Source organism: Salvia miltiorrhiza, chromosome 1 (assembly GCF_028751815.1).
Source record: "Salvia miltiorrhiza cultivar Shanhuang (shh) chromosome 1, IMPLAD_Smil_shh, whole genome shotgun sequence".
In the NCBI taxonomy this organism is placed as follows: Eukaryota; Viridiplantae; Streptophyta; class Magnoliopsida; order Lamiales; family Lamiaceae; genus Salvia; species Salvia miltiorrhiza.
In genome coordinates this window covers 34,570,372-34,702,197 of record NC_080387.1, presented here as the reverse complement: position 1 = coordinate 34,702,197, position 131,826 = coordinate 34,570,372, and the positions used below count along the sequence as shown (strand labels likewise).

General features: G+C 36.3%; 9 protein-coding genes and 3 long non-coding RNA genes across 33 annotated transcripts; 4 read left to right on the top strand and 8 right to left on the bottom strand.

Moving 5' to 3' along the window:
- Nucleotides 1-3,741: 3,741 nt before the first annotated feature.
- Nucleotides 3,742-6,145, bottom strand: LOC131022103 (aluminum-activated malate transporter 2-like). Its single transcript, XM_057951503.1, has 6 exons — nt 5,566-6,145; nt 5,334-5,474; nt 4,927-5,199; nt 4,731-4,837; nt 4,506-4,649; nt 3,742-4,257 (listed from the first exon to the last, which is right to left on the bottom strand). The coding sequence occupies exons 1-6, from the start codon at nt 5,831-5,833 to the stop codon at nt 3,847-3,849; spliced, it is 1,344 nt and encodes a 447-aa protein (XP_057807486.1). The 5' UTR covers nt 5,834-6,145; the 3' UTR covers nt 3,742-3,846.
- Nucleotides 6,146-8,520: 2,375 nt separating this feature from the next.
- On the bottom strand, nt 8,521-9,805 carry LOC131022096 (uncharacterized). Of its 2 annotated transcripts, none has more exons than XR_009101144.1 (3): nt 9,679-9,805; nt 9,436-9,502; nt 8,521-8,986 (listed from the first exon to the last, which is right to left on the bottom strand). It is a non-coding gene; the product is annotated as an uncharacterized LOC131022096 (long non-coding RNA). The 2 variants fall into 2 exon arrangements; XR_009101143.1 differs by having other exon boundaries at nt 9,613-9,683.
- A 6,989-nt stretch (nt 9,806-16,794) lies between these two features.
- Nucleotides 16,795-18,992, bottom strand: LOC131022087 (aluminum-activated malate transporter 2-like). The gene is made up of 4 exons (XM_057951482.1): nt 18,244-18,992; nt 18,016-18,156; nt 17,665-17,937; nt 16,795-17,582 (listed from the first exon to the last, which is right to left on the bottom strand). Exons 1-4 carry the CDS (start codon nt 18,521-18,523, stop codon nt 16,924-16,926), a joined length of 1,353 nt encoding a protein of 450 aa, XP_057807465.1. The 5' UTR covers nt 18,524-18,992; the 3' UTR covers nt 16,795-16,923.
- Nucleotides 18,993-44,416: 25,424 nt separating this feature from the next.
- LOC131006988 (5'-3' exoribonuclease 3-like) lies at nt 44,417-48,736 on the top strand. The gene is made up of 22 exons (XM_057934139.1): nt 44,417-44,767; nt 44,848-44,924; nt 45,009-45,200; nt 45,269-45,388; nt 45,476-45,538; nt 45,620-45,709; nt 45,793-45,960; nt 46,061-46,138; nt 46,210-46,359; nt 46,448-46,525; nt 46,623-46,661; nt 46,724-46,819; nt 46,882-46,977; nt 47,105-47,175; nt 47,254-47,382; nt 47,477-47,553; nt 47,650-47,690; nt 47,761-47,835; nt 47,922-48,064; nt 48,144-48,224; nt 48,299-48,374; nt 48,440-48,736. The coding sequence occupies exons 1-22, from the start codon at nt 44,701-44,703 to the stop codon at nt 48,734-48,736; spliced, it is 2,304 nt and encodes a 767-aa protein (XP_057790122.1). The 5' UTR covers nt 44,417-44,700.
- Nucleotides 48,737-73,048: 24,312 nt separating this feature from the next.
- On the top strand, nt 73,049-79,638 carry LOC131022052 (5'-3' exoribonuclease 3-like). Of its 6 annotated transcripts, none has more exons than XM_057951453.1 (26): nt 73,049-73,068; nt 73,123-73,435; nt 73,567-73,672; nt 74,272-74,348; nt 74,425-74,616; nt 74,706-74,825; nt 74,909-74,971; nt 75,062-75,163; nt 75,267-75,368; nt 75,457-75,624; nt 75,709-75,786; nt 75,851-76,000; nt 76,095-76,172; nt 76,267-76,305; nt 76,368-76,463; nt 76,542-76,637; nt 76,762-76,832; nt 76,926-77,054; nt 77,152-77,228; nt 77,318-77,358; nt 77,441-77,515; nt 77,599-77,741; nt 77,848-77,937; nt 78,021-78,096; nt 78,167-78,240; nt 78,316-79,638. In XM_057951453.1, exons 2-26 carry the CDS (start codon nt 73,289-73,291, stop codon nt 79,427-79,429), a joined length of 3,504 nt encoding a protein of 1,167 aa, XP_057807436.1. In that variant the 5' UTR covers nt 73,049-73,068; nt 73,123-73,288; the 3' UTR covers nt 79,430-79,638. The 6 variants fall into 6 exon arrangements, with proteins under 6 accessions (XP_057807436.1, XP_057807419.1, XP_057807428.1 ...); XM_057951436.1 differs by having other exon boundaries at nt 76,914-77,054; XM_057951445.1 differs by lacking the exon at nt 73,049-73,068 and having other exon boundaries at nt 73,095-73,435.
- A 2,472-nt stretch (nt 79,639-82,110) lies between these two features.
- On the bottom strand, nt 82,111-86,323 carry LOC131022044 (probable aspartyl protease At4g16563). Its single transcript, XM_057951417.1, has 4 exons — nt 86,173-86,323; nt 85,930-86,052; nt 85,513-85,691; nt 82,111-85,211 (listed from the first exon to the last, which is right to left on the bottom strand). The coding sequence occupies exon 4, from the start codon at nt 83,497-83,499 to the stop codon at nt 82,300-82,302; it is 1,200 nt and encodes a 399-aa protein (XP_057807400.1). The 5' UTR covers nt 83,500-85,211; nt 85,513-85,691; nt 85,930-86,052; nt 86,173-86,323; the 3' UTR covers nt 82,111-82,299.
- A 10,233-nt stretch (nt 86,324-96,556) lies between these two features.
- Nucleotides 96,557-114,731, top strand: LOC131021988 (uncharacterized). Of its 13 annotated transcripts, XR_009101126.1 has the most exons (6): nt 96,561-96,761; nt 96,854-96,882; nt 98,047-98,130; nt 105,838-106,165; nt 106,682-106,888; nt 114,244-114,731. XR_009101126.1 is itself a non-coding variant. In XM_057951333.1 (5 exons), the coding sequence occupies exon 5, from the start codon at nt 105,846-105,848 to the stop codon at nt 106,080-106,082; it is 237 nt and encodes a 78-aa protein (XP_057807316.1). In that variant the 5' UTR covers nt 96,564-96,761; nt 96,854-96,882; nt 98,047-98,130; nt 104,561-104,632; nt 105,838-105,845; the 3' UTR covers nt 106,083-106,365. The 13 variants fall into 13 exon arrangements, 6 of the variants coding, with proteins under 6 accessions (XP_057807316.1, XP_057807343.1, XP_057807326.1 ...); XR_009101127.1 differs by lacking the exons at nt 106,682-106,888; nt 114,244-114,731 and adding an exon at nt 104,561-104,632 and having other exon boundaries at nt 96,557-96,761; nt 105,830-106,365; XR_009101124.1 differs by having other exon boundaries at nt 96,558-96,761; nt 105,838-106,888.
- LOC131022040 (uncharacterized) lies at nt 106,937-110,349 on the bottom strand. The gene is made up of 3 exons (XR_009101134.1): nt 109,567-110,349; nt 109,404-109,469; nt 106,937-107,888 (listed from the first exon to the last, which is right to left on the bottom strand). It is a non-coding gene; the product is annotated as an uncharacterized LOC131022040 (long non-coding RNA).
- On the bottom strand, nt 110,795-114,121 carry LOC131022034 (uncharacterized). Its single transcript, XR_009101133.1, has 3 exons — nt 113,734-114,121; nt 113,571-113,636; nt 110,795-112,052 (listed from the first exon to the last, which is right to left on the bottom strand). It is a non-coding gene; the product is annotated as an uncharacterized LOC131022034 (long non-coding RNA).
- Nucleotides 114,732-115,292: 561 nt separating the features above from the next.
- LOC131021964 (transcription factor E2FB-like) lies at nt 115,293-119,740 on the top strand. 3 transcript variants are annotated; one of them, XM_057951308.1, is made up of 14 exons: nt 115,293-115,837; nt 116,723-116,915; nt 117,039-117,098; nt 117,251-117,336; nt 117,409-117,497; nt 117,605-117,659; nt 118,026-118,078; nt 118,159-118,209; nt 118,300-118,348; nt 118,436-118,501; nt 118,599-118,675; nt 118,787-118,982; nt 119,071-119,137; nt 119,234-119,740. In XM_057951308.1, exons 1-14 carry the CDS (start codon nt 115,724-115,726, stop codon nt 119,347-119,349), a joined length of 1,272 nt encoding a protein of 423 aa, XP_057807291.1. In that variant the 5' UTR covers nt 115,293-115,723; the 3' UTR covers nt 119,350-119,740. The 3 variants fall into 3 exon arrangements, with proteins under 3 accessions (XP_057807291.1, XP_057807284.1, XP_057807297.1); XM_057951301.1 differs by having other exon boundaries at nt 115,329-115,837; nt 118,581-118,675; XM_057951314.1 differs by lacking the exon at nt 115,293-115,837 and adding an exon at nt 115,881-116,056 and having other exon boundaries at nt 118,581-118,675.
- A 3,834-nt stretch (nt 119,741-123,574) lies between these two features.
- Nucleotides 123,575-125,241, bottom strand: LOC131006982 (transcription factor E2FB-like; the record flags this gene model as incomplete). Its single annotated transcript, XM_057934125.1, has 8 exons — nt 123,575-123,989; nt 124,085-124,151; nt 124,240-124,435; nt 124,547-124,623; nt 124,721-124,786; nt 124,874-124,922; nt 125,013-125,063; nt 125,144-125,241. Coding segments are annotated over 8 exons (720 nt in total), but the record flags the coding sequence as incomplete, so codon positions are not given.
- A 2,774-nt stretch (nt 125,242-128,015) lies between these two features.
- LOC131021944 (uncharacterized) lies at nt 128,016-129,160 on the bottom strand. 2 transcript variants are annotated; one of them, XM_057951293.1, is made up of 3 exons: nt 128,801-129,160; nt 128,356-128,532; nt 128,016-128,283 (listed from the first exon to the last, which is right to left on the bottom strand). In XM_057951293.1, exons 1-3 carry the CDS (start codon nt 129,026-129,028, stop codon nt 128,125-128,127), a joined length of 564 nt encoding a protein of 187 aa, XP_057807276.1. In that variant the 5' UTR covers nt 129,029-129,160; the 3' UTR covers nt 128,016-128,124. The 2 variants fall into 2 exon arrangements, with proteins under 2 accessions (XP_057807276.1, XP_057807275.1); XM_057951292.1 differs by having other exon boundaries at nt 128,016-128,532; nt 128,801-129,126.
- Nucleotides 129,161-131,826: the final 2,666 nt, after the last annotated feature.

Sequence of the window (131,826 nt, the reverse complement as noted above, 5' to 3'; positions counted from 1 at the left end):
GGCGCCAACCCCGAGACAAACGTCGGGGACTTTTTTTTTGGAGCCATTTCGGAAAGTAGACACAGCGTCGAGAAGCCCTCCACCTTCTGACTCTAGTTCCACATTCACCGGCGTTTTTCCGGCGCCGACGCGTCCATCAATGCCTTGTAAAGAAATTCAGCCAATGTCGGGGACTTTTTTTTTCCACCATTTATGAAATTCCGACCACCTATCAACTCACGACGATTAGCCCTACGTGAATATGCTTTCACCGGCATGTTTTTTTCTACAACACGAAAATCCCGCTTCGAATCAGGGTTTTGCATCGGTTTTCATGGAGAAGAGTGCTGCTGACACGAAAAAGGACAGTGGGCCCTATCCGAAACCATGGTTAGGGAGAAATTTTGAATTATTTTTAATACATAACTATATGTTAATTACAAGTTTGCCATGACACGTGGCATGATCCTAACGGACTCATGTATTACATGTAATGCACGAAGGATTTTTCCTAAAGGAAGTATGTCACTACCAACAGTGGTCGACATCAATTCCAGCCCCAGGACACGTGTCGTGATTAGCAAAACAAAATAAAAAAGGAAGGTACATAATGCTACTACTCATGACTCATGACTCATGACTCATGAGCAACAAGATGTATAATTTTTATTACGTGAAGAAGAATATATACTTTGATTATAAGCTCTTTATTTAAAATATTGTATAAGTTGTTTAAGAGTTTATAATTTCTTTTAAATATTTGGTAAAATAAATTATTAAATAACTTTTAAATTTTAAGAGTTTATAAATTCTCCAAAATAAGTTCCTTTAGCTCAAATTTTTTTTCATAATATTATATATTATAATTATTTTACAAATATTATTCAGTTATAGTTTATTATTTTCATCATACTAGCATTTGCACGTCGTGCAATGCACGAGAAACGTTATTATATTTCTATATTTATATAAAATTGATACCAACTCAATTATTATATTTATAAATATGATATTTTTTTATTTCAACTGAATATATTTGACCTGAATATTGAATAAATAAAAAAATCAAGAAGAATTCACAATAATAAAAATTGATATTATGAAAAAGCAAAAAATAAAAATAAGTTAAAATGAAAATAAAAATAAAAAAATAAAATAAAAAAATAAAATAAATTTCTTCAAAAAATATGAGGGATGAGAGATAATTTTTTTTATTTTAATATTTAAATTAAAAAACTTTTACTATTATAATCAATTATTTACATATTAAAGCTCTAATTGTTATCTTTAATTTAATATGCATATTAAATAATTTATAGTTAGTCGAATTTCACAATTTGAGAAAGAAAAAAAATACTCCCTCCGTCTCATAAATCTTGACACGTATTCCTTTTTGGATCGTCCCACGAATCTTGACACATTTTCAAATAAGGTAATAATTATTACCTTCTCTCTCCTACTTTATCATTTCTATACTTTATTAACTACACACTTAAAACACTAATCTACAACTCCTTATTTCTCGTGCCGAAACCAAATTAAACGTGTCAAGATTCGTGGGACGGAGAGAGTAACAAATAAGAAGATAAAGAAAAAAAATGAAAAAATATAGTTTACAGATGAACCTTTTATTTTATTATAACCACAAAATTTTTATTTAATTTTAAAATTGATTTGAAATTGAAAGTTTTTATTTTAAGAATTATTATAGATATCCTTCAAGTTCATCTTTTTTCTTATTTTCACTCTCTAGCAAAAAATTATATCTCTAGCTTATAAATTTAATTATTTAAATACTTTAACAAGTTATAAATTCTTGAAAAAATTATAATTTATAAACTTTTAAAATATTTTATAAATTATTAGAACATATAATTAATCTCTTTATAGTATTACTCAAACAACCTCTATAGTCTATCTACAATATTATAAGGTTGTCTTCAAGTCCGAGCCTTGTCTTCGGAAAAATTCCAAGTGGCAGAACGTGCCTCGTTGGTTTCTCGAATTGCTTTCGCAGAGAAAAAAAAAATAAAAATAAAATAAAAAAATGAATGGCCTAACTTAATTAGATATGTTGGAAGCAGATACATAGTACAACAAAATATTGGTGTTGCATTTTCAACTGTCAGCACCGTCCTTTGACGACATTTGTATTCTTTTCATGTTACCCATCAACTCATATTTTATACTCATCGCATATGTTTCAAAACCATATTCTTCATCATTTATCGATGAAGTGGATATTTTTCTGATCAATCGATAAATTCAATTTGTCACGCTAGATTTAATTTTAATAGCTAGCTCAAAAAAATCAAGAAATAAAATACCTAGCTATAAATGATTTTTGTCACTTAAAAAATATATATATATATATATCATTCCCTCCCAATTAGCGACAGATTTGAGCCACAGCCACTTTAGGGTCAAGCTGGCATGCATCCACCTGGCCCAACAATTTTTTAAATATTTTTAAGGGTATTTATTTGGGGTATTGATTTATAAATATCCTAACTTTTTTCCATTTTTGATTTTACATCTTAACTTTAAATTTTGCCTATAAATATTTGATTTTTGTACATTTTTTTAAATTTTGCACCCGATAAATTTTTACACACAAATCATTGTTGACATCAAATTGAGAAAAAAAAAGTTTAAAGTGCACAATGAAGCAGATAATTTTGTCGTCAACGTGGAATTTAGAACATGTAATTGTAGGGTTTGAGATGTCAATCCAATTACCATATCAGTAACGATTTGGGAGTAAAAATTCGTTGGATATAAAATCAGAAAAAATACAAAGTTACGTAGATTTTAGATTTTAAAGTTGGGGTGGAAAACCAAAAAATAAGAAAAGTTCAAGTATTTACAGGTCAATACCTATTTATTTTTTAAAATTAGCTTTGATAGATCAAAATAATAATTAAAATTAATTTCTTATACTTAGATGTATTGAAACTTTAGAATATTTTGATGTTCTTGATTATATCTATTATTGAAGCTGGTTAATTCACACGATTCATATAAATTAATGATGGAATTAGAGAAATTCACTCTTGAAGAAATTATACAAAATAAACACCCCTATTATATATGTAGTACTAATTTACTTTTGTTTGGCGTGGGCTCATAATCAACTAATAATGCTTTCATAATTTGCACTCCTTCCGTTTTTTTATTAAGTATCGCTAGACATTGAAACCAGGAATTTACATTTATAACCTTATCAATTATTATAATAAATACATATACTCCATCCGTCCCATCTCCATAGTCCATTTCACTTTTTTCACACATATTAAGAAAATGCAATAAATAGTGCTTGGAAAATTTAAATAGTAATTGGAAAATACAAAATATATGTAATTATTCAATTTTATCCTTATTTATTCTATGTTTGACTATATTTAAACAAGGTTACTTTGGTAAAAAAGAAATTTAATGCTAATTTAATTTAGAAAGTGGACTATATTGTGGGACATCTAAAAAAGAAATAAGTGACTATAAAAAGGTGGGACGGAGGGAGTATTATAAATTAACATATTCTAGAAAATAGTATTAAATAAAAATAAAATAGAAAGAGTATGATAATTATATTTTCGATTTTTAAATGTGACACTTTTTAGGGAATAAAATATCAAAATAAGGAGAGGGTATCTGCTTGCGAATTTACACATACATTGATTGCACATACAAACTTCAGCGTGCATGAATGATAGCTTCACACAACAAATTATGTAGCACTAAAAATCAACAAAATTAGGATATCAAAATGTCATAAAAAATCCTTTTATATATATATATATTCTACAAATATGTATAATACAAAGTGATTCACTTTTTATTTTTTACTTGGCAAAATCATAAATATCACTCAACAAGAATATTAATATGCGAAGCTTGAATACTAGGAGTTCTCTGCATTTTCTCCAAGCTTAGTTCTCTGTTGAGCCTGCGATCAAGCTTCTTGAATCTGGCCGACGAGGCGAGTTCGCCGACGGCCTCGTCAATCTTCACCGTGCACCACACTACTTCGATGAGCAGCGAAGCCACCGCGACTGCCGGAACTATGTCGAGAAAGTCGGTGTGGGGCCAGGGCCCGGCTCTCATCAAGGCCTTGAGTTTCGCAGCAGCAGATTTCGCATTCACCACGTGAGCGTCACGTGATGGGGAGCAAGTCATTGTCTGAATCCCCATTGCTAGCTCTCTCAGCGCAGAGCTGCTCTCTGAGATTATCTTCTTGCAAGCCTCTTCAATCTTTGTCCGAAGCTCTAGTGGCGTCTGCATGAATATTGATTGCTAAGTGAAAATTACACTTAAAATAATTATATACCCTAAATCCCTAATAACGGATTAATGAAGCCTAGTAACTAGTTATTAATTAAATTAGGGAATCCTAATTAATTAATAGTTTTAGAATGAAACTTATAAAATAGTGGAAAGGTTGAAATTAAAAAGAAAAAAAGGTACAAAATATTTGATAAGGAAACATAAAATATGAGACCATAAGTGAGATAGAATAATTTTACCTGCACATCTGAGTTGAGGTAAGAATTTAGTGCATCAATCTTGTATGCACATTCTCTAGTGAGAGAGCCAATTTTGAGGTATTGGTCCCATGGGTGGCGGTACCTAAATTTACCGTGCCTCGGCTCCCATTTCGCAAAATTTACCTAACACCCCACAAACGACGATGTTAGAATCGATTAATTCTAGCCCAGCAATTAATGTTTTTTTAGGTTAAAACTACTCACCAATGAATCCTCAACACCTTTAGAGTTGAGAACAGTCTTGTAGTCATTGAGCAACACACGGTTTTTGTCATCTTTGGCTTCTTCTTGGAAGTAGACACGTCCAAAAACTAAATAACAAAAACCAAAAACACACACATCAAATTAACAACTCATTCACAACACAAATTATTAATTGATACTTATAAAAAAATCGAACCTTCCAAGAAAGTCCCAAGTTCTTGAATGTTGGAGGCGGTGAGTTTGTGAAGATCTTCACCCGCCCAAACCGGGCACACCAATGTGCAGACCAAAACGGTGGCGCAGCCGCCGACCAAGATGGTCGTCAGCCTCCCGTACGCCATGTCCCAAACCTCGTCGTCTCGATAGCCCGACACCGATATCAGACTGAATGTGAGGATGAATATCACCACCCCATAATCGTATCTCGCCCTCATCTTCGGAAAAAATCGGCAAAACGTCGCCGCCACAGCTGCAGCAGTTGAAGAAATTTCCAACAAGTTAGTTATATCATGAAACTGCATGCCAAACACTAAAGGTGTGTTTGGCTGATCCTATAACCTTATTTTGTTAGAATCAAGTTCGATTTGTACGATGATTGTTTACCTATAAAGAAAACAGACAAACCGAGCACGATCACTTGGATTTTATCCCCAGTGAAACTTGCCGAATCGTGCGCCGCAACACCCAGGGCTCCGCCTAGCAGCGTCGCGATCGCTCTATTGACCCCTTTTCCCAGCGTTGCTCCTGCCAAAAAAACAATCCAACAAAAAGAAAGAATCTTGATTAATTACGTGAGGAGCAACGTGAAAGTTGTCGAAGATTCCATGGGACTTACCGACGGAGAATTCGAAGACGACGACGACGGTCATGACGGCCCACATTGCGTTAACGCCGAATCCGTCGAAGAAGAAGTCGAAGTAGTAGAGCAGAGAGACCGCAGCTATGGCTAATCCGACTTTGAATGCGTGGACGATCCTTCTCGAATCTTCCTTCCCCAATCTCTGGGCTTCTTCTCCCACGCCGGCTATCGCATTTCGGATCTTGCCCAAACGGGCCTTGATTCGCTCCATCACCGTAACCTGTTCTTGATTGTCTATTTCCATTTTCGAATTTGCGAGTTTGGTTGGAAAAATGGAAATTTTCTTTTAATACGGTTTTTGGAGACTGTGTTGGAACAATGCAGGTTGTGGGGTGGTATTTGTAGAGTGTGGGACACTCACATGGGGATGTTTTTTCACACAGATATCCGTGCGGGTGTGTGTGTGTGGGAACATTAATGGATCTTTACAGCACTGCGGCAGTAGTTCACCAGAATCTAGTTGTTTTACGCGTTTCTCACCAAAACATTGTTTTGGATTTTGCTGCCACCGTCGCAATCTAGTGATAAAACCACGTTTTGTTTTTCTTTTTTCTTTGTTGGTAATTAGAGCGAAAGTTATAAATAGGCATTTATATTTTCTTACGTTAGTAGTATTTTTTTTAGGTTCATCCAATTCGGACTGTTTATAAAAAAATTGGCACCGTTGATCCAAATTTTCAGCCAAATTCGAACTGTTGATCTTTGTATGATGTGCGATTAATACAAATAGATGCACTATCATCATATGTGAAATGCATTATCATAAAGAGGCATCATTGTAGTATACAAAATCGTTATCATGGAATGTACATTATTGTAGTGTGTGTATATATATATATATAGAGAAAGGGTTCAACAGAGAAGCTAAATATTGTGGAGAATAGAGAATTCGTAAAATAAAAACGAACAGATCTATAATTTTAATGAACAGATCAATGTACCACATGAACAGCAATTTGTCAAGAGTTCGAATCCTGCTGGTGGCGAGTTTTTCTTTATTTTTATTAAATATGACCGTTCATTACTTATGTTGATCTGTTCGTAAAATGAATAAATTTGTTCATAATGAATAAAAAGATAATTCTCTATTGAACTCAACCATATATATATATATCTATATATATATATATATATATATATATATATATATATAGGGTGTGGTTCTAGAGAGAACTACATTATTTGTGAGAACGGGAGAACCATCAAATCTAATGCATCAACTGTAAAAATTAATGCATTCGCTGTTAAAATTAATGCACTAAAATTTTTTTAAAAAAATGCTCCCTTCAGGATTCGAACCCAGGATCTGCATTCATCCAACAAGATGATGCATCCACCGTAGATCTTGATGATCGAATGGCTGAAAATGGTTCTCCGGTCTTCTTTTATTTATGGTTCTTTCTTGAACCTCTCCCTATATATATATATATAGGGAAAAGTTCTATTGAGAAGCATAAATGTTGTGAGAAGTGAGAAGAAATATACACCATCAGATCATGTTAATCACACGGTCCCTATTCCATCTGATTTCATGCGTTTAATTTACAGTAGATGATATGATGGTAAATTCCTCTTTAATCATATATGATAATTGCCTTAATTAATACTACTAATCAAATCCCTTTATTTTTAGAAGATATGTTATCAAGATACGTTAGATTCTTTGCAGTTGTCATTAAAATACGTTACTCTTATCCTTGTCACACTTGTTCTCGCAGAGGATATGTCAATACTCATTTTGTGATGTAGGAAATTTTCATTAATGGATTTGTAGAATGAAATCGATAGTGGTAGGATAATTTCAATAGTTTATCAGTTAGATGAACATATCATCCAATTCATTGAACGTATGTAAATGCACTGATGAATGTAAGAAAAACGTAACTAAATTAGAGATCCCAAAACTTAATATTACTGCTACAGACGCAATGGATGATAGAGGTATGTCATGAAGTCATTAATTGGATATGTTGAACATACTTAGTATCTGACTTGAACTTCATTTGTATCAGAAAACAGCTTGGTCCCCAACCAAAACTATGCTTTCTTACATGTCATGATTTAACCGGAACTTGATTAGTATTTTGAAGAATCTAAAGTTCAAGTATCGTTTAATTAAATGTGTTGTTTTTGGTTGCTGCATATGGATGATTTAATCAATATGCTGGCAAATTTGTTTAGACATACTTTAAAAGAACAACTTTACTCGCGTAATCTGTATGAATGAGTAATAATCGGTGGTGTATTTTCGTTGAACTTTTTACATGTTCTATTGAACTTAGGGACAATTTTTGCTGAACATGTATGAAACAATAATAAAATACAAACGCAATCCATATTTTTGTAAACAGAATGTTTTTAAACATTGTATGCCTATTTTTGTAGATTAAATATATTTATAATGGGATTTTGTATTTCCAAATTGAAAAACTAAACTGTGTATATATAATATGAACTTGATTTTTCATAGTTGGGTGAACATACTAAACAATTTGTTGAATTTATCTAAAATACGGTTAAATTACAATAATCATTTTCTAGATGAACATAACTCAATTTTTTCAATGAATAGTTTATTAATTATGATGAACATATTTTACTGATTTGATGAACATATTTTACTAATTTGGGCGTAATTTGTTGAACAAATAGTTATATCATTTGAACTTTGCTAGAGTTTCCCAGATTGATGAAATTATATTTTCATTTAGTATAATGAATTTTTAATACATTTTGTATGAACAAATAGTTATATCCTTTGAACTTTAATGAACAAATTTCATTTTATAGATAAACATAACTCCATTTTTTCAATGAATAATAGAACACTGTATTTCAATGAACAATATATAATTCTTTAACGAACTAAATACATTTTTCAATGAACATATAAAGAAAAAGAAATCATGACTAAACGAAACAGCCACACACTAAGAGTTTCAATCTCCTTTAATTTCAATATTCGATTTTGAATCAACGTTGGGATTCAAAATCTAATCCTCACATACAAACCATCCTCGTTAAGATTTTCCATCCAAAATAAGAGACTTGTTCCACATTCAACAAAAAACAAAGAGCGTGCATAAAACTTATACAAAAACCGAGTTGCAATGTTGAAATACCATCACGATGGAGACTTAAAATGTAAATTTATCAAAATCCATCTGACTCGAATCAAAACACCATTGAACACTAGCATAATTACACATATGCTCATGGATCTTGATATAGTTACTGTCTAATAAATCAAAGTCGAGATTTTGGTCGACGAAGGGACGATTTTGAGAGATAGTTGAGGGATGGCTACGCCGCCGCAGTAGTTGGCGGAGCTTCGACAGCTGCAAGGCAGATTTGGTGCGACGCTCCGACGGTTGAGAGATCCGGTTGATCCATGGATCTGATGCAACAATTCAATAAATGACCAGTGAAATTAGGTGTTGAATCTAGCTGCAGGAAAAGCTATATGGGAAAAATCAAAAAACTGAGAAAGGACCCTAACTATTTAGTACGCCGTTTCTATAGAAACTTTCGATTAGGTTGAAGTGCAAGATAAAATTTTGCTTATGTTCATTAAAATAAACCATTAACAAATCCAAAAGTGGCGCACTAAAGCAAACCATAAAATTAATGAAGAACTCAGATTCCTATTGTTTTGTTCACTGTTCGACGAACTCACACTCGCCGCCGATCAATTCTGTACGGAGAAGATGACAATTTTTCAGGATAATGAACAATTTCAAAACGATGATCTAGATCTATGGAATAATTGGGTGGTAAATTCTGATTGAAAACCCCTAAAACCCCCCAAAAAAAAGTCAATTAAAACTCAGAAAAACGACGGCTTACCTGTTCGGTTTCAAAAGACGCCGCGACTTCAACCAGAAAACCTCTATTCCAAATCGTCGAACAGAAACTGCAAAGTAACCCAAAAAAAAATCAATGAACAATAAAAAATAAGAGATTTTATACTCGAAAATATGTAAATGGGTGTGTAAATTTCATCGAACAATCTGAAAACCCTACATATCGTCCCAATTAATCGCCACTTACAAGGAAGTTGCGAAAAATCAGGGATCTTATGAACCTTACCTTCATTCTGTCGAACTGGTAATGACTAGTATATCCTTTTCTATTAGATATCTCATTTTCCGGTAATTTTTGAGAGATTTAAAGAATTTCGTTCCTTATTTAAGAACCGTTGGATTTGTTTAGATTAAGGGTTGAGATTCCTTCTTACTTCTTAATCTAAAGGGTTCTTCTCAATAGAAGCTAACCCTATATATATATATATATATAGGTCAAGGTTCAATGAAGAAGGCCTAAATGTAAGAAAGAAGAAAGAAGTAATCTCATCCGTTGATCTTATCTAATCTAACGGACATGATTTGTTCACGCCATGTTCAACGGATTTTTTCGTTGAACATATGGGGTGTCGAAACCCAGAGCCCCCAAAAATATTGTATATGTTCACGAATGTTCAACGAAAAAATCCGTTGAACATGGCGTGAACAAATCATGTCCGTTAGATTAGATAAGATCAACGGATGAGATTACTTCTCTCTTCTTTCTTACATTTAGGCCTTTTTCATTGAACCTAACCCTATATATATATATATATATATATATATATATATATATATATATATGGAGAGGTTCAGGAAAGAACCATAAATAAAAAAAGAACGGAGAACCATTTTCAGCCATTCGATCATCAAGATCTACGGTGGATGCATCATCTTGTTGGATGAATGCAGATCCTGGGTTCGAATCCTGAAGGGAGCAATTTTTTTTTATTTTTTTGAGTGCATTAATTTTAACAGCGAATGCATTAATTTTTACAGTGAATGCATTAGATTTGATGGTTCTCACGTTCTCACAAATAATGTAGTTCTCTCTAGAACCACACCCTTCAGGATTCGAACCCAGGATCTGCATTCATCCAACAAGATGATGCATCCACCGTAGATCTTGATGATCGAATGGCTGAAAATGGTTCTCCGTTCTTCTTTTATTTATGGTTCCTTCCTGAACCTCATATATATATATATATAGATATATATATATATATATATATATATATATATAGGGAAAGGCTAAAATAAGAACGCTTCTTAAAATATAAATTAGGAACCATTTTCAGCTCTTAGATCATCAAGATCTACGGTTGATTCATCACCTTGTTGGATAAATTCATGATCCTGAGTTCGAATCCCAAAGGTAGCAAAAAATTATTTTTCGCAATTCATGCCTTTATACAGTTTATTCATGCGTGTTATACATAAAATTCATGCATTTTTGCTGGTTCGTAATTCTTAAAATAAGGGTGATTTATTGAATAACCGCCCCCTATATATATATATATATATATATATATATATATATATATAGGGTTAGGTTCAATGAAAAAGGCCTAAATGTAAGAAAGAAGAGAGAAGTAATCTCATCCGTTGATCTTATCTAATCTAACGAACATGATTTGTTCACGCCATGTTCAACGAATTTTTTCGTTGAACATTCGTGAACATATACAATATTTTTGGGGGTTCTGGGTTTCGACCCCCCATATGTTCAACGAAAAAATCCGTTGAACATGCCGTGAACAAATCATGTCCGTTAGATTAGATAAGATCAATGGATGAGATTACTTCTCTCTTCTTTCTTACATTTAGGCCTTCTTCATTGAACCTTGGCCTATATATATATATATATATATAGGGTTAGGTTATATTGAGAAGCTCAAATGTGTTGAGAAGTTGAGAAGCAATTTAATAGATGAACATGCCAATTAGTTTTTATGAACACGAGTTTGATCTGCGTTCGATCATTGGCGGTGACGTATTTTTTAATAAATTAAATAGATTCGTATGTTCGTCAGTTGTATTTGGTATGTTCAAAGAATTTATTTATATAGTGTCTAATTACCATGTTCATCAAAATGTACTAACATGTTCATCTATTACATTGCTTCTCAACTTCTCAACACATTTGAGCTTCTCAATTGAACCAATTCCTATATATATATATATATATATATATATATATATATAGGGTTGGGCTAGGGTGAAAACACCCTGAAGTGTTTAAAATAGGAATACATATTAACCATAGATTTATTTAATCGTGCGGTCCAGATTAGTTTTTTACTTAGGGGTCAGTTCAAACTAAATTAATATGTGAATCATACTACAAAAATCGCATAAGGGTATTTTTGTAAAAAAAGAAATCAGATAATTATCTTCACCAACCTTCCTCCGAAAATAGTGCCCCATTTATTTGGAAATTAAATTTGCCTGCGAATTGAAAGGATTGGATTATTTGAAACGTATCTTTGGTAATTATTGGCATATCTAATCTAATTTGTGAAGAGATTCTAAACTATTATTCTGTAGTGTATGAATTAAAATACTTAGGGTTTATTTTCTAATATTCTCACTTCAACACTTCCGGCGCTGCCAGAGGACGATTCATACGAACGATTTTTTTTTCAAACCGGGCTAGAGGATTATTTATCTATAATGGCGATTACGAAATCAAAGAGAACTGGTATGTAGATGATGATGGTGTGCTTTTTTATTTATTTTAATTAAATTTTGTTTGTTGTTTTGGTTGGAAAAAAGCCGAAATGGGGTTGAATGTTCGATTCTTCCATGGTTTTCGATTGGTTTTTGTTGTCTTGGCTGAAAAAACGACGACTTGGTCGAATCAGTAGTGATAGGTTTATATCGAAAGTATTTTTTATTTAATGAGTTAAACATCGATATATATGTTCCATAGCAGTGGTTGTTTATATTTTGGATGTGTATGAGTGTTCCAGTGCGATGTTTTGAGGTTGTGTTGGTGTGAGAGTTTGCGAAATGTTATTTTGATGTGTAAAATAAGCTTGAGTTGGTTAATTGAACCACATTATGTATATTATGAATCGTTGTTGTGTAGTATGAACCATGCCTAAATGTAGGATGATCCATTGGTAATATTTCTAAAACCTATAATTATATGTTTGAATCAGTTGGTGGTTGTGCATGAACCAAATAATGTTGGTGAATTATATATTGTATTCAATGAACCAATGCGGATGAAGCATGAATCAATATCTATACTTTTCAGCAAAGGATGTTAACTTGTGTTTGTGATGTTTGAATCACTATTTTTTTTGTGTGAACCCTATCATCGTCTAACAATTGCATTGATATTGTGAATTGCAGCTTACCTTGCTCAGAAGAAGGGGAAAGGCATTATAATTTGTGAGAGAAATGAGAATGCAGATGAATTGTATTTCCTAAAACATGTGACAGAATGCAGATTCAAAATTCAAATGAAACATGATACGGACAAAAAATAAAGAAGTTATCTACATATCAATCAAATAACTATAGGCATTCTGAATTAATAAAAAATCGATCCTAAATAATACTACGAAAAAAAACGTAAAATGCATTCTAATTCGTGTCATTATACTATGAAAATTCATGTTGAATCAACGGGCATTCATGCAAATGAATATTCGTGCTGAATCAACGGGCGATTCATGCACGATAATTTTCGATTCAGTTTTGCAACATAACGTGATTCATGCAATATATCTGTGATTAGTAATTCCAGCAAATCATGTCGTAAGAAGTAATTGTTTAGAAGAATTCCAAAAAATATGATAGAAGCAATATTTGCATAAGATATATTCTTATTCTTGAGCAACGAAAATATATGCATTGAAATGGAAAGAGATTAATGAAATAAAAGCTACCAAATCTGAGAAGATATGTTATAAGCGTTAGTTTTGTTTATAATGACAAAAAAATCCTCCAATGCAATAGGCGTGAGTTTTGGTGCTGATCTTTAGGATGATTTTAAGCCATAGGATCTAGGAAAATAAAGGGCCGAGATCCGTTCCTATTTTATGCAAAAAAATCTGTTTTTATTTTAGCCCACCTCTATATATATATATATATATATATATATATATATATATATATATATATATGGAAGAGTTCAATGGAGACCACTCCCCTATATAGAGAATGAAGACCAAATCAGAGCCATTGATTTCACCAAAATCAATGAATCAGATTCATCCGAATTCTTCAAGTTTAGAAAATCTCGTAAATTCCTCATTTTCCAATTCTGGGAACCAACAAACATTATTATGAACTTACGAACATAAGTATGTTTATTTGTATGTTCATTTATTTTTATACGAATATATCAACGAACATTAGTATGTTCATTTATTTTTTATACGAACACATCGACGAACATTAGTATATTCGTAAATTCATAATAATATTCGTTGGTTCCCAGAATTGGAAAATGAGGAATTTATGGGATTTTCTAAACTTAAAGAATTTGGATTAATCTGATTCATTGATTTTGGTGAGATCAATGGCTCTGATTTGGTCTCTATTCTCTATATAGGGAAGTGGTCTCCATTGAAGCTGACCATATATCTATATAGGGAGTGGTTCAATTGAGAAGCTCAAATGTGTTGAGAAGTTGAGAAACAATCTAATAGATGAACATGTCAGTACATTTTGATGAACATGGCAATTAGACCCCAGATCAATAAATTCTTTGAACATATCAAATATAACTGACGAACATACGAATCTATTTAATTTGTTAAAAAATACGCCACCGCCAAGAATCGAACCCCAGATCAAATCTGCGTTCATAAAAACTAATTGACATGTTCATCTATTGGATTGCTTCTCAATTTCTCAACACATTTGAGCTTCTCTATAAAACCTATATAAAGTGCATCAATTATTAAGGAAGATGTATTATTTTGCATTAATGATTTGGGATTTGATTAAATCCCAATTGGGGCATATATTATTCTTAAGCATTTGATTTTAATTTTATTTTTTAGTAGTAATTACTAGTGTACTTATTGTTCTATAATGATCTCGAAAAATACACAATAAAAAACTATAGAAAATGACAAATTACATTATATGCGGTTGGAGTTTGTATATATTTGTTCATTCCATCTGCTTGACCTTAACAATAATTTTTGCATAATAAAACTATTATTCGATTATATAAATAATATTGAATGTTTTAACAGGACATATCGTTTTATTAACTTCAGGGAAAAAACTAACAAACTTCTTGTAAAATTACTATTAAGCTTATTTGACTAATTTATTTCAAAGTTTGTTTTTGGTGAAGCTCAACATTCAAACCTAGATCTAAACAAGTCGGAAAAGGAGATCGGATCAACATGTGTAACGATATTAGAGAAGAACTTGCTTGAAACTTGCAGATGAATTCCTTAGAGTAATTTTGCGTGTCCATTATAATGAGTTACAAGGAGTATTTATAGAGTTACATTAGGGCCAGGGGTAAAAGGAACTTTACAAGTCATTCACGTGCTCCATAGGCGGTGTGTGTGAATGATTCTCTATCTTCTAACAAACTTTCCTAACTACTTTGCAGCTTTACGTTGAACATGTGGTCTTTCCGAGCTTTCGACGTTGGTTGCTTCCATTCTTTTGTCTGCGCTGACTTTATTGGGATGAGCTTTTGTCCGTGCTGACTTTAATCGGGATGGAACTTCGTCTGCGCTGCTCTTTATATAGGGTGTACTTGGGCCCTTCATGTGTGTTGTCTCTTCTAGTCTACGCCGACTTTTGTCTGCGCCGCTATCTTGTTTTGACGATTGTATGACGCGACTCCGTTCCTCCAGGCCAAGTGCGCCTAGAGTCTGGATCAGTCCCTTTCTTAGTCCGCGCAGACTTGGGTCTGCGCCGCTAATTCGACATTTCTGGAATAGGGTGGCTGATGAGATCCTTACTCCTCATCAGTTTCATCGTATAATAATAGTACAAATGGTCATAGATCTCAAGAGCTTTTTTTTTTTTTACTTTTTTTCTTTTGTCAAGAGCATTATTATTATTTCAATAAATTACATAAATAAATAAAAAAATTTAAAAATCACGCAAAAAATACTCCCAAAACCTCAGGTCTTAATCATTAACCTCCTAGCTACTCCAACACGGGCACACGTGTCAAGAGCATTATTGTATACTTGTAGAGGTGTTAAAAATAGTTCAGCACGCCTTAACGGGCCGGACCAAATTATGGCTGAGCTGGGTAGTGTTTGAGAGGCTCGAAATAAATTTAGGTTGGGGACTAGGTAGGGTCAACTTCTTAATTTGCTCCTTAGAGCTTCGATCGGCCGAAAAATTTAAAACGTATAAACTCATGGGTAGTATGTCTAAAACTACTCCATCCGGCCTATTAGTCTTGATCTCTTTTCTGTAAGATTATTTATTTAAGTGAGTAAAAATCGTAGGATAAAAATATGTGTTTCATATATTTAAGATTTATATATTAAATGTAATACTATAAAGTAATTATTGAATAATAAAACAGATTAAATATAATGGCTCATGAGCTTGTGAGTTTTGCTTTGAGTTCTTCGACTATAATGATTTGGAAGTCGGACTACTTGTCTTGACTTCTAGATATTGTACATGTCGATTTGAAGTGAAATGAAAGCCCAGATTTACCCTAAAAAAAAGTATTATTGTACGCAATATCATATGTTTATATAAAATTGAAAAATTCAATGTTAAATGTAATGCATTTGAAAAAATGAAATCTATTGTTTCATTTAGAATTTAAAATTCGAAGTCAACTATTATATTCTCTTGTGGTTAAAAAGAGAAAGTGAGAATATTTTTTTATGAAACGAATGACAATAGAAAATGCGAATATATAATATTTCATTTACAAAATTACCCCTAAAATAAGTGCGTAATATAGATATAAATATAATAGGCGGGGGCCGCTCCAATGAGACCCCCTAATTTTAGTGAGATCTAAGGCACGATCTGGTGCGTTTATTTTATCAATTCTATGGCTGATATTGTATCTGGAGGGTGATTTTTTTTCGCAGGGTTTGAATCATGGAGGGAGCAGAATATTTTAAATTTTGTTATTCATCAGTATATACTGCATTGTTCATCAGTATATACGTCCTTGTTCATCAGTATATATGTCTTATTCATTACGAATTTTTTAAATTTTATTTTTCATCAGTATATACATCTTGTTCATTAGATATACGTTTTGTTTATTAGTATTATATGTCTTATTCATTGTCCTAGTGTTTCACGAAAAATATGGGGTGCGCCCCTATAATAGGCTATTTATATAAGTGTTAATATGGATGTGACTTTCTAGGCGTATTAATGCACAGTTTCATGACAACAAAGATTGTTGCACTAAAACCCCACCAGAATGGGGAACAAAAAGGAGATCCAAAATTTTCACATGTACTATGCAAAGTGACGGATGATTCTTTGTTTTATTTTCCATCACATAGCTAATTAATCACTCAAACACAATGTTGACACTATGCGATGCCTCAATACTTGGGCTCCTCTTCACCTTCTCCCTGCTCTTCTGCCTGTTCATCTCCGGGTCGGGCTTCTTGAACTTGACCTTCGTCGCCAGCACGTCCACGGAGTCCGCTACCTTCACCGTGCACGCGACGATCTCGATGAGCAGCGACGCCACCGTCACCACCGGGATGATGTCGAGGAAATCGGTGTCGGGCCAGAGGCCGGTCTTGAGCAGGGCCTTGAGCGTCTTGGCCGCGGCCTTGGCGTCGGCGATGTGCTTCTCGCTGGACAAGGGGCAGGTCATGGTCCGAAGCCCGATGGCGACGTCTGTGAGAGCTAAGCTGCATTCGGAGCTGATCTTGGTGCACAAGTCTTGGATCTTTGTCCGCAGCTCTAATGGCGTCTGCACCTCCGAGTTGAGGTAGCAGTTCAATGCATCCATCTTGTAGGCGCATTCTCTCGTCACCGACCCGATCTTCAGGTACTGGTTCCACGGGTGCCGGTACCGGAACTTGCCGTGCCTTGGCTCCCACCGCGCGAAATTCACCAATGAGTCCTCGGTGCCTTTGGAGATGAGCACACTTTTGAAATCTTTGAGTGATGCTAGCTTTTTGTCGTTTGATTCTTGGAAGTATGCACGCCCAAAAGCTGATACCAAACACAAAATAATATTCACATCAAATTCATTCTTCCAATAAGAAAAACATTAAATTTTGTTAAAAAAATCTACCTTCCAAGTAACTGGCAAGTTTCTCAATGTTGGCGGCGGTGTGCCTATGAAGATCTTGGCCTGCCCAAACGGGGCGCACAAATATGCAGACCAAAACCGCGACGCAGCCGCCGATCAAGATGGTGGTCAGTCTCCGGTACGCCATGTCGAAAACGACGTCGTCGCGGTAGCCCGACACCGATATCAGACTGAACGTCAGGATGAACACCAGAAACCCATAATCGTATCTCGCCCTAATCTTCGGGAAGAATCGGCAAAACGTCGCCGTCGCAGCTGCAAATTAACAACATTAATTTTGTCAACATTTTCAACAGTTCAGACTTGTTCGATTTTTTATACGAGGATTATTACCTATGACGCAGACAGACAGCCCGATCAAAACGACCTCCACTTTCTCCGGCGTCAGATTCGCCAAATCGTGCGTCCCGACGCCCAGCGCTCCGCCGAGCAGCGTCGCGATCGCTCTGTTCACTCCTTTTCCAAGCGTCGCTCCTGCAAATTATTTGTTACAAATAGACATTAATTGACAGTCTTTATTCTGGAAAGTTCTAGAAGTTCCACCGGAGAAGACGAACTTACCGACGGAGAATTCGAAGACGACGACGACGGTCATGACGGCCCACATTGCGTTGACGCCGAATCCGTCGAAGAAGAAGTCGAAGTAGTAGAGCAGAGAGATCGCGGCTATGGCTAATCCGACTTTGAATGCGTGAACGACTCTTCTGGGATCTTCCTTGGCTAATCTCTTGGCTTCTTTGCCGACGCCGGTTATCGCGTTCACGATCTTGTCCAAACAGGCCTTAAACCAGCCCCTCACTCTCTGCGTCGCACAAGTTTTTTCTTGATTTTCCGACTCCATTTTCAGTCAAGCTCGTGCTTCTTCTTCTTCTAGCTTCTTCGTTTTTTGAAGCTGTGGCTTGGCTGAAATAGCGTGTTTATTGATTTTGAGAAGGAAGAAGATTGTTGGGGGATTTTATAGAATGGGGGGCTGCCTCACATGGGATGCCTTGGGGTGGAAAAAAATCTTGATAAGCGCTGTGTTTTTTATATTTTGAGTTTTACATTATTAGTACAATATTTTTTTGTTCTGTATTTGGAGTTGATTATAGAGATTTTTGAATAAAATTTCGTCTCAAAATTTGATTTTTTTTTAAAAAGAAAATAATCAAATTGCTTGGTGGGTAATACAGGTGATGGTGCAGGGAAGTTTCACACACAGATACCCGGGTGGGTGTGTGTGAGTACCGTACAGCGAGGATTGATAAATTTACAGTAATAGCTCAGTTCATGTTCATATTGTGTGTCAGGAGATAGTTGTTTGTATTTACACGGTTTCACCACAAATGTGATACTCGAATTTCTACACTGTTGAGTGATGATGACTTTGACGGCCACGTTTTATTTGGCTTTTTTATTCTTTTCGTTTAATCATTTGTAAAAGGTAAAACTGGTCAATGCTCATCTTACGTAAGAAAAACTAATAAAAACTGAAAAGATAATGTACTTTTAGTCAAACTTCAATCGCTTCATCTTATAGCATTACTCTGTGGTTTGATTATAGGTTTATGGGTATTGTTAATTATTTCTAGCTTACGATAATGAATGCAGTGTTACTTTCGTCTCAACTCTCGAACAAAAATATTAATTCCCCCGTGCCACGAAATATGAGTCGTATTCATTTTTAGATCATTCCATAAAACTAGGGCAGAGCATAAATCGAATCGGACCGAAAAAATCAATCGAACCGACCATTTTTGGTTCGGTTTGGTTTTAAGTTTTCTGGTTTAGTTTTCGGTTCGGTTTTTGAAGTATCGGTTCGGTTTCGGTTTTCTGTTCTTGGTTCGGTTATGAACCGAACCGAACCGATACATGTATATTAATATATATATATTATTTATTTTATATTTTATATTACAACTAAAAGTCTAAAACCCTAGTAAGTCACTCCATTTCAGATTTCTAAAGTGCCCAGCCGCGCCTCCCTTCTCCATTTCGAAAACCCTAGTCTCATCACCTTCCTCCCAGCCGCGCCTCCCTTCTCCACACTGCCCAGCCGGCGCCACTCTGATCGGCGACCGCCCCTAGGCCCCCCACCCTAGCGTTTCCTCTGCGCCGTGATTTCGACTTCCGCCGATTCTCCTCTAGGGCGAGCAGACCAGCACGAGCCACAAGGCCCACGACTGACAAGCAAACTCGCCGCCCGCGTCTCCTTCGCCGGACCGCCGCTGACGCAGACATCCCCCCGCCACCATTCTCCCCTCCTCTGAAAGGTAAGCCAATTTCTTATGCTTTGTTGGTCGATTTTAATTTATGCTATTTTAGTGACCTTTTTAGTAAATTTGGGTAGATTTTAACATTTTTTTTGAATTCAACAGGCCGTTTTTTAATGTATTGGCAGATTTTCTGTTATTTTGAAAAGAAAAAAAAAACAAAAAAAATATAAAGCATCGGTTGGTTCGGAAACCGATCGGTTTTGGTCGGTTGCGGTTCGGTTTGGTCCAGCTTCTGATGAGTTCGGTTCGGTTCGGTTTTGAACCGATGCTCAGCCCTACATAAAACTTATTACTCCCTCTGTCCACAAAAAAATGCCTTACTCACCCTTTTTTTTCTATGAAAAAATATCATGTTTACCTTTTTGTACATTCATATCATTTATTTTTCAACTTATTTACACCTTATGCCATTAATGAACCCACCATTTTTTTAACCCATACAATTAGACTTGAATTAACAGCGACCATTCTCCTAGTGGTCGACCAGCCACGTTGGAAATTAAACAAAAAAAAAAAGCAAAAATGGGATTGAATTGGCTGATTTCAACCGACCGTGGTCTCCTCCCCACCAAATTGAGACCTGCGGTCTCTTTGCCATTTTAGATAGGATTTTGATGATGTGTTGCAATTTTATTGGTTGATTGATTTTAATTTAGATATTAGCATAAAATTTAAATATCTATTATATAATATATATATATATATATATTAAAATTTATAATTTTAATTTCTCTATAAATAGACCTCATTTGTTATAGTTATACATACCAAAAATTTTCGTTTTTTGCAATGGATCCTAGAATTTTTTTTGAGGATTCTCAAAATTTCTCAAACTCGCAAGATTATTATCCTAATCTTGATAATATTGATAGCCAAGTTTTTGGATCTGGTTCAAACCCTCAATTTCCATATGATCTCACTCGTGAAAATTCCACTCAAGAAAATATCCATCCCACAAACACAAACACCTCCAGCGATCCGAAAGGTTGGAATGATCAAGAAGATTTGGCGCTCATGTATGTTTGGTGTACTTGTAGCTCGGATCCAATTGTGGAGATGTTGAAGCTAATGATGATCCTAATTTTGAATTTTCCACAGAACGGATTGCAAGTCTAGCAAGCTATATGAGGAACAGGACACAACTTCGTAACAGGGAAGCTCACAATGCTCTAAAAAATGACTCGATCGAACATATTTGGCAAAAGTTTGGCGATGATAATTAAATGCTTAGTATGTATTTTTTTTTTCTATTTTGAGTTTGCATTGTTGTAGTTTATATTTTTAGTTTATCGTAATTTAAATTTTTATTAGTTTACTTTTTTCTTTTATTTTTTTTGTAATATTTTAATTTATATTTAATATAATTAAAATTATTACAATTAAAAATAATAATAAAATAATTATATATAATGTTGTGATTGGGTGGTTGGGGTGGTCATTGATAAATCAACAAAAATAGAGATGGCTGGGTTGAGATAAATATAGTGATGTGGAAGAGAGAAAAATTAATTAAATATTGAAGATGGTTGAGTGGTTGGGTGGTTGCTGATAAACATAGCCTTAGCACTACCCTTACTCTCTAACTTTTACCCCACTCAAAACAATTTTATCAACTTTCTTAATACTCGTGCCGGCACTCAAATAGGGCATTTTTTCGTGGACAATGGAGTACGTTTTTTTTATATGACAATTTTTTTTATTTATTCACTTTTTCACCTACCACATTTAATATATTAAATACTTATTTTTTAAATTTCGTGCCAAAAAAAAACGACTCATGGACTGGGGGGAGTATTTTTTAAATTCATCAGGTCATATAGGAACTGAATCAGATAGAAGATTTTTCTTTGTCCTGATATTTACATGCATCCATCTCTCATTATTAATTTCATATCCTGAAAATATTTATTGTAAAAAAAATATCATAATATTATAGGTCCTAATTAATATTTATTACTAAGAATTATAGCTTAAAAATATGCTCTAATCATAAATAATCAATCTCAATCATAATAATTAATTAATAATTAGAATTAAAATTATATGCTACAAGATAATTTTATCCGCGGACTGGGTATAATAAACTCTAATTAACAACTTCGGGATTAAAAACTATAAATTGAAATTGTATATAAAAAAAATTTGAAGAATAACACAAAATGAGTAATTCAGTCTTTCGATTTATAAAATGGTTATGTTTTTGTGGGTGAAAAAAATAGATTTCTCACCTCATCGTTCGTGGCTAAAAGACTATATATATATTCCTTTGTGATCGATACTCCTCTTATGACGTTTAACTAAACAATGAAAAATCCTCAAAAACTTAATCGTACTATCAAATATAGTTGAGACATAAAAAATTACAATGTAGAAGTGTGTTAAAATCGAAAGAAGATTATAGATTAGTACGATTTGTTGGTAAAATTAATAATTGATGCTCTAAGTTGAAGAGAGGTGCTGACGCACGGTTGTACTGAGCATTAATTATTTTGGTGAGACTTGTGATAAATAATGGTATGTTTCATTTATGAGTTGTCTCGTAATGAGTCGCACACATTTAGTGACTTGATTTACGTTAACAGTTTTGGATCTTCATAAAATAAGAAAAAATATTATTATTAAGTAGTGGTAGCAGGTGAGAATTATAACACATGTCATCTATCAATTATTCCTACGGTATTAAATAATTTAATTTAGGAAAATGATAAATGCACATAATATGTGCACACATAATTGGACTTTTTTGTCATTTTATATATTTTTATAAATTAAAAATTAATTTTATTTTAATTAAATTTACAATTTACATAATTACCCATGCTAATTATTAAGGAAAGGATTATTCATAATCTTTCCTTAATAATTAAAAATTTTATTTCCTTCAATACAAACCAATTCCATAAATCATTGAACCAATCCAAAACATTGTCGTGTTATCCATAGCAATTACTACAAATAATTTAGATGGCTTCTATTGAATCATTGACAATATTGTGTTTTACATGATATTGTGCTTTACATGGCTTTACTATTTTCATTCAAAAGCTTTTTTCTTTTTCTTTTTTACTGTAAAAATTTTTCTAGCATTCTTTTTTTTCCTCGTAAAACTTGATTTGTAGGAATCGTAAATATGTAGAATATCAGAAGAAAAAAGAAACATTGAAAAAAGATATTAACAAGATAAAATATGATATCTCTGATGAAAAAATCACAAGAAAAAAATTAAAAACAAAAAATATTAAAAAAAAAGGAATAACGATTTAATTAGTAATATTTTTAAAAAGAGATTTTTTTTTGAAGGGTTTTTAAAAAGAGATTTTAATACACAACCTTTCAAGGTTTCAACCGCCTTGTTTGATAATAGCATTTGCAATAATGAATACTAACACAATTACTCTTATAGTTATATGATATCATAAATATAAAGAAAAAATATATACTCAAATAGGAAGGAACAGATAAAATGATTAGAATAATATGTATTTTTTGAATATTTTATAAAGGTATAATATGTTAATAAAAAAATTTATAACAAATTCGTGAAATTGAAATAAATTCTAAAAATATATAAAATAAATGACTAATTATGGGAATAATGTCATGCGTTGAACACATCGATTGGGATATTATATTATAATAAATTAGTAAATTTGGAATAAAAAATAAAAAAATATGAAGGAATAACTATAATGATTAGAATATTATCATATGTTAGCTACGATCTTGGATTATTTCATAAAAGTATAGATTGATGAAAATATTATAATAAATTAGTAAAATTAAAATAAAATTTTGAAAGTATTCGAGTGACTATAATTGTGAGAACAATGTAATAAACTGAGATCATCGATCAATAACTCAATAAAAATGTACTACATGATAATATATCATAGTAAACCATTGAACTTGAAATAATATATCATAAAATGTACTGCTATATTTTTACTATTATTGTGAAAATAATATCATACGTACATTCACATTGATCGATTACTCATTGAGATCATCAAAATATGGTACTAAATTAGTGAACTTAAAATAAAAAATAGGAAGAAACAACTAAAATGGTTAGAATATTATCAAACGTTAGCTACATTTTTTTATTATTTTATAAAAATATAGGTTAATTAAAAAATCATAATAAATTAGTGATAGTGAAATAAAAATTAGAAAATATAAATGAATTGCTATAATTGTGGAAATATATATAAATTAGCATCGATTATATAGTAGTACTTCTTTGTTCTAATTACTTTTCATGTAAGAAATCTATTTCATTCTATAATTGTGCCAAAATTTTCATACCCTTGGTTTCTTTTTTCAGTTGTCCGTGGTTTCTCGCGAGTGTTTTCGCTTATTTTTATTTTTTCTCTTGATCCTCTTTTTCCTTTTTTTATAAAATTTCTAATTCAGTCAAAATTTTTGTACCAATTTTTTCTCATAAGACTTTATCTATCGAAATGCTTTTTTAGTGTTATTATTATTATTATAAGTGATAATCATACTTTCTCTCAAAAAGATGTATAAAAAAATTCAAATGCTTTATCAAAAATCCCTTGAATGTTTTATTTATTTATTTTAAGTGATAATCATATTTTCTCTCAAATAGATGTATTAAAAGTTCAAATATATTAATATTATGAGGCGTTGACAAACATCTTCTTAACATCAAATATATAGAATCTCTTAAGAAGAAGAAAAACATTAAAAAAACAATAACAAAATAAAATTCAAATATATCAATATTAATGAAAATATACTGCAATAAAGTAATAAAATAGAAAAGATAAAAAAAATTGAATACTCAACCTCCCAAATTTTAAAATAGTCATTTGCTGAATTGCCACCTTGTCCGACAGTAACATTTGTAGTACAACGAAGAACACAATTATTCTTATAGCTAAAGGACATTATATTGCATTAAATTAGTGGATTTAAATTAAAAATATAAAATAGGAATGAATTTATACAATGATTAGAATAATATCATACGTTAATTAACTACATTCTTTGATTATTTCATAAAACTATACGTTAATGAAAAAAGTAAAATAAATTGGTGAAATTGATTTTTTTAATTATGAAGTATATTTGAATTATTATAACTGTGGAAATAATGTCATACGTTGAGCACAATGATCGATAACTCAATAAATATATACAATATGATAATATATTATACTAATAAATTAGTGAATATGAAATAACTTTTTTTTTAAAAAGATTATAATTATGAAAATTATACTATACGTTGAGCACATCAATCAATTACTCAATAAAATTATACTGCAGGGCATTATATTATAATAAATTAATGAACTTGAAACTAAAAAATATAAATTGGAAGGAATTGTTATAATAGTTAAAATAATATCATATATTACCTATATTATATGATTATTTCATAAAAGAGTAGGTTAATGAAACAATAATATATTAGTGAATTTGAAATAAGAATTAAAAAATACAAATGAATGACTATAACTATGAGAATAATGTCACAAATTCAGCACATCAATTGAAAACTCAATAACAATGTATTGCTAATAATAGTGCTCCCTCCGTCTCACAAAAACATGAACATTTGCAAATGATACAAATTTTAAGAACAGTTAGATAAAAATATATTGTGAGTGAAAAATGAGTCCCACTTTATAAAAGTAGAGATGAAAAGTAAAGGGTTCTGGTATGATAGTGTACAAAAATAGAAATATTCATGTTTTTGTGAGACACCCCAAAACGGCAAAATGTTCATATTTATGTGAGACGGAAGGAGTATTATATATGGATCAAGTATGATTTATGTATAGAAGAAAGGCATAAAGTTGTTACATTACAAGAGAATATTTGCGAATGTTTTTAAGATAATAATATGTGGATTCATTTTTATTGAATTGATTAATTATTTGTTTAAATTAATAAATACTAAAATAATTATAAGTTAATAAGTAAAAAAATTACGAGCAATTAAATAAAAAGTACTACTAAAATATGAATGAGTAACAAAAATGGTTAGAATAATATCATACATCATTTACATTCTCTGATTATTTCATAAAAGTACAAGTTAATGAAAAAATCATAACAAATTAGTCAAATTAAAATAAAAAATTTAAAATATAAATGAATGACTGTAATTGTGAGAATAATGTTATACGTTGAGCACATCGATCAATAACTCAATAAAAATATACTATATGGTAATATATCAAAATAAAACCAAACATAAAAGAAATTAAATTACTTTAGAAGTGAAAATAATGTCATACACTGACACATTGGTTGATTACTAACTGAAATTATACTATCAGACATTACATTATAATAAATTAGTGAACTTGAAATAAAAAAATAAAAAATAAAAGGGATTGCTTAAATTGTTTGAAAAGTACTTTATTTGATTATAAATTATAAAAGTATAAATTATAAATTATAAAAGTATAGATTAATGAATAAATCAATATTTACTCAATAAATTATATTGTAATAAACTTAATGAACTCAAAATTAAATATATAAAATAGAAAATAATTACTATAATTGTGAAAATAAATTAATAAAAATATTTAAATACAAAAAACAAAAAACACGGAAAGGAAAAACATAACAAAAATGAAAACGAAAATGGAAATGAAAATATTTGTACTTTACATAAAAAAATAAAAAAAAAATCGTTTTATATCAATTTGTAAAATAAAGTGATCATATATAAGTAGATAGGATCTTGATTAGTGGCCATATCAATATTTTGTTTCCAAATTTGTTGCAGTAATAAAAGGAAAAGAATCTTTAGAAATTTTCCAATTTTAATTGAGGGTAATTTAGTTATTATAATAATTCAAATTAGGTAATAAATTTATAAGGGCATTATGTGTGCACATATTATGTGCATTTAGCAGTACTCTTTAATTTAATAATTGGGGACCAAGAAGATGAATTGGTGACGGGGACTTATGTAGGAAAGTAAGTAAACAAATTTGAGAAATATTTGAATTAATTTCAAAGTTTGGTTTTATTATGTTGGTAGCTGTCAAGCCCCATGTATATTCCAAACAAAATGCAGATGTTTCTAGTGAACTTTTACCAAACTATTGACTATCTTGATAGAAAATAAATAGTAGTAATTGATTATTGTACTGTATTTTCCAGCTAATGAATTTGAAATGTTTGTATTTTTATTTTCATATATGGACGGAATGAAATATACCTGTATTAGAAAATACCTACACATGGAGTAATATATAGAGTTAATGGGCTCAATTAGCCGTTCTTGTATAAGAAAAGGAAAAAATGTCCATCCAAATAAAAATATGGAAAAACTAGCATTTTCTAACGTAAATGTACAATTATACCCTTAATAATGTTACACACTTTTTTCGCAAAAGTGTGTAATAACATAAAGTGTGTAACTGCGAAAAGTGTGTAACAGTGTAAAATACACTGTTACACACTTTTTCACAAAAGTGTGTAATAATGTAAAAGTGTGTGGTTGCGAAAAAGTGTGTAACAGTGTAAAATACACTATTACACACTTTTTTCGTTTCTAAAAAGTGTGTAATAGTGTATTTTACACTGTTACACACTAAAAGGGTATTTTAGTCAGAAATGCTATTATTTCCATATTTTTATTTGTATGACTAGAATTTCCTATGACTAAAAGGTTTTGGCTAGACTAGGGTGCTGCCTCTAATATATACTATGTGTTATATTTCACCGGATATGATGACACATGTAGTACTAGAATACAACATAATGTTTCGAATTGGTATAGGAATTAATAACACCTGGAACGTTTATTAATTGTTGTAGATGGTACAATTCTTTTAATTCATTAGGAATTATAAATTATTATGGTACAAGATATATTTTTTTTTGAAAGAAATATGGTACAAGATATTATTGTTACGTATTCATATATATTGTCTAAACAATGTAACACATGTGCTATGTACATGAACTATCATGGGGTACGCGGTACCTCGTAAAATTACATATGAAATATTTTTTTTAACCTTTATTCAAAATAAGAATGAAAACTATTTTTCAGTCATTTGATCATGAAGATTTACGATATATGCATTATTTTATTGAATGAAACTAAAGTAGTATGTGGGTTCAAATTCTGAAGGGGAGTGAATTTTTTATTTTTCACATTTTTTTAGAATACAATTAATTTCATGGCCAATACAGTAATTTTAAATATCGGTGAAGTTCTCATTAATTCATCAGCCCTCATTAACCCTCATTTTTCTAAGAACATTTTAATTACCAGTATTATTTTTCGACAAAGATTGTAATTAGTTTAAACAGACGTGCAGTGATGGTCACGTTTAAGAACATCGGCTGGGCTGCAGCCTTGTTGAGATTCATCTCTCTTTGCAGATCTGTTTCCGAGGAGATTTCCCGGCCAAATAAAAGGGTATTTTTGTAAGCGTGCTAATTTAAAATAATGAAAATGTATTTTCATAGTTACTAGTTATTTTAATTTTTGCCTCGTGATATTATATGTTTGATACAATATATCCAATATCTATGTACGGAATCAGATTACAAAAAAAGTGTTTTATTTACAACTTGTTAATATTTAAATAGTTATGGTTGGTGACGTGGGTACGTGGAGGGTGGAGTGGAGGAGGGAGTTAAGGGAGAGGGAGAAAGGGTTAGTGGAGGATCTCCGGTTGGTGATTGCTGATTTTGCTCCTTGTGTAGGTGTAACAGACGGATGGAACTGGAAGGCGACACCAGATGGATGCTTCACAATCAAGTCGGCATATGAAAGTGTGGCAAAAACAAGAGAGGAGCAACAAGTTTTACCTTTGGAGATGGCAAAGGTTTGGAAGGCCCCAACACCAAATAAAGCCAAGGTGACGTCATGGAGATGTCTTAGAAACAGATTGGCAACTTGTGATAATTTGAGTAGAAGAAATGTCCAAATCAGCGTGGAGGAGAGATGGTGCAATGCATGTGTTTCTAGTGAGGAAACGACGGAACACCTGTTCCTCCATTGCCCGAAAGCAGCGGCGGTGTGGGACCAGATCTTTCAATGGCTCGACATCAAAACGGTAAATCCGAGAGGTATCTTTCAACACTTCATTTCTTTCATTGCGGCTGGAAAAAAGAAGAGAGAAAGAAGACTGTTTAAAGCTTTGTGGGTGGGAACAGTGTGGTTGCTCTGGGAAAGCAGGAATGGTAGTCGTTTTCAGGACAAGGCTTGGGATATTGAAAGACATGTCCTACAGATTAAGGGGAGACTTTGGAGTTGGAACGAGGCCTACAAAATCGTGGAGTTAGGAATTCCTTTTACTTCTTGGTGTTCCAAAGACTTCAAACTTTTTATGTTGTTTTGAGTGGCATTCCTGATGCCTTGATCCCTTTTCTTTCAATAAAAGTTTTACTTTACTGATCAAAAAAAAAAATTTAAATAGTTATGGTAATTTTCATAGTTATTATTATATAGTAAAAAAATACCTCATGAGAAAAGTATGTTAATTATAAGATCAGCTGTATTCTGATGTATGACTAGCTCTTACTTACATTATTGTTATTTCGCAACTTGTTATATTTATAATTATTTGTATCTAGACATTTAATTAGTTATTTACTTATCGTAACAAATACTACAAAAAAAAAAAAAAAAGAACAGTTGGTATGTTATATTAAGATCAGGTGGTATTCTGATGTATGACTCTAAATTATATTATTGTTATTTTACAACTTGATATACTTAAATAATCATGAGGATATTTTCATTTAGCTATCAAAAAAAAAAACCTCAACGTAACTTACGCGGCTTGGTAAGCTAAAATAATGAACAAAGTTACTAAGGGTTATTCCAAAAAACCTCGTTCTAAGCTTGATTGATAGTTAAACGAGTTAAGCTCAAGCCTTCAACCAAACTCAAAAACATTGATGAGTCGAGATCGAGCCATATATATGGTGCTAAACTCATTAGGCTCGCGAACTCTCAATATCAAGCCTAGTTGAGTCATGTTTGCGAACTTTAAGTTGAATCCAAAAAAGTGCTCGTGAGCCGGAGTGGATCGCAACCAAAATGGTAAAGATCTATTGGCTAAATGAGAGCTTGTGTCAACTCATGTAATTAGTTTTGATACTTTTAAAAAAGTTTAATTTAATTAAACTTAAATTCATCGGTTATCAACAAAAGCAACTTTTTATGGAGCCACTTATAATAAACTGACCTCAAATAGTATACTGTCTAGTTATTACTTATTAGAGTTAATCTCGAGCTAAATTCGAATATTATTAAAATATTTATGTCAAACCAATCGAGCTCGAGCCTTCATAAAAAAACTTGAATCGATCTCTAGACAAGTTTGAGCTTAGTAAAAATTTCACGAGCAAAACTTGAGCGCAGGAGATCGTTCACACCCCGGCCCTAATGACTCTTACTATTTGTTATTTTACAACTTGTTGTATTTAAATATTTATTAGTATTTTAATTGTAAAAGCTACAACAATTAATATTTGTTGCTTTAAAAGACAAAACTCGGCAAACTGGTATGTTGTATTAAGAATTAATAAGATCTTAACACCAGGCAATATTATTTTACAACTTCCTATGATTCAGTTAAATAATTACTAGTCAGCATCTTGAATTTGTAATTATTAATTTATTGTCAACGAGAAAAGGGGGGAAAGAACTTACCAATATGGCGTGTTATACATTAAGATGATGCGGAGTTCTGGTTTTTTTTTTTTTTTTTTTTTTTTTTTTTTTTTGAGGGGGTTCTGGTCTGTGGTTATTAACTACATTATTTTTATTTTACAAGTTGTTATATTTAAACAATAATTAGTATCTTGGTTTCTATAATTCCTAATTTATCGCAAAATTATATAATTGTTAATTTATCGTAACTAGCTTGTACTACAATCTAGGTTTTTGGGCTTATTATGATTCTAAATTATGCATAGTGTATGTTAACTTCATCCCTGTTATTGAGATAATTTAGAAAGATACCGGAATCAAAGAACATGAAATTTAAAAGATTTAATAAAATTTAATAGTAAACTTTTCAATCATAAATATCCTCCAGTCCAATAACTAAATTATTGTTTCAATTCACAAATTTTAATATTGGAGTCCTGCATCAGAAACATACGATATTTTGTGGAGAAAATATTGACTGTAATGAAAATCAATACAATTATTTATAAAAAAATCTCCATTTTTTTTATAACAGCATGGGCAGCCACATGAGACGAGGTCGTAATTTTATCCCGAAACTCTATGGTGTGTGTGTCTGTGTGTATATATATACACTATAATTATTCTAAAATTATTTTGTACTTAACCTAACTTGCTAAAAATAAACAAAATATTATTAATAATAATGGTAATAAGTGGAGTTGGTGTTATTATGAAGATTGGCCGGCCATTCCAATCTGAATCACATTTTTCTTACATTTACATATGCATATATATGATAAACATATTAACCAAATTTGGAAGTTTTTATGAGACTTGATCTAGAAGGACAATAAAAATCTAATCGTATCTAGATAAAGCAATTAAATAAAAACAATGCACCATAATTTATTGCTATTATCAAATTCCAAGATTCCATGCTATACAAGTTTACATATATGAAGATACAAAATAAATATATGCTCCAAAATTTGTCATGCATGTGCAGTTGTAGAACATTGTCGTAAAAGTGGCAGATAATATTAAGTTATGATTCTGGAGACATAAAATTTAAAATAAAGCCTATATAACTATGTCCTATGCAATGGACGGTTCATAATTAAATTATATAGTATTATTCACAATCTATAATGATGATAAGTTATTAAGCTTTTAAATTTGCATGTCGTAGTGTAACTAATTAATTATTACTCTATCCGTCGGAAACTCTTTCTCAATTAAATTTTAAGAAAAATAAATTTTTTGTAATTGTAAATGAAGAATAGACACTACAAATTAAAAAAAAAATGATGATAGTTAGTAAATTTATGTGGATCAATTAGTAGCAGCATGAACATGCATTAAAGGTAATAGTTAGTGAGATTATTTTCAAACAAAAAAAAAAAAAAATAGGAAGAATTTTTATGGGCGGATGAAAAAAAAAATTATGAACAATTTTGTGGACGGATATATATTTTTTAAAGCAAACAATGGCTAATGACATTAGAAGGCATAAGCTTAGGCCAAATTGTAATTATAACACATTTTTTATACCTGGCAATACGATACATATGCATTTGATTTGTTGCAATTAGGATTATCCAGAAATTCGTTTTGTTAAACATTTAATTCGAACTAAATCTCATTGTTTAAGCATTTTATTCGAGAAATCGAAGACTAAGCTTTGATGGGGTCCAATAAATAAATGTTTTGACATATGAAGCAATGTCCAATGCTAGCTGATCGCCACAAATTTCACAAAATTTGTAAATATTGGTTGTAGATGTCGAATATGTTGGAGTATCATCTTTTCATTTGCTAAAAATATTTATTTTCTCGAGCTTGTCAAAATCCAACATTTAATATTTTGAATTAAGGGCACCACCACCAGATTTTTTTTTTTTTTTTTAATTTAGGGTCATACGAATCGATCTAAATCAAGGTCTTCCCGAAATCGGGTTTCCAAATTTAAAAGTAGTGTCATAATTAATGCAGTTTGGATTAGAACTATTCCTTCAAATGAAATTAGCCCAATAAATAATAATTAAAAAAAACGATGGTGAGGGTGCGAATATAAGAAACCCAACAAGTAGTTGTGGGCCCTGTGCTTTTTGATATGTTTGTATAATTAGGCCCAATTACTTTTTAGTTTCTTGATATTGGGCCATTAATCTAAGCCCGCCGAATCCCAAAAGGAAGGAATGGTCTATATAAGCAGGTACAAATTTCTCAACTAAAAAAAAAGGCAGATAAAAAAAATTATATTTATTATTGTTTAATTCATGGATCAACTTAAACTAGAGATCGAAGGTTTGGTCCTTCACAGGCAATTTTGATTTTATCAATTTTGATAAAGATATTTGTAAACTTAGAGGTATTAATTTTACCAGAACGTTTTACAAAATCTAGTGCGTGGAGCTAAAGGCTAAAGACATTGTGGTTGAAACTGATAATCAGAATCTGTATTGGAGCTTGTGTAAGAGGGAGACGGATCTTTCTTATCTCGACGACACCTTACTGGAGATCTTTGCTCTGGTGGATTCGATGACGGCGGTTGCTTTTAGTTGGACTCCTAGTGAAGAAAACGATATTGTTGACAGGTTTGCTAAATTTACTTTAGTTAATTTCTCGTCTTTTACTTCTGCCGGGGTGCTCTACTTTGTGTTAAACAATGTTTTGGTTGAGTAATTGATAGTTATATTTTTCCCTAAAAAAAAAAAACAATAACCTCAATCATCTCAATCTAACTGCCGCCTAAGCACCGTATAATAAAAAAGAGGAAAATTGGAGATGAAAAACCGATCATGGTTTTCATGAAGACATGAATGAGATCATATGTTCTCCCAATTAAAAGTTGCCACTTATCATAATTTAATTAGCTTTCTGTACATTCGGGTTGACTCGTACCTAAATTTTGACCCATGCTAATTCAAATCCTCATTTTGACTCAAATCGTGTAAATGACACTGCTTATAATTGATACTATTCAATTATATAAATGACACTGTAATATTTTAAAATGTTATATTGTCATTTTCAATCTTATAGCGTTATTTAAAATATTATAATATCATTTACAATTTTATAGTGTCAATTACAGGAAGTGTCATTTATATTTTTTAATAGTATCACTTATATACAGTGTCATTTACAATGTTATAATGTCATTTATACGTAATGTTGTTTGTATAACAGAATAGTATCAATTGTATAATCGAATAACTTCATTTACACGATTTGAATCAAAATGCGGGTTTGGATCAGAATACAGATCGGGATCTAGGTATAGGTCAACTTGAATGTACGGTACACTCGAGTGTACCCAAGACCACCTCTTTATTGTATTGTAGTTATTTAGTTAAAGTGGTTATGGATAAATTTTTCAATATATATATATATATATATATATCATGTGATTGAGTTGAGATAATTATTGATAATGTAATAAAAAAAATTAGATATTAAAAAAGTTGGATGGTTGGAATAATTCTTACTCCCTCCGTCCCAATATTCAAGTCCCGTATTTCTTTTTGGGCCGTCCCAATATTCAAGTCCCCTTTCCTTTTTTAGCATTAATTAGAATACAATTAATAGATTTAATTAGGTCTCTCTCTCCTCTCACAAACCAAACCCACCTGCCCCCCTCTCTCTCTCTCCTCACTTCTCTCTTCTCTCTCAAATCGTCTATCATCTCCCCTCTCTCTCATCTTCTTCTTTCACCACCTCCACCTTCCACCGCCTCCACCACCTTCCACCTTCCACCGCCTCCACCTTCCACCGTCTCGCGCCTCTGCCGCCATCCTCTTGCACCGCCTCCAACGCCACCACTGCAAACCCTAGATTTCCCTCCGCCCTCTTCCTCCCCTGCCTCGCCGCCCATTTTCCGGGGCTCTGCCCTCTCCTGGCGACGGCTCCACTGCCTCCACCGCCTCTCAGCAGGAATAAGGGCGGCGACTCACCGGCCCCTCAGCAGCGGCGGCGGCGAATTCCAGATGGAGCGACGAAGGTGGAGCTCCTGCTGCCTCGCCGGAAATCGAGCACAGCAGCGGCGGTTCGCGGAGAGAGGTGTTGTTGTGTTGGCTTGTTGTGTTGGCTTGTGCAGTTGGTGTTGATGTGTGAGCGTCAGTCGGGGGAGAGAGGTGAATCGAAGCTTGAGGGACGGAGGAGCGTGAATCGAAGCTTGAGGAGCGTGAATCGAAGCTTCGGGAGAGAGGTGAATCAAAGCTTGAGGAGCGTCAGTGCGGACGCCGGAAATTGAAGCTTGAGGGGCAGATTTAGAGATCTAGAGTTTCAGTGTGATTTAGAGAGATGAAGGTTACGAGAAAGGGGGAGGCGATTGGCGGCTTTGCTAGCTACCGCTGCGGCTGCCGGAAATCGAAGCTTGTTGTGTTGGCCTTGCTAACCGCTGCGGCTGCCGGATTTCAGAGGGAGGCTGGCGGTGGAGTTGCCGGAGGAGGCGACTCTCTCCTTAGCGATTTAGCGATTGAGTGTATGTGTGTGGGTGTTAATTAAGAAATAAAATAATACTAATTAAAACACTAAATTATGTGGTTCCTACTGTTTTTACATCTACTTTAACTCTCCTAAATATCCGTGTCCAAAACAAAGGGGACTTCATTCATTATTGGTACGGAGGGAGTATAATAATAATCTATGTGATATGGTCGATATCTCACTATACTTAGCTAATAAAACGAAGCTTAATAATGAAATAAACAAAAAAAAGTACAATAACATGTAAAATTTGGGTCAGACATATTTAATGGATTTGATAGAGATGACAAGTATCAAGTCTGTGGCTTTTCTTTTCTTTGTTCTTTTTCTTTTTTTCTTTTTCTTTTTGTTTTGAGATAAGTCCGTGGCTTTTCATTTCCACACAATTAGAAATTTATGACTATTATGATTTAAATTCAGACTGCACATGTGATTACTTTTTTGAGATAAATTACACAATAAATAAATTCTTACTTCCTAAAATCGTAATTTTACTTGAGATACTATGTCCCTAATTTTTTTTACTTGAGATACAGAAAGGAGGATTATCTTATTTAGGGTTACGTAATATCAACAACTTTGATCAAAATTCAAATTTATCATGAAGTTACAAAATTTTATTTTTATACATTAATTTTAGTTCGTGTTCAATTTTTGCATCGATTTTTATTTTCCCCAAATTCAACGAGTTTTCCTCCATAATGTAGGTAATTTCAAATGTGTCACTACAAATGAAAATGCATGAAATTAACACAAGCATAAACCTTAATTGAAGATAGCAACTACAAAAATCCTAATTGAATATTTTCAAACAAAACCACCCTAATAGCTACATGACAAATAACAAGATAAAATAAATGAGAGAGTGACCTAGATGTCCGTCACAATAGCAACACTTTCCTTCAAGGAATTAAGGACCGCCTTCTGCAGCGATCTTATTCCCCAACGTGTTCTTCAGAGACCACACACCGATTAAACAACTATAAACTATTCGAAATGAACTTTCTTTGTGTAGGATTCTTCGATTACGACGTGAGAAAAAGATGGCAGTCTTAGAAGGATGAACAACATGAACAGAATATCAAAATCCAAAAATCGATGTTGCCTAAATCAGATTACATCATAAAATTGAAAACGATGCCATTCACACGTCTGAACTCAGACGACATCGTTGAATGGCAATAAACTTATACGATGTCGTTCTATTTATCTGCACGTCATTGCGATGTGTTTTTCTACATCATCGGAGAATAAAACGGTGCGAAAATTGAACAGAAACTAAAGTTATTATATAAAAATAAAATTTTATAAATTCGTGCTAGATGTAAATTTCGATCAAAGTTGATAATATTATATGCCTTTAACCATTATTTATAACTCAAATTTGCAACTTGATAATTTTAAAGTTTCCATATAACATTGGCATAATTTTTTTTGAAGCAACAATGACATAATTAGTAGTATGCCAGTATCATAATTCATACTCGTAGACTCGTAGTATATATATATATATATACGGAGGAAAATCTCAACATCCATATTCTGTATTTTCTTTCTCTGTATATGTTAACACAATTTTGTCAGCACTTTTAACTTCAATTCTCAGTGTTGGGTAAATCGACGAAGATAAAATAAAAACAAGAAAGAAATCAACACGAGAAGGTTTACGTGGTTCGGCAAAACTATGCCTACATCCACGGGACAAGAAAATGATGATCTTATTGCTCAATCTAACTTTGAATACAAGAGATTACAGCAGAGAAAGAAATTGCCGTGAAACAATCTTTGAACGGCAGAATAACTCTCACAGAATAATTCTCTCAATCTTAGAAGAACCAGCTGGGAAATCACGCTATGAAGAAGACAATGAACAGTGTAATTAGTTATAACTAACTGCACTGATTTCCCTCAATCTGAGCCGTCAAGATCAATCCAACGGTCACGATATAAACGACTATTTGCATAACTAAATCCCTCCGAAAAAGTTATTTGCACAATAGTCCTTCCGCCTTTGACAAACGCGATCACCCTTATATTGGAAACGCGACTTTGCATGAGTTTAATCAACAATTCTCCACCTAAACTCCTGCAAAACTCATTTCCAACCAGCAATCCAGATCAACAACTTCAACCTCCGAAATTAAAAAAAAACTTTCCCCAAAAACAAAACAAAAAATCCCCTCAAACGAGACAGGGGCTAAGCTGCACATAAGCTGCAGCTTCAGATTTTAGACCAACTTCACCAACTCTCGGCAATAACCAAATTTAGCAACTGGTATTGCCTTTGTTAGCATGTCTGATGCGTTATCATCAGTAGATACCTTCTCCATTCGAACATGGCCCTTTTCAACAATATCACGAACAAAATGCAGCTTAACATCAATGTGTTTTGACCTTTCATGAAAAGTTTGATGCTTAACCAAACATAAAGCACTTTGAGAATCACACTTGATACCAATTGATTTCTGTTCTATCCCAAAATCAGAGACTATCCCTTTAAGCCATAAAGCTTCCTTGACTGCCTCAGTAACAGCCATATACTCAGCCTCTGTTGTTGATAAAGCAACCACATGCTGTAATGAAGATTTCCAGCTGACTGCAGATCCAAATAGAGTGAAAATATAGCCGGATTGAGACCTTCTATTGTCTAGATTAGCTGCATAGTCCGAGTCTGTAAAACCAATGATAGGATCCCCAGAACAATCAGCACTTCTCTCAAATAGCAAAGCTTTACTTGCACTGCCCTTCAAATATCTAAGGACTTTCTTCAAAGCTTCCCAATGAGCCTTGCCTGGATCTGCCATGTACCTGCTACACACACTTATAGCATGTGCTATATCTGACCTTGTACACACCATGGTGTACATTAAGCTACCAACCAGATTAGAATATGGAATCACCTCCATTTCCCTCCTCTCTTCAGCAGAACTTGGTTTTTGATCATCAGATAACTTAATATGCATAGCTAGAGGTGTAGTTGTAGGTTTAGCTTCATGCATATTAAATTTCTGCAATAACTTGGCTATGTAGTCCTTCTGACTAAGCCACAACCTTCCTTTAGATCTGTCCCTGGTAATATCCATACCTAATATCCTTTTTGCTGCTCCTAAATCTTTCATCTCAAATGATTTTCCCAAGTCTTTCTTAATCCTGCTGATTTCATCCTTATCTTTACTTGCTATGAGCATGTCATCAACGTAGAGTAAAAGATATGCAAATGTGCTATTTTTATCCTTCTTCAAATATACACAGTTATCAAACTCAGATTTTGAAAAACCAATTAATGACATGTGCTCATCAAACTTTCTATACCATTGTCTAGAACTTTGCTTGAGCCCATATAGAGACTTTCTTAAAAAACATACCTTGTTATGTGAATTTGGATGAATGAAACCCTCTGGTTAACTCATGTATATGTCTTCTTCCAAATCACCATGGAGGAAGGCAGTTTTTACATCCATTTGCTCCAATTCCATGTCAAATTGAGCAACAGCAGCTAGCAATATTCTTATTGAGGTGTGTTTCACAACAGGTGAGAAAACCTCATTGTAATCTATGCCTTCTTTTTTAGTAAACCCCCTTGCCACGAGCCTTGCTTTGTACCTTATCTGCTCTTTGCCAATATATTCCACCTTCTTCTTGAATATCCATTTGCAAGATATCAATTTTCTGCCAATGGGTTTAGTCACTAATATCCAGGTACCATTTCTTTCAAGAGACTCCATCTCTTCTTTCATTGCCAATAGCCACTGTTCTCTCTCATTGCTTCTCATTGCTTCCTTAAAAGTTCTAGGCTCCTGGTATTCAAGCTCTTCTGCTACACTTAGAGCATAATACACCATATCAGCATGAGCATATCTGATAGGTGGTGTAATTGTCCTTCTAACTCTATCCCTTGCCAAGTTGTAACTTCTTAATGATTCTGCATTATCATCAGGCTCCAGTTGTTGTTGTATAGTGTTTGAGCTTTCTTCTGAACTGTCATCATCTTTTTCTACTTCCTGCTCAAACAAACTCTCCACCTGAAAATAATCAGTCTGGGATTCTGAGTCTTTACCCCTTTCCTGTGATGATTCTTGTCTCTGCAAGTATGGCATTTGAGACTCATCAAAAACAACATCCCTACTTATTATCACCTTGTTCATGTTGGGCTCAGTACACCAGAGTTTATATCCCTTAACCCCTTTTGGGTATCCCAACATGATGCACCTTAAAGCCCTAGGCTCCAGTTTATCCTGCCTTATGTGAGTGTAAGCTCTGCATCCAAAAACTTTCAATGCTTCATAATTTGGAGTTCTGCCATACCAAACTTCATCAGGACATTTGAAACCAATTGCAGAAGAAGGTGAACAATTTATCAAATGCCTTGCTGTAGTAACTGCTTCAGCCCAGAATTTCTTTGGCATGCCTGCCTCAAACATCATGCATCTAACCTTTTCAAGAATAGTGCGATTCATTCTCTCTATGACCCCATTTTGTTGTGGATTACCGGGTACTGTTCTGTGCCTCTTAATTCCCCTTTCTGCACAGAAACTGTTGAATTCACTTGAAATGAATTCAAGTCCATTGTCTGTTCTAAGACACTTCAGTTTAACCCCTTTTTCATTTTCAGTTTCATTGCACCAATGTTTAAACTTCTCAAAGGCTTCAGTCTTGTCCTTTAAGATGTACACCCACAATTTTCTAGAGTAGTCATCCATGATGGATAAGAAATATTTTCCCTTTCCCAAACTTTCTACTCTAGATGGCCCCCATAAGTCAGAGTATACATAATCTAATGGTGATGTTGAAGTATGTATACCTGTCTTGTAGGGTAACTTCTTTCCCTTTCCAAGAATACACTGCTCACAGGGCTTTAACTTGAAAGAGGTTGAGCCTTGAATAACCTTCCTTTTCACCAGCTCAGCTAGTCCCTTTTCACCAATGTGGCCTAGTATTTTGTGCCATATCTCCACCCCACAATCATATACTGCAGCATTTTGTCCTGTCACAGTGTTTGCAAGCAGATAATATAGGCCATTTCTTCTGATTCCCTTCATGACAATCTTTGAATCTTTCATTATCTGCATGCCAGCTTTTGATGATCTCCACTCATATCCTTTATTCTCAAGGAGTCCCAAAGATATAAGATTCCTCTTTAGGCTAGGGATATATCTTACATCTTGGAGAGTTCTTACTGTTCCATCATGTAATTGCAGTTTGATGCTGCCCATGCCTTTAACTCCACAAGCATGATTATTTCCTAGTAGAATTGTACCTCCTTCAAAATACTCCAACTCAGAAAACCATGACTTAGTGGGACACATGTGGAAAGAGCAACCTGAGTCTAGCACCCATTCATCTCCAATATGCTGCTCCACCACATTGAGAGCCTCTGCCACATCACATTGCTCATTCCCATCTTTAGTAGATTGTTTTGCTTGCCCTTGAGGATTTTTCTTCTTCCAGATTGGGCAATCCCTCTTCCAGTGACCAGCTTTCTTGCAGTGATAACATTTATTGTTATCTTCTTCATCATGCTCCTTCTCCTTCTTCTGCCATGGCTTCTTGGAATCCTTTTTACCCTTCTTGGTTTTTCCTTTATTAGATTTCTGCCATGGTTTCTTGTGCTTAGCAGTTAGCCCTTCTCCAACAGTTTCTTGTTTGCTTGTTGAGGCCTTCTGCAATTCCTTTGCTTTCAAGGCTGATTGCACTTCTTCCACAGAGATATCCTTCTCCCTTCCATATAACATGGCATCCTTTAAATGGTCATAGGATTTAGGCAATGCATTGAGGAGAATTATTGCCTGATCCTCGTCTTCCACTTTCACATCCACATTTTCTAGATCATCAATGATCTTATTGAAACCTTCCAGTTGATCTTCAAGTGACTTGTCATCTGTAATCTTGAAAGAATAGAGTCTTTGTTTCATGTACAATCGATTTGCAAGTGATTTAGCCATGTACAGAGATTCCAACTTTGCCCATATAGCAGCAGCTGTCTTCTCCTTTGCAACTTCCCTCAAGACTTTATCTCCAAGACACAAAATTATCAAGCTGTGCGCCTTCTCCTGTATTTCTGCAGCCTTGATGGTATCCTTCTTATCATCTGTGGCAATATCACCTCCTTCCTTCAGAGCAGAAGCGAGCCCTTGTTGCGTTAACAAGGCTTTCATCTTGATCCTCCACAAACCGAAGTCGTTTTTCCCTGTGAATTTCTCAGTTTCCATTTTAGTTGATCCCATCGCAATCGGAGCAATCAATTCCACACCAATCTTCGAAAAAGAAATTGATGCACACGCCAAGCGATTCCCACAGACGGCGCCACTTGTTGGGTAAATCGACGAAGATAAAATAAAAACAAGAAAGAAATCAACACGAGAAGGTTTACGTGGTTCGGCAAAACTATGCCTACATCCACGGGACAAGAAAATGATGATCTTATTGCTCAATCTAACTTTGAATACAAGAGATAACAACAGAGAAAGAAATTGCCGTGAAACAATCTTTGAACGGCAGAATAACTCTCACAGAATAATTCTCTCAATCTTAGAAGAACCAGCTGGGAAATCACGCTATGAAGAAGACAATGAACAGTGTAATTAGTTATAACTAACTGCACTGATTTCCCTCAATCTGAGCCGTCAAGATCAATCCAACGGTCACGATATAAACGACTATTTGCATAACTAAATCCCTCCGAAAAAGTTATTTGCACAATAGTCCTTCCGCCTTTGACAAACGCGATCACCCTTATATTGGAAACACGACTTTGCATGAGTTTAATCAACACTCAGTTTATTTTGTTTCCTAAAAAAAAAGAACAAGTTTTTTTTTGGATTTTTCACACTACTAAACTATACATGTATTACTATAAGGTATATATGAAATAATTCATCCTTTAAATTCCGAAGAAGCACAGTTGTTGCAATAGGTCCTCGAAGATCGGACATACTTCATTCGTCTCACAAAAATATGAACATTTTTTTTATTTTGGATCGTACATTATCCCATCACAATTTCTTTACTTTTTATCTCTACTTTTTATAAGTGAGATCCCCTGTTCACTCACAATACACTTTTATCCAATATTTTTTAAAATTCGTGGGACTTACAAACGTTGAAGGAGTACAATTTTGATGGTCGATTCCATTGCAAAATTATTTTTATCCAATTTCTAATCTTTATTGAGATTATGCTTTTTTTTTTAAAAAAGATTTCTAATCTTTATTGAAATTATGCTATAGATCTCACTACAAAAAATCAGTAGATTAGCGACGAAATTTTCCATCGCTAAAGATCGTTAACGATGGAATAGTGACTGATTTATTTCGAATCTAGATTCATGATCGCTAGCAAAAATAACGACGAAAAAGTATTATGTTGTTAGCTTTAACGACGGACTAACGATAAAAATTTTCATCGCTAAAACAACGGACTAATGGCTCTGGGTCATTCTGAATAACAAAACGAGCAGTTTTAAATTAATCAAATTTATCTGGATTTACAGTATTTGCTTTTACCAAAGAGTGAAACTAAAAATATCCATTTTTCTTAATTTCTAATGAAAAGTACTCATTTTTATAAAATCATTGTATCTATAAAATTATCTTTATATCTCACACTTTTCACATTTTTCTTACATGTTATGTACATTTTCTTAAAAAATCATGACTACTATAATTTATTTTAATTTTTTTCTTATTAAATCTTGATTCTTTCACTTTATATATTTCTTTCTAAAAAATAAATAAAAATAATAAATTTTAATTATTATAATTGATAATATAAACAAAAAGTAGCTAGGTAGTCTATCGGAAAAAGAGCCGGTCTTGCATGCGGCGGTCGCACTCCAGTGCGACGGGTCCGCCCCGACCCGCGCCTGACCCGACCCTTGCCCAGACCCGAAATCCTGAATCCTAAATTATTACATTTGTTTATAATAATTATTACTTTTAATAAGCATGAAATATACATTTGTTCGCACAAATGTATACTTATATAAATATAGGTATTTACCTTCATTTAATATAAAGTATTATATTTTCTAAACCCTAAATTCTATAAACTAAACCCTAAACCCTGTAAACTAAACCCTAAGCCTGAACACTAAACCCTAAACCCTGTAAACTAAACCCTAAGCCTGAACACTAAACCCTAATAGGAGTATTTACTTTTAATAGCATAAGATATACATTTGGTCGCACAAATATATACTTATATTAATATAAATATTTACCTTCATTCAATATAAAACATTATACATATCAATATACAATTATATGAACAAATGTATATATTATGTTTATTAAAAGTAACAATTATTATAAACAAATGTAATAATTAGGAGTATGGGTCAAACCCACGCGGGTCAGGGTTCCGGATCAGAAGGGCGGGTTTGGAGCCGGGTCGACCCGTCGCACACCTGTGCGACGGTCGCACCCAATAATTGGCGTCGGAAAAATTGCCTTTGTTGGGAGGGAGTCGCCCTTGGAGGCTACTTTTTCGATTGGTTACCTACTATTTTCGGTAAAATGTTAAATTTTATTGCCGAATTTTTTTAAATATTTTTTGTAAGTAATGAATTAATTTGAGATTTTAATAAAAGGCTGAATATATTACTTAATAATTTAAATAAAAATATTCATTGAATGAAAATATAATAATTTTGCCATGAGTACTGCATGTTTTTCTTACATTTTTTTTTAAATAAGTAGTACTCCAATTTTGTAAGTAAAATATAAAACTTTTCTTAAAAAACAAAGCAATCCATTAACAACGGATATATTAGACTCTTAACTTCAACTTAGACGACATAAAATTAATATTTTCATAAAAATTTAAATTTTTCGTTATAACTCAACAAAATGGACATTTTTACCGATTAACATTTTACTAAATCAATTTTCAATAACTCTAGTTGTTCTACGTGATCAATTAACAATTAAATAAATAAATTTAAAGATCGTGTCATGATATGCTTGAATCCAATTAACTCACACACACTCTGGTCTTCCTACATGATTAATTTATATCTTAATAAATGTATATATCGACAACCGATTTCTACATGATTTATATTTATACCAATAAAGATATACAGTATATATCTACCTCAGATTTCTGTTTATGTTCTAAACTCTGTTCTACGATACAATTCAAACATAATATACTCCACTTGAATACGATAGCAAATAAATAAATAAAATAGAGAAGTCGAACCGTTGAGCAGAGGATCAACTTTCGAAACCTGCAAGCTAGCTTTCCTAGACACAAAGAGAAAGGAAAATTGAAAACGAGAATAGTATTTAAGTTTAAATATAACGCCACCACATTTCCAATTTCGGAAGCAACATTTCTCACTTGAAGAATGGGTGTGCCGTTGTTTAACCGGTGGCTAGTCAGCAAATATCCCAAAATAGTAGCTGACGCCGGTGGCGGCGGAGGTGAAGGGATCGCGCCTGAGTTCGATAATCTATACGTCGACATGAATGGACTTATCCATCCTTGCTTCCATCCCGAAGATCATGTCATCGATCTCTAAACTTCATCTTCATTTCCTTTTCTTGATGATTATTTTAATATTTATTTTTATTTGGTGTTCAGCCTTTTCCTCCGACGACTGTGGACGAGTTTTTTCGGAGCATGCAGGATTCCATCGATCGTCTCTTCGACATCGTCAAACCGCGCAAACTGTTATTCATGGCCATCGGTATTTATTTATTTATATACGTATGTATTTATGGTGTTTCATCTTGGAATACGGCTTCTTACTCGATAATGTTACTCCAGATGGCGTAGCTCCAAGAGCCAAAATGAATCAACAAAGATCTAGAAGATTCCGCTCTACTAAGGATGCTGAACTTGCTGTCAGATTCCTCCCGTCCCTTATATATGTGTGTCTGCATGTGTTATATATATAGCTCTGCTCAGCTCCTTCATTTATTCTGCAGGAGGAGCTTGAAGATCGTCTGAGAAAGCAGTTTGAAAACGAAGGCAGAGCTGTTTTGCCTAAGGAAGAATCGGAGCTTTCTGATTCGAATGTGATTACTCCCGGCACTCAATTCATGCACATGCTCTCCAAGAATCTGAGAAGCTACATAAACCAGCGGTTGAACGAGAATGCAGCATGGAGAAACATCAAGGTTGTCTGAGGAATCCTTTTGTCATAATAAGAATTAGTATATGAATAATTATAATGAGTTACTTGCAGGTTATCTTGTCTGATGACAAGGCTCCGGGTGAGGGGGAGCATAAGATCATGAGCTTCATCAGAGCTCAATGTGCTTCGTCTCAATATGATCCTAACACGAAGCACTGTCTGTACGGTCTGGTAATTAATCTCTTGACATTGCCATAAAACTCTTAGCTTTATGCTGTTTTGATATGATATGTAGTGCAACTGTTGATTTTGATGCAGGATGCTGATTTGATCATGCTTGCCTTAGCTACACACGAAGTGCACTTCTCGATTCTCAGAGAGGTTTGATTTCTGTGTCTGGTTTTTGTTTGGCAACAGAAAATACCACTATTTTCATAACTATTAATAGTCTCTTGTTAACAGGACGTGCGGCCTCGGAGGCAGCAATCGAGGTGTGAGCCTATTGTCGAATTGGAAGATAAGTTTCATGTTAATGAACAACAAGCATATCAGGTATCTTTCCTGCAACTTACCTTACAAAATGAATTCTAATGATGCAAGAGCTAAGGTAAGAATTTATATTTTGTGTGTTGCAGTTTGTGAATATTTCTGTTTTGAGAGAATACTTTGCAATAGATATGGAAATTCCTAGCTTCGACAAATTTGAATCTGATCTTGAAAGAATCATCGATGATTTCATCTTCATCTGCTTCTTTGCCGGGAATGATTTTCTTCCTCCCATTCCAAGCCTTCAAGTCCGCGAGGTTCTCTAGTTATCTTATCTGTATTACTAGTGAAATTTCCAAGTTTATGCAATGTGACACTCACTCAAAATGAAACAAAATCTTCTAATCTCGTTTCAAGGGATGTATCGATCTACTGATGGATGTATACAAGAAAGAATTCAAAAATCTCGGAGGTTACTTGGTGAACATGGAGAAGGTAATTAGCTTCTATATATAACTTTGATAAATTATTTGGTGTTAATTTATTCATAGTGGAACTTGAAACAGGTCGATGATGAAAAAGGAGGATACATAAAGTTGAGTCGAGTGGAAAAATTCATACTCGCTGTTGGTGCACACGAGGAGAAAATATTCAGCAAAAGAGCTCATTTGAGAGACAGAAAATTGAATCAAATCCTTGCTGAGTACAGAGATGCTGTTAGTTTTAGCTGTTATAATGATCAGTCTTTTTTCTATAGTGCTTTATAGGAAATGGACTTGAATGTTGAATCTCATTTTGATTCAGAAAGAGGATGGACAGAAGTGTCTAGATGAAGGAACTTCATCTCAAGTATTAGGCATGCACGGCATTACTCGTATTGATGTATGTCTCTGCGGCTTCTTTGTTGACCTCCTCTGTAGTTTTGTGCATCAATACAGCCTCATTTCACGTTGTCTTATGCTATGAAACGTCGTTGCAGAAATTGAAGATATCTGCTCCGGCTGTAGATGCTGATACGGTATGCAAACTTTGCTGCTCTACTTTCAATGGCTGTGTATTACACTTACATTTCTATATCAGGTTTTGGAAAATACAAAGGAGTTGAAGCTAAAACTGAAAGACTTGCTAAGTAATCAATCCGATTTGTTCAAAGATGGCAATTTTGGTACAGATAAGGTATGCTACTTGTAAATTAAATACATTCCTTAATCCTTTGATAATGTAATCATCTCTGTTAGGTGAGATTTGGCGCCCCGGGTTGGAGAGAGCGCTACTACAAAGAAAAATTATGTGCTGAAAACCCGACAGATATGGAATTAATGAGAAAATCTGTGGTATGCTCAAATTATATATGATAAATTTTCACTTATTTTAGCATAATGACTTAAGTTTAGTTAATCCAGAAAAATGCAGTAGATGATCTTGATCCCGTTTCTCTTTACTGTTACACTCCATTTTTAGGTTGCGAAGTATGGTGAAGGACTTTGTTGGGTGCTGCTATACTATTTCTCAGAAGTCCCATCTTGGAAATGGTGTGTGTATATCTTCTTTAACTCAGTTGATTCCTTATTTAGATTCAAGTGATGCTACAATTATGGTTGCGTTTATAGGTTTTACCCTTATCATTATGGCCCATGTACCTCCGACTTCAGAGGGCTCTCTGAGTTGAAGGTGAAGTTTGAGAAAGGTTTGCCCTTGAAGCCGTTTGATCAGCTCATGGCAGTACTCCCTCCGAGGAGGTGATTTCATCAACATCTTCTCGTTTCGTTTATGTTAAAATTTGTCCAACGCGCACTGATCTGCTGTTTTTGGGAATGCTATGCTATGATGCAGTTCTCATGCACTGCCTGTGGCTTACAAGGGGCTTATGGTTGACAAAGAATCCAAGATTATCGACTTCTATCCCTTAGGTTGGGATTATTTTAAGATAAAATTTGTATTTTGTGAAGCATCTGACTATAGTGTATGGATGTATTTGAAATTTGAATCTCTGCTTAATACAACAGATTTCGAGATGGATGTAGAGGGGAAGAGATTTATGCGGCAGGTATGCAGATCATAAAATTTGAAGTCGTATTTACTTTCTTGCTAATGTGCAGTCTTTTAATCTTGAGAAGGGTCTATGCAAACTGCCATTTATAGACGAAGAGCGTCTTCTGGTGGAGACTAGGAAAGTTGAAAATGAAGTGAAGGTGAAATGTTGCAGAAATATATATGCTTGTTTCTTGTTCTAAAATATTCAGAATATATGGTTTTGAAATTCTGTAATAACATATAGGATGAAGAGAGGACGAGGAATGAGGAAACTCCTCATCAACTGATTCTAAGATGTTGGAGCGAGTTGAGGCAACAGCTGTCGTGTTGCAGAGAGAGGAAGAACTCGGAGAAAATCAAGGGAGCAATCGCGATGGAGAGTGAAATGTAGGATTCTTGAAACAAGAAATGCTTATATATGGTTTTGTGTATTGCTTCAATTCTTGATTATGGAATGAATTTTCAGTGAAGGGATGAATGGTACGTTGCACGTAATGGCTGAGGATCTGATCGAAAAGAAAAGTGAAAACTCAAGAGATGATGATATGTAAGGCAGCAGAGAGAGAGTATGGTTTAGTTTGATTTCCCTCTATTCTGTGACTCATGATCGTTGCTTTCCAGACGCATTTTCTACGAGATCCCTCAATGTTTCCAGAACGTTCCTCGACTCCTGGAAGGTGTAAACATCCCCAAAAAGGTGAGAAACAAGATGAGTAAGGTTTGATTTTCCTGTATTCTGTGAATCATAAGGTTTGCATGCAGAGTGTGTGCAGAGACGAGATGGAGGAAAGCATAGTATGGCATGAGCACCACAGAATAGGGCCATGGCGCACCAATCGCAACGCTGCTGCTCTGTTCAGGCCTTCTTATCGCAATCAGCAACCAGCAAGAACATCCAGCAACAGACCTCACCACACCAATTTCTGGTCGTCACGTGGTGGCAGTGCGAGCCAAGATTGGAGGGTGCGTAATCCGTGTGGAGATGGTGGGGCGGGAGAGGTCTCCGGCCAAAGACAACATACGTATCGTGGTCAAGGCTGGCCTGCAACAAAATCTTGAAGCTCACTAACACAAACACAAGAGAGCAGTACTCAGTTTTTGTATATGGTTGTGAGCAGTACCCTGGTTTTTTGGGATCAACAAACTAAGAATCCATGTATATGTTTTGTTGTACAGAATGTATTTAGGTAAATCTCTTTGGCGACTACTGCTCTAATTCTGATGAATAATATATTGGCAAATCTTGAACTGTAGTTTGAATCATGCTTTTTATTGGATACTAACGAAAAGAGTGTGCATTGTATTAATTAAACTGCGATTTTATTAAAAAAGAAAAAACCTAAAAAAAATCCTTGAAAAGAAAAACAGACTAAGGGCCCAGCCTCATTAAAACCTTTTTACGAAAAACCCAAAGGGAAAATCGTAAAAAGGAAAAAAAGTACTCGTCTACAAGACGAAAAGCAAGAAGAAAAGAGCGGAAGAGAAAGTTTCCGAAACTCCGACCTAACCATCGTCCCCAAACAATCTCGACTCTAACCCAACGAAAACCAAAACCCAAAAAGCTCGGAAGGCAGAAAGGCCGGTGAGAGGCCGTTACCAAAAAACTGCCAACCTCCAACGAGCCTAGATCCAGAAAAGGGAAGCTCCACGGCCGGTTATACGCCGTCGCCGTAAGCACCCCACAACCCACAACCCAACCAACCCCAAGAAGAAAGCAGAAATGGTAGCTACTCGGCCGGTAATACGCCGTCGCCGGAAGCACCCTAGTGCCGAGAATACCCCGAAGGAAAAAAATCAGAGGCAAAAAGTTTCGGCCGGAGAGACGCCATCGCCAGAAACTAACCAACCTCAAATTCGCAAACTGAAGAGAAAAAAGCCACAGGTAAGTAGCAAGGGTATTTAACGGCCAGTAAAATGCCGTCGCCGCAAACACCCTCCTTGCCTCACCGGGGCAGGGCTGCTCAGAGCTGCGCTCCGGGGCAGAGCAGCGCTGAGCAGCGCTACGGGGTGATCTGCTCTGATTAGGAAACAGCTCCGACGTGCGCAGGTCTACTCTGGGAACAGCTCTGATCTGGTAACAGCTCTGCTCTGGTCGCTGCTTGTGGTCTGCTTTGGTCTGGTTTCCACTGCACAAACCTGCTCTGCTCTGCTCAGGTAACAGATAATCTCTGGTAAAAGCTCTGCTCTGGTATAACAGAATGGGCTGTTCTGAAGCTCTGGTAACATGTCTGCTCTGGAAACAACTCTGCTCTGGAATCAGCGCTGCTTTGGTCGCTGCTTGTGGTCTGCTCTGCTCTGGTCTCCAGAGCACGAACCTGCTCTGCTCTGGAAACGGCTGGTATGCTCTGCTCTGGTCTCCAGAGTGTGCATTGTATATAATACATAAATTTCACAATAATAAATTGTTAGAGTTTAATAACTATAATAAATTTCACAAAATATTAATACTCTCTCCGTTCGTAAAATAAAAATTCATTTTTGTCATTTTAGGACGTCCACAAAAATTAATCTCTTTCCACTTGTAAAAATTTTCTATCACATAGTGAACTTTTTTCTTCACTCACAATATAATAAATTATCATTATTAACATCACTTTTTAAGTAGGACACTTTCTCCACTCATAATCAACCAAACCATTTTTATTAAAATATGTGTCGTCCCCTTGTCGGACTATTTTTTGTGGACGGATAGAGTATAAAAAAAATGAAAAACTTCTTTTAATGATTAACAGAGTATAAATTCGAAGATAGTTATTTAATTAATTTAGCGATGAAAGATAAAATTATATATATTTTAATGTATTTAATGAATTAATATATGCTTACAATATTTTTGGGATCTAATATTCTTCTTTTATTAATAGAAAAATGAAGCGAAACCACATATATATTTTTTAATATACCAGAACTTCCCAATTTATATTGAATATAGATATTTATTTATAAGCCTTATCACACACACACACACACACACACACACATATATATATATATATATATATATATGAAATAGATTTAATGAAATATTTAATGAATTAATATATTCTTATAAACATAATGAAATAATTAGGGATTAATGCTGTAAATACCCTAACTATTTTCATTTCCACGTTTTGCATAAGTTTTAGAAAATCTGCCACATGATACCCCAACTAAGCCTTGAAGCGGTTTTTGCACTCAATGAAAATTTTCGGCAAAATTGAAGCTGACTTGGCAGCCGGAAATGTCTACGTGAAAATAACTTCTAGTCAAAAAGTCGTCCTCTCTCTCTCTCTTTCTCCCTCCTCAAGGTTCCTTCGTCACTTCTCAATCATCCACCGCCTTCGCATTAATGAAGACCAAGATTTAAAATTGCTACCAATTCATTGTGTTATGTGGAAACTTTCAAAGTAGCAGTAGACTTTACCGGTGCACCAACAGATGGCGTTGTTCCAATTTCAGAGGTGCTGATTTTGATGTTGATGCGTTCTGACGCTGATTTCTCTATATTTCTTTTGGTTATTTATAGTATTTTTTTTCTAGTGATGATTTGTAAATTTTATTAGAGAGACTTTATCGATTGAAATAGAAATAGTTAGATTTGGGATACTTGATTAATGCTCTTGAATTCACAAGCAGATCTATGAATTCGCAACTTAATATGTTCTTGAATTCACGACCATATCTATGAATTCACAATTTAATGTTCTTGAATTCACGACCATATTTATGAATTCACAACTTGATGTTCTTTAATTCACAACCAGATCTATAAATTCACAACTAAAACTATAATTCACAGCCAGCTCAATGAATCCACAAACTGAATCGTTAGTGGTTGTGAATTCGAGTTTTAAAACTAGAATTCACAACCAGTTTGATGAATTCACAACTGAATTGCTAGTGTTAGTTGTGAATTCGAGTTTTAAAGCTCGAATTCACAACTAGAAATAATGTTAGTCGTGAATTTGAGTTTTAAACCTTAAATTCACGAATAACAATATTTCTAGTTGTGAATTCAACCTTTAAATTTGAATTCACGACTAACATTAGTTATAGTTGTGAATTCAATTTTTAAAACGTGAACACAACCAACTTGGTTGTGAATTCGTGGATAATTTTTAAGTTTTTTATGTGAATGGTAAAATGATAAGTGTGGCCAAATTAAATTTTTTTTTTTTATCTTAGTAGACAATTTTATTTTTACTATTCCAAAGTGACTATTTTCAAAATCCACTCTATTTTTTTATGAACATAAATAGTATTCCCTCCTTCTCGGCGAACGTGAGTCGTTTCTTTCGGACACCAGATTTAAGGAGCTAGTGTTTAGTGAAAAAGTGAATGAAAAAGTAAAATGAAAGAGAGAGAGTGAATAAAAAACAACTTTAATTTATTCCAAAAAGAAAAACGACTCAACTTCGTTGGGACGACCCAAAAATGAATATGACTCAACTTCTTTAGGATGGACTGAGTAATAATTATAAAGATAGAATTAAATCAAAATTTAAATTTTGAATCAATTCAAATTCTAGTCCATCAGTTGAAAAGGAAAAAAGTATAAATAGAAATATAATTAGCATGCCAATATCCAAACTTAATACTCCGTCCGTCCACGAAAAAAGTCATATTTATCTCTCTTTTTTTCCCACGAGAAAGAGTCATATTTAATTTTTTTAACTATCACATCATATATTTTCTCCTATATTACACTATAAATTGTATTTTTATTCTGTTTTTTTAACTAATAATGTATTTTTATTCTAATTTTTTATATGAATATTACTCCTATAAATTACACCTTTATTCTATTTTCAATAATTTTAATAATTTTATTAAAATTGTACCCATCTTTAAACGAGACTCTATTTTGTGGAGGGATGGAGTAATTATATTTTATTGGGTAAGTATCACTTTTTGGCCCATCATTTGAGCGTTTTCTAAAAAATATCCCACCATAAGAGTGATTACAAAACAATACACATCGTTGCATTTTTTTCTTGTTTATGGCCAGCAAAAATAATCCGACAACCGATAATTGATGTGTTCTGGTCAATTGCCATGTTGGAAGTATACGTGGAATAAAAGAAAAAATAAATAAAGAAATTCCAATATGTATCCCCCTTGCAACCACCACTACTAACCCCGCTGCCTCCGGTCCCCACATATGCCCCCCTCAAATCTACCTCAACACCCCCCAAAACTTCCACGAAAACTACACTCAACAACCAGGCCCCACCATTTCCTCCTTGCTTCGCCGCATCGTCGCCTTGGAGTCCGCCCTCCACCACTCATCCCCCTCACAGTCCCTCCACGACGCTGCCAGAAAACACACACACACGCACACACAATGGGCAAAAACATCTCATTTCCCTTCTTAAGTTTTCGATCGAGCAGCACGCCGTTGTCGCTGCTGACCCCCTTGATAGTCGTATCATTAGCGTCGTCACCTCCCACCCAGAAAAGTATCCACCATTTTCTTTGTCTCTTAAGCCACACAACTATGGGGCTTCCTAAAGAAAACTGAAATCGCAGTTTATCAACTACTCACAAGACCACCTCTTGCCTCTTCCTCACCTTCTCTTACTCTCGATCCCCTAAATCTCTCATCTTGTTCTCCCTCTCACATAACCCACAAATTATTCAATTTATGAAATCTCTAAAATCCATAGCCTTCTTCTTCTTCTTCAATTTCCAGCGAGCAACAGCCTAAGCATGACCTCTGTCGCTGCGGCTCTGTCATCTTTCTTGCATGGGGCTGAACGACAAGTAACACCTGTTGCCACCATCCCGACGCCGCCACTGTCTTCTTCCATTGATTCGTGGAGGAATCACTACCGTTCTTGTGCCATTGCCTATAACTTCACTCTTCCTAAATTGCTTTTGATCAACGCTCGATTTTTTAGGGCACTACACGCCATTTTTTTGGAGGGGGGGAGGGGGCAGTGGGAAAGGGGCTGCAGAGGAGATGGGAGAAGAGGGAGGAGTTAAAATAAAGTTACAATGAAGAAAACGTTTTCTTTTCTTAACACTAGAGATGCATTTTGATTTTGTGAATTTTCATTAGTTTTTTTTTTTTTTAAATTACACGTGTATGTCAATATGGCGCTTGATCGGATATGTTAAATATCAATAATTGAATTATTTTTATGAGTCACAAATAAGAAAAAAAATGAAACAATGAGTATTATTTTATAATTATCTTTAGAATAAGATATTAAAAAAAAACACTCAATGGACCAAAAACTCAGTACTATTTGCCTATTTTATTCACTAAAACTCCGGCTGGCTGGGCATATTGTCTACGAATAAAATCATCCTTTAAATGCCGAAGAAGCACAATCATTTCAAAAGTTCCTCGAAGATCGAACAGACTTTTGTGGTTCATTTTCTTAAAGTCGATTCCATTTTTAAACTTTATTGGAAGTATGAAGTTAAATAATTGCTCTGGGCTTTCGATTTTAAAAAACGAGCAATTCTAAATGAATCAATTTAATCTGGATTTATAATAATTAATTTTACTACATCAGTTACAAAATATTCTGGACTTTATATATTTTTTTCTCGTATTTATAGATACATAAACAATTCTCTGCATTCCATATTTTTACTAAAATTTAAATCTTATCCTCTATTTACAACTCGATTCGATGCACTCCAATTTCCTGGCTATTGTTTCCAATTGTTTGATTTTGTTATAAATCAGAGAGAACGATTTATAACACATAAATAAATACTACTACATCCGTCCCAATATTGTTGGCCACATTTCCTTTTTGATCTGTCCCATTATTGTTGGTCACTTTCTTAAAATGGAAACATTTAATTTAATTAAGCCCAATTAATTAATTTCTACTTAAACCTAAAGCCTCTTTAAATAAACACACACACACACACAACACACACAACCTCCCCCCACCCCCACCCCCGCGCCCGGCGCCCGCCGCCTTACCTCGTCGGACGACAACAGCACCGGTCTGCTCTCTCCCCCTCGCCACCCCATGCTCTCTCTCTTTCTCTCTCAGCCTCCCCTTCCCTCGCGTCTTCACTTGCCTCCCACCGCCGCAACCCCCATGGCCGCCGCCTCTCTCGACCATCTCCCTTTGGTCTCGCATCTCTCATCTCCCTCACGTCTTCACTATGTCTCGCATCTCCCTCTGTCTCCAACTAGAGAAGTGGCGCGATTTGGAGGCCTAGGGCTCCGGTTGTTGGCGGCCCAGTTGGGTGTCTGGTTTTGGAGATCTGTGATCCTTCCCCCATGGCCGTCGCTGTCGCCCTCTCCTCTGCTCAATTTCTCTAGTTTTGAATTGGTTTTTTGGTTGGCCAGACGAATTTGGTTTGAATATTTTTTGGTCAATTTCTTTAGGTTTGGATTTGCTTCGCCTCCCCCTCATCTACTTCGCTCCACAACACCGACATTGATTTGGGGATCTAGGGTCTGGATTTGGGGATCTTAGGCTTTGGAGGGGGCTATTGGTTTTGATTTTTTGGTTTTTGATTTTTTAGTTTTTGGTTTTTTGGTGACAAAGCATAGCCAGAAAAATTGGGGCGATTGTCGCCATCGCCGGCGTCGCTGTTGGCCGGAAAATGGAGAAGAAGAAAGACTTAATTAATAATTTAATTAAATTTCACAAAATACATTAAATTGTAGGGACCACACTTAATCTCCACTAACTATCTCTTTCTTAATCTCCGTGCCGAAAAGAATGTGGCCAACAATATTGGGACGGAGGGAGTATTTAAAAATATTATAAAGATCAAAGACCTTTATTTATAATGGTACATATATAAAGTTATTATAATTTATTTGATTATCACTTCATACATGATTTATACATATAAGAAAGGTACAAATCTCCAACAGATTTTACATGATCTATGTCTATACTAAGACAAATAAATAAGTGTTAATAGGCAAAAATGTCCACTTCCTTATGTTTTTTTGTAAAAATGTCCTAAGTTATCATACAAAACATTCTATGTCCTAATTATATGAAGCACAAAAATGCCATTTGATTGTGATGGGTATGCATCGTTTTCCACAAAAAGTCTTACACATCTATGACAAAGTTGTTAAAGTGTAAGAAAAATATGAATGTCATCATTTTAAAGAATTATTTCGGTCAAATAACTGTTGGAAAAAGTGAAGGACATGTACAAAATACAATATTCATTTATTTTTGAATTAAGTCAAAGTTTTTAGAAGTAAATCATAGGCTAAAAATTAATGGTTAAATCAAAAATTAATTAATCAATGGAATATTAACACATGCTAAAAATTAACACAATCGAGATTGACACTCAAAACACACAATGGTTAAACAAAAAAATGTGTCTGACCGGAAAAAACTAGTGTCCAGTCGGCCGGTCGGACAGATTTTTTTTTTTTAATATTTGATGATAAATGACAAATATGATGTGAAATAGCCTTGTCAGTAAAATATTCACGTCAAATGCTCTAATTTCATAGAAATTCACGTGAAATGAAGGAATCTTTGTTTATATACGAGATCTCGACGGACACACTCCATTGCAAAGTGAAAAAACACTCAAACTCAATAGAAATTATAATATTTTCCAAGTGGTGAAGCTATTATTTGTGAATTCTCTCATCCCAAATTTAAAGGTATGTCATCTTACGTTTGAAATGTAATTAAAGAAGTGCTAAGTTGGTTATTGTTTATTTTTAATATTTTGTTTGATCCTATGTTTACGTGAATTATTAGCATATTATAGCATACTTTATGATTTAAAGCTACGTTTTAAGGAATATATGTGAATTGGAGCATATTCTATCATGTTTTAAAGTATTAATTAGTAATTATTACTTACATTTTAGTTATATACATATATTGCTACATAATTCATGTTAACATGCTCGAAAACCATGTGTCCGCCCGGACAAGTGTCCCTGAAAATGTGTCCGGCCGTGTGTCATTACAGATGATGTAATACACGACCGGACACATTTCCTCAGAAACTTTCCCGGGCGGACAGATATTTTTCGAGCGTGTTAAAATGTTATATGTTGTATTTTTACATTTCATTCCATTTACATCATATATTTATATATTTATTATTTTTTCTGTAGATGAATGAATATGGGAGATACTTTATGGTTAATTATGGAGGTGCCTTCAATGGTTATGACTTATGAGTACATCGGCGGCTCTTCTAAGGGTTTACATATTTTCGGAGACACCATGGCTACTACGTTGTACATGATAAATCACCTGATGTTGGAGAATTCATTGAGCACTAATTACAGCTTGTATTATTTGACGAAGAGATTAAATGATAGGGTCTACAGTAAAAATCTTATTGCCGATGACAATGATTTGCTTCAGTTGTTGGTGTCCCAGCCACATTTTCCTGAGATTTATGTTGTCGAAGACGAGTCTAGTGGAGGAGTGTATGTTCCTTCGTTCGATCTCCCTCAATCTTCCGCATATGGAGGTGAATCTAATGCAATATACGAAGGTGGGGATGGATTGGAAGCAATCCAAAGATATGTTTATTTAGACATATCAGCTGGAGATTCACCAGAATCCTTGAACCGTCAGTCACTTGGGGTAATCATCAGTCAATGGATTGTCCTTCATGGGATAAGCCAAATCCGAACGTTTACTATCACCAAACAACTGAGCATTCTTGGGGTCTAGCTGATAATCAATATATAGACGAGCCACAGTTTGTAGAGAATGATGATGATGAAGAAGATGAAGAATATGTTCCATCGTTTGAAGCCGAGACTGATATAAGCGCATCTGAAGACTTGTCGGAGCTAGAGAACTTGAGAAGGACGAGGGTTGAATATGCAGGTTGGGTGAATTTGCAGATCGATGACGATGATGATGAACAGGTTCCTGGACCAAATGAACTAACTAATTGGTTAGTTCCGGTTATCCCGTTGGACGCTGCAGCGTTACTTGTGGATATTGAAGATTATCAGCTACTACCTCGGGAGTTGTCAAATAATTCTTATTTTAATAGCAAAGATGATCTGATCGTTGCAATCGGTCTGTGGAACATGAAGCAGGGGAAGGAATATTCCGTCACCAAATCAGACAATAGACGAATTTACTTCAAATGCAAGCATTCATATAAATGCCCCTTCAAGCTCAGTGCACCGTCTCAAGATGAATCCATTTGGGGTGTGTATAAGTTTACCAATGAGCACCTATGCGACGGTGATCTAGGGCTCGTAAAGCGAATAAAGGCCCCCGCAAAAGTCGTTGCAGCATATTTAGCACAGAAAATACATGACGATTGTGAGATCTTGAAGCCGAAGGTCATCCAGCTGGAGATGCAACGTGAGTTTGGTGTACACAACAAGTATGATGTGGCATTGCGAGCCTGAAATCGAGCAACTAAGATGGTTTATGGTCGACATGATCAATCCTTCAAGATGCTGCCTAAATATTTATACATGTTGAGACAATCCAATCCCGGTTCGTTGGTGGAGTGGGAAGTTGACCCTGATGGCCGATTCAAACACTTATTTGTTGCTCTTGGAGCTACGGTTAGTTGTTTCATGTTCAACTTACGACCAGTGATTGTAGTCGACGGCACATACTTGAAGGGCAAGAATAAGGGTATTCTGTTTGTTGCAGTGACCAAGGACGACAACGAGTTTATTCCCACTCACGTATGATGTTGGCCCGAAAGAGAACAATGAATCGTGGATGTATTTCATGTCGCGCATTCGACGTGTTTATGGGCAAGCCAATCCACTTTTGATTGTCTCTGATCAACATATCTCCATTACTGCTACTACATTTGCAAAATAACATTAAGGATTACGGTAAGGCAGTGGTAGAGTTGTATCAACAAGCTGCATTTGTGTACGAGAAATCTGACTTCACTAGGGCTATGAACGCCCTAAAGGTTATGAAGAGAGCCGCGTACGATAAACTAATGGGGATTGGGCCAGAAAAGTGGGCTCGTTCAATGTGTCCTATGCCTGTGCGACAATACAGTTTTTTGACATCAAATGCTGCTGAAGCTTTTAATGCGAGATTGTTGTGGGCAAGAAGACTTCCTATCTGCTCAATGTTAGAGGCAATCAGACTTATTATTGAGAAATGGTTCAGCGAGCGACTGAGAGCTGTACAACAAAGCGATGAACCCTTGTCTACTGAGGCTAGTAAAAGGGTAGCTATTGAAGTCCAAAAAAGTCATCGATACACTACACAAAGGTTGAGTGCCCAGAAGTATAAGGTGCAAACTGGTGACATGAGCTTTAAGGTGGATCTGGAGAAGAAAAAATACAAATGTCGAGCATTTCAGCTAGACCAACTGCCCTGTTCTCATTCAATCGTTGCAATAAGGTACGAGCATTATTTTCTTGGTGGGTTCATGTAAATGTAAATATGTTTTAATATTTGTTGTATTGATTATTGTCGGATGTTGTTTTTATAGTGAGGCAGGTGATACTACGCATAGTATGTAGACGATTACTACACGAATAAATTTCTTATCGATTGTTACTCTGGTTCTGTTAATCATCTCGTGCCGAGACAACGGTGGTTGATTCCTGAGTACATCGCTGAGAGTTTTGTATTACCTCTGATTGTCACTGGACAATCGGGGCACCCAAAAGAAAGTAGACATCGAGGTGGTAGTGAAGGCAACAGCACACAAGCAGAGCAGTCTTCTAGTATCAGGCTTCGTAAACCAAAGAAGTGCAACATCTGCCATGAAGGAGGACACACCAAGAGAACGTGCGCTGGCAGGGTGACTGAGAACAACGAGTAATGGTTTGTATTTGTGTGTTGTAACAGTGAACGATATTGATTGAATTATCTTATTATTCGATAATATGAAATTATTAACTGGAAATAAAGTTCGTTAATTAACCAAAAAAACCACACATGAATTTAACAATATACAACACTAAGCAAAACCAAGTCTAGTGCATCTACTATTCCAAGCTTCACACAATCCAAATATAGCTCTAGTGATCTTGCTCCTATATGCCATCATGTTTCTGTTACCCCACTCAATGGATGGAGAGCCAGATATCAGTCGTTCTACATACATGCAGATGAAAGGCCCGCAGTTGACAGCGTCCTGCTGCTGAAACTGATCCTCAAGTGGAGCAAACACCGACGACATTAATGGCCACTTCGCCTTTGCCACTGTCAAATCAACGGATGTGTGGTCTAGCCACATCGACCACTGAAGGACACGCGACAACAATCTCAGAATAAGTAGTAGTTGCGTCACTTGAAAATTTCGCCACTCGTCATTAAGATTGTGCGCTACTGGGTCATACACCTCGCAAACGGCTTCGCCCAACCGAATACTACAAAGGAGAAAATGGTGGTCAATAATAACCGGCATGAGAACCTATGACGAATCACAATGAATTGGTTTAAAACAATGATAAATCACAAATAATTATCTAATATATCTTTGATCATTACCTATGAGGCATCCATCCATCCAATCTTTTGACTGGGAGCAAGTTCATGATCCGAAAGTTTTTTTCCACGTACAGCGGAGATCCAGTCTATGTGAGGCTTCTAATCTTCAGCTATTCCGTTATGCGTCAATACATGCCACACCTGGGCAGAAAATTCACTTGCTTTATATTTGGTCAATAAAGCTTCCCACTCCTTCTTTAGGTATATCTGCAAATCAAACAAATAATTAATTATTTATATCCGTACCAATGAAAACATAAAAATAATTAAAGTTTACTTACAAACCAATCCGTGCCTACTATACCTGTGTTATTCTTATTGACTCCATCAAGTAAATCACCGCAGCTGGGAAACCTATGTCTCAACGTCATAAAGTACAAGTCAATATCCTGCAACAAAGTTAAAATCAGTAGGTTAGTACAAAATAATGTAAGTTAAAATCAATATATTAGTTACCCCAGCTATGAATTCCTTAATGGGATTCTCCACCCGCTCGAAGTCGTCATACACCCGCACACCACCACTTTCCCTGACATACACCTCAAGTGCCTTACCACCTCGACAAGTATTCATCCACTTCTCATATGTGTCACCACAGTATTGTGTCACTGGACATGGAACTGAGCTATTAACCCAAGGCGATCTCCGAAATGTAGACGGATGTCTCTCCCTCTGGCTGCGACGAGGTGGTTGCTCTGTCTGTGGCGCTTCTTCCGTCACACTCGAACGACGCTCTTGTGACTTGACTCAACCCAAAACACCTAAGGGATTGACTCGCAATCGTACGAGGTCGTCCTAGTGTAATAAGCTAACTCAAGTCGTCTCTCAAGGAAGGCTAAACATGGCTCTGATCATGCTACGCACAGAAAACATGAAATAAACCTAAACACTCTAATCAAAAGTTGGGTCTGACACTATCTCGCTCACTTGTTCACTAAAACATAATTGAAAGGAAGCATATAACGTTAACTAGGCAATAGATAAGTAGCAACTAAGAACGTAGTGATAAACATTAACAACTAGGGTTGTAATCTAACACTCCAAAACAAACGAATATGAAATCATAGTCATCGATCAACCACTATCTAAGCATGAGAACAAAGTCAAGCATCAAATTCAATGAGAACATTAATCGCCATTAGAGAGATTCCTTAACAAACGCAATTAAAAGGAAATTCAGCAAGCAAATCAAACGACGAACTAACTAGGCACTAAAGTTATCAAGGATCAATCACATCACGGACACTCATCTAAGAACTCTAATTCATCAAGCAAATAAACAACCAAGAAAAATCCAATGGAACTCAATAAACTAAAATAAGAAATCAAATGGGTTCTTACAATTAGTACGATCCAAAACTTCAATCCAACGTAATGTAAACTGACATGATCTTCAATCCAACGAATCCAAAAGATGTTTAATGATGTTTAAATTCCTCAAAAACTAGGGAAACTGATAAACATGTATTTTTACCTCTTGGTGTGTCATTTTTGATGTTTAGTTATGAGGATTTTGTGTGTTTGATGGTCTATTTGAGCTTATATTCGTTTATGGTCAAGAACTTGTTACTTGCTTGTGTTTGAACGAATTTTCAGAAATAATGAAGCAGAATTTGGAATAATTGGCTGAAATACAAGTTGTATTTCGTCTCAAGAGGATTTCGTGAGCGCAAACGGATCATAAATCGTAGTTCGGACGAGAGAGAACGAGCCAAAACAAAATCGCTGCGCAAAGCTGTCAGAAGTTATGTTTCGTCACGCGGGCTAGCCATGCGGCCGCGCGAGTCGCCGTATTTCCGCCCAAAATTCGTTTTTTTAGCGATTTTGGGTATTTTTTGAGAGCTACAAGACCTAGGGCATATAAATACTCCCCAAGAACTTATTCTCTGCACCTTTTATCATCTTATATCATATTTTACTTTTCCTGAGAGCTGAGGGAGACGAAGAACGGAGCAGAGCAAGATTGAAGATTTTCAACTATACTACGGCTTTATTGTTGAATGATTATTTGTATTTTTGAGATTTTGATTTCTAGTCATATGTCTATGTGTGGCTAGAATCCTTTTTCCCAGGGTTTAGGTAGTAGACATGATTTGAATTTCTGACTGTTTGATTCAATTAATTGAGATTGTTTTTTCTTTTTATGTTCTTGTTACCATTGTTTGCTTTATTGATTGGCCACCAATTTAGCATAATCATAGGTTTTAATTTGAGATCGGGAGATGATAATTATTACTTGAACTAAGAACATAGAACACATTTATTTTAATTCTAAAGAGAATTGATAATTGTGAGGGCGTTAATCCTAGAAACTTTTAGGAGTTACATGTTAGAAGTGCGATCCAGGGATGGTAGCCTTGCATGTAATCAACGGTTTGTATGCCACGGGAGTGGGTATAGACTAGTTTTGAGATTGCCTTAGGAATCGTCTTATTAATTGAATTGAACATGTTAGTTAGGAGAATCTGTTGAAACCTTTACCTTGGGAATTCTTCTCTTATCTGTTTCTTTGTTTCCCAGCTTGATTTATTTTCTTTCCTGCTGTTTTATTTATTTTGTTCTTTACAACAAAAACTCTTAATTTCGTTTGTCCAGATAGAGTAGCATAATTTAGGATAAGAATTGGTTAAATCAGTCTCTGTGGAATACGACCTTGCTTGCTACTGTACACAATTGCACCCGTACACTTGCAGCGTGTTAAAGAATTTAGCGAACAAGTTTTTGGCGCCATTGCCGGGGACTGATTTTTATCAGTACTATTCTGTTAATTGTTTGATACTACTCTGGATTTTTTTTTTCTGTTATTTATTTTTCTGTTCTTTATTTTTCCTGCGGTTCTGATTCTTGCGTTGGAGTTTTCTAGGTAGTGCATGAACACGCGATCTCAGAAGCTTCCTCTTGAAGATTTTGATCCTGAGATTGAAGCTACGCTCCGCCGCAAGAACAACCAAGCAAAGCAAGATAATTTGGATTCTATGGCCACTGCGGAAGAAGTCCGTGCGTTGAGAGAGCAGTTGCAGGCGGTGTTGGATGCTCAGAAAAATGCTGCTGAGCAGAAACAGCCGCCTATTGATGAGGCATTTACTCCACTGTACCAGTACCAAGAGCCGCCCAGAGTCAACGCGAATAACTTCGAGCTAAGGACTGGGCTGATTACCATGGTGCAGCAAAACCAATATGGAGGTAAAGCCGTGGAGGACCCAAATGCGCATCTGGCGCAATTCTTGGAGTTGTGCAGCACTGTCAAGATGAACGGAGTCCCAGATGACATCATACGACTCCGCCTTTTCACATTCTCACTCCGGGATAAGGCAAAGTCATGGTATCATACTTTGTAGCTGGGAGCTAATCCTGTATGGGGGGATTTGGCTGATCTTTTCCTGCGGAAGTTCCATCCTCCCGGGCTCACATTGAAGTTAAAGATGGAGATTCTCCAATTCCAACAGTTCGATGGAGAGACACTAGCAGAGACATGGGAGAGATACCAGGAGAAGTTGAGGAAGTGCCCGTCCCATGGCTTCGATGAGGGGACTCTGGTGGTCATGTTCTATAACGCTTGTGGAGAGCGCACCAGGATGTTCATGGATACAGCTGCAGGGGGCTCATTGCTCAAGAAGGGGAGTTCTGAAGCCATGGAGATCATTGAAAGCATGGCCACCACGAGCTATCAATGGCCATCCGAGAGAGTTCACTTGAAGAAAGTTGCTGCTACCTCCAGTTCAGATCCCGTGGCATTGATTTTGACTCAACTGGCAGAGATGAACTCAAAAATCAATGCTATGACTGTTGGCAATTCTAAGCCAGCTGTAGAGATCCCGACAGGCGTAGAAGACGTCAACTACATCAATGGCAAAAGCTATGGGAACTTTCAGCATGGGCAACATGGTGGATACAATAGTGGACAACAGTTTCATCATGGAGGGCGTCCACATCCCAATTTGGCTTATGGGAATCCCAACAATGCAATCCAACCTCCACCAGGCTTCTCTGTTACGAATGGAATCATTAATGAAGAGAAGAAGCCAAATATAGAGGAGCTGATGATGAAGTTCATCTCCAAGGCAGATGAGATGATGGAAAAGCTAGAGTCCAATGCCGTTGCTATGGGGACTCAAATGAAGATGTTCGAGACCCAATTGGGTCAAGTAGCCACCGCCGTCAACAAACTCCAACAGTCGGGTAACCTCTTAAACAATGCCAAGGTGAACCCAAAGGAGCAATGCATGGCCATTGGATTGAAGAATGAAGCCCCCTCAGAAGGCAACCATGGATCTCATGAGATGGAGAAAGAAGAGCTCTCGTGGAAAGTCTGGGAGGAAGGCCGACGACTTCCACCTCATCTGCGTCCTCCTGGGTGGTTGCCGTTTCCCCAGCGTCACTTTAAGATGGTTGATCTGCCGAGCGGGACTACACAGGAAGGGGCCATGACGGCAAAAGAGGAGAGCGCACGGCTGATTGAGGAAAAAGCTGAGGAGGTCACTGTTGAGGTTTCTGGCAGAAAGAAGGATGAAAAGCAAAAAGCTACTTCGCCAGCAACTGTGGCCATTCCTCTCCCTAAGCGCCATAAGAAAGAGAGGGTGAAGGAGCAGTTCTCCAAGTTCTTAGAGATCTTCAGGAAAGTGCACATTAATATTCCATTGGTGGAAGCACTGCAGGAGATGCCGCAGTATGTTAGATTCCTGAAGGAGATTATCTCGAGGAAGAGGAGGCTGGAAGAGTTTGAGACGGTGAATCTCAATGAAGAATGCAGCGCAATCTTGCAGAGGAAGCTGCCGACAAAGGTCAAAGATCCGGGCAGCTTCACACTTTCCTGCATTATTGGAGGCCAGCATTTCGGAAGGTCACTCTGCGACCTGGGGGCGAGCATAAATCTTATGCCTCTATCTGTTTTTCAGCAGCTGGAAATTGGAGAGTTGAAGCAGATATCAATGAGGTTGCAGATGGCGGACAGGTCGGTCACCTACCCTCGTGGAATTGTGGAGAACGTACTCGTGAAGGTGGGGGATTTTATTTTCCCTGCAGATTTTGTGGTTCTAGACATTGAGGATGAGAACAAAATTCCACTGATTTTAGGGCGCCCGTTCCTGGCAACGGGAAGAGCTTTGATTGATGTGGAGAAAGGAAAGCTCACACTGCGAGTTCATGATGAGAGCCGAACTTTCCATGTCTATGAACCATGCCACATCCACAAAGATGAAGCGCCAAAGAAAGCAAAAGATCCGGGCAAGGTAAGTGTTGATGTTTTTAATACATTTGATGCGGATCCTTTTTCTTGGCAGGACCCAGGTGATCGGAAGTTTAAAGGAGGAGTGTTGGTTGAGAAGCATGAAGCAGGGAGAAGCAGTTCGCAGCACTGCTTGTACCAGCCTCCTTGATGAGTTTGCTGTTCGGTCGAGCTAACGACGTTAAAAATAGCGCTTATTGGGAGGCAACCCAATTTCTGGTTAGTTTGTTCCTTTTCGTTTGTTTGTTTGTTTGTTTTCGTGCCCCACAAATCCTTTTCAAACTTATTCTCCTTGGTGGTGAATAAGTTTGGGGGGATGTGTCTTTGTGGGTGCACTTTTCTTTTTGGTTGTCTTTGTTTGTGTCGTCGTTGAGTTTTCTTAGTCTTGCTTTGGTGGTTTCTTCGTGATGTTACATTGATGATGATGTGAGTAGTGTAGAGTTTTGTGGATAACTGGTTCATGATGATTTCTGTTTAAAACTTGTGAAATTGCATGCGTTTGTGTTTATATTGTTGTGATTGAGCATGAATGATGAATGATAAGCATGGTCTCTATGTGGTTGCAATCAATGAAATAAGCTGTGAGTTTTGAGCCTTGACTGTCATTATTTTTACAGTCTTATTTCTTATTCTTGAGTGATTGTTTGAGTATGCTTGTGTCTCACTAGAACTTGTCTTGGTTTCTCCCTCGAGGTCACATAGTGTGCTTAATAACTTTGAGATGATAGAAGGCCATCTTTGCTAGCCTATTTATCCCATATTTGTCCTATATCTTTATATGATCCTAGTTCAACCCTTTGAGCCTTATTTTTTTTTCATATTCTTTGATTTAGCTATGGGTGAGAGCTTGGAAATTGTTAATATGGAATAGTTGGTTTGTGGAGATGAATGATCGTGAGTTATATTTTGTGGTTTCAAATTGAAAATCCTAGTACCCTACAAGTTGTTGAAAAAAAAAAAAAGAATGGTGGAGAAAAGAAAAAAAGAAAAGAAAAGAGAGAGCAAAAGAATTGAAAAAATGGGTACATAGGATGCATTAGAGAGACATAATGTTATGAGAAATAATTGTTGAGTTGTGATGATTTCTCGCATTGAAAAATCTGATTTTGTGAGAGGTGGAAGATGGTATGGTTTAAGAATGTTATAAGGTTGGTGATCGAGCTACATTGAGGAGTATCTTTTAGTCACTCAGCCAAATTTATCCTACCTTACCAAAGAGCCTACATTACAACCTTCAATAAAGACCTTTTTTTATCTTGGTTATAGGAGCACACATTTAGTGGTGGAGAGGTGAGACGATTGACAAGCTTATGGATGAGTACTTGTTTAGCTTGAACTGAGCGTATACACGTCCTTTTTGAATTGATACACTTGAGAGTTGAGAGTTCTTATACTCTTTATCTTTTTGGTGAGGATTGCAATTCATTGAGACCATAATTTGAGCTTGTCATGATTGTGATATCTTGATGATAGGAGATACAAATGCATGTTGGTATTTTGTTGACAAATCTGAAGCCATAATGTTATCCACTTTTCTCTACGCTCTTGTTGATTCATTCTTGGTTCATCTTTGTTTTGTCCGAGGACGGACAATAGTTCAAGTTTGGGGGGTTGATAAACATGCATTTTTACCTCTTGGTGTGTCATTTTTTATGTTTAGTTATGAGGATTTTGTGTGTTTGATGGTCTATTTGAGCTTATATTCGTTTATGGTCAAGAACTTGTTACTTGCTTGTGTTTGAACAAATTTTCAGAAATAATGAAGCAGAATTTGGAATAATTGGCTGAAATACAAGTTGTAGTTCGTGAGCGCAAACGGATCATAAATCGGAGTTCGGACGAGAGAGAACGAGCCAAAACAAAATCACTGCGCAAAGCTGTCAGAAGTTATGTTTCGTCACGCGGGCTAGCCATGCGGCCGCGCGACGTGGCCGCGCGAGTCGCCGTATTTCCGCCCAAAATTCGTTTTTTTAGCGATTTTGGGTATTTTTTGAGAGCTACAAGACCTAGGGCATATAAATACTCCCCAAGAACTTATTCTCTGCACATTTTATCATCTTATATCATATTTTACTTTTCCTGAGAGCTGAGGGAGACGAAGAACGGAGCAGAGCAAGATTGAAGATTTTCAACTATACTACGGCTTTATTGTTGAATGATTATTTGTATTTTTGAGATTTTGATTTCTAGTCATATGTCTATGTGTGGCTAGAATCCTTTTTCCCAGGGTTTAGGTAGTAGACATGATTTGAATTTCTGACTGTTTGATTCAATTAATTGAGATTGTTTTTTTTTTTTTATGTTCTTGTTACAATTGTTTGCTTTATTGATTGGCCACCAATTTAGCATAATCATAGGTTTTAATTTGAGATCGGGAGATGATAATTATTACTTGAACTAAGAACATAGAACACATTTATTTTAATTCTAAAGGGAATTGATAATTGTGAGGGCATTAATCCTAGAAACTTTTAGGAGTTACATGTTAGAAGTGCGATCCAGGGATGGTAGCCTTGCATGTAATCAACGGTTTGTATGCCACGGGAGTGGGTATAGACTAGTTTTGAGATTGCCTTAGGAATCGTCTTATTAATTGAATTGAACATGTTAGTTAGGAGAATCTGTTGAAACCTTTACCTTGGGAATTCTTCTCTTATCTGTTTCTTTGTTTCCCAGCTTGATTTATTTTCTTTCCTGCTGTTTTATTTATTTTGTTCTTTACAACAAAAACTCTTAATTTCGTTTGTCCAGATAGAGTAGAATAATTTAGGATAAGAATTGGTTAAATCAGTCTCTGTGGAATACGACCTTGCTTGCTACTGTACACAATTGCACCCGTACACTTGCGGCGTGTTAAAGAATTTAGAGAACAGAAACAAAGGTGAAAATCGCCTAGGAGGCTGCTGGAGTCGAGTGTCCCCAAGAAAACCCTAAAAAAAGGGTTTTAAACCAAATTCCGTAACTGCCGTTTTTTCGTGGGCGGCGGCCACCGCAGGCGGCGCCGCCGCCTACCCCCTTCGCGGTCCATCTCCAAACATAAGCAGGCGGGCGCCGCCAGGCGGTGGGCAGCGGTGGCTGCTCCGAAAATCTTCAAAAAGGCCTCCAATGCTCCCAAAAATCACCCGAGAACCTGGCAACCTGCAAGTGACACCTAAGTGCACGAAAAACAATCGAGCGAGTAAAAACAGATACCAAAAAGTGCAGAGTAAGCTCGAAAGAGTACTAAAATATACATAAAAGACGCTCAGAAATGAGGTAAACATGACTCGGGCTCCTCCGTCTGAGTCGCCCCTGATGAACTAGATTCTCTCCACTCATATGGTGGAACAGCAGTGATCGGCTCAGCAAAGTATATCGGCTGCTCTGTCCTATACTCCTGGTCGCATGAAGGGGGAAGATCCATGAGGGTAGACAAAGGTCGACCAGTCAAAATTCTGTGTAGCCGGTGTGCAGTAGCTGTGATCCTTTATAATGTCCTTCCACTGCTCGTTATAATCCCGGGTCTCTGAAGGGCGATAATCATAATCTGAAGGGCGTGGATAATAATTCTGGGTCTCTGGAGGGCGTGGATCGTCATCGCGGGGACCTGAATTGCAGGGACCTGAAGCGCTGGGACCGGCTCTGTTCCTTGGAGGAGACCGTCGATGGTAATCATCAGGGGATTCTGACCCTCGAAAATGTTTGCTATTGCCCTTGTCCTTATTGCCCTTGCCCTTCAGTTTATCGTATAATTTGTTAAAGAACTTCTTCAACTCCTTACGGCTTAGCGTCTTGACCCATTTACGGTCCATCTCACCCTCGCTGGGATTGGATGCTGGCCGAGATCCGCTCGACGATGAAGAAGATGCGCCCTTGGCCGCTTTCCTGGATCAACATAATGACGAGGCGGCTCGTGGGCACGAGCATCCCTCACAGGGCCCCGAACACTCTGGCTGCGAGTCATACGAGGTTGTCTAGCTACCTTCTCCTCGTTCCCGCGCTCCTCCACAACATGGGCTCTGGTGTGCTATGGAAATCGGACACCCTGAGCTAATGTGTTCTCGGGAGATTTGAATCTCACAGAGAATTCGCACGGTGTCAGCGCTGATATGAAATAGTCACTCTCCATCACATGTTCATCGGGGTTCAAATCCAGGACACCACCCTAGAAAGCAACATAGATAATATTTTAGAACATAAGTAAAAATCAGTAACGGTGAAACACTAAATTTGAAATAACTGATTACCTGTCTCTCAAATAGATCTTGTAAACCGTAAAGCCGAGGCTTACCCCTAAAAGTCCATCTCAAAAATCTTGGGTGCGCTGTCGGATCACCACTAGATGCTTCCACCATCTGTCCGAAGCCCGAGACGTGCTTCAATGCCCAAACAAATAAAGCCCACGACGGACCGTAGAAGTGATACTTCTCGCCGCTTCCTATGTTTGTCGTATAATGGCGTAACAATTTATATGAATACGCGCCCCAGGGAAATCTATCAAATGCCTCTAGATTCTCCACCAGCACCCAAACCCACGGCTGTACACACGTATCCAACCCAAGAACAAAGGTGTGAGCCACACACATGAGCACAACACGAAGATACATGCTCCCATCATCGCCATCTACTCGACGACTCAAATCGCACACGCGTTTAATGAGCTCGTGTACGGTCATAGTTCACCCACCACAAAATCTTCGGTAAGCCTCCACGCGTCTACAGTTGTGCTGTAATGTCGCATCAAACGTCGTTGGACCGAAATTGAGCCCAGTCACTAATGCGTAGTCTACGGGGGATAAGCTGACTCGTGCTCCGCACAGAAAGAACCACATCTCATCGTTTTCTGACTCAATCTGCCTCGTTATAACCTGGTGCAATGCTCTATTGCTCTTCATGCCGGGTCTCCAATCAGTGAAATGACCAAAACATGACGCTCTAAACCTTCCCAATAACTCTTCATTGTCGACCAACAATAAAGTGTGCACCAGCTTCAGAAAATAATTTTTCCTATAGTATGTGCTGATCAATATCTCCGGCTGGTTAATAGTCTCAGGACGAAGATATGGGACATCTGCCTATTCATTTACAAAATAAAAATCATATTAAATTCAGTAAAATAGTAAAAAAAACAAATTCTATATCAAAATGCCTAATTCGAAACTCATCTATATCAAAATGCACAAACTAACATCTCATCTATATAGTTTCATAAAGCAATACTAATTCTCGACAAAATGAACATTGTTAACTTCATATATAATTTCATACCAAGCAATATACATAAAACAATTCATACCATGCAATATAATTCATACCAAGCAATTATTCGTTAAAAAATAATTAATTAATTAACTACTCATATAATTATTCGTTAAAAAATTATTAATTAATTAACAAACACTGTTAAACAATATAATTAACACTTAAACAATATAATTCATACCAAGCGATATAATTCTCGGATCAATACTAATCCAATAATGAACACTTAAACAATATAATTAAATTAAATTCAGTAAAATAGTAAAAATTAATATGAAGATACAAATAGATAAAATAGAATATGTTATGCCGATATAGCATTTGTCCGGCCGGTGAAGTGTCCGTACAAATGTGTCCGGCCGGGTAGATTTTCGGTAAACAATGTACCGGCCGTACATATTTTTCCGGGCACATTACCGGCCGAACAGATGCTCTATAGGCATAAAATATCCTATTTTATTAAATTTCATAAAAAAAAACCTATGAAGAAGATGATGATGATGAAGATTCCATGGATGTGTCTCTCGCGTGAATGAACTCCAAATATCTCTCTCTCTCGTTCGGCCGTGAATGAACTCTCTATCTCTCTCGGTTATATTGGTGAGTAAAAAAACTGAGGAATATAATAATATATAGATTGAAGGAGTAGATTCTATAAGATATATGGACAAAAAGAAGAAGAAGAGTGAAACCGATACAATCGGCTTTATGTCTATCACAAGAAAATCTAATTTTTTTCAAAGATTTACTCAAGATACAATGCAGCCTTGGAAATCTTAACAAATTTAAAGTGGTCAATATTTTGTTCTTTATGGGTCGGCTTCATGCCTTGGATAGAAAGAAAAAATTAATAAAAAAAAAAGAGATACACAAGTTACAACTTATGTCCGCCTCATTAAAAACAAACGAAACCGAAAAAGTTACAAATAAAGATAGGGTCGGACGGACACATTGCATGTATTCAAAATTTAAAAGTTAAATCAAAATAGGCTTTTATGCATGCATTTTAAAATTGAAAAGTTAAAATTTCCATCAACATTGGAATTCTATAATTCGGTACATGTTTTTTATTGGAAAGACAAAAAAAAAATCTAACATGTGTAAGACATGTGTAAGAGCTCAATATTGATGTTGATATGTAGGGGTAAGATAGACAATTAGGGCATAAAATGCTTTGTATGATAACTTAGAGTATTTAAAAAAAAGAAACTTAAGAATGTGGGCATTTTAAATTTCCACTCAATAAATAAATATATTACTCCCTCCGTCCCATTAAAGTTGGCCACGTTCTTTTCGGCACAGGAGATTAAGAAATGTATTGTTATGAGTTAATTAAGTGGTTCATATTTTTAAATGACTTTTGTTTATCTTAATTGCATAATTAGTAAATCTGCCAGCAACCAGCAAGCAACTCGCCGTCGCCGGCGACCGGAGACCTGAGCACCACCACCACCTGACCACCCTCAGATTCAAGAGCACCACCCTCAAATCTAAAAACAACCACCACCACCGTCGCCAACAACCACCACCCTCAAATATGAAAACAACAACCACCACCCTCAATCTCCAAACCCTAAAAATTCAAAGTTTCCCCCAAAATCAAAGCCGTAAACCACCAGACGGAATTCGTCGCCGTTGCCGGCGCCCCTCTCCCCCTTCTCAAATCATAAACCAGATCCCACCACCGGGCATCTCAAAAACATGCAAAAAACTTCAAGAAATCTCAAATCGCATACCAGATCCCACATAGACCAGGTGGAATTCGTCGCCGGCGTCCGGCGCCCCTCCCCCCTCAATCAAATCGCAAAACCAGATCCCGGAAAAGGGCTAGGGCTCGCGACTCTGGAATTACAGAGACCAGGTGGAATTCGGAAGAGGCCTAGGGCTTGCGACTCCGAAATTACAGAGGGAGGAAGAATGAGAGCGAGGGAGACATGCCAGGCTAAGGCGGAGCAACGCAGACCTTGAGGCGACAACGACGCCGGAGGTTGCAGGGCGGTGATGATTTCGATTTCGATTTCAGAGGAGAGAATTAGGGCTCTCTTGATGTTTCACAAATTGAGAAATTGAGAGAGAAACTAACGGAGCAACGACGTCCTCGGTCGACAGCAGCGTCGCCGGCGACTGAGACGGCCAGAGAAGAAGGCGACGAGATGGAGTAACTGAGAGAGCTATGAGTTGGCGGTGATAGAAGAGAGGAGATAGAAGATAGGATTTAATTAGAAGCTTAATTAAATTTAATTTAATGGATTTAATTAAGTCTAATTTTTTCCTATTTTAGAAAGTGGCCAACTTTAGTGGGACAACCAAAATGGAAATGTGGCCAACTTTAATGGGACTGGAGGGAGTACTATCTAAAACAGAATGAGACTTCTATTTATGTTTCAAAACTCTGTTCCAAAATTGAAACATAATACTTGTAATAATATTTGATGAAAATAAGAGCAAAATAAAATAAATTAAAATAAAGAAGTCCAACCGTCGCCATTATCTGCTCGAAACCTGCAAGCTATCTTTTCAAGGTTTCGAATAAAGAGAAAAGCAAAATTAAAATTGAAAGAGAGAAAATTTTCAAGGTTTCGAATAAAGAGAGAAGCAAAATTAAAATTGAAAGAGAGAAAAATACAGAGTAGCAGATTTTGGTGATCAACAATTCTATTAGTACTTAAAAGAGTTTAAGGTTTCAAATAGCGTTTAAAATTACATAAAACTTCACTCACTGTATTTCCAGTTACTTGAAGAATGGGCGTGCCGTCGTTTTACCGGTGGCTGGTCAACAAATATCCCAAAGTTGTAGCCGACGCCACCGGCGGTGGAGGTGAAGGCTTCGATAATCTATACCTCGACATGAATGGACTCATCCATCCTTGCTTCCATCCCGACGATCATGTTATCTCTCAACTTCATCTTCGTTTTCTTTTCTTTTTCCTTTTCCATTTTTTACTGGTTATTTGTACTGCTTTTTTTTTTTTTTTTTTTCCATATATACAGTTTTTGAATTTTTCTTATTTGATGTTCAGCCGTTTCCTCCATCGGCTGTCGACGAGGTGTTTCGGGACATTCACGATTACGTCGACCGTCTCTTCGACATCGTCAAACCTCGTAAACTGTTGTTTATGGCTATTGGTGCGAATACGACATATACGTATTTATCTATCGTGTTTTAATCTCGTATTATACCGCTATAACAGCAAGTGTGAGGTTCTTAAAAAATAGTAGCAATAAGAAATAATAGTAATGGGTGTATATTCAAATCTTTCTCTTTCACCCCTGGAAAAAAAAAAAGACTTTTTAGAAAAATGAAGATATTATTTCATAACGTATATATAAGTCTACTGATTTAGGTCTGAAAAAATAAAATGCTAATTGTAGTTTTGGAGTGGTGGCAAAAGATGGAATTAGATATTCAAGAGTTACATCTTTTCAGAGATTGTAAGAAAAAATTACATGATGCAATTCCCTTTCCAAATAAATAAAAAAATATCACTAAGTGAGATTAACAGACACATGTGAAGTGAAGCAACGGAAAGCTTAAATGAAATTAGCATCATAGAAAATGAGTTGCAATAAACAAATATAAATGCTACTATGTGTGAAAGATTCTTGATGTTGAGTTGATTTGATTAGTTTGCAGAGATATAATTTACTTGGAAAATCTGATAAGTGGTGCTACTAATTTTGAATATGGCTTCTTACTTGATAATTTTGTACACATTCAACACCAGATGGCGTAGCTCCAAGAGCCAAAATGAATCAACAAAGATCGAGAAGATTCCGCTCCGCTAAGGATGCTAAGATTGCTGTTAGATTCCTCCCTTATATATGTGTGTCTGTATGCATAGTGTGCATGTGTTATAGCTCCTTCATTTATTCTGCAGGAGGAGCTTGAAGATCGTCTGAGAAAGCAGTTTGAAAATGAAGGCAGAGCTGTTTTGCCTAAGGAAGAATCCGAGCTTTTTGATTCGAATGTGATCACTCCCGGCACCCAATTCATGCACATGCTCTCCGAGAATCTGAGAGGCTACATAAAACAGCGGTTGAACGAGAATGCAGCATGGAGAAACGTTAAGGTTGTCTAAGGAATCCTTTTGTCATAATAAGAATTTTATGTGTAATAATCATGAGTTAGTTTGGAATAATGAGATTTGGCGTTGTGCAGGTTATCTTGTCTGATGACAAGGCTCCGGGGGAGGGGGAGCATAAGATCATGAGCTTCATCAGAGCTCAACGTGCTTCATCTCAATATGATCCTAACACGAAGCATTGTCTGTACGGTCTGGTAATCTCTTAACATTGCCTTAAAACTCCTAGCTTTGTGCTTTCTTGATATGATATGTAATGCTACTGTCGATTTTGATGCAGGATGCAGATTTGATCATGCTTGCGTTGGCTACACATGAAGTACACTTCTCTATTCTCAGAGAGGTTTGGTTTCTGTGTCTGGTTTTTGTTCACAAACTTTCTTGCTCTCATTTCCATTGCTTTTCATGACCAGTAATAGCCTGTTGATAACAGGAGGTGCTGCCTCCAAATGGAGAACTTAGAAATGGAACATTTCAGGAGAATTGTGGTCGTGCAACGACTCATTCTGTGAAGTCGAGAGGATGGTTTAAGGAGGTATTTGAAGGGTTTTGTGTGCATAATTCAGATCATTAGCTGGATATTTCATTTTCTTTTTGCTGTTAATTCATTACATTGATGTTTATCTGTCTTTAAATAGCATCCATGGCAGCCTTCGAGCTGTGAGCCTGTAGTTGAACCAGCCAAATTGGCTTCTAGACAGGAAGATAATTTTTGTGTTAGTAAACGACAAGCTTATCAGGTATCTCTCCTTTGACTTACTTTACAAAATGAATTTTAATGCTGCAAGAGCTGAGGATAAGATTCATCTTTTTCCGTTGTGTTTGCAGTTTTTGAATATTTCTGTTTTGAGAGAATACCTTGCTATCGATATGGAAATTCCTAGATTTGAAAATTTTGAATCTGATCTTGAAAGAATCATCGATGATTTCATCTTCATCTGCTTCTTTGCTGGGAATGATTTTCTGCCTCACATTCCCAGCCTTGCAATCCATGAGGTTCTCTTGTTATCTTTCTGTATATTCCAAGTCTTTGCAATGTGATACTCAAAATGAAATGAAATCTTCTCATCTCGTTTCTAGGATTGTATCGATCTGCTGATGGATGTATACAAGAAAGAATTCCAAAATCTTGGAGGTTACTTGGTGAACATGGAGAAGGTAATTAACTTCTATAATTTTGATGGAATTATTTTGTGTTTATTTATAGTGGAACCTGAAACAGGTCGATGATAAAAAAGGGGGCTATATAAAGTTGAGTAGAGTAGAAAGATTCATACTTGCCGTTGGTGCATACGAGGAGAAAATATTCAGCAAGAGAGCTCATCTCAGAGACAAAAAATTGAGTCGAATGCTTGCTGAGTACAGAGAGGCTGTTAGTTCTGGCCGTTATATTGATTAGTCTCGTTCTCGTTTCTATCATCCTTTATGGTAACTGGACTTAAACATTGGATCTCATTTTGATTCAGAAAGAAGATGAAAAGAACTGTCTGGATGAAGGAACATCATCCGAAGTATTAGGCATTCACGACATATCAAGTATTGATGTATGTCTGCAGCTTCTTTGTTAACCTCTTTCTTAGCTTTGTGCTCAATACAGCCTCATTTTATGATGTCTTATGCTATGAAACGTCATTGCAGAAATTGAATATATCTGCTCCAGTTGTAGATGCTGATACGGTATGTAAATTTTGCTGCTGTACGTTCAATGCTGTGTATTACACATACATTTCTTATATCAGGTTTTGGAAAATACAAAGGAGTTAAAGAAAAAATTGAAAGACTTGTTAAAGAAACAATCCGATTTGTTCAAAGATGGCAGTTTTGGTACAGATAAGGTATGCTACATTGCTACTTGTAAATATATTCCTTAATTCTTTCTTGATAGTGTAATCATCTTTGAACCTCTCTCATAGGTGAAATTTGGCACCCCTGGTTGGAGAGAGCGCTATTACAAAGAAAAATTCTGCGCTGAAAACCCAACAGATATGGAATTGATGAGAAAATCTGTGGTATGCTCAAACTATATATGATGAATTAACACTTATTTTAGCATGATGACTTAAGTATATATCTAGAAAAACGCAGTAGTTGATCTTGATCCCATTTCTCTTTACGATTACACTCAATTTTTAGGTTGCAAACTACGGCGAAGGACTTTGTTGGGTGCTACTTTACTATTTTTCAGAAGTCCCATCTTGGAAATGGTCTGTATATCTTCTTTTAACTCGGTTGATTCCTCTTTTAAATTCTTAGTGATGCGCAAGGGATTCATATCTGAATTTTAGTTGCGTTTATAGGTTTTACCCTTTTCATTATGGCCCATGTACCTCCGACTTCAAAGGGCTCTCTCAGTTGAAGGTGAAGTTTCAGAAAGGTTTTCCCTTCAAGCCGTTTGATCAGCTAATGGCAGTACTTCCTCCAAGGAGGTGACTTCATCAACATCTTCTCATTGCGTTGAATGTTAAAATTTGGCCAACGCACACTGATCTCTGATGTCTTTGGGAATGCTTTGCTATGATGCAGTTCTCATGCACTGCCTGTGGCCTACAAGGGGCTCATGGTTGACAAAGAATCCAAGATAATCGACTTCTATCCCACAGGTTCGGATCATGCTAAGATAAACTGCGTATTTTTTGAAGCAACTGATTATAGATGTATTTGAAATTGAAATCTCTGCTCAATACATCAGAATTTGAGATGGATGTTGATGGGAAGAGATTTTTGTGGCAGGTATGTAACAGATTTGTGCAGATCATAAAATTTCAAGTTTGTTTAATTTCTTGCTAATGTGTAGTCTTTTAATCTTGAGAAGGGTTTATGCAAACTGCCGCTTATAGACGAAGCACGTCTTCTTCCGGAGACGAGGAAAGCTGAAGAGCTACTGAAGGTGAAATGTTGCAGAAATATATATGCTTTGTTTCTGGTTCTAGCATATTCAATATGATTTTGAAATTCTGTAATAACATATAGGATGAAGAGAGGATCAGGAATGAGGAAACTCCTCATCAACTGATTCTAAGACGTTCAAGCGAGTTGAGGCAACAGTTCTCGTCTTGCAGAGAGAGGAAGAACTCGGAGAAGATCAAAGGATCAATTGCGATTGAGAGTCAAATGTAGGATTCTTGAAGCAAGAAATACATATCGGTCTATATGATTTTCTTTTGGCTGCTGCTATTGCTCTATCTTGCTTCTGTTCTTGATTATGGAATCAATTTTCAGTGAAGGGATCGAAGGTATGTTACACGTAACGCGCGAGGATCTGATTGAAAGTGACGACGAAAAGAAATATGAAGATTCACCAGATGATATGTAAGCCAGCAAAGAACACAGTATGGCTTAGTTTCATTTCCTCTGTTCTCTTACTCATACTTTTAGCTTCCCTTCTTGATCAGAAGCATGTTCTACGAGATCCCTCGATGTTTCCAGAACGTTCCTCGACTTCTCGAAGGCGTAAACATACCCGAAAAGGTGAGCAAACAAACACCTTCTATTTTACGTGATTTAAGATTCTCTACCAACTATTTCTATTTCTATGCAGATTGTGTGCAGAAATGATTTGGAGGAGATCGTACTTTGGCACGAGCGCAACAGAAACGGCACTTTGCGCACCACGTCCGTTAATTCAAAAATCTTCTAGACATCTGTGCTTGTATTGTGCTAGCTAACCAGAAACACCTTTGGATACAGGTCACACAACCAGAAACCGGATTTGGCGCCAGAAGGCACGGGCCGTGGATTCAGTTTTGGTCGAGGAAAAACATCTGTAGCTGAAGAGAATCCCAGTCGCAATGCTGCTGGTATGTTCAGACCTTATGGCGACCACGGAAACATGGGCCGTCAGCAACCAGCCAGAACATATGTCCCGAGATCAGGATCTTTTAGGAGGGATGGTCATGGAGGCAGTGAAGGTTTATCAAAAATAGTATCAAATCATCGTGGCACATTGAGCTACAGACCTTACGCCAATAATTTCTGTCCGTCTCGTGGTGGTGGTGCAAGCGAAGATTGGAGGGTGCGTAATCCGTCTAGAGATGGTTGGGCGGGAAACTACAGAGAGGTCTCCGGCCAAAGACAGCATTCCTTTCAGGCGTTTGTGCCTAATGGAGGTCGTGGCCTAGGCAGTCAGCATACAAGTCAGTCGTTCATGCCTAATGTAGGTCGTGGGCAAGGCGGCCAAAGACAGCATACGAGTCCGCTGTTTACGCCTAATGGAGGTCGTGGCCTAGGCAGTCAGCATACAAGTCAGTCGTTCATGCCTAATGTAGGTCGTGGGCAAGGCGACCAAAGACAGCATACGAGTCCGCTGTTTGCGCCTAATGGAGGTCGTGGCCTAGGCAGTCAGCATACAAGTCAGTCGTTCATGCCTAATGTAGGTCGTGGGCAAGGCGACCAAAGACAGCATACGAGTCCGCTGTTTACGCCTAATGGAGGTCGTGGCCTAGGCAGTCAGCATACAAGTCAGTCGTTCATGCCTAATGTAGGTCGTGGGCAAGGCGACCAAAGACATCATACGAGTCCGCTGTTTGCGCCTAATGGAGGTCGTGGCCTAGGCAGTCAGCATACAAGTCAGTCGTTCATGCCTAATGTAGGTCGTGGGCAAGGCGACCAAAGACAGCATACGAGTCCGCTGTTTACGCCTAATGGAGGTCGTGGCCTAGGCAGTCAGCATACAAGTCAGTCGTTCATGCCTAATGTAGGTCGTGGGCAAGGCGACCAAAGACAGCATACGAGTCCGCTGTTTACGCCTAATGGAGGTTGTGGTCAAGGGCGAGGTCAAGGGTGGTATGCAACAAAATCTTGAAGCTTACTAACTCTTTAACAGAGAAGAGAGAGCAGTCCTCAGTTTTTGTACATGTGCTGTCTGGTTTGAGTAGTACCCGAGTTTTTTGGGATCAAGAAACTAAGAATCCATGTATAGGTTTTGTTGTGCAGAATGTATTTTTGTCTCTTTGGAGACTACAGCTGTAACTATTGATGAATTTGGTAATCCTCAAGCTGCAGTTTGAATCATGCGTTTCTTGGATATGTATCTATTTATTATATGAAAACACGGTTTGTGGCAAAATGGTAATTAAATAATCATGTTAAGGGTATTTACAGAATTCAACAAATTTTAATCTCATATATTTTCTCTCTCCTCTTTCATCACACGATTTCTTTGAATTTTTCATATATATTTTCTTTCTCTCTCATATTCTCTTTTTATATTTTTGTGATTTTTTTTTAAAAAAATCAAATTTTATTTTAAAAAAAAATATTCAATATATATATCTTAAATTAAAGACAAATGAAAGATTTTTAATTTGGTATATAAATTATTATAACTTAAAATTTTAAAATGTTTATTTTTTCTCTCTCCTCTTTTTTTTTTATTTATTTTTTTTTTATTATCAAATTTTCATATTTTTTATCTTTTCTTATTTATATGGTTGTTTTAAGGTTGTCATTATTATTAATATTTTTTCTCTCTCCTTCTCTACTACAAAAGTTTGTTTCTACTCTCTTCTCTATTGATAAAAAAATAAATATCATTGAAACATTATATTTATATGTTGAATTATTTTATTAAGCATAACATCAAGATACCTTTAATTCTTTTGTGGAAATATCACATCTCCTTAATACTAAACAAACGTTTACTTTTTCTCTTTGGTTTACTATTGTATATAAATTTAGTGGCCTTTGCACATCAATTTTGAAATATATATTAAAATTATCCAATTATTATATATTTTTTATTTTGCATACTCGCTTATTTTTTGGTCAAATTTTGTGCTGAAATACTATATGAAATCCTACGTACCATATTTGTCGACTATGATGCACGGATTCTTCAAAAATTAGCATGTACGGCGAATCAGATTCTTTTAGGGTGCGATTCTCTCGGATTCTCGTCGGATTCGCACCCGATTCGCCACGTGGCGTATCTTTTAAAACAATTTATAAAAATACACCGGATTCGCAAATTTCATAGGCGAAATTCACGTAACTCGTGCACGAAAGGCCTACACAAGGTTATTTTGATAATTTTATTTTCAGTTATGACTTATATATTGGACTAATAATATTTGAATCGTTATATTGTTGCTCAATTAACTTATATAATTGAAAAGGCTTAACTTTTGGGTAAAATAAAATGTAAATTACATATAATTAATTTAAGAAAATTTAAATTGTATATATTTTATAAGCATTATATATCATAAAATTTTAACAATTAGATGTATCCTTGCCGAATCGCACCCTATAATTTTTAAAATCCGTATCCCCGTACCCGTATCGTATCGCCCCCACATCCGCACCCCCGTACCTATGCAACATAGTTTGTCGATTATTAATACAATGTTAATTGGGCATATTAAAACAATGTCATTTATGTTTAAAATTAGCATCTAACTAAATAAATTAAGAATCAAAGTATTAAATTGAGAGAAAGTGAGATGAATGAAGTTGATGAGAGAAAATGACAAGAAGTAATCCAAGAAATCAAAGTAATAGATAGATACTCTTTTTGCTACAACAAATATGATTAGATATAAGGATTAGGAGAAAACGAAAATAGGAATTAAAATAATTTTAGGGTTTTTAATTGTCTAACAGCCTGAAACGACGTTGTTTCCATCCAATTGACGTTATATCCATTTTACACACAATCATATTTATGTCAAGTTGGGATTATATGAAAAATAGTATTTCAAAAATAATTTTGTTTTATAATTGTGAATGAAGGTATTTAATTACTATATAATAATAATGTGTGATGTCAATTGCCATTATAAGTAATTTAAATAGTTTACAAATAATTATAAATATACGTTTATATACCATGTTCAAAATTATAATCAATAAAATTTTATAAACTTTGAAATTATACCTTTTTAGCAAAAAAAAATGATTTTAGAAATGTATTTAAATATGTTTGAAGGAGAAAGCTAAAGCAAAATGATATATTTCATTTTTATTGGGATTTGTTTTTTGGCATCAAATAATTATTCAATTCTTTATTACTTAGTATTCTAAAAAATTCTAAGAATATAATTTATTTTCCTACTGATCAATTGAAGCTTTTCTAATAAGATGACATAGGTAATGAGCTACCTTAGAAAAAATAATTTTATGCATGATTAGCTCGTATTTTAAAAATATATATTGTGATGTGAATACTTTTTTTTTAATTATATTTCTTCGTTTCTTTTAATTTGTATGATGTGTTTATTCTATAATTTTAGGGAAGAAAACAAAGTTTTCCATCAAATAGGTGGAGAATTAAAAATGATACTTTTGAAAATTATAAAATAAAATTAAGGATCTTTACTGAGTAATTGATGTAGATTATTTTAATTTTTTAAGAAAAAATAATTTACATTTACTTATATTCAAACTATATTTAATATTTATTTTTTTATTCATTTGATACATCATTTTTTTTATAAATTAACATGATTAAATAAAGAAATTTAAAGGCCGCGCTACAGGGGGCTCGAACCCAAGACCTTCGGTTTTAGACATTAACCCCTAATCACTTAGCCGATACACACACGACATCGTTTAATTTTAATGCAAAGCTATATTGGCCGTGCATCGCACGAGCGAGTGTACTAGTAAAACAATGATATATAAGTTTGTTACACAAATTATTGCTATATAGTATCTGATAAATTTCCTAGCATCTCATGAGCAAGATTGCTGTCTGAACCCAAACCTCTCATTCAACAGATCATACTCAACATGGAAGTTCTGCATCAAGAAATTTCCCAGGATCAACGACGGCCCGGTCACGAGATCCGGCCCGAGCAACGTGTCGTCGGTGACCACTGTGAGGCACAAGACTGACCTCTTGTCATCATCCACAACAAAGAAGTAATTGTCAAGTGGCAACATCATTTTTGCCCCACCCTTGAAATGCAGCTCCATTTCTGGGATCCTCACATCCTTGTGCCCTGTAATATCGAAGCAAGGCTTCAACCCCGTCGCACCCTCCACCTCCGCAGCCCTCTCGTACTCCGTCACCTGCTCAGAGAATGCATCCGACACGGCCTCAAACACCGCCTTATTCATGTAAACAAATGTCGACCCCGAATCAACTATAGTCCCACCATTGCCATCCTCATCCGGGACGAGTTCTTGGTGAGAGACCTCGACTTTCCTCCCCCCAACAATGATCTTCTTCAAGTTGACGTAGTAGTAATCCGCCAGTGCACTGCCTTCATCCCTTGCCGGATTCTTCAACAATGGCGTGTACTTGAGCTCGGCAGTCTTCCTCCCTGAATCCGAATCCGAATCCATCATGAGGAAGCTGCTCCTAGGGGTGTTGTCAAACTTGTGAGAGACATGGCAGTATGAGAACTTCTTGAGGCCTAATTGGCTCGGCAGTGAGGAAACTCCCCTCCCGAATCCAACCACTCCCGCAGGCTGATTCGAGGAGAAGAGGGAGCACCCCACGAGAAAATCCTCGATTTTCCCATGAGGCATGCTGAGGGTCTCCACCATGGCCACACCTCCAGTGGAGCCTACGCCGTAGAGGATGATATACGGCGGGCAGATTTGAGTGCAGTTTGCTTTGGACAGTAGGCAATCTTGGCAGCTGGTGTTGGGATCAAATGGTTTGTGAAGCCAACCACACTTAGGGTTCGTGCATCCCACAACCTTGGCCGAGGATGATTGCTTAGGCATGAAGGAAGAGATAGCTGTTGAAGGGAGAGAGCAGTTTCTGCAGACATATCTCTTGGTGCAAGGGAACCAAGAGAAGCTGCTGCCAGTGTCGATGATCATCGGTATGGACTGAGGCGGGGTGCCGAAGGCGAAGGGAGACTGTGTATGCTCCATTGAAGGGGAACAAAGGGGCGGTGGAGGGAGATGAAATCTTGCCATTCTTGAGGTGGTGGGCCCGGGCCACCGCGGCTGAAGCTAGCTCCGTGAGCCTCTGCAGCGGATCCGAGTGAGGGAGGGCGGCTGAAGAGAGAGATGGGAATGGGAGCTGCTGCAGAGGTTGAGGGTGAGAGAGAGAGCAAGAGAGGGATGATGAACACAATGCAAGCAGACATCGTGCCTATTTTAGCTACTTTTCAAGTTCTGATCTAACCTAGAAATATGATATAGTTTTTGAGGAGTGATTAAGGAAAACACGTTTCTATATGTGTTGTTGACCACAACAACTGTCAGTGAGCATGTGAACGTGAACATCAATGGAGAGGCAAAGAAAGGGAAAAAAGTGTGATGACAGAAACCAGTGGGCCTTAGCTGATCAAGTTGGGATCGAGCAATCTTGCATTCAATGATAAAAGATTAGTTGGCAGTAGCCGTTAATTGGCACCGTTGCCCCTCAACTTCCCCATCCACTGCATCTAATGCTTTTTACTGCACACTTGCAAAATAGCTTCAATTATGTTTCAAGAATCTCCAAGAAATGCCAAAAAAGAGAAAAAAGTTCCAATCTTGCTTCAAGAATCTACTTTTTCACATCATCTCAGAGATCTTTTGTTATCATGAAGTTTCATTTATTTATTTTTCCCCTTCTTTTTGTGGGTGATGGGAAAACTCGCAGTTGTTACGTCTGGATAAATTTCAAGGTAAACAACACAAAATGTTTCTGTAGTTCGAATACATTCATACCTTCTTACAAAAGCACATAGAAAGACTGTAAGAAAACTATACCAAATGTGGAAGACAAATAAGGTTGAATACAAGCAATGACTCATCTAGACAACGATAAGTCTGCCTACCTAACTCCCACATTGAGCAACATGAAGCTAAAGTGGCAACAAACCACATGGGCACACAGCAACGAGACATGTGAAGAATCGTCGTTTTCATATGGGGATTGGCAGACAGAAAAGCCAACCGGACTCCAACCCTTTACGTACCTGGGTGTTCGTTCCACTCGCTCCGAGGGGCCCACGTGTGCACTGAACCGCGCTACCATTATACGAAAGCAGCCAACTTTACATCCAACAGTAGACTTCAAAAATGAATCATAAGACCAAGGCTTAATTTTGGCTTCGATTTAACATTGATAAGCTGCCTGATTTAGAAATTACTCAAGAGTCGCAGAGGCACTTGAAAACAAGAAGAAACAGCGGTTGGTTGATTTCTATCACAAATTCGTTTGTGCTTTCGCTTTCTTTCTGGCCAAAAATCCTTCCTTCACTGCAGCCAGTGCATCCTGGCTTCTCCTGTGATGGTCCTTGCTTGACTTCCCTTTTGATCGTCGAGTCCCTTTTGGTCCCCTGCAGCAGACACCGCATCCTCGCTTCTTTTTTTACTGTCGGGTCTTGGTAGGTTACAAGCTGATTGTTCATCCGCGACCTGATCTTTAACAGGACAATCAGAAATAGGCTTTCTATAAGGTTGGTCAGACTTCTCATTGGGAGAATGATGCCAGCAATCTCATCCTGATGCCTCTTTGCCATCCTTGATGAATCCGAACTAGCACCAGTTGTCAAAGAAGAGACCTGATGCGGTGGCTGAACTACCGCTTCATCAGGATGCTTTTTGGATTTCCCCTTATCAGCATCTCCAGAACCACATGCTATGTTTTTGGAAAGGTTGAAATAAAAATCATTGAGATCTGCCTTCGTGGTAACCTATTAAAACATCGAACAAAACTACAATGTAAAACATCTACTACAAACAGAACCTAATAGCAATGTAATACAGTTCTCACTATAACAACACCACCAAGGAGCAAAAAACAAGTCTGAAATCCCACAATTTGGTAAGAGAATAAAATTATATGGTGATAATCCGCAACTTGATGGTTAATTAGTGAATTATAGCCGATAAGGTAACAAGCAAGGGCCAAACAAGCTACCAAAACCAGACAGAACAAACTAAGCCATACTAGAATAGGTTGAAGAACAGGGAGAAGAAGTGAGTCCAGCTTACATCATCACCAAGTCCCTCTTCCTTCATCAATTTGGCTTGCTCTGCCTTGTGAGCACTAGTCACCAACTTATTTTATCCGCATACAAATGTTGGTTTTGACTTCTCTTATTGGCAAGTTTTCTCTCATAAACTCTCTTGTTGTTTTTTGCCTTATCTATCAGTCCTTGAATATATCTTGGCTGCAAATGGAAATAAAGAAGTAATCAATCATTTAAAAGCCAAACATCTAGCACCTCCATAATCAAAAGGAAAAGACTTTGCAGGGCATATAGTCATAGATCAATATATATAGAGGTAAATCCATTTGCAGCCAGAGACGAAGTTACAAATTCATTTTTCACTTTTTTGCACTGCAGTCAATGATAAAATTACTAGAAACTAAAATTTAATGAGGAAAGCAACATATTCCAACAATACCTTTCTATCTTGGCGATCTTGCTCTTTAAGAAGAACTTGTTTCTCCGTCATTTCATCATATACTCCATCATAGTCAAACGCCTAAGGATCTTCTTCAAGAACCTTTTTATGCTGCTCTTCAACCTATTGAGAATTTAAAATGAAAAGAAAAAAGTACACAAATAAATCTTCAAACCCAAAAATACAATCCAAGAACCATAATATTTGTGAGTAGGCAAACTATGACAGCAGAAGAAGACTCACATCTTTAAGCCTTGTCGTCTGCCGTACTGGTGCTGCAGTGCAGCTTGCTGTAGGCTTGCAGTGCTGCTGCCGGAGTAGGCGGGGCCGGGCGGTGGCGAGAGAGGAGGGAGGAGAGAGCGAGAATTTGGGGCTCAGAATTTCTAATTTTTATATGAACTACTTTGACTTTCTACTTTGAGTTAATTGCCTATAAATACATGAACTATACTCAAATTTTGATTTTTGACCAAATTTATTTTTTTGGTTAAAAAATACATAAACTTTTATATTTTAGGAATTTGATCGGAGCCGAAAGTTCGTCGGCTAATAAATTGATTGTCTGAATTATGATGGGCAATTTAAAGGTACCGTTGAAAAACTCTTAATCTTATCTTTCTAATGATACTTATATTGTTGGGTTTTGATAATCGGAAGTAGTAAAACAAATGACATGAATGTCGAGGTCACGAAACTCTATATTTTTTTTTTCTTTTTTCGACCACTTCCGGTTACCAAAACCAAACAATATAAGTATCATTAGAAACACAACGTCAATAGCTTTCCAATTGTACCTTCAGATTGACCATCAGAATTCAAACAATCAAGTTATTGGCCAACGAACTTTTGGGGTCATGTCAAATTCCAAAAAATTAAAGTTTATGTATTTTTTTACCAAAAAGATAGATTTAGTTAAAAACCAAAATTTGGGTATAATTTGTGTATTTATAAGCAATTAACCCTTCTACTTTTGAAAACTTCCAACCATTTACATTGTAGGAGTATTACTTAAAGTGAAAACAAAGACAGATTAAGCCCACGTTTGATTGGGTAATTTTAGAGGTTGGAAAGAGATTCAATTAATTGAATCCATTACTTATTGTTTGATTTGAGTAATGAGTCAATCATTACTCTTACTTAATGGTAATCCAATCACTCAATTTGTTACCCCTCAAAATAGAGGGGAAACAAAAGAAAGGGAATCCCTTATTAATGATTCATTTCAATCGTTTAACCAACACTTAATAAAAGTATTGGTTATTGTTACCATTCCACTCCTTTATTTGATTCCATTCCTTTTTCATTCCTCTACTTGAACCAAACGAGCACTAAAAAGAAAACTTCGCGCAGATTAGTGTTAATTTTATTTTGACTTTTTAATTATATTAAGAGGGTGTTTGACTAAAGCTTATATTAAGTAATTTATAAAAGCATTCATAATGGTGGAGTCCTTCTGGAGAATTTAAGGGAGTTGTTCCCATCTAAGAGCCTCCACTCTATAATAAGAACTCTCAAAATATAGAATTCCTACAAAAGAGCCTCCAGCTTTCTGCTGGAAGTTGCTCCAAGATAGAATTCCTACAAAAGTAAACTTGAACAAAAGGAACATTTTACCAGGCAATGATCCTCCATCTTGTGTTATCTGCTTAGTGAATCCCGAATCGACTTTTCACTTGATGATTGAGTGTCACTTTGCGAATCAAGTGTGGTCCCTGGTGAGTTGTTGGCTAAATTGTAATCTTAGTCCCTCTCCTGATCTTTTGTCACTTTTGTCACTTTTTATTGAAAGGCCAAGGAAAAGAAGAAAAAAAAGGCACTAAATTTGATTTGGCAATGCACTGTGTGGAGGATTTGGAAGGCCCAAAATGATCTCATCTTTAATGGTATTGATCCATGTATCACTAAAGTTGTGGAAGCTGTTAAGATTTGTACTTGGAAGTGGCTTCATGCCCAATTCCCTTGGTTTTTTTGTTGTTCTATTTCTGATTGGTGTGGTTGGCCGAAAGATTGTCTCTCGTGTAAATTTTAATTTGTTATGTTCACGGTGTAAGGGTTGAGTAATGTTTTTGACTTTTCCACACAAAAAAAAACGACTCTGAAAAAGACTCTAATTATCTTATTTTCATTTTATTTAAATTAAAATTTTAAAATTACATTAATTAAAATAAAATATAATAATTAAAAAATATTACAACAATTAGAGAACGGAGAGGGTGTTGAATTATTTTGATGTAAAATTGATGTAGGAAGTTGAAGTATACATATATAAATAAATCAAATTAAAAAAATGGGAAGAAATCGGACAACAAAAGAAACAGCAAGAAAAATAATTTATAGATAATTCAATACAACAACTTGAACAAGAAATGTACAATTTTTCATTTTTTTAAATAATGGCGCGTGTATAGCACCCGCCTTTCACAATTCCCTTCAAGCCAAGTGTGAAGTTTGGTGCCCGGTACGAGCCTTCCCGGTGCGGCAGCAGGAGTGCGGCTCTGGCAGGGCTTGATGCGGTGCAAAGAGCCCGCTGCGTATGTTTTAAGCTCCAATAACTTATAAGATGATTTAGAGGGTATTTGGCTAAGCTTATTTTAAAGAGCTTATAAGCTTTTTGAGCATATAAGATGTTTCAAGAGCTTATAAGATATAGTTTATTAGTAGCTTAGAGCATCTCCAACGCGGGTTGGAGATGCCGCGTCGATCCAGGACGAAGGAGGGGCAGCCGCGTTGGAGATCCAGGGCACGTCGAAGCCGGGACGAAGGCAAGACGTGGGTCGTTGGCGGATTTTGGCGAAATCGTGCGCTACACGTGCCAATTTAATAAAAAAATAAATAAATGAAGAGTGCGAAAAAAGAAGCAGTGCAACAATGGGGGAAAGATGAGAAAAAAAAGGTGGGTTGGGGAAGAAGAGGGGATGTCGGCTGGGTGGGGTAGGGCTTTTAAAATTTTCGTTTTTGGTTTTGCTTTTGATTTTAATTTTAATTTTTTTTTTTTTTTTTTTGTCTTTTAAAATCCCAATTTTTTATTTTATTTTTTTAAATTTTCACCTAATTTTTAATTGTTGTAATATTTTTAATTTTAAAATTCTATATTTTATTTTAGCTTTTCACGTGCATTATTTTGCACAACATGATCATTGAAGACGAAGAGGGTGGGTTGGTCTCGTTTTTGTCCGATTGAGCCCTAGGAAATTATCGTAATTTTATTTTATTATCGTATTTTAATTGTGTCTTTAATTTTTATTTTAATTATTGTAATGTTGATTTTTAATTTTAATGAAATTTGAAATTTAAAATTAAAAGTGTAGAAATGTGAATTTTGTGGAAATGAGGATCTAAGCACCCACCTAAGACACAATACATTGGAGAGGGGGTGTGTCTTAGGTGGGGACCACTTCTAAGACACCCCTCTAAGACACTTGCGTTGGAGATGCTCTTATAAGTTATCAAAGTGTGTGGGTAATTTAGCTTATAAGTTAAAAAGAGAATTTTTAGTTAGTGAGGGAAAATTTTTGTTAGAGAGAGAAAATCGAAGAAAAATGAAATTAGAATGATATATAATGAAAATAAAAAATTATAGTTGAATTATTTTTATTAAATGAGTGTTGCTTATAAGATAATGAGAAAATAAGTTCGGGTAGATGAACTTATTTTTTGGGGAGCTTATAAACTCTTAGAGCTTATTTTTGGAATTTATAAGCTCTTTAACAACTTATTTTGCCAAACACTTTGAATGGGCTTATAAGCTTCTAAACAGCTTATAAGCTGTTTTAAAGAGCTTATAAGCTCAGCCAAACACCCTCTTAAAAGCTTATAAGATATAATTTCTCAAAAGCTTATAAGTTGTTAAAATGTTTGGATAATTGAGTTTATAAATTATAGAGAAAAAATATTTGTTAGTAGGGATGTCAATCGGGCCAGCCCACTTGGTTTCGGGCAAGCCCATTCGGTTTCAGATTATTTTCGGTTTGGGTTAGTCGGTTTTTTTATTTTTCGAGCTAAAATTTTTTTACCCTAACCCTAACCCACTCGATTTCGGGCTAGCCCGTTCGGGCCCGCAAGTTTTACGATTTTTTATATGTTTATTTTTTGTATAGATAATCATATTCTTGTAATAAAAATATGTCGGATTTTTTAAATCAAGACATTTCACTTTATTTTAGATACAAAAATTAGTGTTATTTTAACATAAGTTTACATAATATCTAACTTTAATTTCGATTCTGATAAAAATTGTATATAGATATAACATAAATGACTATCTTTCTTTGACTTTTATATCATAGATGTTTGTTATTAACCGTTGAAAAAAATCAAAACATATTCTACAAGCATCAAAATGTTATTATCGAATTAAAAAGTAAAGTATTAAAGTTTAAAAAACAATTATGAAGAATAAGTTCGGTTAATCGGGCCAACCCACTCGGTTTTTGGGCCAACCCTATCGGGCTCGGGCTATTTTCAATTTGGGCCATTCGGGCTAAATATATTCAGCCCTAACCCACTTTTTTATCGGTCTATTTGTGTGGATCTGTCGGTTTCGGACTTTGTTGACATCCTTATTTGTTAGATAGCAAAAATATAAGAGGCAAGAACTTGAGAGAGTATATGATAAAAATAAGGGTAAATATCATATTAAACCTTGAACTATACCCGCTTTATTAAAAATACCCTGAAACTTTCGAAATGCTCTCTAAACCCTCAAAGTATCAGGGTTTTATCAAATATATCCAAGATCTCTTTTCTGGCCACCAGAAACGTGACGTGACCTATTTTTTTTAATCCATATCATTTTTTTATTCTCTTTTTTTAATTCATGTCAAATCCATCTATAAATTAATATATATGCTTTCCCAAATAATTACAATTATCACGCTAATAACTTGAATTAAGAATAAACCCTAATCACTATAACTGCTTATGGGCTGCTCCACCACCTATACGCCGCTTCACCGCCGGCGTCGGCGACGCGCTCCTGACGGCGCCCAGAATGGGTGTGGGGGTTGCACAGGGATGAGAATTTGGTGATGGCGGTGGAACCCTTGCAGCTTCGAGATGTTGGAGCAGCCACCAACAAGGATAACATCACTTATATCCCCTGTTTTCACCTTTGCATCCAGCAAGCACCATTGGATTAGGCTCTCACATTTCTCAAAGATTTCTCTATTCACTTGCTCGAATTCTTCCCTATCAAGAACCTTGCATATCTTTCTCTCGTTCCCCAAATCAATATCGATTTGAACACTAGATTGGGAGGAGAGTTTGTGGATAGCATCCTGCGTTGCAACGCGAAGCAACCTCATCCTCTTGATCTCTTCAAATCCACGAGTCGAGAAGTGACTGTCTATATCGGGTAGGAGGTGGCGGCAGAACCCTTGAGGCTTGGGAATGAGTTTATTTATTCTTTCATTTTATTTATTAGAGTGTAGTAAGTTTAATTTCCAGATGGAGCATCACATGGATTAAAAAAGAATAAAAAAATGACATGGATTAAAAAATAATAATTTTAATTTACACTGTTGCATCCGGCGAGCCACATTACGTTTCTGGTGGCCGGAAAATAGATGCTGGTTATATTTGATAAAACGTTGATACTTTGAGGGTTTGGAGAGCATTTCGAAAGTTCCAGGATATTTTTGATAAAGTTGTTGTACTTCAAGGTTTAATATGATATTTACCCTAAAAGTAATATATGCATAATATTTTAAAAATAATTGTTCCATATAGAATTATGAAAAACTAAGTTGGGAACTTGGGATATAGAAATTTATTTTTTAGGGAGCTTATATAAGCTCTTGAAATTTATTTTTAGAACTTATAAATTATTTTAAAGAATTTATAAGCTAAACCAAACATTCCTAAGTAAAATTGCATATGATAGGTGCAAACTAAGATAATATATTTATTTCTTATATTCCATTCGTCCGAAAATAGTGCATAAACTTTTTTTGAACACAAGTTTTAAGATTTTTTTTTGATAAATTACGCAAGTAATAAAAAATTGAAATATTGCACGATGATGGACTCAAACCCAAAATTTCAGATCTTGACCATTAATCACCTATCGCTAGGTCAACGTACGCATACAAATTTTAAAAAATTTAGTTGATAGTAATGTTGCGAATAGAAAAAGAGACTCAGATTATTTGTAATGTTGTAAACTTGTAAGTGAAGAATAACAAAGTATACAAACTTTTGTAGAATAAATGCAATATTATTTTTTAAAAATTTGAGTTAAATTATATAGAAGGAGCTCGCACACAATAATGTAAAAGAAGTTGTATATGTATTTTAATTGATATAGATTATAGATAGATTGACTCATTAGTGTTCAACTACTTTGTATTTTTGTACAGATTATTTAGTGACAATACATAGTAGTAGCATTTTTGATAAAATAAATAAGTTAAGTATCAAGGCTCATAAAAAAATAAGTTTTGTAGCACATTTGACCTAAAGTACATAAGTACAAGTCAATAAAGTGAATGATAGTGACATATTAGTTATTTTTTATTTAAATTAAAATAAGAAAGTAAAACCAAAATCTGATTCTCTCTCTATTCACGTTAAAAATCGGCGTTATTTTATGTGAGAAATTTTGATTCCCATGTATTAACCGTGTGTATGATTTATGGGTGCACATGAATTTATGGCGTGATTTTATGTGGGAATTAAAACCATATCACACGGTTGTTGGGTGTATTTATACCAACTCAAAGTCATACACACTTGTTAAGGAAACAACCTTAAATTTACGAAATTAATTGGTCCGTACACGGTTGCTGGTAGGTAGTTAATGAAGAATATCAACCAAATGTTCATTCATCACACATTTGAACAAGAAAGAAGAAGAAAATCTTCTCGAAACACATACACGGAAGTACACGGTTGCTCCGAATTAAAAAAAAAATCATCTAAATGCTTGTATTACATAAGGTATGTGAAATACATTTTTTTTTTAAATTTCGGCTGTACACGGTTTGTGTTCTTGAGTACACGGTTTGAGTTTTAGTGATTTTTTGTTGTTTATTTCGATAATTATGTTATATATATGACTTATTACATGTTTTGGACTAAAAACGGGCATCAAAAAATACTCTGTACACAAATTACCTTATTTTTGAACCCTTAGTATTTTTTTGTACACGGTTAGGGTTTCCGTGTACACGGTTGTACACGGAGGTCGATTTTGCTGTACACGGTTGGGTTGAATATGATTTTGATGTTATTTTTAGCATGTTTGTATATTCAGTTGATGTATTGGGGTACACGGTTTCCTGTTTGTGTATTTAAATGTTGTATTTTTATCGTTTTGTCGTTTTGAAGCAGATGTCGTTTCAAGCAATCGTTATACGGCATTGTGGTCAGTGGAAATTAATCGAGTATGAAGGCGGCGATGAGGCTGTCGTGTACATGTCTAAGGGAGAGCTTTGTCATGCGAAGTTGATGCAAGAGGTGCACGATCAATTAAACGAGGATGGTCGATCCACTTATATGCTTTTCAACACATCGACCACGGACGAAGGGCGAAAAATAAAAGTGGCTTTGAAGGCTGATTCGGATTTGAACCGGCTGATTTCCGAGCATAAGAAATATCCCGTTGTTTACGTGATCGAGAAGGGCAAACAATCTGCGGCTCCGGTTCCTCAGACTCAAGAGCGGGTATATTATGAGGGACAGCGGTCTACTGTGTTTCCTATCAAGACGGACGTTGGAAGAAGTATCCCGATACACGATGATAGTAGGGACGATTTATCGTCGCATGAGGAGGAAGACGAGTCCGAGTCTTTGGATGAGGAAGAAGAGGCGATACGACGCAGAGAGATATTGGATTCAGTGTCGACTGAACAAGAAGCGTGGAGACAGACAGGGCCTCAGAATTTCACATCGGATGATCAGCCCGATGTCGAGCCTCGTGTTGGAGTTCAGCAACTTGAGGCACGTGACTGGGGGATTCCAGTCCTCGATTTTAACGATGCGCCGGCATTAGGTTGGGAGGATTCTAACGTATTGAAGAGCGGGATATTATCAGTGGGGGCTCTATTCCGGTCGAAGGATGATTTGGCGATCGCTGTTGGCCTGTACCATATGGAGAATCACGTGGAGTACGCCGTGGATCGTTCCAGTACGACCCGTTTGTGGTTTGTTTGCAAGCATGGCAACGATTGTCCGTTCATGCTGCGAGTCGTTCAGAGTGCATCGATCTGGAGAGTGATCAAGGTGGTGATGGATCATACCTACCACACAGATTTGAATCGCACTGCCCCGAGACAGATTCTGGCGAGGGTTGTTGAAAGATATTTTGCACGGAAATTGGTAGGCGAGGGGGTCGTTTTGAAGCCGAATGAGATGATGTCAGAGATACAGCGCTTATTCGGTATTGAGATCAATTACAGCTTCGCTCTCCGTGTAAGAAACATCGCGATTGAGATGACGTATGGTGATTTTTGGAACTCGTATCAGATGCTCCCATCGCATTTGTATATGCTGAGAGTGAGTAATCCCGGCACATTATACGACCTTGAGATGAAGGATGATGACAAGTTCCATCATATGTTTGTTGCACTTGGACAGAGCGTGGCTGCCTTTGAGAAGGGTTACTTAAGGCCGGTCATCGTCGTAGACGGGACCCATCTGAAGGGAAAGAACGACGGTATTTTGTTCGTCGCTGTTACAAAGGATGGAAACGAAGCAATATTTCCTCTCGCAGTTGGGCTTGGTCCTATCGAGAACGACGAGTCTTGAACTTGGTTCTTCCACCGACTGCGGACTTGCTTTGGTCAGCCGAATGATCTCTTGATTGTGTCTGATTAGCACAAGAGCATCAGAAATGCTGTGGAGTGTGTCTACTCGAACGTCCCTCACGGGTTGTGCTATTACCATCTGCAGAAGAATCTCGCGCATTATGGGCAGCATGTAGCTGCAGTCTTCAAAGCAGCGGCATATTCCTATCGATCAGACGATTTTCAAAGGAATTTTTCTGCGCTTCAAGTACTGAAAGCCAACGCGCACACACGCCTCGACGCTATTGGTGTGGAGAGATGGGCCAGGTCCAAGTGCCCTGTACGACGCACGAGCTTCATGACGTCGAATGCTGCCGAGACGATGAACAGTAGACTGTTGTGGGCACGACGCCTCCTGGTTTCTTCATTGATCGAGACCTATCGAGCCATTATGGAGAAATGGTTCGATAGGCGACGTCTCTCGGCTGCATCGAGGTCACATGAGTTGACTGAGGTAGTAGAGGGAAAGTTGCATGTGGCTGTCGAAGTGGGTCGGCAATTGGCTGTTCGAGGGACGACGACGCACATGTTTAGTGTTGAAGATGATCATGCATTCTACATTGTCGATCTCGAGAATCGGACTTGTAGTTGTGCTCAGTTCGACCTGGATGACATTCCGTGCCGTCATACTTGTGCCGCTATTAGGTACCTCATTTATTACAAATTTTGCATATTGTATTAAAGTTTTGTAAATTTATATTTTTATCTTTGCATTTTATTAGGCGTGCAGGATTGCAAGTCACGGATTTTGTTGGAAGATATTTCAAACAATCCGTGCTGTTGGCCACATATATGGAGCGTATTGTTCCCGTTCCACATCCTACGTATTGGAATGTGCCCGATGAGATATCAGCCTATGTTGTGAAACCCCCGGATATCACGGTCCATGCGGGACGACGGAAGTTGAGTAGGGCTCGTTCAGCAGTTGAGGGTCCTCCTAATTCGGGTCCTCCTAATTCTCGACCTCAAGTATGCTCACGTTGCAAGGGTGGAGGTCACAATGCCCGGAGATGCACAGTGCAAGTACTTGCATTGGACTTGAACGTGCCGGTGGAGGGTGTCGAGCAACCACCCGATGCACGAAGGCGGCAAAAGAAGAAATGCGGCATTTGTAGGAGTGGAACACACACTAGGAATGCATGTCCTCAAAATGTTGGGTCGTGAGTGATTTTGAATCTTTAATAAATATGTTGATCTTGATCTTGAAAATGAATTTGGTTGTTTGATTGTTGTTTGGACATTGAATTTGTTGTTGCTACATGTTGATTTGGCTTTAAAAATCGAAAAACAGGTGCTTTTTGGGCTGAAAATCGGTGGCCTGCCCTCTGTACACGGTTAGACCCTAACCGTGTACAGATTGGGACCAACCGTGTACGCATGTAATACCCCGATTTTTCTTAATAGGATTACATGAGAATATTTGAATTTAGAATATTATTTTAAGTCGTTTTTTTTTTTTTGCCCGAAGAAATTTTTAGAAAAGTATTTTTATTCTAACAAAAGATTTTATCAAGATTTTACAAGAAAATACAAATTATTAAAGTTTCGAGCAAAATCGAATATTTCTTGATTTGCTTATAAATTCAAATCAATGTGGGATTATGGAATTCATTTCCTATGCGAATTTTCTTTTTAAGCAAGTGTCTCTTAATACATCATGTTTGAGTCTTACATGTTTTTTTTTTTTTTTTTAATTCTCAAAATAGGGCCCAAACTTTTAATTGTTGAGTTCTTTTATGACTTTGTGCTTCTTTATTTTTAGTGTTTGGGCTTTAATTGGGTTGAAATGTTCTAGACAGCCCACTTCTTTATCCAAACAACCAGCCCAATAATTTGACATATTCAATACATATATTTATAAGGTCCTGTCAGTTTCCTCTATAAATTTCAGCCATTCTCGCCCATTCGATCACACACAAAGCAGCTTAACTCTTCACCCAACACACAACTCATATCTGCTATCTCCTGCAAAATATCGAACCAATTCATCACAGCTCAAATCTGCTACCTCCTGCAAAATAGCAAAGAGAGTTGTAATCATCTTTAAAGGTCCAACCTTTCACTTATATCAAGATTTTATAATCTTACCTCTTGTTATCAATAAAAGCTCTTGATTACAATACATTTTTTTTCCCCTGCAGATTTACATCATAGCAGAATTCTCATAAAGGTTTGCCTCCAGTTCACTTCCATTCTCAAACATTCTCCAGTTTACCCATAAGAGATAATTTACATATGCGAATAACAATCGAATCTTGTATATATGATTGTCATATAGAGTAAATAGAATTGAAACAAGTGCACGTAATGACTACGGATTAATCGAACTTATCTGTTTTTCATGAGTGTGTTGTTGTGGGAATGGAGACGAGTCAGGGGAGGGGGAATCGGAGATGGCGGCAGCGACTTGTTAGATGCTGCTGTTCGCCGATCGAGAAAAAGGGAAACGACAACGGCAGCCCGTTGCCGGTTGACCCAGCGAGAGGGAGTCGGCGGCGGTGGCGGCCCTTTGCCGTTGACCGTCCAGAAGGAGATGGGAGGGGGCAGATTTAGGGATTTTGGAATTTGGGGATTTCCTTTTGAGAGAAAGAAAGAGGGAGAGAGAGAGAGAGTGGCAAAATGGGGGGAACAGAGAGAGGGGAGAGTGAGACGCGGTGCCGGAAGGAGATGGAGGTGGTCGACGGCGGCAGTAGCCGCCGGATTAAAGGAGGAGGCGGCTGTGAGAGAGAGCGGGGAGGATTAGGTGTGCTGATTTCTGTGTGTGCGTGTTAGGGGGGAGAGAGAGACGCCGAGATGGAGAAGGAGGCGACAGCCATAGCGTCGGCGTCGCAGCGTCTGCTCGCCGGAGAAAGAGGCGGCGGCGGCTGCAGATTTCAGAGGAGAAAGAAGGAATGGAAAGTGAGAGCTGGGATATAGAGAGAGAGACCGAAAGAGATGGGTTGAATTGGGCCCTTATTTTTGGGCTTCAGTTTTTTTTAAATTGGGCCAGATGCATGAGAATTATTTGATTGAATTTGGGCTCATACTAAGAGATTTGGACTTAAGTTTTTATTTTATTTTGATTAATTTGAGCCCTGGCTTGGTTATTTATTCAAAGTTGCATAATAAATATTATTATGCACTAAGTATGAGATTTTAGATTTGTGATTATAGCATGAGTTTGCAAAAGAGTTCAAAAGTTTTAAGCTATACTTTTGCAATAAGTATTTTGAAATTGGGATTTAGTTATGTTTAATGAGAGGTCGACTAATTGCCGAACTAGGATTTCAGAATTTTATGGAAATGTTAACAGAGACGATATTTTGAGGCCTATTAAGATTAGATTATCTTGTAGGTCCACTTGATAGAAGGCTTTAGCATTGGCTTTACAACGCAAGAGAATTTGTGCATATTTTATCTACAGGCTTGTCCTATCGAGGTGGGTTTTTATTTTCCAAAGTATGTTTTGAGTTATTAAGCTCTACTTGTTTTATGCAAATGCAAATGAATGTCCATGTTAAAATGTTTTATCTCTACTATTGTTTAAAGTGCTCCTATGTTCTCTAACGATCGGGACCTAGCCAGCGTAGCGATTGGATCGCCCTGGTTAGGATTGTGTACACACAAGGGGGTATTGTGGGCTGCTCCCACTTGCCTCAGACTGTCAGACTTGGGCTGCTCCCATTTCTAAAACATGCATGGTAGTGGACCTCTGTGGGCTGCTCCCACAAGTTCACATAATAGGTGAAGCACCAGTAGAGAGAAGACTGAAAATGGATCCACAATTTATTTTATGTATGCATAGAATGCTTTCAAATATTTCTATGTTATACTGTTCATAGCATGGATTATTCTTTCAAACGGATTTTTCAAATGTTTTCAAATGGCTAAACCCACTGAGTATACTAGTACTCAGCCCTGCAATTGTTTTCAAAACCTTTTGCAGGTTGAGCATAGGGGTGAGCATCGGTTCAAAATCGAACCGAACCGATGCATTTTGAAAAAACTGAAACCGAACCGACCCTGGAAGAATGAGAACCGAACCAAACCGACTGAAGTACGAAAATCGACCAAAATCGAACCGCTAAAAATCGATCGGTTTCGGTTCAAAACCGAACCGAACCGTTCGGAGGAGGGAAGAATGGTGGCGTAGGAGAAGCCGGGGGAGGCGGTCTGCTTCACCGGCGGTCGGTGGAGGAGAAGCCATCTGCTCGTGGCTCGTGCTGGAGGAGACGCGGGCGGCGGGGTCTGCACGTGGCTCGTGCTGCAGGAGAAGCAACGGAACTGTGGAGAAAAAGTTGGGCGCCACCGCTCAGCTCGTGCTTCATCGTCAGAGGTGGCGGAACAGCGGAGGAAACACCGGGGTGGGGGCGTTCAGAGAGTCACTGGCGCGGCGGCGCGACATCAAGCGAGTGGTGGCAGAACTGAGAGGGAGCGGAGGGTTCGAAAATATTGAATTTGGAAATGGGAGTAGGAATGAAACAGAATGAGTGAGCGGCGGGTGGTGTAGAGGGGAACTAGGGTTTCAAAATTTAGGCTAAAAGATATAAAATATAATATATTTTATTAAAATATATTAATGCATCGGTTCGGTTCGGTTTATAACCGAACCATAAACAGAAAACTGAAATCGAACCGATATCCCATCGATTTTTCTCTTTGAAAACCGAATCGAAAACCGACCCAAAAATATTAAAACCGAACCGAACCAAAAATGGTCGATTCGGTTGGTTTTTTCGGTCCGGTTCGGTTCATGCTCAACCCTAGTTAAGCAGCAGATGGTGTCGTACGAAGCTGAGTGAGGCTGTTGCTGTATTTCCAAATGAATGTCAAGAATAAATTTCCGCTGCCATAGTATTCCCTAAGGTGGATATTATTTGAGATTAGCTATCTTAATATTCGCTTAGTACTAAATGTTATCTTATTGTCTCAGACCTCCGAACTTTTGATCCTGGTTGGGAAAATTTCTATTTTAATTGCCGTATTTACTATCCTTCGATTGCGACATTCCTTTATTATGAATGTGTTACCTAAATCTAAGAACATATCACCTATTATATTCAATCAAAGTCTAGAAATCCCATTAAGTAGCATGTTTCCTATTCTCCCGGGAGCCGGGCTGTCACAATGCAACCGTGTACCGATGAACTCGCAGCCGTGCACGGTGCACGGTGCACGATTTTGAGTTCTTCCGTGCACGGTTGCGTGCACGGTTTGGAGAAACGGTACACGGTTAGGGCCTAACCGCGTTCAAAGCCCATTCAGCCCTTGTGCACCCCAAAAACACCAACAAGGGATAAAATCAAGTATATTTCAACAAACCAACAACCATGCCAAACACGAAAACAGCAAACCACCAAACATAAGCACATTGCTTCAACTAACAGTCATCAAAATCACAAAAAATTGTCTGTCGATACAAAAAATCACGAACGCCACATAATAGGGGGAGGATCCACACACAACTCCCATATCCTAACAGCTATAATCTCTCGATACTTGGCTATCTGTGCCATAGTCTGCAGCTGCTCTCGTCTTGGTGTGCCACCAAGCAAACGATCCAGATAAGCACATGCAAACACACCACAACTTATACTATCTTGTTGGACGAATTGCTTACTGTGTGGCTCCAAGACGAACTGCATCTCCATATCTGGAGCCTGCACAAACCTACTGGGATTCTCTGCATAATAACCCACCGTGTGCAACAATCTAGGCATCAGGCGAGTGATTGGCTTCATTGCATTTAGTCGACGTTGTCGTGTACCTTCCACATGTGACAGTGAGTCATACACTCTCACCTCCCATCTAGAGATAGATATAACCACAGTACACCAATGACTCTTATCGACATTGCAAATAGCAAAAATCTGCAACACAATATGACAAATGTTTAGAAACGTAGCTCATTCAGTTAGAAAATCTGCAACACAATGACTCTTACCTCACTCGCTTCCATCCAAGGCCATGCATAGTCTGAATCAGAACCATGAAACATGGAGATCAGCTTTTCGGGCACCACCCACTCCTCGTATGCATTTCGCCCCCGTATGTCGTTCCAATTTGGCGAATCCAGATGCAACGAAGTGAACTCTATGACCAGGGTCTCCTACAATCACAATATGAAAAATCATGATTAATTTATAGGTAGTTTTATATACATAAACACAAATTATTCTATGCAAAAACTTACATAAAATTCCAGAAAAGCTATCGGTGTTCTAGCCCGTGTCACTCCTGCAATGAGCTTCGTTTGCCCCCGAGCTATCCACTCCTGGTTGATTCTGATCCGTCGAACAGCCTTCGTATTCCAGAGGTCTATGATCTGCTTAAAAAAAATCATGATTAATTATCGACAACGCAAATATTAAGAAATACAATAATATCAAATTATTATACATCCCCGTCGAACTCCTGGCGAGGATCCATAATCCGGTGGAATAGCTCTTGGGTCATCACAAAGCCCGTCTCGAGCACTGTAACATAAGTACTCGGCGGCGCTGCCATAAACTCCCTGAAGCCCCGCTTCTTCGCCTTCATCACCCCCTTACCATACGGCAAGACCGGGTCAATGACATACGGGCTCTGCACTGTAGCAGACGGCCTAAGCAAGCGGTGAGGCCTCTCTCTAGCATCCGCATCCTCCTCTGATGAAGTCCAGGTAAAATTCACATCATGATCTACATCCCCCGGCTTAGGCGCAGGGGTGTCTGGACTATGATACCCAGCCGATGTCGCTGGGCGATCACTGTGACGTGAGGCGGATCGCCTCAAAGATGTCTGCCTCTCACTGTGACGTGAGGCAGATCGCCGCTGACTCGCATGGGGTGGATCATCTCCATGCTGTGATCGTCTCTGACTGCCACGAGGCGGATCCTCTCCATGCCGTGATCGTCTCTGACTGCCACAAGGCGGATCCTCTCCACGCCGATCCGGCTCTCCAACTGAGTGCCTAAGGCTCACATGAGGCGGATCTTCATGAAATGATCGCCCAGGACTAGGAATGTGAGATGTAGACCGTCTGTGACTGGGTCTCGGCTGGTCGAACTCTTCACTCCCGTGTCTATGACGACTGGCATTGCTGGATGATGATCTATGCCTCCTCGAAGAAGAGCGTCTCCCAAAGATGTCCTTCACAGCGGCTATGACCTTCTTCGTAATTTTGGCGACCAGTCCATGCTCAGAGTCGTCATCTACAAGCTCGCGCCGCATCTCGCGCCGCATCTCAGGGATCACGGTCCGGATCTGCTCCTGTGTGAAACGGGCAATCAGGTCATCATCACGTCGCCTCCAATAATCCTCATCTCGATCTGCCTGAGGCTCCCTATCATTAAACTCATCTGACCTGCGCCGCTTCGACGGGCTGCCAGCCGGATCAACATACGTCTGTATATGTCGCTCGACATGGACAGACTGCTTCTCACGAGCCTTATCTGCTCGTAAGCTACTCCTCGGCACAGGGGGAGGCCTAACAGGAGGAGGTGGTTCCGGTACAAGTGACTCTGTCAAGCCGGCATATCTCCCTCCAGGATGGTATCGTACAGAAAAAGGGTCGGGAAGCCTCAGGGTCTGCAAATACCATGAATCATTCTCCTCCTCGATCGGTTCGAGTGTCCGGTGACACTCGTCCTGCACAAAGATGAATCGATCATTTTTCATTATTCGTTAATCATAACATAATAAAAGGATTGAAACTGTAAAAAAAAATAACAATAATTACCTCATCAGCATCGAAAAAGTGGGCGAAGTCAGAAGCCGACTTCCAAGTCGTCCAGTTGATCAATCGTGGCATCTGGAAGCCCGTGTCACGAGCCCCACACACGCGGCCCAACCTCGGAATGGCCTCATACGACCAAATCTGTAATGCCCATATGGGCCCATAGAAGTGGTACGTCCTCCTATTCCCGGTAATCTCCGAGGGATGCTTCTTCAACACACTCATCCCATGGCACAAAAGCCAGAATGAGTAAGAGCCCCACGGGAAGTCGATCCATGATTGATTCTCCTCGATCAGTGCCCACACCCATTCGTGCACGTGTTTATAATCTCGACAGAAAATGAGATCATACGCCACGAGAATATTGGCCACCCTCAAATAATCCTCGGCACTATCGCCCATATTGCGGTTAACGAACCGCTTGCGCAGATCCTTCACTTCCACCTTCTTGCCTTTAAAAACTCGGTGCCATAGACTCTGCTTCCCAACACGGAGATCCACATTAGGATCAAAACGTTGCGGGGATGGCCCGAAGCACAACCCCGTCACCAGACAATACTCCAATGCGTCGAATCGAATGTCGTGTCCACCAACGTGGAACCACTTCTCCCACGGACCGAATTCTTGGTCATACAACTCCCGTGCAAGAAGATGGTGCAGTACGGCATTTGCACTATCCTGCCTCTTCAACTTAAGTAAATGCCCAAACGGACCTCTCTTAAATTCTTCTAAACATCGGTAATGCGTCAGACAGGTCTCCACTTCCTTCAATGTTTTGTCCCTGATGTAGTGATTGATTCGTCCGGTATAACCTTGCATGCACGGACGTAACCAAACATGCCTCGGATTCAGTATCACTCATTGGTAATTGAGAAGAAAGAATAATTAACGAAAGTTTTTGCTCTATTATGGAGTACACGGCTTTGGGGTTTCAAACCACACACGGTAGTTTGTAGAAAAGAGTGAGAGGCGTGAAATTGGGTGAAATTTTGCTCTCAAATTGGGTGAAATTTGAGCTTGTACAAGAGAGGGAAATGATGTGCACACACGGTAGTTTCACTTGGAAATTTTCTTGAGCAAAATGGTGTGCATAGACGGTAGTTTCACTTGGAAATTTTCACTAGGGTTCGTGTAAGAAGAGAGAGAGAGAGAGACAATATAGGACAAAACTGATTTTGATAGAAGATTCGAAATTTGACCCACTTTTTCATTTGAAGTGTTGTGGCCGAGATTTTGTGGGGATATGGACATTTTTAATATTTTTTTTATTAGATATTGAGAGAGAGAAGTGATATATGTGGGGACCATTAGGGATATATTTGTACATTTACAAGAATGTGTTACTAAACTTATATTTTTATGGGGTGTGATACTTAACTTATTTATTTTATAGAAAGTGCTACATAAAAATCTCGGCCAATTATTTATTTCATACAATTTTATTTTACTCCATATAACATTGCTATATTTTCATTTCGTGCACAACACTGAGTAAAATACTAACTAAACCCCTCAAAAAGAAAATACTAATTAAACGAAAAGGGCAAAGAAGTATATAAAAGAAAAATAAATAAATAAATTTGTTATTACAACATATAGAATAAAATATCCATTAATTAATTAAAATATAGTATATTTTCGTTATTACATAAAAATTTATTCCCTTTGTTCATGACATCGTTTGTTTTCACTTTTATTATTTTAATTCGTTTACAATATCATTTCCACTTCTATTCCTACAAACTCTTTTCACATTAATAACGAGACTAAAAAATCCTTCGAATTACTAAAAAACCAAAAAAGAATTGCGTCCTATTCCTATCCCAAAAAAAAAGAAAAAGAAAAGAAGAAGTTGCGGATTAGGTGATTTATTGCCGCTTCCTATCTAAAATTCCGACACTCTTTCACTCTTCTCGTCATTTTCCATCGCCCTGTAATTCAAGCGAGGTGATTTCTTAACCAATTTATTTTTTTCATTTCAAATTGTGAATCTTTGGAATTGCTTGGATTGAAGAATGAAATTGCTTTATTTTGTTAGAATCTGACCCTAATTGTTCTTGTAGCTTTGCCGGTGCGCCTTACTTGATTTCATGTGTGGTTTGATTGATGAGTTAGGGTTTGAATTTACTAGGATTTTTCTCTAAATTCGCAGAGTGTTTATGTTTTACCCTACCATTTGGCGTTTCTTGAATTGGTTGTGTTAGATTCTGAAGCAGCAAATTACGTAAGCATCCAATTTCACTCCATTACAAATTTGTTGATTCAATATGAATACCGAATTGAAAGTCAATATGTTGCATGCTTAACTAGAAACTAAAAGCTAAAGACTTGAGTGCTAGCTAACTACACAAGAATGCCGAAGCATTATCGCCATAGATCCTTTAGAGCTGTAGATAATGAAATTAGGTTGAGCAGTCTAGATAGTTTATTTATCATCTGGTCAAGTACTCTCTAGAATGCAGATTTACTTGTCTTTGTTGAAATACAAAGAATGCAGATCTTGTTAAGTTGAAATTCATGGAGATTGGAAACCTATTAGTAACACAATCGATTTGTGGCCACTTACCAGGTTCAACTGATTTGGAATAGGTTAGAATTATTGCCCTCTCGACATAGTTGTCTTCTCTCTCTCTGTGGTTCTGGGCTGTCTAAGGCTTGCTTCTGATAATTGATTTACATAATACAGAAGGTTACTGTGATAAGACAAAGGTGGTCAAGTTCTTAACTGACAACAAGAATCATTTATGAATCTTTTAAAAGTCGACCAAATTATATAACCGGTTAGCATTTCTACTAGTAGTATGATATTTTACCATGAACATATCTAGCCTCGGTGGAAAAGAATGTTTGCATTTTACCAGCCGGACACATGATTTTATCGGTCGAATCATGTGTCCGACCGATAAAAACATGTGTCCGGCCGGTAAAATCATGTGTTCGGCCGGCCGGACACATGATCTAGCCACCCCCGGTCATATATACTCTTGACTGATAGCTGTCAAATCGTTGACTTTTATGACCGATGGCTGTCAAATCGGTCAAATGTGTAAGACTTTCACAAAAAATCAAGCAAGCCCATCAAATCAAGGGGTATTTAAAGAATAGGGCATAAAATGCTTTGTATAATAAGAGAGGGCATTTTTACAAAAAAAGATAAGGAAGTGGGCATTTTAAATTTTCACTCTTTTCAAATCATGTTTTTGAATTATCTGCTTGCTGCCATATTTAATGAGGATATGAAATTCTGGTGTCAATGAATCCAAAATCCAAGTACTGTTTATCTCATTGATTCTTCAGCCAGAGTGTCTGCTGCTAGAGCTAGCCTATATTTTTACTCCCACCGAGAAACTGTATAAGACAACTCTAATCAGCCATGATTTTTTTTTTTTTTTTTAATATTTTCTAATGCTAGTTCTTTAAGTTGTTAAGGTTCACCAATGGGAAATAAACCTGCAAAGCCTGAGAAGAAGGAAGAGTTGTTCCTGAAAATTGTTCCTCCTCTTGACCGTGCATATACTCGTTGGCTTGCTCGGGATCTTGATAGGATTTATGGTTTCACTCCACGAAATCCACGTGCCATAAAGCCCCCAGACCACTATATTGAATACATGCGTATGAACGGCTGGTTGGACCTGGACCTGAATGATCCCGACCTTGCACATTTATTCAAGTGAACAATCCGTGCATGTGGAAAATCTGGACTAGGGTCGGCAGAGATATTCGGTACAATGCTAGTAAGATGAGAACCTGTCACTCTGTAAGTATACCTTCTTCTTGATTCAGCTTTGATTAATGTTTTCTCTTTCTTATGAAAAATGGAATGTACACTACTTTAGATACATGCAACACTTGAGCCCAAATTTGCACGATTTTTTTGTGTTTGATTTTTATAGAAGTATTTGTATTATTTTTTATTATATTTGTTAAATTAAGTAAATATATTATCAATTTGATTGATGATTCGTGTTTCACATAAAAAGAATTCATATTTTGTATATTTTAAATTTCCACATTATTAAATTATTCAAAATTACAAAATTTAAAAATATGGTAGCCGTGCACGAGAGAAATTCTAGTTGTTTTGAAATTACTAATTTCAGCGTTCGTGAAATTTACAATTTTGCGCGTATATATATATATATGTGAATTTTACATTAAAATAGAATAAGGTTTAGAACTTTAGATGCTAAATTTGCTTTTTGTTTGAACATAATTAGTTAACGGGCTTGATGAGTAGTTTTATTTATGGATGTTATAATGGGCCGTCGTGAAGGCCCATCCCAACTTCTCTTGAGGCCCGCTAACAAAAGAGTTTTAGCCGCGTAAATGCAAGCGCGAGGGGCCGCGTGGCGAGCTTCAATTGAAAGGGGGCAGTACGCGCCAAAACATTGCCTGCTTTAACGGTGCCTGCTTTAACGGTGCAAATTGAGGCGCGAATCGGCGATCCAAACACTGCTTGAAAAGAATAAGATTCCAATTTGTTATTGTCACACCCCAATTCTTGAAGGAATAAATATAATCGAGGTGCAACTAATTCATAGAAATAAACAAGGAACAACCTTGTAAAAACCCGAAATAGGATAGAAAGTCGGGCTATGCCCCTTTGGATCACAAGTTTTGTTTCATGTTTCTGACAACCAACATTCATTAGCATAAAACTAGAATTTCAAATTTAAGTTCGACATGAAGTCATCTTAAGTTGAGAAAACAAAAGACTGATATGAGTAATTGCTACAGCGGAAGTCTAACATAGGAATTTAACTCTAGCCTCAGCTCCGTCCCGTCAGCACCAGCCAGCCAACCTGAAAACATTTGAAAGTATTTTTGGGCTAAGTACTAATGTACTTAGTGGGCATGCATTTTCATAAACATTTCATATTTTCGTAAGAGCAGTTTATCCAATTATACTAGACATGACTTAGAAGGTTTTAAAATGAAAGAAGTACTTCTAAGCATGTTAAAACATTTTTCATTTGTGCGCACATGTCACACTCCCTTTCTGTTACTCGCTGTGATCCCGGACCTTTTAGCCACCGACGGATCCATATCTCCCGCTTTACTTGAACTGAGGGCGTAACCCAGTCAAGTTCCCATTTGGGACCCAATGCTCCGGAACACATCCCGTCGAGCACCCTTATAACGCCTCATACATGATTAGTGCCCGATGGAGATCAACCCACCGAGTCAGCTAATAGGTGTACACAATTCTCAAACAACGTGTTAGGTCATAAGAGAACCTCGATCGATTAACTTATGCGAGCCTTAAACAGAGCAGAGTGCACATAAACATTTTATTGGATAAACAGTTTTCATTACATTAAATAAACAATTTGCATTTCATTGAAAACATTTAGAGCTTAATAACTCAATCATACTTTGTACATTTGGAAAGTAAGCCCACCTGGATAGGCAAAGCCTGAAGATCATACACATAAAAACCTGTCTTGGGAAAGCAGCGCTAATCCCCCTGGTCACAAAGCCTACAAGAAATTCTATTCTTAATAGGTCTCGTGAAGCTAATCTTAAGTCATGGTGTAGTGCTTAATATTCTATGATTCACTTAGCCGGGTTTTCAAAATTCAATGAATAAATAATTGAAAATATTTTTCTTGAGTTAAGAACACCAACAATATTCTTACTCATCTTTCTTTAATAATTGGAATTATAAATAAAACCAATTAGATCATAAATATTTCTATTGCAAAATATAATGCAAATCATATCATGCTTAGCATATAATAAGTAATTTACTTAAAATATGCACATAATAATAATATAATATTATTATGAAAACTAGTCTTTGAAAATAATTAATCAAACTAATTAATAGTTCAATTAATTATAATAGGGTAGCCCAATTAATTAATTAAATTAATCAAGACAGCCCAAAGTTTAAAATAATAACTGACCCAAATGATATTTAAAATAAGATCCAGCTGAATTAAACTAATCAGCCCAACTGATAAATAAAATAAAGGCCCAATTGTTAATAAAATAAAAACCGGCCCAACTGATAATAAAATTTCGCAGCCCAAAACTTAATTAAACCCCGGCCCAACACCCAAGCCCACTCCCCAACCAAGCCCAACCCCAAAGCCCAACCCTCACCCTAGCCCAACACCTCCATCCTCTTATCTCCCTCTTCAGCCGCACACACACACTATCACATATCTCAACCTCTCTCTCCCAAGGCTCTGTCCCCCTCTCTCTCTCGCGGTTCACGCCACCACCCCCTTCTCCCTCATCCTCACTCATCAAACCGGCGAGGCAGCCGCTCCTCCTTCCGGCGAGGCAGCCGCTTCTCTCTCCTGGAACTCCGGCGTCCGCTTGGACTTCCCCCCCCCCCTTCACTCAAACTGGCTGACAACGGCAGCAAATGAGACGGGCTGCCGCCGTGCCTTGCCATCTCCCTCGAGTCTCTCTCTCTCTTGGCTTATTTCCGGCCGCCGCAGCAGCGGAAACTAACCATCGTCGCCCTTCTCACCCTCTCTCTCTCTCGATCCTCGGCCCGACAGCAGCGGGGAGAGCCGCCGTGCCGTAGCTCCTCCTCTCACAGACAGCGTGCCAGCAGCAGGGAAACCACCGCCGCCGACCACAGTCGTCTACAGCGGCGGCGTCGCCGCCTTCTTCTCTCCCCCCTTTCCGGACAGCCTATGGCCGTCAAAAACGTTGCCCCAACTGAACTCACGCTACACCAACACTCAAATCAATGGAAAGTTGACTCTTTCATTCAAAAATATAAAATAAAGAAATTATGCAGATTGTTCTGTATATGCATATGTATCATTCTGTTTGTTTCTTCTATTTTCTTGTTTAATCGATCGGTTAATAAGAGTCCGTATAAGTCTCTGGTATGAAGGATGATTATCTGTGTATATATGTATGCCAATTTACTGTCTGTGAAATAGGTGTTTATGCTGTGTTTGATATAACCATGAAAGATTTGGGTTTACCAGTCGATGTGTTTGATATAACCATGAAAGATTTGGGTTTACCAGTCGATGGTTGAGTAAAAGGCGATCCTTTGTTTTATGAAATTATTATGAGATTATTCTATTGTTCTGCAGAAAAGAATACAGATTATAGTTAGAAGCTTCGTCAAAGTAACGTCAAAGTAGGAATGGAGAATAAGAATGAAAGTAGGAGGAATTTCTTTACCAGCTGCTGTAGAATATGATTGAGAAGAAGCTCAAGATTGGGAAACTGAATTAAGTAGAAAGCTCAATGAGAAGAATTGATTTTGGGATGAATAGGCGTTAAAGGATGGAGGCTTTTATAGGTGAAATCAGTTTATAAGTGTGGGTGGAAGAGTGGGTCAGCTTATAAGTGTGAGTGGAAGAGTGGGTGAAATTGGTGGGGAAAAAAAAATATATCGTGTAGTGTAGTGTAGTGTAAAGTGTGAGTGGAAAAGAAATAAATAAAATATAATGAAAACTGTAATAATCATTCAGTGTTCGCTTAAATAAATAACTCGTGTAGATGCTAAATGTTAAATTAAATAAATATGTAATGCATATAAATTTAATAACTAAATTTACAAATGTTTTTTTGTAAATCATTTTTGTTGGAATTAAAAATAAATTCATTTTCTTTTATCCGGCGTGAATCATCTTAAATCTAAGTTTAAATTAAATTCTAAACTTAATATAAATGGGCGGGGTGTTACATTCCTCCCTCCTTATAAAAATTTCGTCCTCGAAATTGTATATCTGGTATTCTAGTTTGTGATACTAGTCATTCTAGTCATTGTTGTGCTTATCGTGATAAAATAAGATCTTATTGTGACAACTACATAGTGTGAGTCTATACATTAGGATGAAACTCTACTCAAAGTAAAAATCTTAATTGACAATCACCGAGATCTTAGTTATGTGGGCTGGCCAGACCCAACAAAACGAATCACTCAGTCAAATGGGAGCTTCGCCCCCAATCATGTCAACTTCTTATCTCTTATAAGGCTCTAATTCAACTTTTAACTTAAAGTACTTACTACTAAATACTTCAATCATAAATCTTTGGTATCATATAGGTCCATTCTATGTCGTTCTAGCGGTGTTATCACGACTAACATTCGTAAGACATTCTTGGGTAGTTCTCAAACTATTTGTAAAAGAACTCATCATTCTAATCATATAGGCAGTGAACCTAAAATGATAACATAAAGCTTTCTCATCATTCATTCATACATACATACATACATACATATATTTGCTTTCTTTGAAATTTTGAGTCATATGGACATTAAATGTCCCTTTCATGAAAAACTTTGCTTATGCCGGAAAGATTCAAGGAATCTAACTCGACCATACATACATACATACATACATTGATTCGTTAAGGGCTCGGGTTGTCCCAAACACGAAATACATTCATTGAGTCGTTATGGGTTCGAGTAGTCCCAAACACGACAAAAAGCATTCACATAGCATCGTAAACATAAGGCGCACATTTTCTTGAAAACTTTCATAACATCTGAAATACATATATGTATATTTTTGAAACTATTATCGTACCTTGGTTGCGGCAGTGTGACGGTGAGCTGAGGGCTACTGACATTCTTAGAAGTCTAGAGATACTATTCTAGACTCAACATCAAAAAGCTTATGGTTATCAGAAACATGAAAGAAAACTCATGCTCTGATACCATTCTGTCACACCCCAATTCTTGAAGGAATAAATATAATCGAGGTGCAACTAATTCATAGAAATAAACAAGGAACAACCTTGTAAAAACCCGAAATAGGATAGAAAGTCGGGCTATGCCCCTTTGGATCACAAGTTTTGTTTCATGTTTCTGACAACCAACATTCATTAGCATAAAACTAGAATTTCAAATTTAAGTTCGACATGAAGTCATCTTAAGTTGAGAAAACAAAAGACTGATATGAGTAATTGCTACAGCGGAAGTCTAACATAGGAATTTAACTCTAGCCTCAGCTCCGTCCCGTCAGCACCAGCCAGCCAACCTGAAAACATTTGAAAGTATTTTTGGGCTAAGTACTAATGTACTTAGTGGGCATGCATTTTCATAAACATTTCATATTTTCGTAAGAGCAGTTTATCCAATTATACTAGACATGACTTAGAAGGTTTTAAAATGAAAGAAGTACTTCTAAGCATGTTAAAACATTTTTCATTTGTGCGCACATGTCACACTCCCTTTCTGTTACTCGCTGTGATCCCGGACCTTTTAGCCACCGACGGATCCATATCTCCCGCTTTACTTGAACTGAGGGCGTAACCCAGTCAAGTTCCCATTTGGGACCCAATGCTCCGGAACACATCCCGTCGAGCACCCTTATAACGCCTCATACATGATTAGTGCCCGATGGAGATCAACCCACCGAGTCAGCTAATAGGTGTACACAATTCTCAAACAACGTGTTAGGTCATAAGAGAACCTCGATCGATTAACTTATGCGAGCCTTAAACAGAGCAGAGTGCACATAAACATTTTATTGGATAAACAGTTTTCATTACATTAAATAAACAATTTGCATTTCATTGAAAACATTTAGAGCTTAATAACTCAATCATACTTTGTACATTTGGAAAGTAAGCCCACCTGGATAGGCAAAGCCTGAAGATCATACACATAAAAACCTGTCTTGGGAAAGCAGCGCTAATCCCCCTGGTCACAAAGCCTACAAGAAATTCTATTCTTAATAGGTCTCGTGAAGCTAATCTTAAGTCATGGTGTAGTGCTTAATATTCTATGATTCACTTAGCCGGGTTTTCAAAATTCAATGAATAAATAATTGAAAATATTTTTCTTGAGTTAAGAACACCAACAATATTCTTACTCATCTTTCTTTAATAATTGGAATTATAAATAAAACCAATTAGATCATAAATATTTCTATTGCAAAATATAATGCAAATCATATCATGCTTAGCATATAATAAGTAATTTACTTAAAATATGCACATAATAATAATATAATATTATTATGAAAACTAGTCTTTGAAAATAATTAATCAAACTAATTAATAGTTCAATTAATTATAATAGGGTAGCCCAATTAATTAATTAAATTAATCAAGACAGCCCAAAGTTTAAAATAATAACTGACCCAAATGATATTTAAAATAAGATCCAGCTGAATTAAACTAATCAGCCCAACTGATAAATAAAATAAAGGCCCAATTGTTAATAAAATAAAAACCGGCCCAACTGATAATAAAATTTCGCAGCCCAAAACTTAATTAAACCCCGGCCCAACACCCAAGCCCACTCCCCAACCAAGCCCAACCCCAAAGCCCAACCCTCACCCTAGCCCAACACCTCCATCCTCTTATCTCCCTCTTCAGCCGCACACACACACTATCACATATCTCAACCTCTCTCTCCCAAGGCTCTGTCCCCCTCTCTCTCTCGCGGTTCACGCCACCACCCCCTTCTCCCTCATCCTCACTCATCAAACCGGCGAGGCAGCCGCTCCTCCTTCCGGCGAGGCAGCCGCTTCTCTCTCCTGGAACTCCGGCGTCCGCTTGGACTTCCCCCCCCCCCCCCTTCACTCAAACTGGCTGACAACGGCAGCAAATGAGACGGGCTGCCGCCGTGCCTTGCCATCTCCCTCGAGTCTCTCTCTCTCTTGGCTTATTTCCGGCCGCCGCAGCAGCGGAAACTAACCATCGTCGCCCTTCTCACCCTCTCTCTCTCTCGATCCTCGGCCCGACAGCAGCGGGGAGAGCCGCCGTGCCGTAGCTCCTCCTCTCACAGACAGCGTGCCAGCAGCAGGGAAACCACCGCCGCCGACCACAGTCGTCTACAGCGGCGGCGTCGCCGCCTTCTTCTCTCCCCCCTTTCCGGACAGCCTATGGCCGTCAAAAACGTTGCCCCAACTGAACTCACGCTACACCAACACTCAAATCAATGGAAAGTTGACTCTTTCATTCAAAAATATAAAATAAAGAAATTATGCAGATTGTTCTGTATATGCATATGTATCATTCTGTTTGTTTCTTCTATTTTCTTGTTTAATCGATCGGTTAATAAGAGTCCGTATAAGTCTCTGGTATGAAGGATGATTATCTGTGTATATATGTATGCCAATTTACTGTCTGTGAAATAGGTGTTTATGCTGTGTTTGATATAACCATGAAAGATTTGGGTTTACCAGTCGATGTGTTTGATATAACCATGAAAGATTTGGGTTTACCAGTCGATGGTTGAGTAAAAGGCGATCCTTTGTTTTATGAAATTATTATGAGATTATTCTATTGTTCTGCAGAAAAGAATACAGATTATAGTTAGAAGCTTCGTCAAAGTAACGTCAAAGTAGGAATGGAGAATAAGAATGAAAGTAGGAGGAATTTCTTTACCAGCTGCTGTAGAATATGATTGAGAAGAAGCTCAAGATTGGGAAACTGAATTAAGTAGAAAGCTCAATGAGAAGAATTGATTTTGGGATGAATAGGCGTTAAAGGATGGAGGCTTTTATAGGTGAAATCAGTTTATAAGTGTGGGTGGAAGAGTGGGTCAGCTTATAAGTGTGAGTGGAAGAGTGGGTGAAATTGGTGGGGAAAAAAAAATATATCGTGTAGTGTAGTGTAGTGTAAAGTGTGAGTGGAAAAGAAATAAATAAAATATAATGAAAACTGTAATAATCATTCAGTGTTCGCTTAAATAAATAACTCGTGTAGATGCTAAATGTTAAATTAAATAAATATGTAATGCATATAAATTTAATAACTAAATTTACAAATGTTTTTTTTTAAATCATTTTTGTTGGAATTAAAAATAAATTCATTTTCTTTTATCCGGCGTGAATCATCTTAAATCTAAGTTTAAATTAAATTCTAAACTTAATATAAATGGGCGGGGTGTTACAGTTATGACTTTTAAATATACATTTTATGGTTAATCGGAATATTATGCACAAAATTATGTTTTTCATTGATAATTATCTGGATTGCGGAGTTATAAAAGAAATAGACAAAAAATGAGAGGGTTATTTACACAACCAAAAACGAAGAGGAATTTCAATTCTTTCCTATAACGCCAAATGTGCAAGTGCTACAGACAATTTTCTTGATACCTGGTTAATGTTTTCCTGAAGCAAAAACACGCTCTAAAAATATTGTTTTGGATTATAACCTTATATACTAGTACAAGATACCATGATTTCTGACGAAGAATACGATTTTTTGTTTCTTCAGTTTTTAATAGGACCCACTTCACATTAAATAGGATTTCTACCCATACTAATAAAACCTCATGTTATCCCCGAGGGGACACCAAGCGGTATCATCTCCTGTGTGTAAACAGTAAGGTCTCGGGTTCGAACATCACTGCTCCCCCTCCCTAAGTCAAAAAAATACTCCCTCCGTCTCGCCCAAGATGCTACATATTCCTTTTTGCGCCGTCCCAACGAAGATGCTACATTTCTATATTTGGCAAAAATAAGGAATTTTAAACACTTAATTAACACTAATTAAGTATTTATTTATTACATTCTCTCTTTTACTTTATCACTTTATTACCTTCTCTTTCTTATTTTATCACTTTATTACTTTATCTCTCCTACTTTATCATTTTATTATTACACCCTTAAAACATTAATCTACAACTCCTTAAATCCCGTGCCGAGAAGCAAATGTAGCGTCTTGGCCGGGACGGAGGGAGTAAAAAATAAAACCCCATAGGCATTTTCACTGTATCCCCCTCTGCTTGCAGCCTCACAATATGGGTATTTGTGTTCAGAAACAGCTAAAAAATGATCATCTCAAGTTTTTACTCAAAGCCCTATAACCTTTCATAAGCTTCTCATTTAGGCTGTGGAATCAAATCAAACTACATCACAATTGTCTCGCTCAAATTTATACAAGTTGGATTTGACAAACATTTCAAATCAGATGAAACCTAGTTTTATGTCCGATTAAATATGATCGAGTACAAACTCAATGAAAAATATACTCCATAAACATGAAGCTACGGAAACTCGACTTACATTTGAACTCATTAAAATAAATAAACAAACACAAGATTTGACTCGTTACAATCTATTTCCCACTTACTATCTTTTCCCTCCTTTAGTTTACCTTTTTCTTTCCCTCTTTGCGCATTCCTTCTCCCTCAAATTCACATCCCTCACTTCCATTGCTCCCCAATTTCCCCTCCAAATTTTTTTTCTCTCTCTCTCTCAGTTTCCCTTCCTTTATCTCTCCCCGCAAAGAAACCCCAGAGATCCAGTCTCGGGATTTGGAGATCAGAATTAGTTTCAGAATCAAGAGGTAGCCTCTGTGTTCATCTTTGGAGAATTAATTGATCATGTCGCTGCCGCAGACTACTTGAGAACACCTGCCTTTTCCCATGAAGCCGCCGTTCGGTGGAGGCGGCCGCGTTGACTACCGCCGCTTCACCGCTGTTGGCTCTCATCCCAATCCAGAACTCGACGAAGCCGTTGTCATAAAGACGCCGCCGCCTGTGAGCCATTAGTTTTTCTGAGTTCATTTTATCGTCTTATGTTGGCTTTGTAGAGAGATTAACCGTATTTTGTGCAGGATCGATCTTTGTTTGTTGCGTTGAATTAAATTTGTTTTCATACAAGTTATACAGTGCTTGACCGGTGCAATTTCGTTTCGTTTGGTTTAGCATCGAAATTGGAGCTTGAGTAGTTGAGTTTGATCTCTAATTGATGACAGGGTAAATATTTATAGGTTTCCGTACATTGCTCCGAGCTATGACTCGGTTGCTTAGTCTGGTTTGACTGGATAAAGATGGTCGTAGTGCTATTGATCAGTGTTCTTTGGTTCTGTTTAGCATTAAAAATGGAGCTTGTTTTCGATATGTAACTTAGGAGTAGGTGAAATGTTTATAGTTTTTCACGCATTGCTCTGACTTATGACTCAGTTGATGCAACAAGGTTGACTGGATAACGACGATCTCAGCTTTCGTTACTGATTACTAGGTCTTTCGTGTCTCTCCGTTGCTTTCTTAATAGGCACATTTTCTGTAGCCAGGGATAGCTATATGCTCTCTTTCTGGTTGTGCACGAGAAGCAAACGATGCTATCTTTTGATAGTCCGGATGCTGGCCTAATTGCCAAATGTGTGATTCTTGTTTAATGAAGAATAATGTCCTCACTTTGCTTCTTTGCGTCATGGCATCTTCATTAGTTCTATAGTCGTTATCTCAGCTTTTTAGGAAGCATCATCAAGGTCTTGGACTATAAAGTATAGTGGCATTGAAGATATGTTGCCTTTCTAAATAAGAAAGTGGCTTCTGTAAATCTTCATTCGCTGTATGGAAATTTTATGAGGTTAAGTATTTGCTTTATTTGATATCGGCTTATTGTTTTGATTTCGCAAGTCATTGAAACGGAAGAGTGGAATGGCTGACTATGGCACGATATCTGTTGAGCAAAATGTAAGTCCTGGCACCAGTGCTTTCATGAACAGCCCTCACCGGACTCCAGTTTCAGTGAAATCTGAGAAACCCCAGAAGGTTCCTAAGTCAACCAAGGCAAACAGAGTTAGCTGTCAAAGTCTCATGACAAATACTGGTCAAAATCACCCCCTTTAATTTCTAGTCTTGTGTTTTTTTCTTTTCAAAATTGCTCCCCCCGAGTACTGACGTCATAAATATGAAGGAATTGGTACTCTATTGACAAACATCCAATTTGCAGGTTCTCCAACAGGCGATAATCTCACTCCAGTCGGTTCCTGTCGATATGATAGCTCCTTAGGTATAGCATATTACCTGCAGGATTTTATATTTAGCTGTCTTTTCATCATGTTGGAGTGATCTGTCTGCATTGGTAATTGATTATCATAAATTTTGCCGTTGAATTGGTTCGTTCGTGGATAGACTCATTGAATTGCACTTTTCCCCTTACAGCTCTCCTAACAAAGAAGTTCATTAATCTGATAAAACATTCAGAAGGTGGTATCCTTGAGCTGAATAAAGCCGCAGAGACATTAGAGGTGATTACTTCTTCCAATTGATGCTTCAGTTTTGACCATGTCTTGGCAATTGACAAATCCCTTCTCTAGCAGGTACAGAAGAGGCGTATATACGATATAACTAATGTCCTTGAAGGCATTGGTCTTATCGAAAAGACTCTCAAAAACATAATCCAGTGGAAGTAAGAGTAGCGTCTATCTAACTAGATTTGATTGGGATTGCTTCTAGTTCAGATTTAACTTATCTTTGAGAAGCAATACTTTACTAATTGGCAATGTTGTCGACTAGGGGGACTGATGTACGGAGACCTGGGGAAGTGGATGAGACCCTTCCAGATATACAGGTACAAATAAAATAGGAAATAAGTTGCTTATTGGTGTTCACATTGCCTCGTTATCCTAATTGTTTCATTCCCTATAATCAAGCTACATGCATATGCCTATTTATGATGTTTTTGGGTCTAAAACAATACCTGTTTTAAGTTGTTTTACATCAAACAGGATGTAACATCAAACGGGATGTAGTAGACTATTGATTGAATTACACAGGAACTCCTATACTTATCTGCAATTCAGAAACCTCATTTCCATTTCTTTGACTCTGCTTACTTCATTCTTATGCTGACTGATATACTAATTGAAATGGAAAAGTGCACCAGTCTTGGTTTGGGGAGTTGCTAACTCCTTATCAATTCTTTGATCCTGTGCAGGAAGAAATACAAAACTTGAATTCAGAGGAGTGCAGATTAGACGAGCGCATAAGGTCACCTCTAATGCTTCAATCATCTATATCCCGATCCTCTCTTCGAACATGTCAGTCTTCTGATATACTTCTTGTTTCAGAGAAATGCAGGAAAAGTTAAGGGGGCTAAGCGAAGAAGAAGACAATCAAAGGTGTCACACTATCATTCCTTCATTGTCGAACTAAATTAACACCATTATCTTTTTTAGCCACTCATTCTAGATTAGTGATTTCTTTCCCAGGTGGCTTTTTATTACTGAAGAAGATGTCAAAAACCTACCGTGCTTCGAGGTATAGATATTCTTCTTCTATTCAACCTATCCTATGCATCTACAGATTAAAAAAAATACTCAAACATGGTTTTGTTCCTTCATCCAGAATGAAACTCTGATAGCTATTAAAGCTCCACACGGCACGACTCTGGAAGTTCCTGAACCCGATGAGGTAACCGTGTCTTATTCCTGGTACTGACAATTCCAACCAGGGATTAGTTTTTCGTGTAATAATGTTTGTTTTATTCCAGTTAATTTTCTTCCTACAGGCTGGAGATTACCCACAGAGAAGATACAAAATCGTTCTTCGAAGCACCATGGGACCAATAGATGTCTACCTCGTAAGGTATCTAAGGAAAAGAAGTTTAAACATATTAAGAAAGTCTATTCTAAGGTTGGGATTACTTTCAAGAGCTCTCATTATCGTGATTCTTTTTGACATTCTTGTCAAACCTAGTCAATTCGAGGAGATAAATGCCTACGAAGCACAGCCAAGTAACCTTGACACATCTGTTGCGAATGAGACACCAACGGAGGAGATTACACGAGATGAAATCATTGGGCAGGGAGAAGGAGTTCAAAGGATGTGCTTAGAGACGAGCTCATCCCATGATTTCGTGAGTGGAATCATGAAGATCGTACCAGATGCTGACGTGAGCTATCACTTAATATTTTACTACATGTCTCACATGCGAACATTCTTCCATTGCTAAACCTTGCTTCTCCCTTCAACATTTGCAGAGCGATGCTGATTATTATCTATTGTCAGAGACGGATGTAAGCATCACTGACATGTGGAGGACAGAAGGTATCCTGAACTTGGTTTTCGCTGCTTTTTTTTTTTCCTCCTTGTATTTATTGATCATGAAGCGTATTTTTTCCGAATCATGGCTATATATTGTAGATGAGGTCGACTGGGATACCTTGAACACACTACACGAAGGCTATCCAGTGTCTATCATCAGCCCTTCACGAGATCAAGCTCCACGACCGAGTATAGTCCCATCAGCAGGGAGCTAGAAGCTGAGCTTGTACTATATATTCTTGAAGAATCATGTGTTGTTGTATAATGACATTGCTGGCAATGCTGCAGAAATTCGAGATTGTGTTCAACTGCTTAGGATGGATGGTCACTGTATAGTTTCTGGGTAGTTATTACTTATTGCGCTTTTGCTATGAACTAATAATTAGTCGGTACGAGGTTTTGTGTTGTGTAAATTGGAAAATTTGTTTCATTGTAGCATCATCATCATCATGATGGAGATTTAGTTGACAGTTCTGTAATATTCTAGCCAAGATAGTGAACTCCTCTCTCACTAGATCTGTATTTCTTCAACTCACGTATCAAAGCAACTCAATCCTTGTGAGGAGAAATTCACAAACTAGTGAACTACTACATTGGAAAAGCAAATTGATAAGTATTGAAAATCACCGAGTTGAAATAAAATTTTGGTTTTGGGGTTTTGAATTGATAAAATTTCGACTCCCAACTTTTTCTTTCTTCTTCGGTTTTGGGGTTTTGAATTTGATATTAAAGACCGTTTGAATTTCTTCATGTGCTTATTATTCATGACCCAAATCCATTCGAATTTGTCCCCTTGGGATGGCCTAGTGGTTAGGGTGGTTGTCTGTTGTCCAAGAGGTCACAGGTTCGAGTGGGGTGTGTGTGTGGTTTGTATTATTTATAATGTAATTTCATCAAAAAAAAAAAATCCATTCGAATTTAACTTCAATTTGTTTTCGCTGCTCGAAATAATATTTTATGTGTTATTCAGGGCCGGCCCTGAGGGCGGGTGGGCATGGGCGATGGCCCAGGGCCCCAAAAAATTGAGGGCCCAATTTTTTAATATATCCCATTAATTATAGGCTTTATGTATACTAAAAAATTTAGATAACCTAATTTATTGTCAAAAATTCAAAGTTCAATTTAAAATCAATTTCAAATTAATTTGATGATAATTTTGTAACATAATTTTGAGGGCCCAAAATTTTAAATATATCTCATTAATTATAGACTTTATATATACTAAAAAATATTGGGCAATATAACTTATTGTCAAATTTATATTATATTAAAACTTCAAAGTTCAAATCGAAATATAAAATTATGCTGACAATGCCAGTTATTGACATACTGTTATACTAAAAGGAGCTTCTCAATTTTAAAATCGTTGAAAACGCATTTGAGATCGTCAATATCCCTAGAGAGATTGAATGATTTGACAATATTTATATATATAAGCTCAACCACTTTCAAAAATAGTAAGTTATGTTTTCCTGTCAAAAATCACCTTACTATTTTTGAAAATAATTTTTTGTTTCTATTTTTTTTATCAATTTCGTCTACACTAGATGATGATGATAATAATAATAATAATAATAATAATAATAATAATAATAATAATAATAATAATAATAATAATAATAATAATAATAATAAATTCATACAAAAACGTACTAAAAATTTAATAAATGTAAACCATATTAGAAATTCTATTTTTAAGATATATATATATATATAATTATTTATCTACAAATTTATATTTTAAGCTAAAGAGTTCTAAAATGAACAAATATAAGTTTAATCTTTGTAATTGCATTAAATTGTTACAATAAAAAATATAAATATAAAAATATTAATATATAGTAAAAATATGAAAAAAACAAAATAAAATAAACAAATTTTAAAATGTTATGATCCTTACAAATTTTAAATTTCATCTTTGCTAGGTTGTATTTGTTAATTTTATCAAAATACAAATTTTAAAATTAAACTATATATTCATTAAATATAAATATAAATATATATATATATATATATATATATATAATAGATATAGATATAATATACATGAACACACTCACACACACACACACACACACACACACACATATATATATATATATATATATATATATATATATATATATTAGTACTGTGTATATTTCAGTAGAAATTTTGTATAAGTTATTTTAATATAATGTGTATATATTATATCACCTTTAATTTTGTCATGTATGAACGAAATTAAAATTCAGGGAAAATTCCGGAATGAGCTAAAGTTTATGTATTTATATTGCAATTTTATATAGTTGAAAAAATAGCAAAATTCACTAATAGTTTGTGGATTTACAGTCAATTAACGTATCAAAAAAATATATTATGAAATGCAAATCAGTAAAAAGTAATTAAAAGTTTCAAAAATCCTTTCAAAACTACTAGAAAATTTGAAAGAAAAATATCTAGATATTTTGGTGGAAATTTTTTAAATAGATAATAATAATCGTTAGTTAAAAAGGTTTTGTCAAGATCTTGGTCATTCATATTATATGCCTCCAATTATAAGATGATTTTATCTTCATTTTAATGCTATTATCTTTATTAGAGTTATTTTAGATAATAATATAAGTAACTTATAGAATTTTATTTTCTAAATATAATATTCTAAAAAATATAATTTTGTTTGCCGTGCATCGCACGCGAGTAATACTAGTTATGTATAGAAAAAGAGATTAAGAGATGTTAGATAAAATGTCGATGATTTTCTAAGTAAAAATTTTTACTAGATAAAGTGATTTTTTATAAGTAATGGAAAATTTTATTTTTTAATATATTGATGCGCTAATATATTGAGGGCCCATTTTTATAATTTCGCCCAGGCCTCATTATTCTCAGGACCGGCCCTCGTGTTATTGTGTTTTATCAAAAATATAATAACTACATCAGAAACAATAGGCATCTAATATATTATGATAATTATATATGAATTACAATATTTAATTATTTAGAGAATATATGACAGTATGAAGAATAGATTACAGAGAATCGGGCATATACTTGTCGTTGTTATCGAGTCATCAAATCGAATCAAAATTTGAGATAAATGCAACTCTGTAAACTGAAATTAAGTATTTTAGTAATTCATCAAAAGGTACTTCGTTGTAATCAAAATTAAGTATTTCTCGGCGGGAGTAAATAATTATATATATATATCTTAAAAATAGAATTTCTAATATGGTTTATATTTATTAAATTTTTAGTACGTTTTTGTATGAATTTATTATTATTATTATTATTATTATTATTATTATTATTATTATTATTATTATTATTATTATTATTATTATTATTATCATCATCTAGTGTAGACGAAATTGATAAAAAAAAATAGAAACAAAAAATTATTTTAAAAAATAGTAAGGTGATTTTTGACAGGAAAACATAACTTACTATTTTTGAAAGTGGTTGAGTTTATATATATAAATATTGTCAAATCATTCAATCTCTCTAGGGACATTGACGATCTCAAATGCGTTTTCAACGATTTTAAAATTGAGAAGCTCCTTTTAGTATAACAGTATGTCAATAACTGGCATTGTCAGCATAATTTTATATTTCGATTTGAACTTTGAAGTTTTAATATAATATAAATTTGACAATAAGTTATATTACCCAATATTTTTTAGTATATATAAAGTCTATAATTAATGAGATATATTTAAAATTTTGGGCCCTCAAAATTATGTTACAAAATTATCATCAAATTAATTTGAAATTGATTTTAAATTGAACTTTGAATTTTTGACAATAAATTAGGTTATCTAAATTTTTTAGTATACATAAAGCCTATAATTAATGGGATATATTAAAAAATTGGGCTCTCAATTTTTTGGGGCCCTGGGCCATCGCCCATGCCTGCCCATGCCCACCCGCCCTCAGGGCCGGCCCTGAATAACACATAAAATATTATTTCGAGCAGCGAAAACAAATTGAAGTTAAATTCGAATGGATTTTTTTTTTTTGATGAAATTACATTATAAATAATACAAACCACACACACCCCACCTAGTGGTTATTGTGGCCGAGAGTACTCGAACCTGTGACCTCTTGGACAACAGACAACCATCCTAACCACTGTGACCTCTTGGACAACAGACAACCACCCTAACCACTAGGCCATCCCAAGGGGACAAATTCGAATGGATTTGGGTCATGAATAATAAGCACATGAAGAAATTCAAACGGTCTTTAATATCAAATTCAAAACCCCAAAACCGAAGAAGAAAGAAAAAGTTGGGAGTCGAAATTTTATCAATTCAAAACCCCAAAACCAAAATTTTATTTCAGCTCGGTGATTTTCAATACTTATCAATTTGCTTTTCCAATGTAGTAGTTCACTAGTTTGTGAATTTCTCCTCACAAGGATTGAGTTGCTTTGATACGTGAGTTGAAGAAATACAGATCTAGTGAGAGAGGAGTTCACTATCTTGGCTAGAATATTACAGAACTGTCAACTAAATCTCCATGATGATGATGATGATGCTACAATGAAACAAATTTTCCAATTTACACAACACAAAACCTCGTACCGACTAATTATTAGTTCATAGCAAAAGCGCAATAAGTAATAACTACCCAGAAACTATACAGTGACCATCCATCCTAAGCAGTTGAACACAATCTCGAATTTCTGCAGCATTGCCAGCAATGTCATTATACAACAACACATGATTCTTCAAGAATATATAGTACAAGCTCAGCTTCTAGCTCCCTGCTGATGGGACTATACTCGGTCGTGGAGCTTGATCTCGTGAAGGGCTGATGATAGACACTGGATAGCCTTCGTGTAGTGTGTTCAAGGTATCCCAGTCGACCTCATCTACAATATATAGCCATGATTCGGAAAAAATACGCTTCATGATCAATAAATACAAGGAGGAAAAAAAAAAGCAGCGAAAACCAAGTTCAGGATACCTTCTGTCCTCCACATGTCAGTGATGCTTACATCCGTCTCTGACAATAGATAATAATCAGCATCGCTCTGCAAATGTTGAAGGGAGAAGCAAGGTTTAGCAATGGAAGAATGTTCGCATGTGAGACATGTAGTAAAATATTAAGTGATAGCTCACGTCAGCATCTGGTACGATCTTCATGATTCCACTCACGAAATCATGGGATGAGCTCGTCTCTAAGCACATCCTTTGAACTCCTTCTCCCTGCCCAATGATTTCATCTCGTGTAATCTCCTCCGTTGGTGTCTCATTCGCAACAGATGTGTCAAGGTTACTTGGCTGTGCTTCGTAGGCATTTATCTCCTCGAATTGACTAGGTTTGACAAGAATGTCAAAAAGAATCACGATAATGAGAGCTCTTGAAAGTAATCCCAACCTTAGAATAGACTTTCTTAATATGTTTAAACTTCTTTTCCTTAGATACCTTACGAGGTAGACATCTATTGGTCCCATGGTGCTTCGAAGAACGATTTTGTATCTTCTCTGTGGGTAATCTCCAGCCTGTAGGAAGAAAATTAACTGGAATAAAACAAACATTATTACACGAAAAACTAATCCCTGGTTGGAATTGTCAGTACCAGGAATAAGACACGGTTACCTCATCGGGTTCAGGAACTTCCAGAGTCGTGCCGTGTGGAGCTTTAATAGCTATCAGAGTTTCATTCTGGATGAAGGAACAAAACCATGTTTGAGTATTTTTTTTAATCTGTAGATGCATAGGATAGGTTGAATAGAAGAAGAATATCTATACCTCGAAGCACGGTAGGTTTTTGACATCTTCTTCAGTAATAAAAAGCCACCTGGGAAAGAAATCACTAATCTAGAATGAGTGGCTAAAAAAGATAATGGTGTTAATTTAGTTCGACAATGAAGGAATGATAGTGTGACACCTTTGATTGTCTTCTTCTTCGCTTAGCCCCCTTAACTTTTCCTGCATTTCTCTGAAACAAGAAGTATATCAGAAGACTGACATGTTCGAAGAGAGGATCGGGATATAGATGATTGAAGCATTAGAGGTGACCTTATGCGCTCGTCTAATCTGCACTCCTCTGAATTCAAGTTTTGTATTTCTTCCTGCACAGGATCAAAGAATTGATAAGGAGTTAGCAACTCCCCAAACCAAAAGCGTATTTTTTCCGAATCATGGCTATATATTGTAGATGAGGTCGACTGGGATACCTTGAACACACTACACGAAGGCTATCCAGTGTCTATCATCAGCCCTTCACGAGATCAAGCTCCACGACCGAGTATGGGACCTATCATCAGCCCTTCACGAGATCAAGCTCCACGACCGAGTATAGTCCCATCAGCAGGGAGCTAGAAGCTGAGCTTGTACTATATATTCTTGAAGAATCATGTGTTGTTGTATAATGACATTGCTGGCAATGCTGCAGAAATTCGAGATTGTGTTCAACTGCTTAGGATGGATGGTCACTGTATAGTTTCTGGGTAGTTATTACTTATTGCGCTTTTGCTATGAACTAATAATTAGTCGGTACGAGGTTTTGTGTTGTGTAAATTGGAAAATTTGTTTCATTGTAGCATCATCATCATCATCATGGAGATTTAGTTGACAGTTCTGTAATATTCTAGCCAAGATAGTGAACTCCTCTCTCACTAGATCTGTATTTCTTCAACTCACGTATCAAAGCAACTCAATCCTTGTGAGGAGAAATTCACAAACTAGTGAACTACTACATTGGAAAAGCAAATTGATAAGTATTGAAAATCACCGAGCTGAAATAAAATTTTGGTTTTGGGGTTTTGAATTGATAAAATTTCGACTCCCAACTTTTTCTTTCTTCTTCGGTTTTGGGGTTTTGAATTTGATATTAAAGACCGTTTGAATTTCTTCATGTGCTTATTATTCAAAATTTGAGATAAATGCAACTCAGTAAACTTATTATTCAAAATTTGAGATAAATGCAACTCAGTAAACTGAAATTAAGTATTTTAGTAATTCATCAAAAGGTACTTCATTGTAATCAAAATTAAGTATTTCTCGGTGAGAGTAAAAATAAAGGCTAGCAGCAAAACTCGACTTAAGAATCAATGATAAACTGCACTGGAGATAAACTTTTAAGATTATAAAATTGTAAAATTGTAAAAATGACGAATTATCTAGTACTCGAGATACTACTTTACTTGTAGATAACTACTGCACATATCTTCTCCAAATATGATTTGTTTACACTTTCGATTCCTACTACAATTACAACTCATTATCGTGTCATTTCTCGATTCCTACTACAGTTACAACTCTTTTATATATATCATCAACCAAATTATATAAATACAACTATAAGAGTAAATTTTTTGCCTGACATATTATTCGACCTCGATCATATATGTAAGTAGTGCCATGAAGAGCTCGATATCCATCTCACAAAATGGAGTTTTTGAAGATGAAGTTGGAGAATCTTCGCGATCAAGATATACGTCGTTGAGAGATCTTAAAGTCGTATCGTCGAAAGTGTTACCAGTGGCACGGCCTAGGCACAATGCGGGCAACCCTCTATTGAGACGGGCTGCAATGTTGTACGGACAGATCGGGGCTCCTCGTACTCGTCCTCGTCCTCTACACAGATCCTCCAACAAGTGTTTTTCTTCGCGAATTCCAACATGGATCAAGAAATTGACGTCGGCTTGTTTTGGATTTAACGTTGATCATCATGATTTAGATTGAGTATATAAATACGTAGTTTTTCTTTTACTTTTGTGCAGTTGTAGTTATTCCAACAATTTGAAAAATCTGATGATTTTTCTTGTACATAAAATTTGCACGAGAAGTTTATTCGGATAAATTATGGCGTATTAAATTTAGTAGTGCAATTTATTTATTTATTTTTTATTTTTCGTATTACTCTTCTTTAGTTCTGACTTCTGACTTTACAGTCCTTTGGTTAGTCAAAATTTGTAAGTGACTTTGAATATAGATTGTACTATATTTGACTAGATCTTAAAAAAAAATCAATTTTCGTCTTATAGCGTTAGTACTTGCTATGATATTCAGTTTATTGCTTCAAGAATGATGCTTTAATTTGTTTTTGGATTAAAAATTGATGATTCTGGATGAGGGGTCGACACGTTTCATGATTTTTCAGTGGGTCTCTGAAACCATCAAAGAAGAAAGAATTACTGACTAGGTTTTGTTGACCCTTCTTGGACCTCTGTGCAAGATCTAGGGTTTTCTCTCCTCTCTCACACTCTCTCTCTCTCTCTCTATAAATATATGCATATTGGATGTGTGTACATGCACATATTCTCTCTGCTTCACAATTTTGAGTGGGGTACCAAAAAAATTTGATGCACTGCCCAGGCACAGACCGTGAGGATTAAAAGCTTCAACTTTTGTCTTTTTTAATTATCACCACCATCTTAGATCTTCTGGTCTCTTATTATTTTACTGGTTTTTACCCTCATTTACTGCTCACCACCAGCAGCAGAAGGTTAGTGTGATAAGACAAAGTTGGTCAAGTTCTATACTGACATTGCTGCACAGATTCTACTTATTACGCCTTGCTATCAACAAATAATTAGTTGGTACGAGGTTTTGTGTTTGTCTAAATTCCAAGAGATTTGTTTCTCATCATTCCAGCCGAGACTCCAGGCCTAGGGTGGGAATTGAAAATCACCCTGCAATAGAAATTAATCAAATTGAATTACCCGATTTTTTTTCTTTATTTCGATTTTTTAGTTTTAGTAAGATTTTTTGGGTGTGTTCATTTAGTAAAAGTACCAAATTAGCTTAAAATCTTTTTCATCAAAATTTAACCGAAACATTGAAACATGATTGGTTCGATTTTTTTCGAAATTATGTTTACCGCTGTATCCAAAAATTATTAGGAGTAAGCTTGTCTCGTTCAATCTACCAATCAGAAGACTCCAAATGACAAAGTCACCATATGTATGCAATTTTGAGTAATAGTATATCTCTATTCTACTACTAATATTGATTGATTGATGAATTACAAGAAACAAAGTGATCCCACAATCCTCTCACTTCTCCCCATCCACTTTCTTGCTGATCCAACTGGCAACAACCGGCGTCAGCGCCACCGTCGGCGGGAATCTAATCGGCGACGCCGCCTTGTGCGCCGCGTAAGCCAACGCAAACGTCCCCACCTTCTCCCCTGTCGCATCCGCAGAGATTCCCACCTGCAACGCCTCTACAATCAAACAAACAAACAAAAATATGCCACACACAAAGTTTTCAAATACCAGTAGTACCTTCTGCAGCAACGCTGCTACATCCACACCAGCATTGATCAGCGCATAACACAGCCCAAATGAAATCAATGAAAGGGTTATCGAAGTTGCCAAATATGCCCCTCCATATTTTGCCAACAGCTCCTTTGCTTCATCACCTTTTGATTTCTTCTCACCTCCTTCTTTCGACGAAAATATCTGCATTTTTTTTCAATGATTTTGCAATTTCCATCAAGATTGAAATGTGAAATTCTTAAAAGATCTAAACTTTAACTAGAGCACAAATGTTATGATTCTGGGATTATCATAATCACAAAAGCTAATTTCAAGAAGAAAACTTTCCCAAACAGGATTTGCAAAATCCACAAAACATGCTAAAACCCATGTGGAAATTCGATCAAATTCCAAGGTTCGAGAATCATTTTAAGCTCTCAAACTAAAAGAGGAAAAAAGAAAAAAAGGGCACCTTCCACAAACCAACTTCAAGCCCATATTTCTTGGTGATTTCATCTGCAGATGAAGAGGTCTTGATTTCCTCAATCTTCTCCTTCACCGCTCTCACCTTCAATCTGCTGCGAGCAGACTTCGAATTCGAAACGGAGCTGAAAAATCTGCTGATTTCGCCATTTTTGGAGGGAGAGGATGGAGCTCTGCTACTGAAGCGCTGAACGGGAATTTGCACAATTGTGGCCATTGCTTAGCAACTGTTTATCTCAATATTGTAATTTATTTATTTTCTATTTCTAGTGGTGGAGATGATGGACCAATGATTGAAGTTTCAAGATCTGTAGTGTGACAAGTTTCGCAATTTCGACCCCAACTTTTTTTTTTTTTTTTGGGGGGGGTTTGGGTTTTAAATTTGTATTAAAGCCCATTTGAATTTCTTGATGTGGTTATTATTCATGGCCCATATCTACTGGAATTTTAACTTCAAAATTTTCGTTGCTCGAAATAATATTTTATGTGTTCTTGTGTTTTATTTAAAATATAATACTCCCTTCCTCCGTCAAAAGTATTCCACAATTACTATATTTGGCGTCTGCAAAAAGTATCCACTTTCCTTTTTAAGTCATGGTCCCACCATTCACTTTTATATTTTATCCTTACAAACACTCTTTATTTACAAAAACTCACCTCAAATTCAATCTCAACCACACATCTCATAAAGTGATGGGACCCTTTCTCCACTACATCAACATCATCTCCAATTTTATTAAACTCCGTGCCCAGCCAAAGTGGAATACTTTTGGCGGACAGAGGGAGTAATTACTATTAAATAGATAATAATAATAGTTAGTTAAAAAGGTTTTGTCAAGATCTTGGTCATTCATATTATATGCCTCCAATTATAAGATGATTTTATCTTCATTTTAATGCTATTATCTTTATTAGAGTTATTTTAGATAATAATATAAGTAACTTATAGAATTTTATTTTCTAAATATAATATTCTAAAAAATATAATTTTGTTTGCCGTGCATCGCACGCGAGTAATACTAGTTATGTATAGAAAAAGAGATTAAGAGATGTTAGATAACAAGTCGATGATTTTCTAAGTAAAATTTTTTACTAGATAAAGTGATTTTTTATAAGTAATGGAAAATTTTATTTTTTAATATATTGATGCGCTAATATATTGAGGGCCTATTTTTATAATTTCGCCCAAGGCCTCATTATTCTCAGGACCGGCCCTCGTGTTATTGTGTTTTATCAAAAATATAATAATTACATCAGAAACAATAGGCATCTAATATATTATGATAATTATATATGAATTACAATATTTAATTATTTAGAGAATATATGACAGTATGAAGAATAGATTACAGAGAATCGGGCATATACTTGTCGTTGTTATCGAGTCATCAAATCGAATCAAAATTTGAGATAAATGCAACTCTGTAAAACTGAAATTAAGTATTTTAGTAATTCATCAAAAGGTACTTCATTGTAATCAAAATTAAGTATTTCTCGGTGGGAGTAAAAATAAAGGCTAGCAGCAAAACTCGACTTAAGAATCAATGATAAACTGCACTGGAGATAAACTTTTAAGATTATAAAATTGTAAAATTGTAAAAATGACGAATTATCTAGTACTCGAGATACTACTTTACTTGTAGATAACTAGCACATATCTTCTCCAAATATGATTTGTTTACACTTTCGATTCCTAATACAATTACAACTCATTATCGTGTCATTTCTCGATTCCTACTACAGTTACAACTCTTTTATATATATATATCATCAACCAAATTATATAAATACAACTATAAGAGTAAATTTTTTGCCTGACATATTATTCGACCTCGATCATATATGTAAGTAGTGCCATGAAGAGCTCGATATCCATCTCACAAAATGGAGTTTTTGAAGATGAAGTTGGAGAATCTTCGCGATCAAGATATACGTCGTTGAGAGATCTTAAAGTCGTATCGTCGAAAGTGTTACCGGTGGCACGGCCTAGGCACAATGCAGGCAACCCTCTATTGAGACGGGCTGCAATGTTGTACGGACAGATCGGGGCTCCTCGTACTCGTCCTCGTCCTCTACACAGATCCTCCAACAAGTGTTTTTCTTCGCGAATTCCAACATGGATCAAGAAATTGACGTCGGCTTGTTTTGGATTTAACGTTGATCATCATGATTTAGATTGAGTATATAAATACGTAGTTTTTCTTTTACTTTTGTGCAGTAGTAGTTATTCCAACAATTTGAAAAATCTGATGATTTTTCTTGTACATAAAATTTGCACGAGAAGTTTATTCGGATAAATTATGGCGTATTAAATTTAGTAGTGCAATTTATTTATTTATTTATAAATTATTTATTTTTCGTTTTATTCTTGAGGTGGTTACTATTCATGGCCCAAATCTACTGGAATTTTAACTTCAAAATTTTCGTTGCTCGAAATAATATTTTTATGTGTTCTTGTGTTTTATTTAAAATATAATAGTAATTACTATATCAGCAACGACAACGAGAGGATAAACAGCTATCATATGCGTAGAAGATAAGTACTGTAATTAGGTATAAGTTTTTGCTAAATAGGCTTCCGATATCTTGTGATAATTATATACGAATTATAACATTTAATTTTATTTTTTTTGTTGAAATTACAAGAGTTATCTGAATATTATCAATTATGCAACCCGCACGTAGGCGGGACCTCACCACCACCCAAACGGTGGAAAAACATCATCGCACACAGACAAGAAACGTCTTATATGTGGGACCTCAACACCAAGCAATACAATATCGCACACAGCCGGAAATACAAAACCACTTAATATGGGAAAACATCACCTTTAAAGATTATATGGCAGTCTGAAGAGTATATTAAACAGAATCGAATACGTATAGTGAGTCATCAAATCTAATAAAAAATTGATATAAATGCAATTCTAGAAAAATTAAGTATTACTATAATAATTCATTAAAAAAAATACTTCATTGTGAAATAAGTATGTCTATCCATCTATCTATGTAGGA

What these genes read in the sequence shown, in the direction of transcription:
- LOC131022052 (XM_057951436.1), top strand. Translation starts at nt 73,289, where the DNA reads ATGGGCGTGCCGTCGTTTTACCGGTGGCTGGTCAACAAATATCCCAAA. An exon ending in ACGACATATCAAGTATTGAT is followed by an intron (nt 76,173 to 76,266) that starts GTATGTCTGCAG and finishes ACGTCATTGCAG; the next exon opens with AAATTGAATATATCTGCTCC. An exon ending in AACGGCACTTTGCGCACCAC is followed by an intron (nt 78,241 to 78,315) that starts GTCCGTTAATTC and finishes CTTTGGATACAG; the next exon opens with GTCACACAACCAGAAACCGG.
- LOC131022044 (XM_057951417.1), bottom strand. Translation starts at nt 83,499, where the DNA reads ATGGCAAGATTTCATCTCCCTCCACCGCCCCTTTGTTCCCCTTCAATG.
- LOC131021964 (XM_057951301.1), top strand. Translation starts at nt 115,724, where the DNA reads ATGAAGCCGCCGTTCGGTGGAGGCGGCCGCGTTGACTACCGCCGCTTC. An exon ending in ATAGATGTCTACCTCGTAAG is followed by an intron (nt 118,676 to 118,786) that starts GTATCTAAGGAA and finishes TGTCAAACCTAG; the next exon opens with TCAATTCGAGGAGATAAATG. An exon ending in TGACATGTGGAGGACAGAAG is followed by an intron (nt 119,138 to 119,233) that starts GTATCCTGAACT and finishes TATATATTGTAG; the next exon opens with ATGAGGTCGACTGGGATACC.
- LOC131022103 (XM_057951503.1), bottom strand. Translation starts at nt 5,833, where the DNA reads ATGGAAATAGACAATCAAGAACAGGTTACGGTGATGGAGCGAATCAAG. An exon ending in TTTGTCTGTTTTCTTTATAG is followed by an intron (nt 5,200 to 5,333) that starts GTAAACAATCAT and finishes CAACTGCTGCAG; the next exon opens with CTGTGGCGGCGACGTTTTGC. An exon ending in AAGGTGTTGAGGATTCATTG is followed by an intron (nt 4,650 to 4,730) that starts GTGAGTAGTTTT and finishes GTGGGGTGTTAG; the next exon opens with GTAAATTTTGCGAAATGGGA.
- LOC131021944 (XM_057951292.1), bottom strand. Translation starts at nt 129,028, where the DNA reads ATGGCCACAATTGTGCAAATTCCCGTTCAGCGCTTCAGTAGCAGAGCT. An exon ending in TTGAAGTTGGTTTGTGGAAG is followed by an intron (nt 128,533 to 128,800) that starts GTGCCCTTTTTT and finishes AAAAAAATGCAG; the next exon opens with ATATTTTCGTCGAAAGAAGG.
- LOC131006988 (XM_057934139.1), top strand. Translation starts at nt 44,701, where the DNA reads ATGCAGGATTCCATCGATCGTCTCTTCGACATCGTCAAACCGCGCAAA. An exon ending in CTAAGGATGCTGAACTTGCT is followed by an intron (nt 44,925 to 45,008) that starts GTCAGATTCCTC and finishes TTTATTCTGCAG; the next exon opens with GAGGAGCTTGAAGATCGTCT. An exon ending in AATTAATGAGAAAATCTGTG is followed by an intron (nt 46,978 to 47,104) that starts GTATGCTCAAAT and finishes CTCCATTTTTAG; the next exon opens with GTTGCGAAGTATGGTGAAGG.
- LOC131022087 (XM_057951482.1), bottom strand. Translation starts at nt 18,523, where the DNA reads ATGGAGTCGGAAAATCAAGAAAAAACTTGTGCGACGCAGAGAGTGAGG. An exon ending in CGTCTTCGAATTCTCCGTCG is followed by an intron (nt 18,157 to 18,243) that starts GTAAGTTCGTCT and finishes AATAATTTGCAG; the next exon opens with GAGCGACGCTTGGAAAAGGA. An exon ending in GCTGTCTGTCTGCGTCATAG is followed by an intron (nt 17,938 to 18,015) that starts GTAATAATCCTC and finishes GTTAATTTGCAG; the next exon opens with CTGCGACGGCGACGTTTTGC.
- LOC131021988 (XM_057951370.1), top strand. Translation starts at nt 105,846, where the DNA reads ATGGGAAATAAACCTGCAAAGCCTGAGAAGAAGGAAGAGTTGTTCCTG.